We start from the raw sequence: 144179 nt of genomic DNA, 5'->3' as shown, positions 1-144179 counted from the left end.
GATTTGCCGTGTGATCATCGCTTTCTGGTTGCAACTTGGTGCCATCGAGGAATGTCCATAGTATATAGGTATATGAAAGAAAAATATTTATCACAATACCTTCTACTACTACAGGGCGGCACCTTTAACCTTATTTTGGCAGTGATAATAATATATCCTTACTTAATATAAAATAGGTTAGGTGTCTACATAATTGTGTATCAATAATATTTTCAGTGGCTCATCTCTGTTATATATATGTCGCAGTCGGATCGTATAATCCGCCGTATTACATTACGGCTAGCCGTTTTCAAAAACAGGGGCGTTTTGAAATGCGGCGGTTTAACGATTAGCCGTATTGAATGCGGCTGAATGAGTATCCGCCGGAATGTATTCGGCGCCATACGTTCTTCAACTCGGCTAGCCGTAATGTAATACAGCCAGTCATTAGCCGCCGCTTTGACAGTTTTTAGTTCCCATTTTTAACACTCGTGGCGCTGCCTGACAAACGCTGGGGTGTCCATCAAATCTGGAGTTTGTCGGACTGTTTCTTTTCAAAAAAAAAATTCCTTTGCAACTTAACTAGACGGAGCCCCGCTTGGCGGGGCTCCTATTTCTGGGCGGTTTGCCCTTCGGGCATCTGAAGCTACCTAACGAACCTAACCTACCTACCTATTGATTAAGTGAGACGTCCGTGAAAACATTACACTTTGGGGAAGAAAGCGTAGGTAGGTTAGGTTCGTTAGGTAACTTCAGATGCCCGAAGGGCAAACCGCCCAGAAATAGGAGCCCCGCTTGCGGGGCTCCGTCTATTTAAGTTGTGAAGGAAATGTTTTGGAAAAGAAACACATGTAGTGCGGTGGGACCATGGTAGAAATAAATTATATTGCAAACATTGTCAAACTCCGGTTACGTAGGCGACCAAAAGAACTTGTCACTCTACAATGTACGATGCGGCTAAACGTGGGCCGCCTTATTGAAGAACGTATCGCAGTGACAATCCGGCTAATCGTCGAACCGCCGCATTTCAAAACGCCCCTGTTTTTGAAAACGGCTAGCCGTAATGTAATACGGCGGATTATACGATCTGACTACGACATATATACTAGCTTTTCCCCGCGACATCTTCAGCGTGGAATTATTAATTTAGGTAGGTAGCTATTATTTTATTCAATCAGTTAAAGGGTAATTTCTTGAATGAAAACTACCCTTTGTCATTCCCCGGGACTCAAACTATCTCTATGTACCCAACTAAATCGTGCACCAGCGCCAGTGCTACACCGCGCGGGCGGGACAGTTCCTATTGACAAAGTTTGTTGTCCAGTTTGTGTTAAGTCCCCATACAAAGTTCCACCCCTTTAAGGGATGATTTCTGGAATAAAAACTATCCTATGTCCTTCCTCGGGACTATAATACCAATCTCTATACCATACCTATTTCAAATAAATCGGTTCAGTGGCTTAAGCGTGAAGAGGTAACAGACAAGACAGACAAACAGACAGCCACACTTTCGCCTTTATAATATTAAGTATGGATATGCACTAGTCCAAGCACCAAGGGCGTGTAAGCGATAAGATAGAGATTCCGTGTCGGTAAAAGACAATAGATAGGTACCTATATTAATAGTTGATCGCTGGCTGTTCACATTGCCGGCGAGGACTCTCTTTGCACTCTTTACTCGCAGCGATAAAAGCTGTCAACGATAAAGTCGCTTAGCGGTAGGTACTCGCTAAGCGATGTTCGCTTGGCGGTCGGAGAGACCATGCGACTAGAAAAAATAGTCGTATTGTTTTACCACATCTATATCGATATTACTAACGAACCTCTGTAACTCAAAAAAAAAGAAACTGTATTTTTACGTGTCTATGTATAATCACCTGCCTAATACGAATTTTAATGTGTTTTTAAGACTAACAAAAACCTACAAGAACCTCTCTAAGTCGATGCACTCTATAAGATAAAACCTCGTTAACACGAAGTTTTGGCGTTTCCCTTGAGATCCGTGCTATCGAGGTTCCACTGTACTACTATTCTGTGACTAAGGTTACAATACTTAATTCACGAAGGCTGATATTTGCTTGTAGACCTTCATCATCATCATCATCATCTCAGCCATAAGACGTCCACTGCTGAACATAGGCCTCCCCCTTGGACCTCCACTCGTACCGGTTGGAAGCGATCCGCATCCAGCGTCTTCCGGCGGCCTTAACAAGGTCGTCCGTCCATCTTGTGGGTGGACGTCCTACGCTGCGTTTGCTAGTCCGTGGTCTCCACTCGAGCACTTTTCGACTCCATCGGCCATCTTCTCTGCACGCAATGTGGCCTGCCCATTGCCACTTCAGCCTGCTAATCCGGTGGGCTATGTCGGTGACTTTAGTTCGTCTACGGATCTCCTCATTTCTGATTCGATCACGCAGAGAAACTCCGAGCATAGCCCTCTCCATAGCTCGTTGAGCGACTTTGAATTTTGAGATGGGGCCGATAGTGAAAGACCACGTTTCGGAGCCGTAAGTCATCACTGGTAACACACATTGATTAAAGACTTTCGTCTTGAGGCACTGAGGTATGTCGGACGAAAAGACATTACGTAGTTTCCCGAACGCTGCCCAACCAAGTTGGATTCGGCGGTTGACCTCCTTCTCGAAGCTTGTAGACCTTATTAACCTTAAATACGGTGTTTAAAACGTCAAACTCGCATTCAAAAACTCGCTTCGGTCGCAGCCGGACGCCCCAACTCGTTTCCAGTTTTATATTTCTAATCGCTTCTCGCTCATCGTTCTTGGTGAAACCAATGCCAGTATATTGAACCTAAAAAATAATATATTATATTTACATTTATAACACGAGGTACGATAAATATACCAATTATTTTACACTACTGAAAACTGCAACTAAAACGTTCGATATGTTTCGGAAATGTTTGGGCACAGTCATTTGTAAGGTCAAATATCCTCCCATCACCCATCTAATTAAATAAAATGTTCCGTAGGTTGTATGTATAACTTATATACAGGATACAGGTGTATAAAGACGGGCCAATAACACCTGCTTTGTAGGTATCTTAGTTCAGTCATTATAGATTTTGACCTGTGAATAATCAGTTCTTGGATTTTTTTTCGTAGGTCCCTCGGGGGGGTCAAGGGAGTATAAATTCAAAAAGTAGACTGAATCAGGCTTCTGTGTATATTCAAAAAACGGTTTTTCTTGAATAACTCGGGCATTTTTGATTTTACAGTAAAACCGTGAGGACAAAAATTGTAGGAAATTTGATTCTCTACAAGTTTGGTCCTCACAATTTTTCTTCTAGGATCGAGATTTTGGAAATTAAATTTTAAAAAAAGCGACAAGTTCCTAAACCTACGTATAATGAACACCAACTACGCCGGTATCGTCTTGGGTTGTCCCATTCGTTTTTCGTCAAGTTCTTAAATTAGTCCTATTCTGCTTTCGTCACCCATTCTACATTCGTCACAATCGTCGGTGGCTTTCAATGTAGAATGCGTGACGAAAGCAAAATAGGACTAATTTAAGAACTTGGCGAAAAACGAATAGGACGACCCAAGACGATACCACTACGCCATATTGGTTAGTACCATGCAACCCCGCGACCCGCCCCGGCTTCGCACGGGTTACACAAAACCTTAACAGATTATACACCTAAATCTTCCTCAAGAATCACTCTGTTGATAGATGAAAACCGCATGAAAATCCGATCTGTAGTTTTTGGGTCTATCGCGAACATACATACACACAAACAGCGCGGCGGGGGACTTGGTTTTATAAGGTGGAGTGATTCTATACTCGCTGTGGTCAGTTCTCTTCCTCCCTCTCTTCCGCCCGGGAGGGTATAAATAATAAATAATTAAAAGCCTAAGCCGAAACACCTATTAAATACTTGTCATGGAGAAGTTACTTTCTGGTCTTCATCAAAAAGTTCCATTCACCAAATAGCACTGTTTAAATGCAAATGTAAAAATATACTATAAGTACCTATATATAAAATATTTGAAAAGTTTCGTCTATTCTTTCTGGAACCCATCACCAGAAATAGGTCTCGACTAAAATGATGCTTAAAAATAACTTGCAGATTAAACATAACGAAGAAGACATATTGCCAAACGTGAAATACGCGTCGTTAGGGTGTTCCAGCTGGTCTTCATCAGCAGTTCCACTTCATTAAATATCACTCATTTTATTTAATCTGAATGCTTGATCATCATATGATTCAACAACAAATTTAAATGTATTATGTCTGTAAGATTAGACGAGTTAGGAATAAATTCTTACGGAATGATCATTCACAGAGATAGGTAGAAAGATGGACAGACGGACGGATGCACAGACGGATAGACGGACAGACGGACGGACGGACGGACAGACGGACAATAAAGTGATCCTAAAAGTGTCCTGTTTTTTCCTTATGAAGTACGGAAACCTAAAGAATTACTTTCTGCTTATCATAGCGTTCTTTCTTTAGACATACGAGTACTTTATAGTAAGTAATAATCGTATTAACTTTATTCCTCTTCAACTCGATACCTACACCCGTTCCCGAGATAAAGGGCCTTGACTTGACAGACAGACAGACGGACGGATAGACAGACAGACGGACAGACGGATAGACGGACGGATAACGAATTGATCCTTAAAGGGTCCCGTTTTTTCCTTTTGAGGTACGGGACCTAAAAAAATAACTTGTACTGATCATAGCGATCTTTGTTTGGACATATCGTATAGTAATACTCGTATTTACTTTACACCTCTTATTACATATTTCGGTCCCTTTTACATATTACTTACATAGGTGAAAGAAAAACTATTAAGTTAAGTATGTATACCTATATATATACTAATATTATTTATAGTACCAAAAAATCTACTTACTAACATACCTACACGTAATTTAAAAAAACCGGCCAAGTGCGAGTCGGACTCGCGTTTCTAGGGTTCCGTACATAAGTCCGACTCACGCTTGACTGCACATTTCTAATAGGTTTTCCTGTCATCTACAAGTGAAGATTTTATGTATTTATATTTTGTGTATTTTTTGTATTTCAAAATTTTAGACTTAGTAGTTTCGGAGATAAAGTAACTTTTAGGCTATTTTCTTAAATAACTTCGAATAAATGTATTTTAAAATTATTAAAAAAAAACTACTACTAATTTACATATGTGTACCAAATTTCAACTTAACACGTTCGCGGACGCGGATTGCATAGCATCCGTTTTTGCACTACTCCTGGTGACGCGTATGCTATAGCATCCGTTATTCGTTTTAAATTTCTGCGTTGAAATGCTTATCAATCCGCTTTACCACAGTATAATATTATTCACCAACTTTTCCTCTACCAGTCACCAGAATCAAAGTTTGCATACTGCCATATTACATAGTTTTATCGAAGTTAAAAATTATCCTGTGACGTCTCCAATTGGGCCCCCCTTTCTGTGACGCACCTGTTATAGCATTCGTCTTTGTATGGGAGCTCCCTTAGTAGCCCGGCAGGTGCGTCTGGGAGTAGACACATGAAATTTGGGTGATTTTCGTGCGCGATAGCGATTTTGACGGATTTTTATAAAATCGTAATTAATGTTTTTCTTACAATTTCTTTAAGTTTTTCAATGTGTTTTAATAAACGAACATATTTACTAGTGGTTTATTGTGCTACAATCAAATTTTGATAACGGTGAATGTGAAAAAGTGAGGCATGAATGTGTATACCTAGCATTCAAGTAATTACGTTACTAGTCATAGTTTTGATGGTATAATTGTGAATTATAAGCCTGCTGGCGCTCGATCATCACCTCTTACAAGGTAAGAACCTTACTGACAAGTATTGTGGCATAATTCTTGTATATTTCACGCCTTATGTTTGGTGCAGATGCATTCGAAAAATAATATAAAGTTGGGTGAATCATCGCCTGACAGGAAAAGTGGTGGACGCTTTACGTCCAAAACTTAACGCGGCGGTGCCTTACAGGGAACTCTAAAAGTGTAATGCGGACGAGATTGACGCTTTTGAGAAGTGGTGTTGGCGTAAAATGCTGCGTATACCTTGAACAGCTAGAAAAACAAACCACTCTATTTTAGAGAGCTCAACATTGCCCTTTCGGCTCTCTGCAATATGCCATGAGTGGGCCCTTTAGATTCTTCAGACATATGATGCGGTCTCCAACGCAGGATGTGTAGTATCACATAATTTTAGGTCGAATGAATGGCGAACGTGCTTGGGATGGGGCATGTATGAGATGGACACAATATGACAATGATAAGCAATGAGGGAACAAAACAGAAGTAGAAAAATGTTTGAAGACGCCAGCAATGAGTCTTTAGAGCAAAGATCTTTACTCTAGGCAGTCAGAATTCTCAGCCATCAAGTTCATCGACCACGATGAATGAATGCTATAACATGCGATGTCACATAAGATCACATCTTGACTACGTCATGTGACAGACATGCTTATGCATCCGAATTGTAGAGCATTTGTTGTCATATAGCGTATAAAAAATATACTTCATATTGACGCGGATTGCATAGCATTCGCCTTGCATAGCATTACGCGTCATATACAAACCTAAAATATATATTTGCAGTGACAGGAATGCTATAACAGTCCCAAAATCTCCATACAAAATTTAGGTGTCCAAACGGTGTGACTGAGCGTCCGCGAACGTGTTAATTGGTCCAGTAGTTTTGGAGCAAATAGGCTGTGACAGACGGACAGACAGACGCACGAGTGATCCTATAAGGGCTCCGTTTTTTTTCTTTTTGACGTACGGAACGCTAAAAACAAACCTCCTATGAGTAGATCCACTTCACTAAATGTCACTTTTTTTGAACGTAAATACTTGCTTTATTGATGAAAACACAAAAATCGCTATATGTATGCCTACTTATAAGATTCGAGGAGTTCGGATGGACCCATCATCAGAACTGGGATTTGATAAAAACGGGATACCTATACTTTAAAAAAAAATCCAAATCGGTTCACCACCGCCAACCGGTTGAAATTCTAACCTACGAGTAAGTAGTGGCTTACAAAATTAAAAATACCTACTTTCCAAATTTCATTATAATATAGTTTTTGAGTAAAATTGCTGTGGCATATGGACGGATAGACGGACAATTCTACCTTAGTGTACTTATGAGCTTAATCACAGAATAAATAATAGTACTAAGTACAGAAGACTCACTCTCTAACAAAACGCGTCTGTTACGATCAGCACAGATATGGCCGCTAGGTGGCGACAGCGCCACGCGCGGCTTATGGCAAACCCCAAAATTGGAGCCGAACGGACGTACTTTTAGCTACCTGTAGCAAAGCAACGAAATCGCGGAGTGAGACACGTCAGTTAATATTTACTTACTTCTTTTTTTTACTTTGAGACATTCTTAGCGGTAAACGTATTCGCTATGGCCGAAAACAGTTTATAGATGATTATCTTATATCGATGCTTTAAATTATTGTTGCTTTCCCACAGCCATCGTAAATTTATTATCTTTTAAACTTTCGTTTTTCATGCGTTCCTGAAACCATAAAGTAACTATAATCTGTGCTGAAACTGAACAAATCTGTACACATGAACACTGAAGAACGTGAGATTGATGGAAGAAAATAATGCCAAAACCTGAAAGCTGAAATCTAAATTTGAAGAATGTAGCAGAATGCATTGAGCACTGTCAGTTTTTTGATATTCCATATTCCATAATATCAATATCCAGAGAGGAAAATTGCGACTACGTTTGTATGGAGAACCGGACATCCCCTTGCCTCTTAATAATATGCTTCGGCACATGATTACACATATTTATATGTAGGTACGTGCATTGTATTTCCATATCTTACAAGCAGAGAGCCAGACGGTGCTTGCTGGATATTGGTTTCTGAAATCTTCGACTAAGTCTTGGGTCATATGAAAATAAAGTTCTTTACATAACATTGTATAATATTTTCCTTTTTCATAATGTTTTTATATAATATGCATTTTTTTCTTGGATATAAATTTATTGACTTCGATTGACGTGTTTATTATTTTCGTTACTATGACAGCGTGAACATTGAAAAAAAAAAATATAACGTGAAGGTTGAGTCCGCAGGTGAAGGTACAGTGACATTTATAGTTGATCAAGCAGATTTTGTCAGTAGAAAAAGGCGGCAAATTTGAAAAATGTACGCGCGAAGGGATATCGACTCATAGAAAATTTGAATTTCGCGCCTTTTATAACTGAAAAGATTTGCTTGACCATCTATATAACTCACACAAGCAAGAAGCACCAACGACGATTTAAATTAATATGATAAGCATTTAAATAGCAACTTTTTGGCGTTTATCGTGCGTACTTCTATTCGTCTTTTGGGAAAAATTACCACAAACAAAGGGCCTACGGTGAAACACGAAATTCCAAATTCGTTAACTGCCACTCTATCACTCTTGCATATCCGAGCGATAGAGTGGCAGATAAAGAAATATCGCTTTTCGGGTTTCGCGGCAGGCTGTAAACAAACCGCCTTGATCCATCAATGTTATATAAGTAGTTGGTCAAACCAATTTGTCAGTCAGTAAGAACCGGGAAATCTATAGTCGTCCTTTTCTTTTGGGTGCTAGTACTAGTGTAAAGTGTAAGACAAAGATTGTATGATTGTCTCTGTCTAATATGATTGAAAGGAGACAACCTTTGAAAAAACTATATTTATTCGAAACATCTGTGAAAACTTGATTACTTATGCATGCAAATTTTCAGCTTAATTGAACACCCGGGAAGTGGGTATTTAGATTTGATTGATACAAACAAACAACGGGGCAGGTGAAAGTGAAACTACATAAAAGCTTGTAAAAATGTGGCTTCTGGAATTTCCAAGTTCTATTGGAATTTCAGATGAAAACGTCCTTATTGCATTTGAAGCATAAAGACGTACCCTTATTATTTTATGGAAAGCCACAAATAACAACCAATTCGAGGCTACTATTATTAAGGTGGCAAAATACGAGTAGGTCAAAGTAACTCGTAAGCCTCGTAACACAAAATAAGTTTCACAGAACAAAATTATTTACATATTCTAATAAAAGGACTGAAGTGTAGTGCTGCGAAGAAACGGTATTTTAATGACATAATTTTATTATGGATACCTATACATGGTAGAAGAAGACAAGTAGGCATGGAATCCTCCATTTTGCGTGGTCTGACGCATCTGGCCGGGCTTTCCCGATTTTCTGTCGATGTCTGTGAAGACCTTTCGTCACAAAATACCTAAAATAATAAGTTTTAAATTAATCAAAAACTCTCCAGTTTGCTATTTATTCAAACTGAAAACATCCAAATTTCTAAGTCGTTATACGACCGGTGTCTTATATGCCACTGAAAATTCAACATCAATAACAACTAATTAGGCATAGCGTCCAATGTAGAGAATGGCACAGGCACTTAGTTCTTACGAATTTTACCTGAATTTATTAATCAAAGGAGCTGATGTAAAAGTGAGTTGGGAAAGTTGGCAGCTAGTCGCCGAAGGTCCGGTTTTCCAGAGTTTAGCCCCTAATCAAGTAATCATGCACCTCACATACCCTGGCTCATGGCTTAGGGCTTTTAACAACACAATAAATGCTTATTTTGCCGCTTTCTCCACTATCTCTCCCTGCCATCTAACCCAGAGGGGAAAAATATATACCTTATTGTGGCTACTCCATCTTCCTCATGATAATTATTTTACTTCACAGAAAAGCAATTGGTTAAGATAGTTACAACAAAGTCATTGTTAATAGCCGGGGTTAGGACCCACGACCATTGGTTTAAAAATTATACTTTTTACCTATATGATTTGTAAGTATGTTTATAATAAATCTGTTTTCTTTTTGCCATTTTGAAGTAGTATTGTATCGCTTTATATTATTATTTGTCAATTATTTTTTTAATCATAGACAATTGTCACATGTTCGTTTCATGATAGATCTACACCCACGCAACTGCATGTCATGTTCTTGCGGTTTACTTTTATAACGCCAAGATCGAAATTTGACTGCTAACTCCATCTTGCGTCCAGTAGAAGAATCAAAGTATTGTAGAAAAATGAGCATGCAGTTTACTCTATGCCGTAGGATCCCCTTTTGAATGTCATAAATCCAAATATGGCAGCCATACCCATCGACAAAAAAGTCTAGTTTCATTGACAGTTACGATCACAAGTTGTCAAATGTAACAACTTGCGATACATTGTGATCCTAACTAGAGCTGGGACACGTTGGCAAAATGCGTACCAAAAGTACGTTTCTATGAAAATACCAGTTTTACGTGTACCACCCCAAATAGGCAATTTACGTGTTTACCGTACTTAAGCGACTTACAAATAAGGGTTATTTATGCAAATATCGACTTTTCATTAGTCTGATCTGACGTATCGTGACGTTTTGAGCCAAGGCCATTAATCAAATGACATATTAACAATGTAAAAATTATTTCCATTATTTTTTGATCCAACAGACACCCAGACGACTGTCTGTTAACAAAAAAATATTTTACTTAAAGTAAAAATAAGAATGGAGGTACGAGGTGTTGGCAACTTCATATTTGTTATATTTCGAAAAATAGAGTCCGTGCTTTTAAATACTCTACAAACAAAACGTCGTCCATTAGGAAAAACCTGTCCCAAAAACTATTTCAGTACAACACCCCCACCTCTAGTGTGGATAGAGTTCACTGACAGGTGGTGATTGTACGCGATTCCACAAGTCATGATTTATCCGCATCAACTGGATATCCTCATGATACGTCAAATGTCCGTTCTCGAATACACCCCCTGGGGCCAAATTCGACACGTACAACTGTCAGATTTCGCATCTACGTCAAATCAACAGTTGATTTTATCGCATTCTGAGTTATGATTCCATCAACGGTGGATAATATCATTTGGTACAACCAAAACTCCACTCTAAACTAAGGGTGGTTCGGTTTGGTTTGCTTGTCACCCTAACTGTGGATTGTTAATGTCAAATTTTGACATTGTACGTATTCGAGAACTTATGATTTTTCCCACATCAACGGGAGATCAACACGATACGTCAAACGTCGCTTGTCGAATAGGGGTCCTGTTGATTTGTCATGGACGCGAAATCTGACAGTTGTACGTGTCGAATTTGGCCCGGTTACCATCAGTTTGTCACTGACATAAACGCCGTCGAGAACGTAATTTACTTTCTATACATCCCGTTTGCACTAATATGCGAGTGCGAGCGAGATGTATAGAAAGTAAATTACGTTCTCGACGGCGTTTATGTCAGTGACAAACTGATGGTAACGGTACAGGCGTGTCTCACTCCGCGATTTCGTCGCTTTGCTACAGGTAGCTAAAAGAACATCCGCTCGGCGCTAATTTTGGGGTTTGCCATAAGCCGCGCGTGGCGCTGTCGCCACCTAGCGGCCATATCTGTGCTGATTGTAACAGACGCGTTTTGTTAGACAGTGAGTCTTCTGTACTTAGTACTATTATTTATTCTGTGGCCACAGCCCAAACAGTATTCTAAACGTGCTGGCGCAGCGCTGGGACTCGCCTGTGTTCGCGCGCTGGGTGCGGCTGCACGCGCCGCCGGGCGCCGCACCACGCCGCTTTTAGGGCCCCCCCACATCTGGCGTCTTTCGAGCGTCGGCGTCTACAATACTATGGCCGCTGCTCGACGCAACGTCGACGCAGCGTCGACGCAACTGCGCAGCGACGTCATTTTCCATAGCGCTGACCAGACGCCGACAGACGCCGACGCTCGAAAGACGCTAGATGCTAGATGTGGACGCTAGACGCCCTTAGTTGCAAATAATTATTTTTGTTTGTTTTTATGTTCTTTTTATCACTAACATAGATTTATAAGTGTTGTTGAGCCTTGTACTAACAAGAATATGGTTTTTTTTATTCGAAATAAAAATATTGAATTGAATTTATTCTGTGGTCCAGTCGACGGCGCCGAGTTCGCTATAGAACCTATATTTTATACAATTGTGATATAATATAATAGAGAGCTTTTCAGTCGAGTAGGGGAGAGCGGGGTTAAACGTGCCGATTTTCATAAAATACAAATTTGATCTATGAAAACAGTGTGAATAAGGTATGTGGGTTGCGCTATATTAAATAATGATTATTTGCGTCTCTGAGTAGCGATATTATTTTGTGCATCGTTAAACAGTTTTTTTACCAGATTTTTTTTATGAGATACGAGTAGGTCGGAACGGAGCAACTAACCCCGCTATGGGGCGGGTTGTTCCGTTGCTAAAATTTATAACTTATCCGTCAAATATTTAAATCTCAGTTCACACACGCTAAAAGAGTATTTTGCAGTTCGTCGAAATATATGATAATTTGTTGTGTACTATCAACAGATAGTAAAAAAAATCCAAAGCAAAAATGTGATTATCCGATGTGATGGTTCGTTGTGCCCTCGTTTTTGATTTATTTTCCATAACTACTATTCTACTATAATGGAAGCAACGAAAACGGCTCCAGCAACCGCATAGTGGTCTGACTTTTCGTGACAAACATCATACGAATCGGTCCATGGTTTACTTGCGTTCCTATTCCCATCGGATCAACTTACCTCCGGCACGTTTAACCCCGCTCTCCCCTACCTATACCGTGTTATAAATTCCGCTACTTGACGCTAGATGTCGACTACGAAATAACTCGCGTTTTGGCAAGAAAACTGATGTATGGAGTTACCACTCTTTCATTACTTATTTACTCTATGATGTATGTGGTCATGTATCGTTCAAGAGTGAGTCATCATCATCATCATCTCAGCCATAAGACGTCCACTGCTGAACATAGGCCTCCCCCTTGGACCTCCACTCGTACCGGTTGGAAGCGATCCGCATCCAGCGTCTTCCGGCGGCCTTAACAAGGACGTCCGTCAATCTTGTGGGTGGACGTCCTACGCTGCGTTTGCTAGTCCGTGGTCTCCACTCGAGCACTTTTCGACCCCATCGGCCATCTTCTCTGCGCGCAATGTGGCCTGCCCATTGCCACTTCAGCTTGCTAATCCGGTGGGCTATGTCGGTGACTTTAGTTCGTCTACGGATCTCCTCATTTCTGACCAAGAGTGAGTGATTTAAATGAAATATAGCTTCACACCAGCTCGGAAAGGCTTACTTTGCACTTCAAAAACTGATAGCAAAGTTGCATTTTATTCACATGTGAGTCAAAGTAATCAAGTGCAAATTTTGAGTTGTTTTCTTATGTTTGCTGTTCTTATTAGTTGTGTTTGCTCAGAGCAAAAAAAGGTCAACCACGGCGTTGCATGAACAAGAGATTTCCTTTAGCAGGATTGAAAATCTCGGTGGCTCCACTTCTTGAATCCATCTCTGGGTCCTAAGGACCAATCCTGCCAAAGGAAATCTCTTGTTGTTGGCAACGCCGTATATTAGCTCCAGCGCCATCCGCTATATGTTGTTAAATATTTAATAACATTCATTTGGATTTGATTTGGTTTGATATTTTACATTTAATATTTGCTTCGGGTTGGTGTGGTGAAAAATGTTGTGTTTCACTCGGATATCAATATTAGCACGAGCGGTTAAACAACAACTTTGCCCCCTTGTAAAACAATAGTACATTTCGATGCTAGTGCGGAAGGTATGTCATTACTTCACGAGTACCGAGATATCTTGCCACGAGCCGCAGGCGAGTGGCAAGACTCGGGACGAGTGAAGAATGACATTTCCGCACGTGTATCGAACGACGTTTTTTAATACAGTTGCGAAAAAATAAGAAAAACATTGTTAATCGTACACTAAACAAAAGTGGTAACAGTGACAGCTCGGTTAGACGTCGTCTTTAAGTATATTACATCTATGGGCGTTTGGCAGCTATTCCGTTCCATTCAGTCAACTTATTAAGAACGGAGTTTTCAATATTGAATATTAAAAAATAAACGTGTTATAATGATGAAGAGGTAAGTAATTAAATATGAAATATGTAATATTTTTCGTATTCTTACATTAACGATAGGTTTTTATGCTGATTACGAAGTTTAAAGGAAACTAATATTAACACTCATCAATAAGTAGTCGTGAATTGGAACAAGTATAAATTTAAAAAAATTGGAAAAGTAAAAAGCACTAGTTCGAGATAACCAACTTTCCGCACGCTAAACAGCTACGTAAAGTAGCACTTTTTGAGCAACTGTATTAAAAATAACTTTAGATTGAAGTCGCTCACTCTTCAAACAAACTGATGATTTAACTCGCTCAGTTGCTCATCTACATATCTCAGTCTCGGTGTTCCTCGCTCTTTCCCACTCATGATTCTAATGAGCTGGCCGAGCGTGACGAGCGAGGAGCGAATGAGACGATACGAATAAGGGCCCGATTCGGATTGTGAATAAGACATGTATTAGATCTCTTTTAGACATCACCAAGATACGATAACGATATGTTTAAGATCTAACCTGTCAAATTTGATATTTGCGCGATTCTGGAGATACTCTTGAACGATTTCCACAGGATATGACTTAGAGATCCGGCCAATTCACATCTAATAGATATCTTACTCTATCTAACGTATACGTGACATTGTTTGCCCGAATTGCGTTGCAAATGAGAACTAGTTGATATCTAAACTAAAACGTATCTAGAATGGATCTAGTACGTATCGTCTCTTGTGAATATCTAGAAGTTCGAATACGGCAGTAGGTTTCGGAGCGGTTCGGAAGAATTCGGAGGGTTTCGAGAAAACATGGCTGGATCGTATCGCGTGAGGGTCTCCCCAAATATATCGACGCGCATTCGGCAAAAGCCGATAGGAAAAAGCTTTATGTCCGCGCAATAAGAGCGAAAAAGCCGTCGACGCGTTGGCAGGCGCCGGCCGATGCGAGCCGAGCCAAACGACGACTTTTTCGCTCTTATTGCGCGGACATAAAGCTTTTTCCTATCGGCTTTTGCCGAATGCGCGTCGATATATTTGGGGAGACCCTTTCGCCATCTTGGTCGCAATAGCTGTGTGTATCCGATTGATCATTGGCCCTGAATCAATCTTTGCAACTCAGTCAAAGAGAATTTGTAATAGAGAGTTACTGTGATGGTAAATTATATAATCCTTTAAAATGATTTTATACAGCTTGAGCTGTATAATGTCTGTAAAATACCTTTTATACAGCTTAAATCTTTTCTGACACTCTTATACGTCCCTTAATCAGTCTAAGTTCTAAATTGGCTGGTATATTGATGCTGCCGATACCTCCATGCTACTTGAGATGTAGCTACAGTACATTTACTGACATCTTTCGACATTTGACTTCGATCATTATTCTTTTACTGATATGTAATACTTGTTAAATAGAGTTAGACCGTAAAAAGTCTGCAGCGATTTTGATAGCCCACGCAGTGCAAGTGTCATTTTAAACGTCAAACTTCTATGAAATTATGACGTTTAAATAACACTTATTACACTGCGTGGGCTATCAAATCCGCTGCCAACTTTTTTAACGCCATCTATTCGAGAGTAGGCCGAAGGTTATATGACGCCATCGCTCGAAAAGATTGCACCATACCTTTGGCCTATAGTCGAGTAGATGGCGTTAATATTAATATTTAACACATATCAGTGAAAGAATAAGGATCAAAGTCAAATAGCATTCTAACATTTTTAATCTTCTGTCGAAAGATGGCAGTAAATTTACAGTGGCTACATAATTTACTTTGACAATCCGCCTCTATACACTATATTCTCTTTGACTCAGTGAAGCGTTTTGCTGATCTCTAAGGGCTCCTCTACACGATGGGCCAACGCCGGCCACTCCAAGGGACGCAGCCATGTGGTAGAATGAGACAGCAAATCACTTGCTCGCTCTAACGCATAAATGCGTCCCTTGGAGTGCCGGCGTTGGTCCATCGTGTATAGGAAGAGGACCCATAATGTATATTTGTGTTAAACCAGACAACGACAGCATCGATCAGCGACGATTTTAGAGAAGTTCGGAGAGAGAAAACACGAAAAGACGCGGATTTGATCATTAAAATGTCGTCAGATTTCATTAAAGGTGAGTCATTTACATAATCAATAATCATAAACTTTTGGAGAATGCGAAGATGGAGTCTCTACTAAAAATATATATATATAAAGATGGTCAAGCAAATCTTGTCAGTAGAAAAAGGCGCGAAATTCTAATTTTCTATGAGACGATATCCCTTCGCGCCTACATTTTTCAAATTTGCCGCCTTTTTCTACTGACAAGATCTGCTTGACCAACTTTATATATCTATATTTTTTATGTGTTTGCGCGGTCTCCATGCCGATAACTGGCGGGAGATGGCGCAGGATCGAGACAACTGGCGTGTACTCGTGTCGGAGGCCAATTAGGGTTGCCAACTTTTTTTTGGTGGAATATAGTATTTTCTAGAATGAGGCATCAAAAATATAGTACATTTCAAAAAAATATAGTACTTTTCGATAAAATACTAAACATGAGTGTAATATATGTTTAATCGGAAATATAGTATTTTAGCATACTATATATTTTTCCAAATGTATATAGTACAGAGAGCCAAAATATAGTACAATACTATATAATATAGTACGATTGGCAACCCTAAGGCCAATACTCATTTTGGGTCGTTGCGCCATTAAGTAAGTAAGTAAGTATATTTTTTATGTAACACCTACTGTTTCCTTGTGATATCGGATAATGTGAAAACGCCCTCGTGTCAGGCGTGGCTCACTCCGCGATTTCGTCGCGTCGCAACAAGTAGCTACAAGTACATCCGTCCCACACCAATTTTGGTGGCTAAGCCGTAGGCCGCGCGTGGCGCTTGCAAACCTGGCGGCAGTGTTGCCAACTTGGCATAAATGATGCCAGATCTGGCATATTTTCACTCGCTTTGGCACCAACATTTTCCATTTAGCATCTGGCATATTTTTTAGCATAATTTAGTCTAAGCCAAGTTTGCACCAACTTGGCAGCAGCAATATGCGCCATCGCCTTATGTGGTTCATATTATCATATGTATTTTGATTTTGTGGACAGATCGACGTTGACGGACTATATAAAGTTGGTCAAGCAGATCTTGTCAGTAGAAAAAGGCGGCAAATTTGAAAAATGTATGTGTTTTAGCATAATTCAAATAACTTTGGCATAATTTTGGCATAATCTGGACATTAGTCTAGCATTTTTTCAAAATCCGAGTTGGCAACACTGCCTGGCGGTCATATCTGTCCTAATCGTAACAGACACGTTTTGTTAGAGAGTGAATCTTCTGTGCCTAGTACTATTATTTATTCTGTGCTCGTGTACATTTCCAGACATGCAACAGAAAATGAAAATAATACAGCGCATAGGCCAAAACTACCAAGGTTCAGCTGACTTCGAACTTGGCGTCAGTTATGAAGATTTACAGAAGCGCTTCAAGCATATGTGCGACCTTTACCACCATTACGCGACTGTGCGACGATACGTGTTTGGTGAGGAGCTGAACGATACGGCGCCGAACTGGGACGTAGTCGTGCTTTATCAAGTCATATGTGAGTATTAGCAACATTACGACACAAGTGTCAAAAAAAACCGGGCAAGTGCGAGTCGGACTCGCGCACGAAGGGTTCCGTACCATAATGCAAAAAAAAAACAAAAAAAAGCAAAAAAATACGGTCACCCATCCAAGTACTGACCACTCCCGACGTTGCTTAACTTTGGTAAAAAATCACGTTTGTTGTATGGGAGCCCCATTTAAATCTTTATTTTATTCTGTTTTTAGTATTTGTTGTTATCATTTCAGCCATAAAAAAAATAAATAAATTAATAAATAAATAAATAAATAAGACGTCCACTGCTGAACATAGACCTCCCCCTTTTTATGGGGGGTGAATGCCATAATCGCCACGCTTGGCAGGCGGGTTGGCGATCGCAGTCGAGTATACCGAATTTGAGGGACGCTGCTGCCCGTCCACCGGTGGTCTTGGACGTAGTTTAAGGACATACCCGGGTCCATTTGTTGTTATAGCGGCAACAGAAATACATCATCTGTGAAAATTTCAACTGTCTAGCTATCACGGTTCGTGAGATACAGCCTGGTGACAGACGGACGGACGGACGGACAGCGAAGTCTTAGTAATAGGGTCTTCCGTTTTACCCTTTGGGTACGGAACCCTAAAAACAGGAAATTCGCAAGGAAAACACGACTGAAGGGAGAGTTTTAAATAGACACGAGTACGGCTACCATCAGTTTTTTTTTTTTTTTTTTTTTTTTTTTTTTTTTTTTTTTTTTTTTTTTTTTTTTTTTTTTTTTTTTTTTTTTTTTAGTTTCGCATTGACATAAACGCTATCTTTAACGTAATATACTTTCTATGCATCTCGCTCGTGCTGAGATATTATAGTCCAAAAGAGATATACCTATAGAAAGTAAATAACGTTCACGGTAGCGTTTATGTCAATGCCAAAGTGATGGTAGCCGTACAGCTGCGAATTACCTTTGGGGTCATCCATTAATTACATCACACGTTTAGGGGGGGGAGGGGGTCAAGAAAATGTGACATGTTGTGACAAAGGGGAGGGGGAGTAATAAACTTTGTGACGTCACTTTAACTTCATCAGTAACCAAAAATTTATTTAAGTTATTTTATACGTTAATATACATTTAAATAACAAGTTATTGAAACGATAATCGTTTTTATTCGTTTAACTTTATTTCTTAATCAGTTTTCGGTTATAAAATTAGTAATATTTCTTTGGTCAAAAATATTTTGATAAAATATTAAATAAATATTTGCCGATTTCGTTGAAGAAATGTGACGTCACACCAGGGGGGACCAAGTGTGACAAGGAGGGGGGGGCGGGTAAAACACCTAGAAATTCTTGTGACGTAATTAATGGATGACCCCTTTTCGCTGGTGTATTGTACAACGTTTTAAAGTAGGTACATATATATATATATGACCCTTTAATTTATTGACATGTATTGTCCTTAATCCCTCCCTAAAATTCTATATATCTATTCAGTTCTAAGTATAGGGAACCCCCAAAAATTTTTTTTTCTATTTTTGTGTGAAAATCTTAACGCGGTTCACAGAATACATCTACTTACCAAGTTTCAACAGTATATGTATAGTTCTTATAGTTTCGGAAAAAAGTGGCTGTGACATACACGGACAGACAGACACGACGAATCCATAAGGGTTCCATTTTTTGCCATTTGGCTACGGAACCCTAAAAATTGTCATGTAGCCCAGCGGTGGGCAACCTTTTAGCATCCAAGGGCCACAAAGTAGTTAAGGAAGTTTATTTATTTATTTTATTTAAAACTTTATTGCACAAAAGAATAACTTAATGTACAAAAGGCGAACTTAATGCCATGAGGCATTCTCTACCAGTCAACCTTAAGGCCAAGCAGAAAATATTGTAGGCGGTGCATTAGAAAACCAAAAGAGAACTTATCTAGAAACAAAATATATACAATGTACATACATACATATATCACACGATTCTTTAATAAATATGGCATTAATACATAAATATAGATTAATAATATATACATATATATATATATATATATATATATATATATATATATATATATATATATATATATATATATATATATATACATACATATAAAATATATAGATATTATACGACTTGTCAGACAGATACTTAATTCTTCTTTGAACTGCCAGCAAAGAAATCACGCACAGATTTTTTAAAAGCATACTTGTTAGGTGCTTTGCTAATGTTAGGGGGAAGACCATTCCAGAGGCGGGCCACCTGAATGGCGAATTAATCGGACATAAAACCCGTCCGATGAAGACGCGGATGAAGTTGACGCGGGCCGCACTTTTGTTAATATGTGCAACTTTATTCGACATTGTTGTTTGACAATATTATATACAAAATACCCAGGGGGGCTCGCGGGCCGCAAGTGACAGGTCCGCGGGCCGCTTGTTGTCGACCGCTGATCTAACCTATTGTCTGTTTTGCTAGTGAGTGACTACAACGAGATACGGATGCTAGTAGAACTGCTGAAGAAGGAACGGGGGATCTGGAATGTGGGCTCGACAGATGACGAGAAAAAAGATCTCGTTGACAAGCAGCTGAAAAAATTGATGGATATCAGCGAGGATCCTTTTAGTAAGTGCTTGTTCCGGTATCGTTTTGGGTCGTCCCATTCGTTTTTCGTCAAGGACCCCTATTCGACAAGCGACGATCAACACGATACGTTGATCTCCCGTTGATGTAGGAAAAATCATAAGTTCTCGAATACGTACAATGTCAAAATTTGACATTAACAATCCACAGTTAGGGTGACAAGCAAACCAAACCGAACCACCCTTAGTTTAGAGTTGAGTTTTGGCTGTACCAAATGATATTATCCACCGTTGATGGAATCAACACTCAGTATGCAATAAAATCAACTGTTGATTTGACGTGGATGCGAAATCTGACAGTTGTACATGTCGAATTTGGCCCAATTTCTTAAATTTGTCCTATTCTGCTTTCGTCAACAATTCAACATTCGTCACAATCGTCGGTGGCTTTCAATGTAAATGCGTGACGAAAGCAGAATATGACTAATTTAAGAACTTGACGAAAAACGAATGGGACGACCCAAGGCGATACCCTTGTGCCTAATAGGCCTGCAGGAATAAAGTATATTTTGCATGAATCTAGAGTTGAACCAAAAAAAGTCTGCAGCGGATTTGATAGCCCACGCAGTACAAGTGTCATTTCATCATCATCATCATGATCTCACCCATAAGACGTCCACTGCTGAACATAGGCCTACCCCTTGGACCTCCACTCCTACCCGCGGCCTTAACAAAGTCGTCCGTCCATCTTGTGGGTGGACGTCCTACGCTGCGTTTGCTAGTCCGTGGTCTCCACTCGAGCACTTTTCGACCCCATCGGCCATCTTCTCTGCGCGCAATGTGGCCTGCCCATTGCCACTTCAGCTTGCTAATCCGGTGGGCTATGTCGTGTCATTTATACGTCATAATTTCATAGAAGTTTGACGTTTAAAATAACACTTTCACTGCGTGGGCTATCAAATCCGCTGCAGACTATTCCTAGTCTGATTCTAGTCTGACTCTGGATAAGGCATGGTGGGTGGGGGAAATGAGCGAACGGGATAGTCTTATGTATCTTTCAGTAGGAGGAGCAGCGAAAGCGCTATTATTGTTTGTCCTTGTAATAGTCTCGCATTTTTTTATTCTCCTCCATAAGTTAGTATGGGTTATGATCGGCAACAAGCGGCCCGCGGGTCGCATGCGGCCCGCGTACCTCCCTGACTATTTTGTATGTAATATTGACAAACGACAATATCTGATAAAGTCATAAATATTAACAAAGTGCGGCCCGCGTCAACTTTGGTAACTACTATTTGGCCCATGGCTGCTAAAAGGTTACCGACCGCTGCTCTAGCGGTATCTGTGGGACGCCCGGACGTTTTCCGCACGGGCAGGCGTGTCTCACTCCGCGATTTCGTCGGTTGGCTACAGGTAGCTAAAAGTACATCCGTTCGGCCCCAATTTTGGGGTTTGCCATAAGCCGCGCGTGGCGCTGTCGCTACCTAGCGGCCATATCTGTGCTGATCGTGACAGACACGTTTTGTTAGAGAGTGAGTCTTCTGTACTTAGTACTATTATTTATTCTGTGGCCCGGGTGCCCCACATACGCTCTTCTCACAGCACGATGTTCCCCCCCCCCCATCCTCTCCAGGTGAAGGAGCCATTTTAAGGGTAGATTTTGTTTGCATTCATTTAAATACCTAAAGATACAGATATAAGGTAGAAGAGTATTTTCTGAAAATAATTTAATTTGTTCTCATACTTGTAACAGAATAGTTTTTGAATTTTGTTTTCAGCTGAAGAGTGGTCCAACCAGACGTTGCCCCCCCTGGAGGGGACGGAGGGGACAATCGCCGCCAGAAGGTGGGTACGAGACAGGGATGCAGACAAGCCCCACTATCCCCAGAAGTGGTCCGGAGAACTAGACGGCATCGGTTTCGATAATCGCTAAAAAAATAATAATTATTGTTAATACTCGTGTAGGTAATAGGTATATACGCGAGTACTAACAAGAAAATTTTGAGTACTTTTTACTTTTCACCGACACCTGCTAACATAGACTAGGAACCCTCTAGACGGAGTTTAGAGCAATTATTCATGCATATTAAATATATTAAGAACGGGTCACTCACGTATCATACGTAACATGTCGAGCGTTTTTCGACTTAAAATACGTGAGTGACCCGTTCTTAATATATTTAATATGTCTGTTTCTCACGGAAGTTTTGTTATTAAAATTATTCATGCAACCGATGCCAAAAATGCGGGGGTGCGCGGGACGAGGTGAGCGAAGTCCCGTGCCGTGATTGGTCCGTTCAAAGGCACGTCACACAAAGACACTTTCGACTCGAACATGGAGTAAGTGGAAAATTTATTTAAATTATTTTATTCGCGGTACATTTAAATAACAAGTTTTTAAAACGATAATCGTTTTTATTCGTTTAATTTTCTTTCCTAAGCAGTTTTGGGTTATAAAATTACTAATTTTACATTGTCAAAAATATTTTGATAAAATATTAATAATACTTAGGTAGTTACTTAATTCAATTTGGCGATTTCGTAGAAAAAATGTGACGTCACACTAGGGGGGAGGGGTTTGCCAAATGTGACCAAGTGTGACAAGGAGGGGGGGAGGGGTCAAAAAACCTAGGAATTCGTGTGACGTAATTAATGGATGACCCCTTTCCACAGAAAACGAAGCGCCGGTAGTTCCGGCTCGGCCCCGGCCCCGGCCCGGTCTAGCGTCAGTTAACATTTATGCGTTAAAAGTTAAAAATTGAATGTCCCATTCGTCTTCTGTTTTCCATCAATTTTTGGGTTACTTCCAGTAATCGGACAAATCATCGCAAAACCATCAAAAATCATTTATATCTCAAAATAGGACAAGATTTATTGAACTGATATTATGTAAACAGTATCTTTATAAAATTTCCAGATTATACCCAAAAACTGCAGTTCAAAATTGTTAAAAAAATTGTATCATGTTCCTTATTATATTTATTTTTGCGATAAATTGTCCGAAGCCTGGTTATATTCCCAGGTTATGTCCGAACCATGTTCCTTACTATATGTATTTTTGCGATAAATTGTCTCAACCCTGGTTATTTCTATTCAGAATCGAGGACTATCGATTTAAAAAGAAAGCAAATGTCAGTTATGAACGCATTTTAACATACGACCGTTACAAAACTGACACCCAAAATTTGTATGAAAAAGTGTCCGTCTGTCCGTCCGTCTGTCACCGGGCTGTATCTCATTAACCGTGATAGATAGACAGTGCCGATATAAGCCGCTACCTATAGATGACAGGAAAACCTATTAGAAACGTGCAGTCAAGCGTGAGTCGGACTTTATTACTTAGTTTGTTTTAAAGACATTTCATTCACGTTCCACATAAGAAAAATACATTGTTAAAAATTGGGTAATGTACGGAACCCTTGGAACGCGAGTCCGACTCGCACTTGACCGGTTTTTTTTTTGTTAGTCTAGTTTAGTGGCCCACTGCCTCCCCTCCTTTCCTCCTCTCAACTGTTTGTACTTTCCCGCCTATAAACCGACCGCTTAAATGAGTTCTCGCCTGCGCGGTACGGGGGCGACGGGGCGGGACGACTTAAGGCCTGGGCACACCGGCTGCGTGTGCGTGACGTGCACGTGCGCATGCGGCGTTGTAGTATACAGATCCAGAGAGATGGCACACCGCTTGCGTGACGTGTGCGTGTGCGGCTCCAACATTTTAGCGTACGCACACGCGCACGTCACGCACACGCAAGCCGGTGTGGCTCGGCCTTAAGGGTAGCGGGGAAGGTGCGGGCGGCAGGCGTACGGCGCCCGCACCTTCCCCGCCGCCCTTAGTCGTCATACCCCGTCGCCCCCGTACCGCGCAGGCGAGAACTAATTTAAGCGGTCGGTCTATAGTAAATAATCTGTGCCGTCAATCCGGATAAAATACGGGCCGTGTTGCATAATGAACTACAACTAACATTACAAGCGGAACTCCTTTTCTAATAAGTGGAATTAGAGAAGGAGTTCCGCTTGTAATATTAGTCGTAGTTTATTATGCAACACGGCCCAGGCCCCTATTTCACCAACGTGACAGGTGCGACAATTCGACAAGTCTCATTGTTGCTGACGTCACAGGCATCCATGGGCTACGGTTATCGCTTACCATCGGGCGGGCCGTATTCCTGCTTGTCACCATCATTGTATTATTTAAAAAAACTTTATTACATCGGCAAAAAACAGGTATTTCTCTTGCGATGTTTATGATGATAATGATGACAATTGTCACAAGATTTCAAAGAACTTTCGGTAATTCTTGACAGCAAATGAGTTCTGTGTCGGAATTTCGTGACAATTGTCGTATTTCTTGTGACAATTGTCATTAGCTTCGCAAAATAAATACTTATTTACTGGCGATATAGTTGAGTTTTTTTTTAATTAACATGTTGGTGGCAAACAACCACACCGCCCGTCTGATGGTAAGCGGTTACCGTAGCCTATGGAGGCCTGTGACGTCAGTAACAGTGATGTCGACAAATGCGACATTTGTCACGTTGGTGAAATAGGGCCCAGGTCGTCCCGCCATCTCCTCCGGTCTGCCTGAACCCCGGCCTGCGCAATCGATTAATTTAAATTTAAATTATAATAAATTTAATTAAAAAAATATGCACATATGTAAATCGGTACGTGCCTATTTAAGTATACCATTATTTTTCAACAGTTATAACATTGAACTGTAATGACATCTGTTACAGTTGAAATTTAAGGTGGTTCGCCTAGGTTACTCAAAACTTAACTCTCGCTAGATGGCACCACTTCTGCAAAATTTCAGATTTTATTTTTTTGTGAAATGGTCTTGGTATTTGTATACTTAAAAGTATGTTTCGCGCACTCTTTAAGTAAATATTGAACTATTAAATAAAACATTGAATACTTCATTGTGCAAAAACCACCTTTTTAATTTGACGGAGTGTTGCTGTCACGCTTTTTCCTACTATTACTCACACATGCAAACAGTGTTTCCGTGATCCTTGTAGTAGACAATTTCACACAACGTAAGTATGTTGCAATAGCGTAACGGTATGTTCGTGGAAATACGTGCAAGAGGATTGGGGTTCAAGACTGGTGCGAGTAGGTAATTTCTTTTTGTTTCTCCTTTGTGTTATCTTACCTTTAAACGAGCAATTATTAGATATATAATTATTTATTTATATATTTGGATGGTATCAGAAACGGCTCTAACGATTTCGATGAAATTTGCTATAAGGGGTTTGATCTCTTAGCTAGGTCTATGAGAAAACGCGCATTTTTGAGTTTTTATGTTTTGTAAGCTTTGGTCGGTCTCCCAGATATTCAATCTCCGCTTGGCAACTAATCCCAGAATTGGCATGCGCACTAGTTTTTACGAAAGCGACTGCCCTGACCTTCCAACCCAGAGAGTAAACTTATTTGGATTAGTCCGGTTTCCTCACATTGTTTTCTTTCACCGAAAAATAGGTATCGGTGTATAAATAGGTAGGTATCAAATGCTATTTCGTACAAAAGTTCGAAAAATCATTGGTACGAGCCGGGGTTAGAACCTGCGACCTCCGAATTGCTTTCCGCTAGGCCAGCAGCGCTTCCCCCACATACTCAGTGTTATCAGGTTTTTCAAAATCAAAAACGATTACTTATGAAAGCAGAAGAATATAAATGATCGTATTAGATTTATAATTGTTACATATTTGCCGTAACTTATTTTTAAAATGTGTTTTTCAATTAAAAGACACGTCAAGATTGTTTACCTTATTTCTAATGCTAAAAAAAACAAACTATAGTAATAATTGTGTTTTTCATTTATAGACAAAATCCATTATTTTTAACCACAGGAAATTTTATACACTTCTTTTTAGGGTTTCGTACCCAAAGGGTAAAACGGGACCCTATTACTAAGACTTCGCTGTCCGGCCGTCCGTCCGTCCGTCTGTCTGTCACCAGGCTGTATCTCACGAACCGTAATAGCTAGACAGTTGAAATTTTCACAGATGATGTATTTCTGTTGCCGCTATAACAACAAATACTAAAAACAGAATAAAATAAAGATTTGAATGGGGCTCCCGTGATACAACAAACGTGATTTTTGACCAAAGTTAAGCAACGTCGGGAGTGGTCAGTACTTGGATGGGTGACCGTTTTTTTTTTTGCTCTTTTTGTTTTTTTTTTGCATTATGGCACGGAACCCTTCGTGCGCGAGTCCGACTCGCACTTGCCCGGTTTTTATTGCAGTGAGGATGTCCTGATTGTAAAAATCAGAGAGATTAGGAAGAGTATAATTTCTAATTATCTTTGTAAAAATTAAAGAATACGTGTAGCCTATACTTAATAATCGATTTATGATAATAAGAAAAATTAAATAAAAATAAAAAACAATACGAAATGTAGGTGTAACAAAAATACAAAAAGTTATGTTCCAGCATACAATGACTGGGGATCGAACCGGGAATCTTCCGTTTGCAAGCAAAAAAGCGACTGTTTGCATAACACGCCATGATAGTTCTTAGCTAAGCTGACGAACTTCTCGCTTAGGTCAATTAACTACCTGTCAAATATCAGTGTCAACAAAATTGCACTAAACATGACGGCACTCCAAATTCGAGCCGTGGTCAGCCCGGCAACGTCGGAAATGGTATGGCAACGTCGCAAATGTATCTGTACACGACATTTGTGACACACACATACGTAAAATTGATGAAAAGTTAACTATGATTTTTGCATGATTTCTGTATGAAACATTGTTTTCCTGTTAATTTCGCGCAAACGAATATTCGAAAGAAGATAAATGCGGAAATATTTGTGTACTAATACTGTGTAGTTACTTAATGAGATTTGATTGAATTTTGTATGAAAAGCGAACCACCCTTCTTAGTATAGTACTAGACCGGCGGATTTATTTATTATTTCTATTCTTTTTAAAATACGCGTCCCGCATTTGTGCCTTTAACTCTTCTTCTTCGTCGTATTTTCTGTCTTCTTCATTCTGTGTGGTGTCTTCTGGGCCGTGTCTGAGGTTTTCTAGAATACCACGGACCATATAAGAAAACGAAGTTATAGCAGGGGGGTGTCACTACGCAGTTTAGGTACATTTGGCCGGCGCGCCGCGTTGCGCGGCGTATGGCAGTGGGCTGCCGCGTGCCGCTCGGCTCGCACGATAGTCGTGTTACGTGGCGCTCGCGCAAAATTGAAAATACACAATGGCTTCGAAACCTATATCTCGATATAATCCCTATAAAAGATATTGTTCTGTTTACGGATGTCTAAAGAACAAGGTTGCAGAAATAACATTTTATTAAATTCCGGACGATATTGAAAGGTGAATTTAAACTTTAAAACATAACATAAATACTAAGTAATCAAATTCGACAACTAATTCGTTTTGTTTGCATAAATGATTATTGGTGGCCCAGAAACAATATTAGGAACTGACCGACATATTTTCAAAGGAATACGGATGTGGCATATCTACCTACTTCCGTAAGAATCAGACATACTATGTCCGGATAAAAAAAATATGTTTACAGAATCAACGTTAGTAATTCCTACATATTAATCTTAAAAATAATAAATCGGTAGGTATAGGTACAAAAATTTGTCAAGTTTCAACCCTGTGCCGACGCTCACAGCTCGGTCATAAAACTGCGGCGCGCAAGGAAGATTCACGGTTCGTGCGCGGTTACGTAGGTATATAAGTTTCAATTTTGCGTGCAGGTGGCGAGTATAGGTATAATTTTATACCTAAATGTGACTTTTGTGAACGAGTGAATTTTCTGTACGGTAGTACTATTAGTTATTCTGTGGTTATAGACCGACCGCTTAAATAAGTCCTCGCCTGCGCGGTACGGGGGAGACGGGGTGGGAGACGGGGTGGGGTGGGGCAGGCGTACGGCGCCCGCACCTTCCCCGCCACCCTTAGTCGTCCCACCCCGTCTCCCCCGTACCGCACAGGCGAGGACTCATTTAGACGTCGACTACGAAATAACACGCGACTGCAAAATTTGAACCGACTTGATACCGTGATTAAATGCACAATGGTTTCCCATAAAAGAGATGCTAAGTCCGAATTTGATAGTCTACCACGGTAGGTCAGGAATGCTCAAAAAACCTTGTAGAGGGAAATGCTAGGAACACAATTTTTGACTCTATAACTTTGTTTGGACTAGTTAGGAGGTGAACATATCAAAAGTCCCCGGCTGTAGCCCCGGTGCTGAGGGGTAGAGGGGGGTAAGAAGGTCGAATTTTTCGGTTTTTTATTGATATCTTGGAAACTTTGCGTCTTAGCGAAATGACTACTAAGACAAACCGAAAGCTAATAAAATTAGTTACATGTTTTATTCAGTCAAGTTTTTCGATATCTTGAATAGTTTTTGAGATACCCGCTCTTGAAAGTTTATTTAGGGATTTTAATTTTATCTTGATATCTACATCAGTGAAGCTGTTAGGCCATGTTTGGTATCATTTTCGTATAAATCGGGGGTGCTGAATTCAAACAAAGTTACGGAGTCAAAAATTGTGTTCCTAGCATTTCCCTCTATACCTTCTTATTGCTTGGCCTACGGGGGAACTTGCCGAAAATACGAAAAAGATGGCCACTTCCGGTGAGAAAAAGGGGAGCTGATTTAACCCATCTGATACCGAAATAACAGTTATGGCAGCAGTTAGAAATTTACATGTAAACACAGAAAAGCGAAGTCTGTCAGTTATTTTCTTTGCCGAAACTGCTTTTTTTGTACTTTCGGCCATTAACGTATGTATCTCAGGACTGGGCAATAACAATGGGGCATGAATGGGGCCAGTACAGGTGTGACACCGTTACAACGCGATTGGTTGATGAGTTCGCATCACGCGCGCGATTGGCCGCAACTAGTTGCGTTAAGGCTCCTCTTCACGTTGGGCCAACGCCAACGCCAACGAGGGACGCAGCCATGCGGTAGAATGAGATAGCAATATCACTTGCTCCCTCTAACGCATAAATGCGTCCCTCGTTGGCGTTGGCGTTGGCCCAACGTGAAGAGGAGCCATTAGACTGCACGATTGGCTCGGATTCGTAGGTGACACCGCTGATAGTACCATTTTTAGTGCCCGTAAGGCCCGTCCTGAGATACACGTCAATGCTTTCGGCAAGTTCCGCCGTGGCAGACTATCAAATTCGGACTTATAGTTCGTTTTTAGGGTTCCGTACCCAAAGGGTAAAACGGGACCCTATTACTAAGACTTCGCTGTCCGTCCGTCCGTCCGTCCGTCCGTCTGTCACCAGGCTGTATCTCACGAACCGTGATAGCTAGACAGTTGAAATTTTCACAGATGATGTATTTCTTTTGCCGCTATAACAACAAATACTAAAAACAGAATAAAATAAAGATTTAAATGGGGCTCCCATACAACAAACGTGATTTTTGACCAAAGTTAAGCAACGTCGGGAGTGGTCAGTACTTGGATGGGTGACCGTTTTTTTTTGCTTTTGTTAATAATTATTGAATTATTTATCTAATGTACAGCCACGGACTATAGAATCACTTTTATGGGAAACAAACTTGCATTGCATTTCATCGCGGTATCAAGTCGGTTCCAAATTTTGCAGTCTGCTCTGGCTCTTCTACCAAATGTAGTCTTACTTTTGGTCTGGTACCCCTTCCACACGGCCAAATGGTCCTGTCCCATGGGTAGATTGTACGGCTTGAAACGATCCACCTCTTCCTCTGCCGTGTAAGTCGTTAGTAACTGCAAAGAGAATAGAGTGAAGGTATAGAGGAGGATTCTTCTTCTTCCTCGCGTAATCCCGCCATTTGGCCACGGCTCATGGGAGCTTGAGTTCCGCTTGACAACTAATCCCATGACTTGCACTAGTTTTTACGAAAGCGATTTCCATCTGACCATCTAACCCAGAAAGGAAGCTAGACCTTATTGGGATTATGAAACTGCACTACGGGACTTAATCGCGTATTAAGTCCCGTTGTGCAGTTTCATAATGTTTAATAATCGTGAAACTTTAAATCAGTGTTTTATTGGGATTAGTCTGGTTTCCTCACGATGTTTTCCTTCACCGAAAAGCGTCTGGCAAATATCAAATGATATTTCTGAAAACTCATTGGTATGAGCCGGAGTTTGAACCCGCGACCTCCGGATTCGCTTTCGCTTCAAGCATCAGCGCGTAGAGGCGGATTGTCAAAGTAAATTTCGTAGCCACTGTAAATTTACTGCCATCTTTCGACAGAAGATTAACACTGTTAGAACGCCATTTGACTTTGATCCTTATTCTTTCACTGATATGTGTTAACTTGTTAAATTTTTAGGGTTCCGTACCCAAAGGGTAAAACGGGACCCTATTACTAAGACTTCGCTGTCCGTCCGTCCGTCCGTCCGTCCGTCTGTCACCAGCTCGTCACCAGGCTGTATCTCAAGAACCGTGATAGCTAGACACTTGAAATTTTCATAGATGATGTATTTCTGTTGCCGCTATAACAACAAATACTAAAAACAGAATAAAATAAAGATTTAAATGGGGCTCCCATACAACAAACGTGATTTTTGACCAAAGTTAAGCAACGTCGGGAGTGGTCAGTACTTGGATGGGTGACCGTTTTTTTTTGCTTTTTTTTGTTTGTTTTTTGCATTATGGTACGGAACCCTTCGTGCGCGAGTCCGACTCGCACTTGCCCGGTTTTTAATATTAAAGCCATCTACTCGACTCTAGGCCAAAGCACAGATTATATAATAGTTCTTACCCTACTTCTCTTTGCTGTAATTTCTACTGACACACTTTGCTTGAAAGAAATTACAGAATTATATCTACTGATATCTACATATTCGTTACCTTTACAAGATTTTCGATTTGAGTCTGCTTCTTCGTAATATATTCCAAAGCCGTAATATAAATGTGCGGCTTATAATCTTGGTAAGTTTGCTTAACGTTCGACACCCATTTTTGGTCATACTGATTGGGTTTGAACTGTTCGAAGCCCGCAGCCGGTTCGGCGACCCCGCTCTGGGGCCCCAGTTGGTGGAAGACCCCCGCCAGCTCTGGACGCAGCCAGGTGAACTGCCCCTCTACTATACGCTTCATGCGCCGGTACATGTCCACCTGTTGTCGATGCAACTCGAAAATACGACCTGGACATTACAAATTGTTTAGGTACTACCACAGAATAAATAATAGTATAGTTCGTAGGTTTCTAATAGAGCCCGACGGCTAATCCTATTGTCTATTGTTAAGTAAAACCGCACATGCTACTTACCAGAAAAAAATAGTCTTAATTATTCTATTTGGCACCTGAGCGCGGGCTAGTCCAACGCTCAAAAAACCAGTGTAGGTGCGCTCTCCGATAACGCGCCTTTGTTACGCATCTCGATGACACATTTTAGACTGGTTCTGTAGCGTTCGACTTGCCGGCACTCAGTAACCGAAGTACTCTACCTACTTCTTATGCAGGTGGTCGTGGCACGTCAATAGGATTAGCCGTCGCGCTCTATTTGAAAGCTACACACATACATTACTACTTAAACTTTTTGGGAAACAATTAATAGAGACCTGTGGGGAGACTCTAAAAGCTGGACTTACCCATAGTCATGCCTATAGCGTGTCGCAGGTCATCTGCGGCTAACCATTGGATCTGCTCGGACTGGAATACCTACAATGGAAATTTATCGTTAAGTATACCTACATACTAGAGAGAGATGCACCGGATATTCGGTTACTATCCGGTACCTGGCCTATCCGGCCATTATATTAAAATCCGGCCGGATACCAGATAGTGGCCAACTATCCGGCCGGATACCGGATAGTGACTGCTTGATTTTGGAGTAAACAAAATTGAAATAAGAAACAATCACGGTCATAATCGTATACTCGATTATTATTTTAAAACAATTTAAACATGCCACTCACTTGCACGCGCACTCATTTCGAACCTAGAGAAAGTCCGCGCGAACATTCACTACAAAACAAGATGGTCAGGCCAAATATCCGGTATCCGGTATCCGGCCAAACAACTATCCGTTGCATCTCTAATACATACGAGTATCTACCTAAATAGCGTGGTGCAAGTGTTATTTATACGTCATTATTTTCATTGAAGTTTGACGTTTAAAATAAGACTTGCAGTGCGTGGGCTATCAGAATCGCTGCACACTTTTCTTGGTTATTACATATTATTCTGTGACTTATTTTTCAAAAGTGTTTTTCAATAAAAAGACACGTCAAGATTGTTTACCTTTTTTCTAATGCTAAAAAAACGAACTATAATAACTGTACATACACTGTATGAGAAATGTTATGAAAGTGAAGGAAGCAAAAGAGGTAGCAAGTGGAAATCCGTGGTCTCTGCCTACCCCTCCGGGAAATAGGCGTGATTATATGATTATATATAGGTATGTGTATGTAGGTTAGGGAATGCAATAACCGGCCAAACTTCATATCAAAAAGATAACTTAAAACTGGAGCAAAAAAATTACCCGTTGTCCCCCTGTTAAAACACGGTTAAAATACGTTTCGGTTACGGTTATGGCCGAAAAATGACCGGATATCGGTTATAATCGGTTACGGTTATTTTCGAAGAAAAATTATAAATTTAGGTACAATGTAGTAATTAAAAAAATACAAGAATCTTTGTAGTACCTACAGTATAAGGTAATGTGAGTAAAAATCTTCGTTTTTTAATAAAACACACCATATACAGTAAAATATGATCTTGGAGGTATTCAATAAAAATACAATACAATATTCAATTAAACGGCCAGGGCCCAGTTTTATAAAGTTACAAGTTACAAGTTTACAGGCGTTTACTGGCAACACTTGCTCCGTTTTTTACAATTTGCGTTTTATAAAAGTACTGTGTTACAATTTTACAGGTTACAGGTACAAGTGCCTGTAGCTCAACCATAGACGAAAATACGGGAGTTTTATAGTTTTAAACTCATAATCGAACAAGCGTTTTATAAAAATATTGTAAATTACAAGTGTAGATTGGTACACTTGTAACAAAAACTTACATACGTCTTGAGTCCTGTTGTCCTGTAACAGCACAACAGCAGTTACTTGTAGACTCGTTTTCTGAGAGATTTTAAACTTTACTTTTTATTGTTAAGCACCAACGCCAACGATTGTGCCAGGGCATGCATACTTTTCCATGCACTGACCTTATCAGTTTTTGTTAATGTATCTGAAATATATAGTAAATAGGAAATAAAGTGACAATATGTTTGATATTGATTTTATTGACGATTCGTTTTATTTTATCTACTAGGAAATGGAAAGGGATTATTGCCGATATTTGTCGTTGATTTATTAGCATTCGTCTCTTTATTTAAGTATAGTGCATTCACATTATGGTAAAGTGTACTATTCATAATTTTCGATACACACCGTATTTATCTTTGAGCCGCTACCGAAACGATACATTTTAATGTAAGAATGTGAAAGAGTACTTATTTACATGTTATTTACTTATTACGTAAATATTTCATTAAATCTAACTTAATCTGAATCTGAAAACGGCCCAAAAAGTATATCCTTGGCATGGAACGCCGCTCTCAACCACTCGATTTTTCCTTCGTTTCTGGCCATTTTTCCAGTAATTAATATTTTACAGCAAACAAAAACACATAATTTAGTAGAGAACCGAGTATCTATGACACACGTTTTTTTTAAAATAGTGATGTCCTTCACACCTGTAGATTTCACATGTAATCGAGATTGACCGTGGTTCTTTACAACTGTAATTATTTATGTGTATTTATAAAACACCTGTAGCCGTTCACAGTGCATTACAGGTGCCTGTAGCCTGTACTCTTGTAACCTGTAACTTGTAACTTTATAAAACTGGGCCCAGATCCATCGATCGAGGCGTCATCCATCGGTGTTTGACATCACTACGATAACCGACAATGGCACATCACTAGAGGTGGTCGTCCATCTTAGATTGGTTTTACGCGAGAGCGTCCTCGCATATTATTTTCAGATCTATACTCTCATATTGTGATTCCCTAATAAATATTGTTAAAAGTGGTGCCCTGGTGTTTTTACTCTTACACAATACAAATATTTCATAAATAAGGGAAGTAGGTATATTTTTGTTATTAAAGTCCACGAATAACAAAAATTGTAGTCACAGGCGTCACAGCCAAGGCAGGATTTTGTAGTCATTAGATGATAAAAACATACATTTTAAGTCATAAATAAATAACCGAAAATAACCGTGACCGATTCGAGTTTCCGATATTCGGTTAGGAAATTTTGTCAAAATATTCTGTTATAACCGAATATTTCGGTTACGGTTATAACTGATTTGCATTCCTTAATGTAGGTAATACGTATGTCGGCGGCCGATCGTAAGATCAGGCAGATCGTAATCCTGTGTAATGTTTTGACGATAGTCACATTAAACCAATATATAGGTAGGATAGGTTCGTTAGGTTGCTTCAGATGCCCGAAGGGCAAACTGCCCAGAAATAGGAGCCCCGCGTAGCGGGGCTCCGTCGACTCAGGGAACGAGTCAAAGATTTTCACGTTACGATATGCCTAGGAATTTCACGACAGGGATGTAACGGATGTGGTTTTATCGGAACCGAAAACGGAAACAGATGTTTTCAATTTATTTTAACGGAACCGGAACCGAAAACGGAACCGGAACCAGAATCTATTAAAACCATACATTCTAAATATCTAAATCTAAATCTAAAAATAAAAATAAATCTATAAATCTTTGACCTAGATGTTATTAAGCAAAAATATTTTACCTAATAAGGTAATAACTAACTTGATTTCGGCTTCATTATTCGTTTTTTTCATACTAATATTCACCACACACACTACACACAGTCAGTAGTCAGTACACAACAGAACACATACGATTTTAATTTTAAAACACGAATAAAACAAAGTATACAAACAAACAACAAATTAGCGTAGCACGTGGCAAGCGGGGCGATGAGCGAATGACTGGTATGAACCTGTTTTTAGGGTTCCGTACCCAAAGGGTAAAACGGGACCCTCTATTACTAAGACTTCGCTGTCCGTCCGTCCGTCCGTCCGTCCGTCTGTCACCAGGCTGTATCTCACGAACCGTGATAGCTAGACAGTTGAAATTTTCACAGATGATGTATTTCTGTTGCCGCTATAACAACAAATACTAAAAACAGAATAAAATAAAGATTTAAATGGGGCTCCCATACAACAAACGTGATTTTTGACCAAAGTTAAGCAACGTCGGGAGGGGTCAGTACTTGGATGGGTGACCGTTTTTTTTTTTGCTTTTTTTTTTTTTGCTTTATGGTACGGAACCCTTCGTGTGCGAGTCAGACTCGCACTTGCCCGGTTTTTGATGTAGCCGCCGCCGCGCGAAGCATTGACATCCGTTATAACTTCCGTTTCAAACATAACGGAACCGAAACAGAAACGGATGTGTAATACCAAACGGAAGTTCCGCCTTAACGGAAACGGAACCGGAACTCCGTAACATCCCTATTTCATGATATGCCTGATCTTACGATCGGCCGCCGACACATACACTGGCTGTGATTTCGGAGATACAGTCCTGCGCTAACTCAATAATCTCTTTCTTCCAGTGTGACGTGTATTGCATGTACGTATTCTCGTCCCCATTCTTGTTCGGATCCCACTGTTGACACCACCCCGCGCGCATCACTACAATACAATAAATAAATAAGTTTTTGGCAAAAATTTCATTTTTGGTACAAGTTTTTATCGCTGACTGTACTTTTCTTACGGCAGACAACTAATACTCATCGAGACAATTCTAAAAGACCGTGTGTATGTCGATTATCGTAACGATTTGTCATACACACGGTTCGATTTATCTGCACAGTCGGACTGCACAGTTTTATAGGACACTTTTACGCAAATTGACTAAGCCCAAGCTCAAGAAAGCTTTTGTTGTGAATTAGATTAAAAATCGATTTTACAGTTAGTACGACTACCATCAGGGCCCAGTTTTATAAAGTTACAGGTTACAAGAGTACAGGCTACAGGCACCTGTAATGCACTGTGAACGGCTACAGGTGTTTTATAAATACACATAGATAATTACAGTTGTAAAGAACCACGGTCAATCTCGATTTCATGTGAAATCTACAGGTGTGAACGACATCACTATTTTTAAAAAAAACGTCTGTCATAGATACTCGGTGCTCTACTAAATGCTGTGTTATTGTTTGCTGTAAAATATTAATTACTGGAAAAATGGCCAGAAATGAAGGAAAAGTCGAGTGGTTGAGAGCGGTGTTCGATGCCAAGGATATACTTTTTGGGCCGTTTTCAGATTCAGATTAAGTAAATAAATAAATATTGTTGACCATGAGATCCATATTTTTGTTAGCTAACCAGAAAAACTTACATCCTATTATGTTCCCTAGTAGCATTTTCGTTGGGGCCCACGGTGCCAACGGTAGGGAAAACGTTGGGATGAGGTTCGTTCCGTAGCCAACGTTAATTTTGTATTGGCCCACCATCGCATTTACCAACATTCGCTGTGGCACAGATGCCCAACAATGGGCCTTTGTGTATTTTGGTACCGTTGGCTAAACAACGATAATATTCGTTGGCCCAATGATGACATATATCGCATTTACCAACATTGGCAGTGGCAGTGATGCCCAACAATGGGCCTTTGTGTATTTTGCTAACGTTCGCTAAACAACGATAACATTCGTTGGCCCAATGGTGACGAATACCACATTTACCAACATTGGCTATGGCACGGATGCCCAACAATGGGCCTTTGTGTATTTTGGTAACGTTGGCTAGTCAACGATATCATCCGATGGCCCAATGATGACAAATATCGCATTTACCACCATTGGCTGTGGCACTGATGCCCAACAATGGGCCTTTGTTTATTTTGGTAACGTTGGCTAATCGACGATATCATCCGATGGCCCAATGACGACAAATATCGCATTTACCAACATTGGCTGTAGCATTGATGCCCAACAATGGGCCTTTGTGTATTTTGGTAACGTTGGCAAATCAACGATATCATCCGATGGCCCAATGATGACAAAAATCGCATTTACCAACATTGGCTGTGGCACTGATGCCCAACAATGGGCCTTTGTTTATTTTGGTAACGTTGGCTAATCAACGATATCATCCGATGGCCCAATGACGACAAATATCGCATTTACCAACATTGGCTGTAGCATTGATGCCCAACAACGGGCCTTTGTTTATTTTGGTAACGTTGGCTAATCAACGATATCATCCGATGGCCCAATGACGACAAATATCGCATTTACCAACATTGACTGTAGCATTGATGACCAACAATGGGCCTTTGTGTATTTTGGTAACGTTGGCTAATCAACGATATCATCCGATGGCCCAATGATGACAAATATCGCATTTACCAACATTCGCTGTGGCACTGATGCCCAACAATGGGCCTTTGTTTATTTTGGTAACGTTGGCTAATCAACGATATCATCCGATGGCCCAATGACAACAAATATTGCATTTACCAACATTGGCTGTAGCATTGATGCCCAACAATGGGCCTTTGTGTATTTTGGTAACGTTGGCTAGTCAACGATATCATCCGATGGCCCAATGCTGACAAATATCGCATTTACCAACATTGGCTGTGGCACTGATGCCCAACAACGGGCCTTTGTTTATTTTGGTAACGTTGGCTAATCAACGATATCATCCGATGGCCCAATGACGACAAATATCGCATTTACCAACATTGGCTGTAGCATTGAGGCCCAAAAATGGGCCTTTGTGTATTTTGCTGCCGTTCGCTAAACAACGATAACATTCGTTGGCCCAATGGTGACGAATACCGCATTTACCAACATTGACTGTAGCATTGATGCCCAACAATGGGCCTTTGTGTATTTTGGTAACGTTGGCTAGTCAAAGATATCATCCGATGGCCCAATGATGACAAATATCGTATTTACCAACATTGGCTGTGGCACTGACGCCTAACAATGGGCCTTTGTGTATTTTGGTACCGGTGGCTAAACAACGATAACATTCGATGGCCCAGTGAGTACAAATATCGCATTTACCAACATTGGCTGTGGTACTGATGCCCAACAATACCAGTTGAGTTTGCTCGTGGCGTCACTAGATGGCGTTACTGTCTCCAAACATCGAAGTTATAGTTATTTTGTCGATTATTCCGGATATAATCATAATATTTTTAAAAGTAACTTATAAATCTAATAGCTATAACTATAAAATTTATACATAAATTTAAAAAATTGTATTTTACCAACATTTTCTCAATTTAAATCTCAAAAAACATAAATCTCGCTTACGAAGTTTCGAAGTGCGGTTAGTATATATACAAATTAGAGTGTATAGTAAGTGTACTTGCTTCGACAGTACATATACTAAAATTGGAACGATACAGAGAAGATTAACAACTACTGCCTAGGGCCTTCATGTGGATACAACCAATGCCTACCGTAGTGTAATTGTAATATTTATCAGCAAAGGCCCAACGTCGTATTACACAACCACTTACTTAACGTAGGGTAACTGTAGGACTCGTAAACAAAAGCCCATTACATAATTAGACTGTAGGCACACTATAAATTACACAACTATTTACCTACGGTAGTATTGTAAGAATCCTACACAAGGCCCAACGTTAAAGTTACAATGTTGGCCCTTTGTGGGACAAGCTGTGTTGAGCCTTCAACCTGGTGCACGACTACCTACCGACCTACCTGACTTGCCGATGGGTAATTGCTGAATTTGCAAACAGAAGCACAACGGAAAAATTGCCCTTTTTTATTTTTTTGCAGTTGGCCCTACAGCAAGCCATACGGCCAAATGTAACAATTAACCAACCATCAAACAAATGAGTATAGGCCCAACCACGGCCCAACCAAAACCACCACCGTTGAATAATTGTATGATTTATTTAAATAGGCCCAACGAAAAAATTACTCTAATGGCCCTCTGTTGGGAATCTTTGGGAGGGCCTTTGTCGAGGGCCCTCCAGCAAATCGTACGGCCAAATGTAACAATTAACCAACCATCAAACAAATGTGTATGGGCCCAACCACGGCCCAACCAAAACCACCACCGTTGAATAATTGTATGATTTATTTAAATAGGCCCAACGAAAAAATTACTCTAATGGCCCTCTGTTGGGAATCTTCGGGAGGGCCTTTGTCGAGGGCCCTCCAGCAAATCGTACGGCCAAATATAACGGTTGCCCAACTAATACGTAAACAAAGGCCCAACAAAATCCCTACAAGAAAATGCTATTAGGGTTGGTACTTACATAAAACCACTTATAACTATTTACTACCTTAACATTTACATAATGCGTGCAGAGAGGATCACGTGGCAAGATGGATAATTTAGCCCTGCCTATCACTACCTCTACCACAGAATAAATAATAGTACAAGGTACAGAAGACTCACTCTCTAACAAAACGCGTCTGTCACGATCAGCACAGATATGGCCGCTAGGTGGCGACAGCGCCACGCTCGGCTTAAGGCTTTCCCCAAAATTGGGGTGGAACGGATGTAGAGTCGGGTTGGCAAGAATAGTGCCGCCAACCCACCACGAAAAATAGGCGCAATAATATGACGTCGAGTTGCGGAAACCATGCCCGCGAGAACCTAAGGTAAATGAAGGTATTAACGCCCCCCTTAAGCCAGTTTAAAATTCGACCATAGTTTTTAAGAATACAGGTTGCCCTCAAATTCTTTTTTCCATTTTTATATGTTAATATCATGTTTGTAAAAGGTAATTACTAAGTTACCTATACATAAATAAAGCTTATAACCTATACCTATATCGATCATGTAATGTTTCCGTCTACCCTCAACTGGCTAAATGAGCCATTTGAGGGTAGATTTTGTTTACTTTTATTTAAATACCTAAAAATACAGAGTATAAATTCGAATTATGCCAACCGGACTTAAATATTCTAAAACTTACTCAACATTATAATAACAAGTGTAGTCATGTTGCTTTATTATGTTATGATAATGATAAATCTCTTAATAACATTTCTAAAATAATTACGTATTTAATTACAAATTTATTGTTATAAACCTTAAGATCGTAAAACTTTAATATAAAATTAATTAGAATTTTTTAGTACTTACGATTTATAGCAGTTTTATTATGTCCGATTTTATTGGCAATAATATAAATTAGTTATTTCAAATGCCTATAGTTCTTTATAGAGATAAAACATAGTTACCTAATAGACATAAAGTTATATGGGTTACTAAAACATAAAATATGAAGAACCATTGGAGTTTGTTCCTTATTTTATTTTATTGTTGTTTGTTTGTTGCAAGTTATTTTCACCACACCATCTCGGAAAGGCTCTCTTTATACTTCAAAACCACTCTATAATCCCCACATTTACCTATTTGTAAATGTGGGGATTATAGAGTGGTCATTAGTAGTTACTTATCATTAATAGGAAAAGGATTATCCTTTTCCTCACGCACACACGCTGGCGCGTGGCGTCAAGGTCATTCTGTGCACCTCGCCCGCTGAAATGTACCTATTGAACCGCATGAAAACCACTCATATTTGCATCAGATTAATTTTCCATTCTTGCTTGTGGATAATGTGCAACTTTCTCGTCAGTTTTTGAAGTATAAAGAGAGCCTTTCCGAGATGGTGTGGTGAAAATAACTTACATGCCACTATAAGGAACAAACTCCAATGGTTCTTCATATTTTATGTTTTAGTAACCCATATAACTTTATTCCTATTAGGTAACTATGTTTTATTTCAATAAAGAACAATAAGAATTTAAAATTACTAATTTATATTATTGCCAATAAAATCGGACATAATAAAACTGCTATAAATCGTAATTACAAAAAAAATTCTAATTAATTTTATATTAAAGTTTTACGATCTGGTTTATAACAATAAATTTGTAATTAAATACGTAAATATTTTAGAAATGTTATTAAGAGATTTATCATTACCATAACACAAGCAAAATGACTACGCTTGTTATTATAATATTGAGTAAGTTTTAGAATATTTAAGTCCGGTTGGCAAAATTCGAATTTATACTCTGTATTTTTAGGTAGGTATTTAAATAAAAGTAAACAAAATCTACCCTCAAATGGCTCATTTAGCCAGTTGAGAGTAGACGGTAACATTACATAATCGATATAGGTATAGGTTCTCGCAGGCTTGGTTTCCGCAACTCGACATCTTATTATTGCGCATATTTACCGTGGTGGGTTGGCGGCACTATTCTTGCCAACCCGACTCTACCAAGAAGCCTAGCAGACCCCTGACGTTGCCGATGACTTCTGGGAGAGACCCCGTGGAGCCGAGGTGTTGTGCCCGGTATTCTGCCACCCCTTGGCATTTGATAACGACATGGGCGGCTGTCTCCTCTGCCTCCATGCATGCTCTGCAGAGGGGGCTATCTGTAAGGGTTAATAGGTGCTTGTTAAATGAGGCATGGCCAGTTATGGCCCCAGCCAGGCGTGGCTCACTCCGCGATTTCGAGGCTTTGCTACAGGTAGCTAAAAGTATGCCTATCCGTTCCTCCCCAATTTTGGGGAAAACCATAAGCCGCGCGTGGCGCTGTCGCCACGTAGCGGCCATATCTGTGCTGATCGTAACAGACGCGTTTTGTTAGAGAGTGAGTCTTCTGTACCTAGTACTATTATTTATTCTGTGGTCTAGACTGCCGCCTCACAAAATACTGGGTAGAGGTAGTGATAGGCAAGGCTAAATTACCCATCTTGCCCCGTGTTCCTCTCAGCACACATTATGTATATGTTAAGGTAGTAAATAGTTAATAGTTATAAGTGGTTTTATGTAAGTACTAACATAGGATGTAAGCATGGATGTTTCTCTGGTTAGCTAGCAAAAAATATGGATCTCATGGTCTGAAATAAACAATAGTTATTTGTTTTACAAGGGGGCGAAGTTGATGTTTATCCGCTCGTGCTAATATTGATACCCGAGCAAGCGAAAGATTCTAAAATTGAACTACGAGAGTAAAAGAACTTGAGCGTTGCGAGGGTATCAATATTAGCACGGGCGGTTAAACAAAATTTTCCCCCGAGTGAAACACAAAATATTTCACCACACCAACCCGAAGCAAATATTTTATTACCTAAATTTAGTATCTAAAATATCAAACAAAATCAAACCAAATCAAATTCAAATAAATGTTATTAAATATTTATCATCTAAAATCAACATTTAAAAGTCATTTCTACCAGCAAAAATAAGAAAACAACTCAAAATTTGCATTTGATCACTTTGCCTCACATGAATTACTGATAGCAAAGTGCAACTTTGCTATCCGTTTTTGAAGTGCAAAGTAAGCCTTTCCGAACTTGTGGTGAAAATTTTATTTAAGTATTTATTTTATTTACGTTGGTGTTGATTTTAAATGTTAATGTTTTTAGTGTTGTTGGCAGCCCAGTGCTCCGCCAAGGTAACGGTGCACAATACTGAAGAGAATGAGAATCAAATTAGACGCCTGTGTGAACTAATGCGAGGTTACCTTGAACGAACTGAACTACGGTATGTGGTATATACTTAAGGATGATTTACGTTAGACTGAGCCGTGTCCGGACCGGAGCTTACTTTTCTATGACATGACAGGCGATAACGTGATGCTATGCTTTGGGGTCATCCATTAATTACATCACACGTTTAGGGGTAGGGAGGGGGTCAAGAAAATGTGACATATTGTGACATGGGGGAGGGGGGAGACACAAACTTTATGACGTCACTTTAACTTCATCAGTAACCGAAAATTGATTTAAATCATTTTATTCGCTGTACATTTAAATAACAATTTTTTAAAACGATAATCGTTTTTATTCGTTTAATTTTCTTTTCTAAGCAGTCGTCAAAAGTATTTTGATAAAATATTAATAATACTCAGGTACTTACTTAATTAAATTCGATTTGGCGATTTCGTAGAAAAAATGTGACGTCACACTAGGGGGGAAGGGTTTGCCAAATGTAACCAAGTGTGACCAGGAAGGGGGAGGGGTCAAAAAACCTAGAAATTCGTGTGACGTAATTAATGGATGACCCCTTTCCATAGAAAACAATCCGCCTAAAGGCCCGGCCCGGACACGGCCCGGTCTAACGTGAGTCATCCTTTATACAAATCCGTTACCGGTAGAATAAAATATCAAAATATCTTATCCCTTTCACAATATTTCTCTGACGACCGGTCTGGCCTAGTGGGTAGTGACGCTGCCTACGAAGCCGATGGTCCCGGGTTCGAATCCTGGTAAGGGCATTACAAATACAAATATTTATTAATAACACCAAAGTTACAGGTCAAAATGTCTAGGCAGGTACAATTACAATGTCGCAGTGTATCTTTACATACACGGTGTAATATGAGTAAACCGAATAATTTTAACATAGTATTCCTGATCATATTTAGAGACAAAAATGTCCTATAAACTTTAAAAAAAAACGCTTTGTTTCAGAGATAATATTAAATAATTAATTTAAAAATAAACAAGTTTTTGTTGTTACATAATGTAAAAGGCCTTTTCGATGGTAATGCTGCTGCTATGGGACGTAGTCTAAATATCCTTATTGATAGATGTCAAAAAGTGACAAGTAACACTTTGCAAAAAGAAGGTTTTACGAAAAAAAATGTAAAAATCTATTTTAAGTAACAAGTTTACCAATAACATTTATTTTTTTATGTACAAATACATTCAAAAATTGAAAAAAAAAAAACAAAACAAAAAAAAAATTTTGGGCGAAATTGACCTAAACTCATATTACATTTTTTACTTCTTTTGACCTCAGAAATGCGTGGTTAAAATTATTCGGTTTCCTCATGTTACACCTTGTATAGTACAGTTACATGTAAATGTAAGTAAATGTTCATACAACGATGAGTTATTAAATTAATAAGTTATACGCTATGTTACCTATGTATACGGTAATTTAAAAAACTCCTCGACGTCATACAAAGACAAGGTTAGTAGCCACTTTCGCAGCATTTATTTGTATGATGATACAGATATTTGTTCCTGAGTCATGGTTGTTTTCTATGTATTTAATCATTTATATATTACATATATATCGTTGTCTGAGTACCCGCAACACAAGCCTTCTTGAGCTTACCGCGGGCCTTAGCAAATTTTAAGTTGCTTTCTTATATGTTTGCTGGTAGAATTAACTTTTAAATGATGATTTTGAACGATAAATATTTAATTAGCATTCATTTGGATTGATTTTGTTTGATATTTTACCTTTAATGGCTTCGGGTTGGTGTGAAATTTTGTGTTTCACTCGGGGGCAAAGTCTGTTTAACCCTCGTGCTTTGAAACCCTCCCAACGCTCAAGATTCAATTTTTTAATTTTGGAATCTTTCGCTTGCTCGGGTATTAATATTAGCACGAGCGGTTAAAGAACAACTTTGCCCCCTTGTAAAACAAATACTATTTTACATACAAGATATTATATACCTACAGTGATATTACTAAACGAAATTATTGCTTACTCTGTTGGCTCAGCGACCCAGAATGAGACTTGGCCTCCGACACAAGACAGCGCCACTTTTCTCGGTCCTGTGCGACCTCTCGCCAATTGTTGACTCGAAGTTCGCGCAGATCCGCCTCGTCCATGTGACACACTGTTTTTTTTTTAATTAAATGCCATCTAGTGAGTTTGCCTCAAACTGGTATTAATATAACTAGTACTCACAGTGATGATACATAGTGCTGCAGACATTTTGCACTAGATGGCGCTGTTAATATTTTGAGTTACAATGTCGCTGTCGTTGACTTTTCACTTCTGTCTGCATGGGCGTACGCAGCATTTTTTAAGGGGTGGGGCAGAAGTAGGGGAGGCTGGGTATGTTGTAACAGGGTACGGTTGAAACAGAAATTCTTAGTTTATGGTCAGAGACCAGGGTGGGGCAACTGCCCCACCTTGCCCCACCGTGCGTACGCCTATGTCTGTCGGCACTCCCGGAGTGCAACCCGTTGTTTTTTAATTTGAAATACTGTATTACAGGTGGAGAGAAATTCTGCCAATAAAAAAGAAATTAGAGGAAAAGAACCCCGATCAGTTGAGAGCGTTTGAGATGGGGTACATCATGGGCGATATTGTGGAAACGTAAGTAGTGGGGAGACTCCTCCCTTCGGGCAAACTCGGCTCCGTTCGGCTGAGCATTGCTCCGACCAATTATTAGTGTTGACACAACTTGACATCCCTTTGCGTGCACGGCCACAGATAAGATAATTACTTGAATTTTGACAACCCTAAATAGCCGAAAGGGGTGTGCCTTAAGTTAGAAAGGGAGGATCGTTTAAGCGGTCGGTCTATAGTATGGTCGAGTTAGACGAAGATAAGCCTGCATTGATTTTGATGACATTATGACATACTATCCATTCTCTTTGGCTCATGGGGGGGGGGATTAAGACGAGGCGTAAGTACGGGTGGCACTTTTGAGACGACATCGAAAATCCTTTCTAACACTTTCGCAGGTGTAAGACTTTTCACCAGTGTGTTCTCTTTTATGTGTCTTTTAACCACTTATTCAGAACGCTTTTTTACAAGCTTAATACCTTATGACTATAAGGTCCCGTTTTCGGTCCCCTCTATAAATTGCTGCCCAACCACTGTCACCACCGCTGAACAGCTGCCAGGCGCCCGGATTAATTAATAATGGTACATAGACCTAGTATTACATAGACGAGCTATACGCGTGCCTCCGTGAGGGACAAAACATACGCAAAGCGACAATATTATTTAAAAAATTCTACACGTTTTAACATTCCTGACAACATACCAAAAACGATCTACGTAATTCGGTCGGGTTATTTGTTGCCCACACCACCAAAAACCACCATACAAAAATTTTGGTGGGGAACAAACAAAAAGTGAGACTGTGACAAGGACAAGCAATAATACCGCTTTCTCTGCTACTCCTACTGAAATTTCCATAAGTGCATCTCGTTCGGTCGTTTGGCCCCTCCCCCGTGTCATCTCTATATTATTGTACCTCTACGTAATGATAGTATGGTACACTAACTAGAGAGATGTCGTTACTCTATAAATTGCAAACTATTTCCGTAGCTATAGTTCGTTTTTTTAGCATTAGAAATAAGGTAAATCTTGATGTGTCTTTTAATTGAAAAATACATTTTAAAAATAATGGCTCGATTCGGAAAATGAATTAGATTTCTACTAGACTTCAACAAGTTACCATATGGATAATTTAAAAGATATGTAAGATAGATATGTCAAATTTGACGTTTCCGCGATTCTGGAGGTCCTCTTGAACGATTTTGACAAGTTATGAGTGTTATGACTTAGATATCCAAGTCATATCTAGTAGATATCTAATGTAGATTTAGTTGATCTCTAGATCTTGTGATTATATCGAAATCCGAATAGGCCTGTAAGTTACGGCAAATATGTCACAATTATGAATCTAATACGATCATTTATATTCTTCAACTTTCATAAATAATAGTTTTTAATTTTTAAAACACATTTTTCTATTAAAAGACATGTCAAGATCGCTTACCTTCTTGCAAGTTCTTTCTAATGCTAAGAAAAACGAACTATAGCTCTTAGAATATACGCTTTTATAGTTACAGGAAAGCCCTAACGTTTACCCATAAGCAGATGATAAAGACGCGCTATAGGGAAGCCGAGCGGCTCCGGTACATGCTGTACGTCCAAAATGCGTACTTAAAAACGTACCATCTGACGCATATGATGCATGAAATTAATGCCAAGTACGACACCGATAATACAGGTAGGTATACGTGGTACCGACCGGATCCAGTACATGCTTTACGTCCAAAACGCCTACATCAAAACGTTCCATCTGACGCATATGATGCATGAAATTGATGCCAAGTACGACACCGATAATACAGGTAGGTATACGTGGTACCGACCGGATCCAGTACATGCTTTACGTCCAAAACGCCTACATCAAAACGTTCCATCTGACGCATACGATGCATGAAATTGATGCCAAATTCGACACCGATAATACAGGTAGGTATACGTGGTACCGACCGGATCCAGTACATGCTTTACGTCCAAAACGCCTACATCAAAACGTTCCATCTGACGCATATGGTGCATGAAATTGATGCCAAGTTCGACACCGATAATACAGGTAGGTATACGTGGTACCGACCGGATCCAGTACATGCTTTACGTCCAAAACGCCTACATCAAAACGTTCCATCTGACGCATATGGTGCATGAAATTGATGCCAAGTTCGACACCGATAATACAGGTAGGTATACGTGGTACCGACCGGATCCAGTACATGCTTTACGTCCAAAACGCCTACATCAAAACGTTCCATCTGACGCATATGGTGCATGAAATTGATGCCAAGTTCGACACCGATAATACAGGTAGGTATACGTGGTACCGACCGGATCCAGTACATGCTTTACGTCCAAAACGCCTACATCAAAACGTTCCATCTGACGCATATGGTGCATGAAATTGATGCCAAGTTCGACACCGATAATACAGGTAGGTATACGTGGTACCGACCGGATCCAGTACATGCTTTACGTCCAAAACGCCTACATCAAAACGTTCCACCTGACGCATATGATACATGAAATTGATGCCAAGTTCGACACCGATAATACAGGTAGGTATACGTGGTACCGACCGGATCCAGTACATGCTTTACGTCCAAAACGCCTACATCAAAACGTTCCATCTGACGCATATGGTGCATGAAATTGATGCCAAGTTATACACCGATAATACAGGTAGGTATACGTGGTACCGACCGGATGCAGTACATGATGTGCGTCCAAAATGCCTACATCAAAGCGTACCATCTGACGCATATGATGCATGAAGTTGATGCCAAGTTAGAGACCGATACAAGTAGGTACGGTACGTGGTACGCAAATGGATAACCATGTATGTATTCACACGACAGCGGTGGCGCTTTTTATCAAGCGTTGTTGGATTTTTGTTGGATTTTCGACTTTAATCAAATTTATAGTGGGGACAGATTCAAGCGCTTTTTTAACGCGCGTTGGAAAAGTTGTCGTGTGAATGGTGGCTTAGTGTGACAGTGAGCCCCCATTCGCACGGCAGCTTTTTCAACGCGCGTTAATAAAGCGTTTGAATGACACAAATGGATAACCATGTATCTATTCACACGACAGCGGTGGCGTTTTTTATCAAGCGTTGTTGGATTTTCGACGTTAAGCCTTGGTCGTTAAATCGAATTTCTAAGAGTGCGGACAGATTTAAGCGCTTTTTTAACGCGCGTTGAAAATGCTGTCGTGCGAATGGAGGCTGACAGTTGCGTTTCGATCACTACGAAAGGTTAGCGATTGGCATAGGTCGACCTGTATGTAACTATGTAGGTAATGGAATCTAAGGTAACTAATTTAACCATCTTCCAAGGATCGTAGCGTCATGAAAATTGGCAGCTGTATGTACTTAGTTCTGATGACAATACAATAATATGGTACTGTCGAACTGATCTGATGATGGAGACAGGAGGTGGCCATAGGAACTGTGATGAAACAACGCAACCTAATTGTGTTAGGGGTTTTTAGAATTGTCTCGATGAGTATTAGTTGTCTGTCGTAAGAAAAGTACAGTCAGCGATAAAAGCTTGTACCAAAAATGAATTTTTTACCAAAAATTTATTATTATTATTATTAGTATCGAAATTTAACAAAATTTTAGTGGTAACTTCTCTTCTGGGCAAAAATAATCCCACCTTTTACCAGTGGTAACTACTGGGAATAAAAATTGCCATCTCAACCTTTTCAACTCAGTGAAACGTTTTTGTTTCGTTTTTTTAGCATTAGGAAAAGTATCTTTTAATTGCAAACCCCGTTTTAAAAATAAGCCACGGCAAATATGTAACAAATATGAATCTATTATGATCATTTATGACCTTCTGCTTTCATAAGTATGCTGACTTAAACAGCGTTTTTCAATTGATAGCAGGGGTGCGAAACTCCTGACTTCGGCCAAACTCGGCTCCGCTCGGCTCAGCATTGCTCCGAGCAATTATTAGGGTTTGCACCACTTGACATCCTTTGGCGTGCACGACCACAGATAAGATACTCACTTGAATTTTGACAACCCTAAATAGCCGAAAGGGATAGTGCCATATATTAGAAAGGGATAGCATGATTCGACCCTGAACCGCTGTCAAACTTCGGTTTTGTAGGAAGTTTCCTTTCTGTACGGTAGTACTATTATTAATTCTGTGTTAATAGACATGTCAAGATCGCTTACCTTCTTTCTAATGCAAAAAAAACGAACTATAATCAGCCGTGGCTCACTCCGCGATTTCGTCGCTTTGCTACAGGTAGCTAAATGTAGGTACATCCGTTCCACACCAATTTTGGGGAAAGCCAATAAGCCGCGCGTGCCGCTGTCGCCACCTAGCGGCCATGTCTGTGCTGATCGTAACAGACGCGTTTTATTAGAGAGTGAGTCTTCTGTACCTAGTACTATTATTTATTCTGTGCTATAATGTCCATTGGACCCGGGTATGTCCTTAAACTACGTCCAGGACCCGGGTATGTCCTTAAACCACGTCCAAGACCACCAGTGGACGGGCAGCAGCGTCCCTCAAATTCGGTGTACTCGACTGCGATCGCCAACCCGCCTGCCAAGCATGGCGATTATGGCATTCACCCCCCAAAAAAGGGGGAGGCCTCTGTTCAGCAGTGGACGTCTTATGGCTGAGATGATGATAATGTCCATTTCTTTCCCAGGTCAAATGGCGCGAAGGAACATAACACAAGGTTTCCACAACAAAGCTCCATCTTACTACAATACCTCCGGTTTCTACTACACGAAAGAGTTGGAGGATATCAGACAGGCCCGGTTGAAACAGAGAATGAAGAAAGTGATCGACGAGAAGCGAATTCGCCAGAGAGAGCTCCACAGGGGTACTATTAGGACAGTAAAGTACACTAAGACCACTACGAATTGGTGGCCTGTAGAATATGGGTGGGATATTGGTTATTACTGGTAACCCTATGGTGGCTAATTACTGGTAACCCTATGCACCCTGTGGTGGCTAGGTTAACCATGACTTGTGGGTATAAATATATATTCGGAATGCATGTTTCATTTATTATTCCCTTATTATATCCATACTTATAGAGTCAGACCAATAAAAGTCTGCAGCGGATTTGATAGCCCACGCAGTCGATTTATTACTTACTTATTTTAAAGTACTTCAAACTTCTACGAAATTATGACGTATAAATAACAACACTTCGAGGGCTATCAAAATCGCTGCAGAGTTTTCGTGGCTTAACTCTATTATAAATATAAAATTATAAATGCGAAAGTGTGTCTGTCTGTTACCTCTTCACGCTTAAACAGCTGAACCGACTTAGTTGAAATTTGGTATGGAGATAGTTTGAGTCCCGAGGAAGGACACAGGGTAGTTTTTATCACAAAAATCACCCTTTAAGAGGGTGAAAAGGGAGGTGGAAGTTTGTATGGGGAATCGATAAAAAGCAGATTGGATCAAAAATAAGTTATCCAAATTACTTAGGTACTCCATGTAGACGAAGTCGCGGACAAAAGCTAGTTCTAAATAAATAATTAGTCATTTAATGTCGAAAAAAAACTGCTACAGCCACGAACTAAAAACCGGCCAAGTGCGAGTCGGACTCGCGCACCAAGGGTTCCGTACCATTACGCACAAAACCACAAATCACGTTAGATGTATGGGAGCCCCACTTAAATATTTATTTTGTTTTGTTGTTAGTATTTGTTGTTATAGCGGCTACAGAAATACATCATCTGTGAATATTTCAACTGTCTAGTTATCACGGTTCATGAGACACAGCCTGGTGACAGACAGACGGACAGCGGAGTCTTAGTAATAGAGTCCAGCTTTTACCCTTTGGGTACGGAACCCTAAAAAAGACAATAAAATCACAATAGCAACCGCGTTGAGAAAGCGCGTACTTATGAGGCCTAAAGATCATTAATGTCAAATTTCTATGAAAATGTGACTTATTACGACCCTTCCTCACTTTGGTCTGTCCAAATCCGATTATTTACATTATTTTGCTTTCATAAGTAATAATTACTGATTTTTTTAAAAGCGTGACAACCGATTCGTTACGTGTTCCATTTTCGAAAAATATTGTCTGTGGCGCGGAACAATCATTTCATGACACGGTAGCCATGCCATGCGCCATAGAATATGATGACACTCCTCCCGTGTCACACGCAAAAAACATTGATGACACGGCAGGCGTGTCATCAGCACCGAATCGGTTAAAGAGTATCAAGATCCCGTAGTTGTTTTCTAATGCAAAACCAAAACGAACTATAGACGGACTATATAAAATGATTTACAATAAAACAATTTTTAAGTTGATAAACAATATTTATTTGAAAAATAACAACTTATTCTAGTAAACTACATGTCAAACAGACAGAAGAAAAACTACGAACCACGGTAGGCGCTCGGTATTACGACGCTCACCAATCCGGCACTCAGTAATCCGGCAACTAGTCATAACCATAACCCGTAAAATCGGATTACTGCGAACTTTGTAAAAAACATTTTCTTAATTGAGTAGTTAACAGTCACATAAAAGAGAACACACAGGTGAAAAGCCATACACCTGCGAAAGTGTTAGAAAGGATTTTCGACAACTCAAAGAATTAATATTTTCTATATAAGGATGGTATTCCATCTGTCCAATGTGTATTTGCGTCTCAAGTTTTGCTTAGTGAGAGTGAGACACAATGCATGTTGTACAAAAAAATTGGACAGAAATACTCTTAAGCAAAAGCTTAAACCTAAGCTTAAGCTTAAGCTTAGGAAATAAAAATTTCCTATACAGATTAATCTATAGAGAGAAAATTACAGTTGCCGCATTTCCAAGCGCGTACCAAAGAGGATTTAAAGTAGAGAGTTACTGTCATGGCAAATTATGTAGCTACAGTACATTTACTGCCATCTTTCGACAGAAGATGAACACTGTTTGAACGCCATTTGACTTTGATCCTTATTCTTTAACTGATATGTGTTAACTTTTTAAATATTATTAACGCCATCTACTCGAGCATAGGCTGAAGGTTGTGGCGCCATCGCTCGAAAACATGGAACCATACCTTTGGCCTATAGTCGAGTAAATGGCATTAATATTTAACAAGTTGACATATATCAGTGAAAGAATAAGGATCAGTCGAATGGTGTTCTAACAGTTTTTTTCTTCTGTCGAAAGATGGTAGTAAAATTACTGTTGCTACATAATTTACTTTGACCAAAGACATATGTAACTCCGTATAAGATAAATAAAGTCTAAGAAAAAAACGTGCCTCGGAAATCAAGAAAGTCATTCTCGAATAGATGGCGCACACACCTTTGGCCTATACTCGGCTAGATGGCGTTGACGACACCGTTTGGTATTTAACAATTTTAACACATCAGTGAAAGAACATGGGTCAGTATGGAACAATAAAAAATAAAAATCATTTATCCGTATACATTATTTTGATTAATCTATACATTTTCAATTTTATTTTAAGTTTTAATCGTGTGTCGATAGATGGCAGTAAATGTACCGTGGCTACAAAATTTACTATAGCAATAGCCCTCTATACTATCTATTCTCTTTGCTTTGACAATCCGCCTCTATTTCAAATTATCTTCGATATTAGGTAAACAGTTGTGGACAATTTGTCCAACATTTGGACTAGAGTCGGACCAATAGAAGTCTGCAGCGGATTTGACAGCCCACACAGTGCAAGTGTTATTTATACCTCATAATTTCATAGAAGTTTGACGTTTAAAATAATGCACTGCGTGGGCTATCAAATCCGCTGCAGACTTTTCTTGGTCTGACTCTACTAACCTGGAATCTGTTATTAGATATATTAACTCCTAATAATTTATCTGCTATTTTAGCTATTACAATATATTTTCTCTCTCAATCTTCTTCTAGCTTCATCCCTTTTCATCGCTTCACGTTTGCTTAGTCTTACTACTCTTGTGTATGCGTTTCTTACAGTATTCTTGACTGTCTTTTTGACAGTTCTGTTCCTAATATTATTACTATTATCTTTTGTTAAATCACTATTCAAGGAATCTTTGGGTTCATTGCAATCATTAATATTTTCCACCGGCTCATTACAGTGCAACCCAAAATGGCTGCTTTTTTGCAAATCCTCAAAATCATTGATATTTTCTCGTTCCATTTTGTTGTATATTTTTAAAAACTGCCAAAATTCCACATCGCCGCCTTTTATATTTTGTTCGTAAAACTCGATAAGTTCTTTATCACATTTATGTTTGTTCACCACCGGTTTTGGTTGCGCTGTACGATTATCTAAATTTGTGACTACCTTTGCTTTTTTCTTATCAACACGCTTCCCTTCAAGTTTATGTTTCCAAACCTTTTTCTTAAACGGTTTCGGATTTTCCTCATGCCTCCTACTGTGTAATTTCAAAGCGGCCAGCGTTTGACAAACTTTATCACAAGAATCGCATGGGAAAACCATTTTATTACCATTTTTCTTTGCTAGTTTATAAAGCTGTTTCAATCTATCCGCATAGCTACCTTTAACATTTATAACATCAAGTTTATCAAACTTAGGTAGCAAGCAATCTTTGAAATTTATCTTTATTTTCTCTTTCATAACTATCCATTCCTTACCTTTCTTTACAAGCTTACTCTTCAATACTTCTTTATTCATCTTCTCTTTATTTCTCTTATCGATCTTGCAACTCTCTCTTTTATTAAGTCTCTTTATACTTGGTATTATTTCTAATTTCTTTATTCTTTCATCGTTGACTTCATAATAGTATTTCGTGCCGTTGTTCTGTTTATTGTCTTTGAAGGATCCGTATGGTACTTTGATTTTCAGTTTGTGTTTGAGTTTTAGGTGTCTGGTGATGCTGAGGTTGGTGGAGTAGTCGCAGAGTGGACATTTCTTCAGGGTTTGCATCTCGCACTGATTGTCGAAGTGTTCTTTGCAGTGGTCTATAAGCTCCTCTTTGGTCTGGTACAACTGTAAAAACAAAATTTTGTAGCACGGTCGCGTTTCTATCACCTGTCACTGTGCCTGTCACGTTCTAACAAGTAAGTGCGAAAGTGACAGGCATAATGACAGGCGATGCGACAGTTTGGTACTAATGAATTAAATAATTCCTAATGCACTGCGGTGGCATCATGGTTCCATTTTTAACCATGATGCCACCGCAGTACATTAGGAATTATTTAATTCATTGGTACCAAACTGTAACTTTACCACTACCTTAAGATAACGATATAAAATCATAATGAAATATAAAATAGCTAGGCGACGATATGTGTATATACGTATATGGATAAACACATACTTAGGGTCCATATTGGGTCGCATAACAATTGATTGTCCTAATGTAATGTTACGCATAGAACTCATTTCGCATAATTGTTATTGTGCTGGAAATATTAACATTTCTAAAAAATTATAACACAAACCTAACCTAACCTACCCTATTCTACACAACCTATACAAAATATTTTCTGTTTTAGCTGGAGAAAAAATATGCGAAAAGAGATTTATGCGTAACATTATATTATGACAATCAATTATTATGCGATGAGATAGGATCCCACATACTTATATACATAGAAAACACCCATGACTTAGGAACAAATATTTGTGTTCATCACACACATGAATGCCCTTACCGGGATTCGAACCCGGGATCATCGGCTTCACAGGGTCACTACCCACTAGGCCAGACTGGTCGTCGATGCTTGCTGGTATATGTATATCCTCTAGCCGCCCAGAAACCTATAAAAAGGTCTCCTGTTCTAGTCTAATTTGAACTTTGTGTTGACAAAATAAAACTACATTTTGCTTGGCAAGGTTTGACGTATGGGCGGCTAGAGGATAATGCAATTTTAAGACAATAGTATACAAACTCACAATAGAAGTTACCTTAAAACACACATAACACTGGTGTGTATTGAATTTAACTTTCCTATTTTGGTCCGATTTACTTCCCTTATCTTCTTTTTCTCGTTTGTCTCCTGTACTTGATTCATTTTGATCGATATACTTGAAATTCATTTTCCTTTTTCTTCCCGATTTCCTCCTCATATCTTTTTCTATTCCGTCTTCTATACTAGTTTCATTTTCATCTATTTTTCTAGACTGCTCTTCAATATTGTCTACACCATTTTCTTCAATGTCTTTTTCATTTTCGTTATAATCTATTTCATTTTCCTTAATGTCATCTATCCGTACTTCGTTACTTATTCTTATTCCGTTTTCGTTGCTATCTCCTTCTTCATCTAATAAATAGTTATTTTCTATTATTTCAATTTCGTTTATATTTCTACTTCGCTCTTCTATATTGTCTCTGACTGGTTCATCTACAATACGATCTGTGTTGTCTATGGTCTGTTTTATGAAGAAGTTTGCTTCTAACAGAGAATCCGAATGTTGCTCTTGTGCAGAAATAGCGCCGTGTTTTATTTTAATTTTATCTGAAAATGACATAACACAAAATTGAGCAAGAGATATACATATTTATAACGATAAAATATAAATATACTACGAGTAAATAGCGTTGTCGGTGAATTTAATATTTGTAGATTTTTAAATACACGTCTAACGTTAGTACGTCCTTGTCTTGCAATCTGGAGGTCGCGGGTTCAAACCCCGGCTCGTACCAATGAGTTTTTCGGAACTTATGTACGAAATAACATTTGATATTTACCAGTCGCTTTTCGGTGAAGGAAAACATCGTGAGGAAACTGGACTAATCCCAATAAGGCCTAGTTTACCCTCTGGGTTGGAAGGTCAGATGGCAGTCACTTTCGTAAAAACTAGTGCCTACGTCAAATCATGGGATTAGTTGTCAAGCGGACCCCAGGCTCTCATGAGCCGTGGCGAAATGCCGGGATAACGCGAGGAAGAAGACACGTTTAAATAATAATAATACGTTGTCTGAAAGAGATAGCTCTTTAGCGATATGTCCATAATTTTATCCACATGTGAGGCAAAGTTATCAAATGCAAATTTTGAGTTGTTTTCTTATGTTTGCTGGTAGAATTGACTTTTAAATGATGATTTTGATCATTATTTAATAACAATCATTTGAATCGATTCGCTTTAATTAAATTAATTAAAAATTAAAATTCATTTATTTCGAGTATCTGTGACTCATAAGTACATACATAATTCGATACAGGTATTATCATCAAACAAACACTAAACACATACTGATTTTGTTTGATATTTTACATTTAGTAGATATTTTCATTTTGTTGGTGTTATGAAAAATGTTGTGTTTCACTCGGTGGCAAGCTTTGTTCAACCCTCGTGCCTTGAAACCCTCGCAAAACCCAAGATGCTATTTTTCGAACCTCAAGATTCCAATTTTCAATTTTGGTATCTTTCGCTTGCTCAGGTATCAATATTAGCACGGGAGGTTAAACAACAACTTTGCCCCCTTGTAAAACAAATAGGTAACTAATTTTTCACCTCAGCAGCTCGAACAAGGGTACTTTGCTTCTTTAAAACAGTGAGCAAAGTGCGATTTTGCTCACTGAGTGAGCAAAGTGCGATTTTGCTCACTGAGTGAGACAAAATGTCATTCAAGTGACCTTTATAGTCAAATGTCATTTCAACATGCGGGGTCTAATACAAGTTCGATATACTTGGGTTCTATTATCTCTGTCCCTCTAGGTATGTTCTCACTGCTTAGGGTGAAAAATTTTGTGTACTACACGAGATCAAAGTTATTTACATCTCGTGCGCTTTTGAATCCCTTACTACGCTCAAGATTCTAAATTTGATTCACTCGCTACGCTCGTGAATCTATTATAGAATCTTTCGCTTGCACGGGACTCAAAATAAGCACTCGAAGAAATATAAAACTTTGATCTCTTGTTGTACAAATAACTATTACCTTTCTTCGCCGAGTTTTTGATGGCATTCCGTATCAGCCTGTTGTATTTCCTTCTCGTTCGCTCCAGTGTTCTGCTGGCCATCTTTCTCGCTCTTTCTTCATACTTCTTGCGTATCTCCTTAACTCTCTCTTCTGCCTTTTTCTTTCTTTCCTCCATTAGGACGTCTATTCTTTTCCTAACTCGCTTCTCTAATCTTTTGTCGACGGAAACATGTTCAGTGTCTAAAATTATGATAATTATAAGTATTTAATTAAAATAATTTAATTGGTATTGAGGTGATTTGGCGGTTTAAATCAGCGGTCGGCAACCTTTTAGCATCCAAGGGCCACAAAGTAGTTAAGGAAGTTGACGCGGGCCGCACTTTTGTTAATATGTGCGACTTTATTAGACATTGTTGTTTGACAATATTATATACAAAATAGCCAGGGGGGCTCGCGGCCGCAAGTGACAGGTTCGCGGGCCGCTTGTTGCCGACCGCTGGTTTAAATCATAGAGAAATATAAGTCAAGAGAGAGTGGTAACTCCATACATCAGTTTTCTTACCACAACTACCATTACTTTCGTAGTCAACATCTAGCTCTAGCATCGAGCGGCAGAATTATACGTACTGCTACTTGACAATACCTATACATGTATAGTGTGTAGCTTTCAAATAGAGCTCGACGGCAATCCTCTTGTCTATTGTTAAGTAAAACCGCACGTGCTACTCACCTACTTACAAAAAAGGGTCTTAATTATTCTATTTGGCACCTGAGCGCGGGCTAGTACAACGCTCAAAAAACCAGTGTAGGTGCGCTCTCCGATAACGCGCCTTTGTTACGCATCTCGATGACGCATTTTAGACTGGTTCTGTAGCGTTCGACTCGCCGGCACTCAGTACGTATTTTTATGCAGGTGGTTGTGGCACGTGGCACGAGCGGTTTTACTTAACAAGAGACAATAGGATTAGCCGTCGAGCTCTATTTGAAAGCTACACACTATCGCACCAACCGAAAACTCTAAAGGGGCCCACTGATTAACAGTCCGCCGGACGGTATCGGCCTGTCAGTTGTTCGGAACTGTCAAATTTTTTTTCTAACTGACAGGCCGATACCGTCCGGCGGACTGTTAATCAGTGGGCCCCTTCATGCTCAACAATATTCAGCGAATATTATAACCGGATTAACCGGAACCAGGCGTGTCTCACTCCGCGATTTCGTCGCTTTGCTACAGGTAGCTAAAAGTACATCCATTCGGCCCCAATTTTGGGGTTTGCCATAAGCCGCGCGTGGCGCTGTCCCCACCTAGCGGCCACATCTGTGCTGATCGTAACAGACGCGTTTTGTTAGAGAGTGAGTCTTCTGTACTTAGTACTATTATTTATTCTGTGCCGGAACTCTATTTTCATCTACGTCTACTTATAATATTAGTTGTAAATTGTTGTTCAATACAATTTTCGCGAGTCGCCACACGAGAGACATCTAGTATCATTTAACGGTACTGATAATTCCGCTACTCGATGCTAGAAGTCGACTGCGAAAATAATAGTCGTTGTGGTACCAAAACTGATGTATGGAGTGAGCACTATGCTTACTACATTTCTCTATGGGGTCGTCCAGATATCACGTGATCGTTTCGAGTTAGAGGGGGAGTGGGGGTAAGAAAAACCGGACAAGTGCGAGTCGGTCTCGCGCACCGAGGGTTCCGTACTTTTTAGGGTCATCCATTAATTACATCACACGTTTAGGGGGAGGGAGGGGGTCAAGAAAATGTGACATATTGGGGGAGGGGGGAGACACAAACTTTGTGACGTCACTTTAACTTCATCAGTAACCGAAAATTTATTTAAATTATTTTATTCGCTGTACATTTAAATAACAAGTTTTTAAAACGAAAATAGTTTTTAATCGTTTAATTTTCTTTCCTAAGCAGTTTTGGGTTATAAAATTACTAATATTTATATCGTCAATAATATTTTGATAAAATATTAATAATACTTAGGTACTTACTTAATTCGATTTGGCGATTTCGTAGAAAAAATGTGACGTCACACTAGGGGGGAGGGGTTTGCCAAATGTGACCAAGTGTGACAAGGAGGGGGGGGGGGGGGTCAAAAAACCTAGAAATTCGTGTGACGTAATAAATGGATGACCCCTATTTATTGTTATAGCGGCAACAGAAATACATCATCTGTGAAAATTTCAACTGTCTAGCTATCACGGTTCTTGAGATACAGCCTGGTGTCAGACGGACGGTCGGACGGAGTAGTTAGTAATAGGGTCCCGTTTTACCCTTTGGGTACGGAACCCTAAAAATATCACGAATGATCACGATGGGGGGGGGGGGTCAGAGATAATATCACGTGTAATTTTTTTTCAAAGCGGGAAAGACAAAAACAACAATATTACTCAAAATTTTAATTAAATAAGACCGCCTGTTGTTACCGGGTTCTATTGTAACACTAAGATTTCTTTGTAATTTTACATGTATGTAAAATGTATGGTTATTGGTGCAATAAAGAATATTTACTTACTTACTTACTTACTTACTTACTTAGATCAAATAATCCGCTCTATTTTATACGCGTATTTAACCAATAAAAAACCGGGCAAGTGCGAGTCGGACTCGCGCACGAAGGGTTCCGTACCATAAAGCAAAAAAAACGGAAAAAAATGCAAAAAGAAAACGGTCACCCATCCAAGTACTGACCACACCCGACGTTGCTTAAAAATCACGTTTGCTGTATGGGAGTCCCACTTAAATCTTTATTTTATTCTGTTTTTAGTATTTGTTGTTATAGCGGCAACAGAAATACATCATCTGTGAAAATTTTAACTGTCTAGCTATCACGGTTCATGAGATACAGCCTGGTGACAGACAGACGGACAGACGGACGGACAGCGAAGTCTTAGTAATAGGGTCCCGTTTTACCCTTTGGGTACGGAACCCTAAAAACATCATAATTTTATCATCAGGTGATCTTGTGGGTGTGGGTTGCGTTAAAATCACCAAACCGTCGGATGACAAGCAAAAGTCACTAACTAACACCATTGAAATTATTGGACAATAAACCGTGTTACAAGTGTAATAAAGTGCATTGTTACTTTAATTTTTTGATAGTACTTAGTGACTTTTGCTTGTCACCCGACGAAATATAACCAAGAGGGGGGGGGGGTCTAAAATAGTATTTAAATAAATAGTACTTACATTTCGGCCTCCTCTCTTCCGGTCCCTTCTGTACGGGAGTAATGAACTCTTCAAACACATCGTTGGGAATATCTTCAAGTTCAATCCGGATATCCGGTTCAGCCATATCCGACAATTCATCTAATGGTTTCTCTGCAAATTGTTTAGACAGCTAAATATCTTAGAACAATTTACAGTGAGCTAAATAAGGCTATAAACTAAGATACTCGTAATAAGAAAAAAACCGGTCAAGTGCGAGTCGGACTCGCGTTCCAGGGGTGGGGTTCCAATTTTTAAAAATGTATAAACCGGTAAAGGTTGGATCCAAAACTAAGTAATTAAGTCCGACTCACGCTTGACTGCACATTTCTAATAGGCTTTCCTGTCATCTATTGGTAAATAACTATATTGTGTATTTTTTTCAAAATTTTAGACCCAATAGTTTCGGAGATAAATGGGGGGGGGGGGTGGTAATTATTTGGCTACTTTCTTAAATAACTTCTAAACTATGTATTTTAAAATTAAATAACTTTCTCATTTACCCCCCAAAAGTGGCCCCGTTGTTGTTGATGGAAATTAAAATTAATAAATAAAAAAATCAGAATCTGACTATCCCTGTCGGCTATTCAGGGTTGTCAATATTCATTATCTTATCCGTGGTCGTGCGCGCAAAGGGACGTCAAGTTGTGTCAACCCTAATAATTGCTTGGAGCAATGCTGAGCCGAACGGAGCCGAGTTAGCCCGAAATCAGGAGTGTCTCCCCACTGTCAAAGTGGGTTTGTGATAGCATAAAACTTACCGTCTAAGGGCTCCATTTTGGGGGTGACTGTGAAATAGTTTCCACCCTCGTAATCATTGTCTATTGGTTCCTCTTTCACCTGTACTGTAGATACATTCTTTTTCTTACATTTTCTGGAATAAACATAATTTTCAAGTTTTCAATCATCCTGGCAGGGTCGCCATGTGGGGATCGGAGGTAGGTTCGATAAATAAATAAATAAATATTATAGAACATTATTACACAAACTAAGTCCCACAGTAAGCTCGATAAGCCTTGTGTTGTGGGTACTTAGACAACGATATATATAATACATACATATTTATAATACTTAAATACATAGAAAACAGCCATGACTCAGGAGCAAATATCTGTGTTCATCACACAAATTAATGCACTTACTAGGATTTGAACCCGGGACCATCGACTTCATAGGCAGTGTCACTACCCACTAGGCCAGACCGGTCGTCAAACATAGTTTTCAAGTTTTCAATCATCCTGGCAGGGTCGCCATGAGGGGATCGGAGGTAGGTTCGACAACAGGTAGGGTGCATTGGGGTAAATGCGAAGGCAGAGTAATTCCGAAACTGGCAAATATCTACTAAACTAGAAACAGTTCATACTTTAGCAACACTTACGGCGCTGCAACGCTTACATGGCATCTTGCGTACTGTTGCTACAGTAGAAAGTGTTTCTAGTTTAGTAGATATTTGCCAGTTTCGGAATTATCCCGCCTTCGCATTTACCCCAATGCACCCTATACACGTCTTGACGGTTCAAGTGATTCACTGTAACCTAAATTCTTATGCCAACTTCACAATAAAGGAGTGTAATGGTTTTATAGTTCGTGTCACTTTTGATCGCGCGCAGATTTGTCAAATCTAACCTTTAATAACATGACAATACGAGTCAACTGGCAGAACTGATAAATTCGCTACTTGTCGCTAGATGTCGACTACGAAAATAACCCACGTTTTGGCAAGAAAACTGATGGCTCCTCTACACGATGGGCCAGCACCGGCCACTCCAAGGGACGCAGCCATGCGGCAGAATGAGATAGCAATATCACTTGCTCCCTCTAACGCATGGCTGCGTCCCTTGGAGTGGCCGGCGCTGGCCCATCGTGTAGAGGAGGCAAAATGTATGGCGTTAGCACACTTTCCTTACTTATAGTTCTCTATGGTATTACTTACCTTTTGAATTTGCGTGGAATCATATACTCCATTTTGTGTGCTCTCCAGTAATGTAGTTTCAAGTTGAAATCGCTCTTGAATGTCTTCTGACAAATGTTGCATATTATCTCCTGGAAAAAAAAATACATTATTAAACTATATTGGTCATATTGATAATACCGCTACTCGATGCTATATGTCGACTATGAAAATACTAATATTTTTGGTACCAATACTGATGTATGGAGTGAGCACTCTTGTCTTACTATATTTCTCTATGCCAGTAACAGCCGTGGCTCACTCCGCGATTTCGTCGCTTTGCTACAGGTAGCTAAAAGTACATCCGTTCCATCCCAATATTGGGGAAAGCCATAAGCCGCGCGTGGCGCTGTCGCCACCTAGGGGCCATATCTGTCCTGATCGTAACAGACGCGTTTTGTTAGAGAGTGAGTACCTATTCTGTACCTAGTACTATTATTTATTCTGTGCCAGTACCTTAAGCTTATCGGCGTCGTGTCCATATTTAATGTGCATGACTATGCTAGGCTTGTTCGTAGTCACCAACCCGCACAGATCGCACACGTACTTCTGCCCCTTTCTGCCGTGCTTACGTTGTATATGGGTGGTCAGATAGTTTTTGTTGTAGAAACTGAAAACAAAGAAGTTTTTGGATTGCATGAAATAATTGCTCTAAACTCAGTCTAGAGGATTCCTAGTCTATGCTGGCACACTTGGCATAACCTGGTGACAGACAGACAGACGGACAGACGGCCAGTGGAGTATTAGTAATAGGGTCCCGTTTTTACCCTTTGGGTTCGGAACCCTAATAAAAGCTTGTAAAAACAAATATTACTCACCGGACCCCGCAATAATCGCATTCCACTTTCTTGACCTTAGCCATGTGCGTGTTCAGATGTTTATGCATGCGGTATTCCCTGGTGAACAGCTTGTCGCATATCTTGCAAGGGAACTGGCGTTCAGGATAGTGCTTTATTTCGTGTTTAACGCGACCGCTCTGTGGAAATAAAAGATAAGATAAAGATAAAAAATAGTTTATTCAAGTAGGTATATTACAATGCGCTTATGAACGTCAAATAAACCTTTACCGGCTCCAACCGTACACCTCTGCCCCGAGAAGATTTAAATCCCCCCTCAATTGGAGGAGAGTATCCCAATATGGGACCGGAAACAAACTCGGCGGGACACATTTTTTCAAAACATTATTACATCTTATAATTAACATGCATTACGAGTAATTAAGAAAAATACAATTTAAATTACTATAGAATTCATGCAATTATACTCAGTGAGTACATAACTTTATACAAATACGAATGGTAATATAATACAATACAATAAGCCTTTATTTAAGACGAAACAGGAGCTGAGTTTTAAATATTTTAGGTATATATATATATATACCTACCCGTCTCGCTAACGGAAGCGGCTCCTAAAACTAGTGCGCTAAGACAAGGCGAAAAATCCCGCGTAAAAATCTCAAAAATCGAGGTTTCGTACTCGACTGTTTCCTCCTCCAAAACTTAACCAATCGTAACCAAATTTGGAAATCTAAATGATTATGAAATTTTCTGTCTCGGACCGTTTTGCTTTTTTGGCTAATTGATATCAGTTTTTAATACTACGCCTCTCGTTGCGGCATAGTCAATGAGGCCATTTTGGGCATTTTTGAAGGGCTCTATCGCCTTAAAAAACAAAAATATCAAAAAAAGCAAAACGGTCCGGATTGACAATATTAATCTGTGTTAAAAAAATCATTGCTCTAGCCAGGGCTCGGAACCGGTATTGAAATACCTGTTAATATCGTTCCGAGACCGTTATATTATTTCGTTCATTATAAAACCGGTTATTTGATGGAACGCGAACTAAAAAATTATGTTCATTCTCCTAACCGGTAAGAAGAGGGAACGGAACTTTATGGTTCGTAGGGAACGATATAATACCGGTTACTCTCGGCTTTCGGGGACTCTCGGTTAAACTCGTTGTCATACGTGAAAGGGATAGCAATACGTACTCATTCTATCTTGCTTCGATATTTTCAATTTAACCGTATCATTTCGTTCCACAAAAACGGAACACTAACGAATTAGGCATAAATCAGTATCTTAATAGAACAGTTTTTTAACCGGTAAGCGAAAACGGAAATGAAATCCTTTTCGTTCCTGGGTGAATGAACGAAACCGGTTTGAAAAATAAAACGGTTTCCGAGCCCTGGCTCTAGCATCAAAACCCACGGAGGACACAGTCGAGTACGTTTGTATGGAGAAGTGACCACTCCTGTTGGCTCTTAACAATCTTATCAACTAGTTTAAGGCAATCTTGACTCCTTCCTTCCTCCTCCTTCCTCCTTATCCTTTCTGATCCTTGATCTTGGACGTGGGTTCGCATATGCGAGCGTTTTACCGCATATGTCGCATGTGGCCGTATTAGATTAGTTTACATAGTTACAGCGTCTTTAAACCTTCTACGACATCCCCTGAAAGTGCACTTGTAGGGTCTCTGTCGAAGTGGGTCCGCATATGTCACGTTAGGCCGTATTAGATTAGAGTTTGCATACTCACAGCGTCTTTAAACCTCATCCCGCATCCCCTGAACGTGCACTTGTAGGGTCTATGTTCGACGAGGGTGCGCATATGCGAGCGTTTCACCGCATATTCACATTTGGCCGTGTCAGATTAGTTTGCATACTCACAGCGTCTTTAAACCTCCTCCCGCACCCCCCCATCATGCACTTGTAGGGTCTCTGGTCGACGAGGGTGCGCATATGCGAGTGTTTCACCGCATATGTCACATTTGGCCGTGTCAGATTAGTTTGCATACTCACAGCGTCTTTAAACCTCCTCCCGCACCCCCCCATCATGCACTTGTAGGGTCTCTGGTCGAAGTGGGTCCGCATATGCGAGCGTTTTACCGCATGTGTCACATTTGACCGTGTCAGATTAGTTTGCATACTCACAACGTCTTTAAACCTCCTCCCGCACCCCCTGTACGTGCACTTGTAGAGTCTCTGGTCGAAGTGGGTCCTCATATGCGAGCGTTTTACCGCATATGTCGCTGTGAGTATGCAAACTAATCTAATACGGAGGCCGTATTAGATTAGTTTGCATACTCACAGCGTCTTTAAACCTCATCCCACACCCCCTGATCATGCACTTGCAGGGTCTCTCGTCGAAGTGGGTCCGCATATGCGAGCGTTTCACCGCATATGTCACGTTAGACCGTATTAGATTAGAGTTTGCATACTCACAGCGTCTTTAAACCTCATCCCGCATCCCCTGAACGTGCGCTTGTAGGGTCTATGCTCGACGAGGGTGCGCATATGCGAGTGTTTCACCGCATATGTCACATTTGGCCGTGTCAGATTAGTTTGCATACTCACAGCGTCTTTAAACCTCCTCCCGCACCCCCTCATCATGCACTTGTAGGGTCTCTGGTCGAAGTGGGTCCGCATATGCGAGCGTTTTACCGCATGTGTCACATTTGACCGTGTCAGATTAGTTTGCATACTCACAGCGTCTTTAAACCTCCTCCCGCACCCCCTGTACGTGCACTTGTAGAGTCTCTGGTCGAAGTGGGTCCTCATATGCGAGCGTTTTACCGCATATGTCATATTTGACCGTATTAGATTAGTTTGCATACTCACAGCGTCTTTAAACCTCCTCCCACACCCCCTGATCATGCACTTGTATGGTCTCAGCCGTCTCAGGTCGAAGTGGGTCCGCATATGCGAGCGTTTTACCGCATGTGTCACATTTGGCCATGTCAGATTAGTTTGCATACTCACAGCGTCTTTAAACCTCCTCCTACACCCCCTGATCATGCACTTGCAGGGTCTCTGGTCGAAGTGGGTGCGCATATGCGAGCGTTTTACCGCATATAACCGTATTAGATTAATTTGCATACTCACAGCGTCTTTAAACCTCATCCTGCATCCCCTGAACGTACACTTGTAGGGTCTATGCTCGACGTGGGTGCGCATATGCGAGCGCAAGTTGCTTCTATTGCTGAGCGTTTTGCCGCATATGTCACATTTCGCCGATCTGGACTTGTCGTGGACGGTGTGCTGCAAAATAGTGGTCGATTAATATGGGGAATACATGTAAGATTTTATATCATATCATACCGAGTGTGGCCTGTAACACGAGCAAATAATTTAAACATAGATTGTACTCCTCAAAAGGTGACACTTTTGTTCAACAACTTTAAAAAATGATGAAGTATGTATTTAGACTCCCTATTTTTAAAAAAAAAGCGCTGGTGGCCTAGCGGTATGAGCGTGCGACTTTCAATCCGGAGGTCGCGGGTTCAAACCCCGGCTCGTACCAATGAGTTTTTCGGAACTTCTGTACGAAATATCATTTGATATTTGCCAGTCGCTTTTCGGTGAAGGAAACCATCGTGAGGAAACCGGACTAATCCCAATAAGGCCTAGTTTCCCCTCTGGGTTGGAAGGTCAGATGGCAGTCGCTTTCGTAAAAACTAGTGCCTACGTCAAATCATGGGATTAGTTGTCAAGCGGACCCCAGGCTCCCATGAGCCGTGGCAAAATGCCGGGATAAAGCCAGGAAGAAGAGACTCCCTATTTTTCATACAAAATAAATATTATCTTCAATGGACGCCATCGCCACGCCATATCATTGTGATTGACGTTGCTTGTCACGCCTTAAACATAACAAAATTCGCAATACATTGCATCTGAGAATAAACTTTAAAGTGTATTAAAAATCAAACCACAAATTATTTTTAAAAGTCGCTGAACAAATGTTGGTCAGTATGAGGAGTACAGCCTACAGTTAATTTTTTTGTTCATATTACAGGCCACACCCGGTATAATAGTCCAGGGGCTTATTAAGGGGCCCACTGATTAACAGTCCGCCGGACGGTATGGGCCTGTCAGTTAGAACAAAATTTTGACCGTTCCGAACAACTGACAGGCCGATACCGTCCGGCGGACTGTTAATCAGTGGGCCCCTTTAGTCCAATATTATTAGTGTGTTGCCATGGTAACCCATACGACTTGACAGTTCGTGGAGTAATAAAATTATTTATTTTATTTTTCTTCCATTTAAGAATTGTTTTTGTCTTTGGTTAGTTAATTTGTATGTATTTAGGCAGTACCCGTTCAAATTTGTAAGTACATACTTAACTTTCCTGCTACCCAAAGGTTGTCTGAAAGAGGTCGCTTCGAAGTCTTAAGCTTTAATTTCACTTTCTGTGTATTTTTTAATTTTATCGTGCACAATAAAAAAAAATTACTTACAATATTTTGATTTAGATCTGCGATGTTCAAATAATAGTCACGCCCGAACGAAATTATATAGTTTTGGACTATAGAAAGAAGAAAGAAAGAAAGAAAATACATTTATTTAAGTCAACCAACCAGTTAAGTTACAAATTGTATATCGAGACAGACGTTAAATAGGACCCCCACTCAGCGTAATGTTATGACGGTAAGCCGCAGCGCTGATTTTCGGTGGGGAGCTAACTTATCACTAACTTAAAACTAATAAGGAGAAAATTAAAATTGACAACACATAGCATGCTATACTTGGTAGCATTTGGACAATACCTACGGCATACTTGTACTCTTAAAAATAAAGGCTCCGTCACATAGGCGCGTTTTGCGGGCGGCGCGTGAGCGGGGCGCGCCGCTTTTGCATATAAAACGCTCACGCCGCGCTCACGCCCCACCCAGAAAACGCGCCTGTGTGACGGAACCTTTAGTTCGTTCAGTTCAGAGTCAAATTACCACGAAACCTATAGGAATAATTTGTACCATAGACTAGGAATCCTCTAGACCGAGTTTAGAGCAATTATTTCGATGCTGATCGGAAGATCAGCGCTGGAAGCCGCCAGCAACATGCTGAGATGGGACCATTTCGTAACACTTTATTTTTCACCATGTTTTTTTTCAATGTATGTCTATTGTCTGTGTGTTTACGAATAAAAAACTATTCTATTCTAAACTATTCTTATTTCATGCAACCGATGATGCCAAAAATGCGGGGGTGCGCGGGACGAGGTGAGCGAAGTCCCGTGCCGTGATTGGTCCGTTCAAAGACACGGCTTCTTATAGACAGAGCTACTTATGGTGGTCACGACCCTCAGCTGTGAGGATAACGACGAAGAAGAAGCGTGGCAGAGGGGGTAGCGCGACTATGCTCAGTCTGGAGGATGTTTTGTCTGTGGTTTGTACCCTCCCTGAGGTACATACTTACAATATGGTTAACCAGCGTCTGTCTCCGTCTAAATCGTTGGCCGCACGCGTCACATTCCATCCTCTTCATGTCAATGTTGAAATGCTTCTCTGCTATGTGGACTTTTAATGTGACCCTCGTTGAAAAGCTGAAATTAAGCGTTTTATTGTACAGTATTATACTGAAACGTGAAACTTAAGTGTTGACGCCCAAGACGAAATAATTTTGATACCGTGTGACACATGCATTGCATTGAGATAAACCCTAAAGGCTTGGCCACACACAGAGCGCGACGCAGCGCCGCGTCCGCGCCGCGTCCACGCCGCGCGACCGCGGCACATGCTAACAGGTTACCGACGTCAAACACACTGCGTCCCGCCGGTATCACGCCCCGCTTTTGTCGCGCCCCGCGCCGCGCCGTCCCTTGCGTCCACGCGGCGCGTGCGCAGCGCCGCCCCTTGCGTCCACGCGGCGCGTGCGCATCGCCGTCCCTTGCGTCCACGCGGCGCGTGCGCAGCGCTGCGCCGCGCGGACGCGGCGGCCCGCCGCGTCGCGCAAGGTCACATCAGTCAGATCGGACGTTAGGCAGCGAGCGGTGCGCCGCGTTCCCGCGCGGCCGCGCCGCGTTCACGCGCGCGATGAGGGCGTGTTGAGAGCGTGAGGCCGGCGCGATCGGCGCGCGCCCTGTTTGACCAGGCATAGCGTCGGCATCACGCGGCGCGGACGCGGCGCTGCGTCGCGCTCTGTGTTTGGCCAAGCCTTAACGATTGGTCAGGTAATTGTATTGCCGATAGTACCTACTTATACATTACACAGTAGATTAAGGAACATTGTTGAGTGCTACCGTTCGCCAACAAACTGTGATGCAGTTTGGCGAAAAAAATGTGTAATATATTGCTGTGTATTTTTTGAGTAAATAAATAAAAAAACTGGCCAAGTGCGAGTCGGACTCGCGCACGAAGGGTTCCGTACCATAATGCAAAAAAAAAAACAAAAAAAAGCAAAAATGAAACGGTCACCCATCCAAGTACTGACCACTCCCGACGTTGCTTAACTTTGGTCAAAAATCACGTTTGTTGTATGGGAGCCCCATTTAAATCTTTATTTTATTCTGTTTTTAGTATTTGTTGTTATAGCGGCAACAGAAATACATCATCTGTGAAAATTTCAACTGTCTAGCTATCACGGTTCTTGAGATACAGCCTGGTGACAGACGGACGGACGGACGGACGGACGGACGGACGGACGGACGGACAGCGAAGTCTTAGTAATAGGGTCCCGTTTTACCCTTTGGGTACGGAACCCTAAAAATCGTAGTGTTGACACAATCTGATGCTTAAACAGATTATTTAAGCTAAAAAAATAATGTGCAAATAAATTAAAAATAGTGTGCTAGAACAGAAAAGTGCTACTTTGATCCTTCCTAGCAGGAAAGAAAAATGCCACTTTGATCCCTCCTAGCAGGGAAGAAAAAGCTCTTTTCCGAATAGATGGTGTGAAAATAACTATTGTAATATTGGGCCAGCGATTTGACGTTCTCACCTCACATTACACACGCTGCATGTGTAGTACTTGGTTTTCCCCGTATGTCGCTCCTTGTGCTTGCGCAGCGTCGAGGAGTCACGACAGGCGTACGGGCAGAACGTGCATTTGTACGGTTTCGAGTCTGTAAAAAAAAAAGTTTTTGGCAAATATTTCATTTTTGGTACAAGCTTTTATCGCTGACTGTACTTTTCTTACGACAGATAACTAATACTCATCGTGACAATTCTAAAACCCCTAACACAATTAGGTTACATCACAGAGTTCCTATGGCCACCTCCTGTCTCCATCATCAGATCAGCTCGATGGTACCATAATATTGCATTGTCATCCGATTTAACCGGGAACCGGGAAGTGGATCAAATTTAACTTGCAAGATTTGATTACACACAGACAGACAAACAGACAGACGGACAACGGTCAGGTGAAACTAAATAAAAGCTTGTAAAAACAACGGGTTCGGTTTAAAGATCTTTATTTCCCAAAAGAATAACAATAATTCACTTATTTGAGAAGAGAAAACAACATGCATAATTTTTTAGCTATGATACTTAATCTATGCTTAATCTAAGCTAGCGAGCGTAAACATTAATACAATCACAAAACCATAAAAGTTACAATTTGCCGGTAGGATTATAAAAGCATACAAAACAAGTTTAAAGGTGAACACGATCGCTGTCTACTTGGAGCGCGCGCAGCGCTCAGCACTGTGTGATGCGTCATGCGAGCGTAGTAGATAAGTTTTACACGGATATAAGGAGTTTGGAAGTGTCTTAATAATAAGTGCGTACGTACATTGCATTTGCCGAGTTAAATTAACTAGTAAGTTGAGTAGTTTTATATTGTATGTGTATTTTACTGAACAGTTAATGAATGGTTAATTATTATTTATTTATTTAGGATTATTGTGAACAGTTATATGATGGTTTGAGACAAATATTTATTACCCGTAATTTTATTATGTAGTGTTTTTATTTTTATGCGTATTTTTTATTTTGTTTGTTTATTTACTTTATTTCTACGTAGGTAATCTAATGTAAGTGTAGAGGTATATTATATATATAAGTATATATATATAAAGTGAAAGTGTATTCATGGACGGCTTGAGAGATATTGTTTTAATAATCTTTTAAATGTGCGCAACGATTTGGCATCTTTGATGTCATTTGGGAGTTTATTGTATAAGTTGGCTCCCTCGTATAATATGCATTTTTTGCCATAATTGGTACGCGGGGGGCGTAAAATAAGGTTATTAGCGTTCCGTAGTTTAATTCTTTGAATTTGTTGCTTTTTCGTAAAAGAGATTTGTATATGCAAGTCATTTGATAATATTTTTCTTATAAGAATGCAAGTGTAATATACGTAGGCATGGTTAATGGTCATTATTTTGGTGTCTTTGTAAATTTTAACTGTTGGCGTACGGAAGTTATAGTTAAATAAGACTTTGATCAGTTTATTTTGAGCTCGCTGTAGACAGTTCAAGTTAGTGGGAGGGGTTGCACTCCGGGAGTGCCGGCAGAAGTGAAAACTCGACAAGATTGTAACTCAAAATATGTATAATTGAGGTTAACGCCATCTAGCGTTATTTCGTCGCATTACTTCGAACCCCTAAGCACATCACTGTGAGTACTACAGTTATATTAATACCAGTTTGAGGGAAACTCACTAGATGGCATTTAAATAAAAAAACAATGACATTTTCCGTCACACATGATGTCACGCAAGCGCCCTGCGCCGCCTAAACGAACCAGCAGGCTCAGGCATACATTTTCGCCGCGCGGTAGAAAAAGAGGGTTACGCCTTACGCTGTCTCGAGTTTAACATTTTTCCCCACCTCAAAAAGTGCACAGCGCCGATAAAGAAGTTTTCACTTCAAAAAAAAAATTTAATGTCAATGAGTGTGCGTCACAACCAAGTCACAACAGGAGCATTCCACGGGCTGTCCCGTACAAACGCATTTTATTTCGTAAGTTGCGACTTTTTTCTCGACATTTAAAGCAGGGTATTTTTTTTCTGTGCATATTTTTGACCATTTGCCATACAAAAGGAAACTCTTATACATGCAAATCTTCAGAAAATGCGCGTTTGTACGGGACGAACGGTAGACAATTTCATGGAATGCTCCAGCCCATCGACACCCCATACTTTGATAAATTATGAAAGCCCTTGTTACCAACATTGAGGCATAGAAATAATCTTATCGAATTAAAATGACTGCTGTTGCATTTTGGTGGCACATACCATACTTGTTTTTAACATAGACGTATTATACTTACTTTTCTTTAGGTTGGTATGATTGGTAGTAAAACGTCAAACGTCATTTGAATTGTCGTGAACGTGGAAATACGTGGTTATTTTTTATTGTAATTGGTAAAATAACTTTAGCTGTTATTTAAATGGGGGCCAAATCTTTAAGGAAATGTGAAGTTTGTAGTGGGTGTGTAAGAAGACTAACTACTGACGCATTTTTGGCCATATTTCCAACTTGATCCGAACAGGTCGGTAAACTGATGTTTGTATGCAATATTTTCATTTTTTACTTTGAGTCGTTAACAGTTACTAATTTAATTAGTTTTAGTCGTGTACAATCCATGATTAAAACGAAAATATTTTGTGAATAAAGTATTTTTAAGTAAAAAACTAAGTAACCTATGACACGAATAGTGTACGACCAATTTTATCGATAATCTCTTTATTTCAGATGTCGATTATGGGCAAAGCTGAGGAAAAGGAAATGAGGATTTGGCGTATTTATTTACCTATTCAAAAGCTGAATGGAAACAAGTTCATTTGTGGAAATCATTCTCTATCCAGTGCCTTCAATAAAAAGGGACCAGATTAAAAAAGAATGCGCGCGAATTCAGCATATTGTAATATGCCTACTTGAATAATAAACTATGTTATTTTTATCATGTAAAATAAAATTGTTTATATATATATAATGTTCTTTTATTTTATTAATAGGTAGTACAGTAGGTAAATACAGCAGCACGTATCGCACATTTATCGATATCGATAAACAGTAGGTACTGGAAGTGTCGAGCCCTAGCGTTGTTTTTTTTGTGTTGGTAGTATTGTGTGGTTTTTCTTTTTTTAACAATTTTGGCCTGGATGCGAGATCTTTAAGCCTGTATTTGGTGTGTTGGGATATGTACGTTCATAATTCGGTTCGAGGATTGTTCGAGAGTGCCGACTCTTAAAACGTAGTGATTATATGCTCTTTGGAATGCTCCAACAGGGTTATTTGACTACTAGTCAAATCAGTTTCTTTTTTCGAACTGTCAAAACGATTTAACAACACTAGCATGTGAGGTCACAGTCAAATTATCTACTCTTTCTAGTTTTATACGGGTTTGAAAATAGAAATTGTGTCTTAAACTAACTGCTGTGACATTAACCTACATTATTTGATCATGTAATGTTTTCATCTACCCTCAAATGCCTTTGTTTACTGTTTTTACCTAAAGATACAGTCTATAAAAAACCGGACAAGTGCGAGTCGGACTCGCCCACCGAGGGTTCCGTATTTTTTAGTATTTGTTTTTATAGCGGCAACAGAAATACATCATCTGTGAAAATTTCAACTGTCTAGCTATCAAGGTTCGTGAGATACAGCCTGGTGACAGACGGACGGACAGACGGACGGACTGACAGCGGAGTCTTAGTAGCAGGGTCCCGTTTTACCCTTTGGGTACGGAACCCTAAAAACTAAAAATGAGTGTTTTTTACTATACACTTTGTCACAATAAACAATATCTACAATTTCAATTATCAATCTGAAGCTGAAGTATAGTAACAAAACTTAAAATAGTAACTTTACGACCTCATTAAAAAAGTAATAATTGTTTTACTGTAACTCATTACACCACTATAATGATGCCACGCGGAATTCCCTGTAAAACACTTCAAAAATATCACAGAATATTTTTTTTACAATTACTTATTTATTATTATAAGCGCTGGTGGCTTAGCGGTAAGAGCGTGCGACTTTCAATCCGGAGGTCGCGGGTTTAAATCCGGTCGCTTACCAATGAGTTTTTCGGATCTTATGTACGAAATATCATTCGATATTTACCAGTTGCTTTTCGGTGAAGGAAAACATCGTGAGGAAACCGGACTAATCCCATTATAATAAGCATACATCGGGGTTTTTTGTGCGGGAATGTTATACACTAGCCAAAAAATTGGTAAAAACTGTAAAAATAAAAACCTTAGAATCCAGAAGCTTTCAGTATGGCCCACGTAAGGGGTCTGGGGCCTAAGGTGGCCAAGGTGGACCCGGGTATGTCCTTAAACTACGTCCAAGACCCGGGTATGTCCTTAAACCACCACGTCCAAGACCACCGGTGGACGGGCAGCAGCGTCCCTCAAATTCGGTGTACTCGACTGCGATCGCCAACCCGCCTGCCAAAGCGTGGCGATTATGGCATTCACCCCCCAAAAGGGGGAGGCCTATGTTCAGCAGTGGACGTCTTATGGCTGAGATGATGAGATGATGATGAAGGTGGCCAAGGCTATCCGTTGTGGAGATAAACACACAGCCTGCCAGTTCAGTTAAAACGAAACCTTCAAAACCTCAATCCGCCATTAATGTAGTGTAAGTATGTACGTCCTTGTATATACTGTACCTATAAAATTACGTATCACTAAATGGCTAAATGAGTGGCCAGTCGCGATGCTGATATTGATAATGGCGGTAATTCTAAACAATTTTGCAGGTAAAATACAATCGTTTCGCGTCTATCGAATCACGGTTGTTTTCTTAATCTATTTATGCTCAAAACTAGTTTTTTAACCACTTATTTACTAGAAATGAATAGTTGTTGTGATGTGAGTTGTTGTTGTAGTAGTTGTTGTTATTGTTGTAATGTTAGTTGTTGTGTTGTTGTTTACAACAACATTGTGTGTATATAATTATAAATAAGTGTATATTAATCTCTTTATTTGTGTATGGTTATTCATTCTTTGAATTTATTCGATACCGCAATATATAGTTCGTTGTTTTTAGCATTAGAAAGAACTTGCAAGAAGGTAAGCGATCTTGACATGTCTTTTAATTGAAAAACGCTTTTTAAAATTCAACAACTATTACTTATGGAAGCAGAAGAATATAAATGATCGTATTCGATTCATAATTGTTACATATTTTCCGTACCTTATTTTTTAAAATGTGTCTTTCAATTAAAAGACACATCAAGATTGTTTACCTAATTTCTAATGCTAAAAAAACGAACTATAGGTAAGTTATTGACATTTGCTCTTAAGTATTATACAGGGTGGCCATAAAATAAGTGCATTCCCGTTGCCATGGACGTTTTGGGATCATACTGAGCAAGTTTTACTATGGGACCAACCCCGAAATCGCGAAAAAAAAATCTTGGCTGTGTCATACATTTTGGCTAATCCATTTTCTAATGGGAGGGTAATTTTTTTTCGCGATTTCGGGGTTGGTAGCTGTCCGAAATATTTCTTACTTACACTATTTTTAATTTTGGGTGCCCTGATGCCTCACATTAGATAATATCGCATAAAAGGATAAGTCCGCCTTTATACTGCGTGTTCAGTGCCATGATATTATATTATATACACCTCCATGGAGGTTATCGTCTTTATGACACCGGGGTTGCATAATGCATCGCAGCCATAATGTGTGTTTTATAGTTTCAAGTTATATTTTATGTTAGTTTTGAGATATTTATCTATAGGCCTGCTTGCCCGAAAAACGGAACGATTTTTCATTTCATTTCATATATTTCAAGTTCGTGATTAACAAAATTTAATATTTGATAAAGATATTGACGTCAGATACGTATTCTTCACGATCTCAGTTTATATTGATTGAACAGAGACCCCACCGAAAACCAACGCTGGCTTCAAAGCTAAAGTGTCATACTATGGAACACGCTAACTATGTAAACAAACCGCCATATAGTTCGTTTTTTTTAGCATTAGAAAGAACTTGCAAGGAGGTAAGCGATCTTGACATGTCTATTAATTGAAAAACACTTTAAAAAAATCAAAAACTATTACTTATGAAAGCAGAAGAATATAAATGATTGTATTAGATTCATAATTGTTACATATTTGCCGTAACTTATTTTTAAAATGTGTTTTTCAATTAAAAGACACGTCAAGATTGTTTACCTTTTTTCTAATGCTAAAAAAAACGAACTTATTGAATGAATTTACTGGTGACATTTGTTTACATTGTTAACAAGTTCCATAGAATGACACTTTAGCATTATGCTGAGTTAAAAATGTAGTGCATAATTATTTATTCCAATGTATTTTCACGGAAACGTACGAACGTGTCTTTCGAAAAGTTGACAAGCCGATAATAATCGTATGTCCCTTTCCATCATACCAATACGTCGGAAAGGAACAAACTATTATTATCGGCTTGTCAACTTTAGTAAACGTTTATGAACGAGGGGGTAAATGTCTTTTATCTTTTTATGTTATCTTTAGAAGCCCGCGTCTACTGCCAGGACTCGCACGCCACCGAATTCTTCTACCTAGGCTTCTCCTGCCCGGTCAACTGCAACAACGTCGTGGCAGCCGTCAAAAGGTCAATTTACCTTGTTAGTTATTTATTTATTGGGCAGAAGCGTCCACTGCTAAGACTCGCACGCCACGGACATTTTCTCGCACGCCACAGAGTTCTCCTATTTGGGTTTCTCCTGCCCGGTTAACTGCAGCAACGTCGCGGCAGCCGTCAAAACGCCAGTTCATATATATATTTAAATTTTATTGGACGACCACAGGAAAAAAGTACGAATGGCGGACTTAATGCCAAAAGGCACCCTTGCTAGGTATTTATTTATTGGGCAGAAGCGTTTACTGCCAAGACTCGCACGCCACAGAGTTCTCCTATTTGGGTTTCTCCTGTCCTTTTAAGTGTAACAACGTCGTGGCAGCCGTCAAAAGGTCAATTTACCTTGTTAGTTATTTATTTATTGGGCAGAACCGTGTATTGCTAAAACTCGCACGCCACGGACTTTTTCTCGCACGCTACTGAGTTCTCCTATTTGGGTTTTACGTGTCCTGTTAACTGTAACGTCGTGGCGGCAGTCAAAAGGCCAGGCATCCTAGCCAAGGTGACAATTGCTAACACTTCGCCATCAAATCGCTTTGTCTCTTTATCACTCTTCCATATTAGTGTGACAGTAATAGTTGCGTTTCGTTCGCTAAGGAGCGTTAGCGATTCGCATGTTGTCTACGGGGCCATTTTACCTTTGTTATATCGTCGGGTGACAAGCAAAAGTCACTAAGTACCACCACGAGTTCATAGCCATAGTGAACCATATTAGAACTAAAATAAGGTCGAATTTTGTTTAATTTTTTTTTAGTAATTAGTGACTTTTGCTTGTCGCCTGACGATATATTTATTTATATTTATTGGACAGTAGCGTTTACTGCCAAGACTCGCACGCCACGGAGTTATTCTATTTGGGCATAGGAAACAGCTCATAGAAATAGAAAAAACCGGGCAAGTGCGAGTCGGACGCGCGCACGAAGGGTTCCGTACCATAATGCAAAAAAAAACAAAAAAAAAGCAAAGAAAAAAACGGTCACCCATCCAAGTACTGACCACTCCCGACGTTGCTTAACTTTGGTAAAAAATCACGTTTGTTGTATGGGAGCCCCATTTAAATCTTTATTTTATTCTGTTTTTAGTATTTGTTGTTATAGCGGCAACAGAAATACATCATCTGTGAAAATTTCAACTGTCTAGCTATCACGGTTCGTGAGATACAGCCTGGTGACAGACGGACGGACGGACGGACAGCGAAGTCTTAGTAATAGGGTCCCGTTTTACCCTTTGGGTACGGAACCCTAAAAAATATATACTTTATTATTTCTGAAAGTACACTTCTGAGAGATTTGTGCCCTTCTTAAAAATAATCAGGAAACTTGAATCTATATCATATTAAAAGTTCGTGAGATTTGACTTAAATCACTTTTTCCCTATATTAGATTTTTTTTCTATTAATATAATTAATAATTACAGATTAAAATTACTAGACGAACAAAGCATCAAAAACAGTTACATACCCCAGAAATTCCGTCGAGACACACGCACACGAACGTTCTACAAAACTTGCGAAACAATATTCACAAACAAAATGGCCGCAGAAGAAATACAAAAGGAAATAAGACAGTTCCACGAAAACTGTAAACTGTATTTACAAAATGAATCTATGGATTTTGACGCGGGTAAATGCTTTAGGAGAAGCTACCAGAAGGAGTTCTTGGGGGTCGTCACGATGATATTGAATAAACACGCGCATGGAACGTATAAGTTTACGGAAGAGATGACAGCGGTGAGATTTTCATATATTTTTTAGGCCAGCATTTCCCAAATTATTGGTCGCGCGCAGATTTTTTTTTTAACATTTTACGCTGCCTTTCCAGTAGGCAGAGGAGTACGATAATCGGATCTATATCTGAATCCCTAAAGTATTTTCTCCTATCTTTGCATTCTCTAATATTGTTTGTCATAATGATCAGTTGTCCTAACACTCGTATACCCTAATTTTGGTTTCCCTATTATTGATTACTTATCCTAATGTTATTTCTTTATTTATTTTTCTTTTTTGCGAGGGTCACAGTTCTAACCTAACCTGGGTTAGGTTAGAACTGCTTAGATAAAGAGGCAGGTAACTAAATGTCGATTTTCGCGTTTACCGGTAGGCCCTTGTTAACAAACCGCCTTGATGCATCAATGTCATATTTTATTGTCTGTGAAAATTTGTCAAAAAACAGTTTAAGGCACAGTATGTATAAGTTAGTCTATGAATTTACTAGAGTCGGCAGTGCTGCACTGTAGAGGCAGAACATTGCAGTAATATCCCCTATTAATATTTAATTTCAGTTCATCTTAGAAAAGATCGTAGGGGAATCATCCGACAACAAGTTAGACATATCGAAATTGCTGCAATTCCTTAAAAAAGCGTTGACTAAGCACAAAACGGTGGCGCACGCGGAGATGATCACCCTGCAGTCGAAACACTGTCTGTCTACGAGTGTGCCGGGCTGTTACTGTAGGACCGGGTATGTGTACAATATAAACTGTGTGTGTAATGGTTGGTCCGGGTATGTCTAAAATTTTACATGGAACTTAATAATATTGTTATTTTGTTTTAGATTCGTCGAGCACTCTGGCCAGTGTGTGCAGCCTAACGACTGTTTGACGGAGGAAGACTTAAAATATATATCCCGAGTTAATATATTATAGTATACATAAGACAATTTTACACCATTATTCAATAAAAACTTAAGACGAAACCGGAGCTGAGTTTTAATTATTTTAGGTAAATATACCCGTCTCGCTAACGGAAGCGGCTCCTAAAACTAGTGCGATAAGGGCAAGGTGAAAAATCCTGCGTAAAAATCTCATAAATCGAGTTTTCGTACTCGACTGTTTCCTCCTCCAAAACTTAACCAATCGTAGCCAAATTTGGAAATCTAAATGATTATGAAATTATCTGTGGCGGACCGTTTTGCTTTTTTGGCTAATTGATATCAGTTTTGAATACTACGCCTCTCATTGCGGCATAGTCAATTAGGCCATTTTGGCCATTTTTGAAGGGCTCTAGCGCCTTAAAATACAAAAATATCAAAAAAAGCAAAACGGTCCGACACAGATATTGACAATATTAATCTGTGTTGAAAAAATCATTGCTCTAGCATCAAAACCCACGGAGGAAACAATCGAGTACGTTTGTATGGAGTTATGACCACTCCTGTTGGCTCTTAAGACTCAGTTTGCCTACTCAAATTAATATTTCGTGTCACGAATGGAATGAGTGAATGAAAATATCTATGTGTTAACCAATAAACTGGTGGCTCGGACTGTATAACCGATACAGGTGTCACTCAAATATTGAATGTTTCGTTCATTCCATTCAGTTTTCGTGAATCAACCTGTATATAGGTTCCGAAAAACTCACTCCGGTTTGAACCCGCGACCTCCGGATTGAAGGTCGCAACGCCCTTACCAAAAGATGGCGCCATTACCCTTACCACCAACTTACCCTTACCAAAAGATGGCGCCGTACTTATGGCCTATACTCGTGTAGATGGCTACACCATTTGATATTTAACAATTTTAACACATTAGCGAAATAATGAATGGCGTTCTAAAAGTTTTAATTCTGTGTCGAAAGATGGCAGTAGGCACTGTGACGTCTGTGACTACAAAATTTACTTAGACAATACGCCTCTATACTAAATTCTCTTTACCGCTACGCTACTAAAGATGCTGGTCTCTGATAAAAACATATACACTTACTTGCATGTATTAGTTTGTGTGTGTTGAGAGAGTAGGACGAATTGAATGCTTTCTCGCATATATCACACTTGTATGGTTTCTCACCTGCAAAATAAATTCATCTTATTTATTTGTATTATACAATCCATCAGTCCATAGAATAAACATAGTCAAACCGGCTAAGTGCGAGTCGGACTCGCGTTCCAAGGGTTCCGTACATTAAGTTCGACTCACGCTTGACTGCACATTTCTAATAGATTTTCCTATCATCCATAGGTAAAGAACTATGGACAGACGCACGAGTGATCCTATAAGGGTTCCGTTTTTTTCCTTTTGAGGTACGGAACCCTAAAAATGAGCTAATTTGTATGAAAGACGAGTAACAAAAGTAATTTCAGTCAATCAGTGCTAACCCGTTATACTTAAGTACTTGCGTATGTCAGTGGTTCGTTAGGTAGGTAGCGTCAGCGCGAAGGCGAAACCGTCCAGAAATAGGAAATACAATTTTTCTAGCCAAAAGGGTCAAAAAACTGTCAAAAAACATACCAGTGTGTACCAGCATATGGTGTTTGAGCTTGGACTCGAATTGGAAGTACTTTCCACACACTTCACACTCAACGTTTCTGTCTCCTATGTGCCTCGCCTGAGGAAAGAAAGGATTAATATTAGGCAGGGCTGTTCCAGATACGGAAACTGCCGCAATGTTGCAGTTGTATAAAAAACAATCTTTATTGCACTGACAAAATATTAAATTACATAAATTACTAAAAGACATAAATAAGAATATAAAACTAAAACTAACTACAATTGAAATAACTAAAACTAAAAATTAAAAATACCTATCAAAATTTGGTGCCCTCGGGAGGGTGCCCAACACGCAGGCAGCGTTCCCGCGCTGGATTGCGATGGCAATTCGCTGCGCGAGAAAGCTGCCCGCGCGGGGGTCACCCGTTGCCTCCCTCGACCTTTTCCCAAGCGCCTTAAGGAGCATATGTGCGCCTCTGCCCCACGAACCAAGTGTCTCGACGCCAAATGCGACGAATTCGTATATAGTTGTATAAATAGTTTTCGTTTCAATTTTATGTGTTAGATATAGTTCTAGTTTTTAATTAGTTTAGTAAATTAAAGCATAACTGCCTCGTCGTTGAACGGCGTACGCCTGGGTCACAACGGAAGAGCAGCGCTGGCTTTGCCAGCAACATGCTGAGTTGTGACCCTTTTATGGCATTTTTCACTAAATGTTATACATTGTATATTTGGCAAGATGTTTTTGTCTGTGTTTGTTTGTCATAAATAAATGTTTTTCTATTCTATTATATGACTTATATGCAAACATAGTACATTTCATAGCATTTTCGGGGCAGCGGCAGGCGTGGCTCACTCCGCGATTTCGTCGCTTTGCTACAGGTAGCTAAAAGTACATCCGTTCTACGCCAATTTTGGTGGCTAGCTATAAGCCGCGCGTGGCGCTGTCGCCACCTAGCGGCCATATCTGTCCTGATCGTAACAGACGCGTTTTGTTAGAGAGTGAGTCTTCTGTACCTAGTACTATTACTTATTCTGTGACAGCAGAGTGGTGTCAGTGGGGAAACTCTCCTGACTTCGTGCAAACTCGGCTCCGTTCGGCTCAGCATTGCTCCGAGCAATTATTAGGCCGGAGCCGCACTGCTGCGCACGCTATGTACACGACCCACGTTCCTATACAAAATTTGTTGTAATAAATAAAATGTAAAAATAAAATGTGCCCGCGGTTTGTATTAAAACGTGGGCCGTGGATGTAGCGTGCGCAGCAGTGGGGCTCCGGCCTTAGGGTTGACACAACCTGACGTCCCTTTGCGTGCACGACCACAGATACGATAATTAGGTACTTGAATTTTGATAACACCCCTAACTACGTACTAACGTGAGACGTAATTTAGTGCAGAGATATTTCGAGTCTATTGAGTGAGAGTGTTGTCGCCTTCTTAAATACCTACAAATGTATTATTAATATTTTTACTTTAATAGTCCTCATTTTGTTACTTGTTAATTAGTATCTTTGTTACTTTCAATTTATCTTTATTAGATATAATTTGTGTTGGCTTTGTTCACATATGTGCTTGCAATAGTGCGTAACCTTAGTATAAGTAGTACCTGTTAGTTTAGTATTATGTTACTACCTGTGAGTTCCTATAATTGGCTTTCTGTATCCACTATAATTTCTATGGTATTGTCATAGCTGTTGGATCTCCAAATAAATAAAATAAATAAATAATAAATAAACACTAGATAAATAAATAAAATAAATAAATAAATAAAATAAGCCTTTATTGCTGTGTAACATAATAATAATATAAGTATTAAGTTGCACTATGTTTCTTTTATACTACACTATATATTTTATGTCTAATTCCTTAACTAAGTGAATCGGCAACCGGTTTTCGCTTCTTCCTTTTTACAGCTTGTCTTTCGACATAGGCCTCCTCTAAACCTTTCCATTTTATCCTATCTTTTGCAGCTCGTCTCCATGTAGGGCCAGCTATCTTTCTTATGTTTCTTATGTCGTCTTCCCAACGTTTAAATTGTCCTCCTTCTTTTCTTGTCCCGCTAAACACTAGATAGTCGAAAGGGACTATTTTACCTTGAAATGGCGGCTGAGATACTTCTTCGTCTTGCCCGCATAATCACACAGCGTGCACTGGAATGGAGTCTCATCGGTGTGAGAGTAGCCATGGCTAACTAAAGCCCTCTTGTTGCCGAATCTCTGTAAAAAAAAATAATCATAAATAAATATCACACAATAAATAACTCACCTTTATAGACGGATCTATCGCAAATCTATTTTTTTTACCTTTATTTACCGACGGTTCAAAACAGGTTTCACTGGTTATGGTTGCAGCTAAGCCAAATCCCGACAATAGACCCGTCTATAAATGTGAGTTAATATGTGTTCAAAACGTGAATGTTTTAAATAGGACAGCATAAATAAACAAATGTGATAGGACATTATTACACAAATTGATTAAGCCCCACAGTAAGGTCAATAAAGCTTTGTGGATTTCTTGCATATGTTTCATGAATGTATATATGGGGGCTACTATATGTATGGGGGCTACTAAGTCCCCAAATTACTGTAGAAACATAATCTAACCAGGGACCACTAAAGGTACTAACATTACCAGTATAACCGCCTAACCGGTACAACTTATATACATAAATAACCGTGATTCGCTGAACCGTGGTTGAAAATTGAATACCGGTTAAGTTGTATGAAAAATATACCAGGATTCAGTACCTGAATCTAACATCTCCTCAGATCCATAACATATCCTTACTATACAATTGTACATACCTTTGGGCACAAATCACATTTATATGCCAAGTTTTTACTTTTTGTAGTTTTTTTGGCATTTTCAATCCTCTTGGCCGAACTCATGATCAACTAAAAAAGTAAAATTAAAACAGATATATCATAGTAGAAATTATAATTTTTACAATCAAATCTCCAACTACTGTACAAGAAAAAACAACTAAAAAATAGGTATAACCATTAAATTTTATAATAAATATAAGGGGCCTTGTCGTCGGAAATAGAAGACTAACTAATCTTCGATTTGCCGACGACATCGTTCTATTCTCCTCGACTGCTTCCGAGCTACAATCGATGCTTCAAGACCTCAGCAATGCAAGCCTCGAGGTTGGACTTCGGATGAACATGTCGAAGACCAAGCTAATGACAAATAGCACCCCACGTAGGATTGAGATAAACGGAGAATCGGTTGCATATGTCCAGGAGTACATTTACTTGGGCCAACTAGTTTCCTTCCAGGCGCGACAAGAGAAGGAAGTCGAAAGACGGACTGAAAACGCCTGGAGGAGCTATTGGTCCATGAAACATCTAATGAAGGGCGATCTCCCCTTGTCACTTAAGCGGAGACTCATGGACATGTGCATACTTCCAATTCTCACCTACGGTGCACAAACTTGGTCTTTGACGGCGTGTCAGAGGTCCAAACTAGGGGTTTGCCAGCGAGCTATGGAGCGCAGCATATTAGGTGTTAAATTAATGGATCGTATCCGCAACACCACGCTGCGCTCCAGAACACAAATAGTCGACGTAGCTCGGAAAGCGGCCAAGCTAAAGTGGGACTGGGCTGGTCATGTCTGCCGAATGCCGAGTGAGCTGTGGGCCAAGATCGCCACAGAGTGGCAGCCCAGATCAAAACGAGGATTTGGCAGACCACGTCGGCGATGGCGAGACGAGTTAGACTCCTTTTTAAAGGAATGGCCAGAGACTGCACAGGATCGGGAAGACTGGAAAAAGTGGGGGGAGGCCTTTGCCCAGCAGTGGGACATTATAGGCTCCCAATAATAATAATAATAAGCCCCCAGGGCAGCTTGTGGCGAGCTGAATGGGAAGTGACGTCCCTTGGGTCCCATACCCCCGAGAGTCGGTCAGGCCCCTCTCTCCAGCTTGCCTTCATTGGCCGGCTGGAGTGAACACTGAGCAGGGGCCGCAGGACTCTCACCTCTGGCTTGCCTTAACCGGCCGTCCAGAGTGGGGTGTCAGAGCTATATGCTCGCAGGGCGGAAGTGAAATATGCCTAAGACGCGAGTTGGCACAGTGGCTGCCTACAGCCACTGGGTAGAAAGCGGTGCACACCTCTCCACGCCCTGAGCCGCTCACGTGATGTTGTCCCCTTGTCGCTCCGTGCGAGCGGCCGTTTTCGGGGACCCATATTGTGAGTTGGCGAGTCACCACCTGGCCCATTTTTTCATGTTTTTAACATATGAGCAGGGCAGGTGCCATAGTCTCCTCCATAGTCCCGGTTACTAGCCCACTAGCAACTCAACGCAATAGCCCGGTTTCTTTTTGTACCTTTTCTTGCAATAGTTCTACACTAACCGGGGCTTGTCCTTGGGTGCACTACTATAGTGCAAACAGGGATAATCGTCGGTTGGTGTCACATTACATTTAGAGTAAATTGTCTTATTACAAGGGGCCTCTACGTGTTGGCTTCGGCCCCACGCACGCCTTCCAAATGCCCGGGACCCCATGGTCCCGAGAATTTGTAAAAGACAGACATAATAATAATAAATAAAATAACAAGTAATAATTGTGTTATATGGAAGCAAAATCTGTAACATGCACCTTTTTTTTTGCTGATTTTCATTGACTTGATATGTTGCTGACTTTGCTTCTATATGATACAATAGCCTTAGTTTCACATATATTTAAGGTATAAGGGTCAATTTCTTACCTAGTTACTGTCAAAAAACAAAATTGCGATAAAATAAATCTTCAGAGCAATATTACCCATTTGCATAGAAAATAGAGGGTAGGATGTTTGGTGGTCATGTTAATGTCGGCGGCCGATCGTAAGATCAGGCATATCGTGAAATTCCTAGGCATATCGTGAAACGTGAAAATCTTTGACTCGTTCCCTGAGTCGACGGAGCCCCGCGTAGCTATTTCTGGGCAGTTTGCCCTTCGGGCATCTGACGCAACCTAACGAACCTATCTTACCTATATAATGGTCTAATGTGACTATCGTCAAAACATTATGCCGGCTACATACGTAACGATAAATCGTTGCGATAAAACTGTGCAGTCCGAACTGCGCAGTTTTTTCTGCCGTGTGTATGACAAATCGTTACGATAATCGACAACGATTTGTCATACACACGGCAGATAAAACTGCGCAGTTCGGACTGCACAGTTTTATCGCTACGATTTATCGTTACGTGTGTAGCCGGGGTTACACAGGAACATTACGATCTGCCTGATCTTAAGATCGGCCGCCGACATATATATTGCAAAATGCAGTTTACCTACAGTTACTAACCTATGAATTTACTTACAGATCGATGAAATATTAAGATTTATTTAAAAATTGTTGTGATCCACATGAAACACGAAACTAAAAATCTAACTCATACTTACCAGATTACATTGATTTTGTGTTAACGTTTAACTTTTATAGTTTACAAAACGTGGCATGGTGTAGTTTTACAATATTCAGCCTTATATTAATTAAATAATCGCTTGCATAGCAAAAAGTAACACTGAATATTTGTTTTTGTTTTGACTGATTGATTTGATTGAAACCATATTGAAACGAATGAAATATTGAATGGAATGAAATGCTCTTTCTTCATCATGACAGCTCGCTTGGACGTAATCTATTGATATTATATATCTATGGAATGAATATTGATTTGACAGTTTGAAACTGTGTTTTTGGAGATATTTTCGCGCCACATGCTTAATTGTCCAATGATATAGTTGGTCAAACCAATTTATCAGTCAGTAAGAACCTATAAAAACTATTCTTATCCTTTTCTTTTGGATACTAGTACTAGTATAAGACAAAGATAGTATGATTCTCTCTGTCTATGATTAAAATGAGACAGTCCTTTAACAAACATACATTACATACGAGCGTTTATTTATCAAACTCGTATAGTATTTTAAAGGTATAGCAACCCTAGTTTTGACATTTAAATTTTTTTACGTCTTCTCTGCGGTGTCGCTTAGCATCAATATAATTTCCAATAAAGTTATTGGAGTAACCACAAGCTATGTCGTTATTTTACACAAGCCGCGAAGTGCGAATGATAAATGATAGAAAGCGGAAGAAAGAAATGTCCGACGCAGGCGTTGAGAAAGACTTAGGTCAGATGTATTCCTGCGATTTCTGCTCGGACGAATACGACAGTGAGACGGAACTCCATGTTCACAGGAAGGTGAAACATCGCGAGCAGGTGGCTAAAATACTAACAGAGGATACAAGCTGCAAGGTAAATATGCATATTAATAAAACTCAGACTAGTAATTAATAAATATTATAGGACAATTTTTACTCAGATCGACCGAGACCCACAGTAAGCTCAAGACTTGTGTTGTGGGTACTAGACGACGATATTTTTAATATACTTATATACATAGAAAACATCCATAACTCAGGAACAAATATTTGTGATGAACACAAATAAATGCCAAATGTAAAGTCCTGTCTCCATATCGCGTGGCAAACCATCGAACATTGGCTCGCTCCATGGTTTAAGGCGAGACGAGGCTTAAGGGTACCAGGATTTGAACCCGGGACCTCCTGCTTCGGAGGCAGAGTCACTACCGACTAGGCTAGGAGGCCGTTTATAGCACCACAAGGATCTTCAACTATTTACAGCTTTCAAATGTTTACCTCTCTTCCTCTGTTTCCGTAAATATTAATAGAGTTAGACCCAGAAAAGTCTGCAGCGATTTTGATAGCCCACGCAGTGCAAGTGTTATTTTAAACATTAATCTTCTATGAAATTATGACTTATAAATATCACTTAAGGGGTCATCCATTAATTACATCACACGTTTAGGGGGAGGGAGGGGGTCAAGAAAATGTGACATATTGTGACATGGGGGAGGGGGGAGACACAAACTTTGTGACGTCACTTTAACTTCATCAGTAACCGAAAATTTATTCAAATTATTTTATTCACTGTACATTTAAATAACAAGTTTTTAAAACAATAATCGTTTTTATTCGTTTAATTTTTTTTCCTAAGCAGTTTTGGGTTATAAAATTACTAATATTTATATCGTCAAAAATATTTTGATAAAATATTAATAATACTTAGGTACTTACTCAATTCGATTTGGCGATTTCGTAGAAAAAATGTGATGTCACACCAGGGGGGAGGGGTTTGCCAAATGTGACCAAGTGTCACACAAGGGGTCAAAAAACCTAGAAATTCGTGTGACGTAATTAATGGATGACCCCTAAACGGTGTGGGCCATCAAAATCGCTGCAGGTTTTTCTTAGTTTAACTCTATATTTGTGATGCTTTATACCAGTCTTGTGTTAGTTTTATACTTCTACGCAATAAAATATTACTGTTTGGTTTTATGATGAAAAATATAATATATAATCTTGATGCTCAAGTCTTCATTTGTCAATAGAACAGTGTGTAAAATCAGCTAAAGTGAAAATAACCATTGCAACACAAAAAATTATGAAAGATTAATACATGGGTGTTAAGTGATACACGCTTCATACACCTTACTTAATAGCGTATTTGTATACTAGTCTAATCAGTCTCTTTTTTCGAACTGTCAAAACGATTATGCTAACTATGGAATTTATATGAAACACTAGCATATGACGTCACAATCAAAAATTTTTTTTTATTATATAGCCTTTTTTTCCACAAATTTACATTTTTCATTTCAAATTAAATATATTTCTTTTAATTTTTAGTGGTCCCCGTTTGGGTAAAGGCCTCCTCCAAGCTTTGCCACGTTAATCTATTTTGAGCTTTGCCATGTTAATCTATTCACAATCCAATTCTTCTTCGTCGTTATCCTCACAGCTGAGGGTCGTGACCACCATAAGTAGCTCTGTCTATAAGAAACCTCCAGGCTGCTCTGTTCTGAGCCTGATGAAGTGCGGACTGTGTGCCACTATTAATTGCCTCCAGGAGTGGATCCGTCCAGCGAGTTGGAGCTCTGCCTCTACTTCTTGTTCCCTCGACACGGCCAATCATTATGATTTTATCAAATTACCTACTCTTTATAGTTTTATACGGGCTTTAAAATAGAAATTGTGTGAATTGTGTCTAAAAATAACTGCTCTCTAGTTTCTCTATTGATCTTCTTGTGCTTTATTTCATGCATGGTGCAAAATACTTTATTTTAAATACAATCAAATACCCTATTTATTAACTCATTAAATGGACGCAGCAATAAATGTAGAAATGAGATGCAGATATCTATAATGTCTCACATGCTGCATTCATGTTGTCTGTGTGTGAGGCGTCATTTACAGTAAATGTGAATTGTCTCATGTTTTTAACGTAAATATTGTCTCCCTATTTCCCCAGATATGCGTCAGGGAACACAAAGACTTTGAGGAACTGTTGAAACACACAAAATCTACACATCTCTTGAGCTCAGAAGATGCTGAGCACGTTCACCGCGAAATCTTCATCTGCGACGTCTGCAACCTGATGTATTTCAACAAGAAGATGCTCGAGATCCACATGCAATACATGCACGATCCCGAACACAAGTATAAAATCACCGGAGCATGCCCCAAATGCAACAAGCAAATCCAGATCAAACAGGCCTGGTTCCATTTTCAACGTCACCTGATCCAAAGCGTCGCTTGCTGCCAAATATGTTTCAAAAAGTGTAGAAACCGGGCAGACTTACGTGACCATCTCAGAATACATCCGAGCTACTACCATTGTACGCTCTGCGGTTACGAAAGTAAAGTCAAAGAGAGCTTTACGGCGCATATGCAGGCGCATAACAGCAATTTGCATGAAAGCGGGAACATTGCGATAAACGAAAGCATGTTGTGGAAATGCTTCGCTCCGAGGAAGAATGCGAAAAAGAGCACTTGTAATACTGGGATTAAAGGTTTATGTTTGAGAGATTTGTTTGTGTGTGTGTTGTGTAGAGGGCTGTGTAAGGTAGACGAGAGAGCGGCACACATAGCCAAGTATCATTTGGTGGATATAGTGGCTACAAAGAAACTGTACATGTGTGTGTGCGGGGAACAGTTTTTTAACAATGTGTTGTTGAAGCATCATGTGTTCAAGTTGAAAGGAGAGCACAGAGCATGTGACGAGCATATGACTCGTAGTATACGTATCCTCTAGTCCACCATATAAGAATGAATATTGGCAGTTAATGCAAATCAAAATGTTAGAAAATAAGATTGAATTTTTGATTAAAATTCAAATTAATTAACCTTTTCAATGCCAAGCGGCGCATCCATTTGCCGTGCCACTGACGCCGCGGGGGTAAAATTTCGTTTTGTGAATAAATAATGCCAACCAAAAGGTGAGTTTTTAGTAGATTTTCATCAAAAAACGATCGACGTCAAATGCCGCCTTTGGCGTCGTTGTCACGATTTTGAGTTGACGTCAATTGCCTTCAAAAGGTTAAAACTAATGCATGTTTGGTCCTATTCAAAATGCATAAAATCATACAAGTTAATTTGGTGAATCAAGTTTTTTAGTGCAACTGGCGGTCTAGCATAAGTGGCATTCCCGCGCGCGCGTTCATATACTTGAAGTCGCACTAGATGTATGGTGTCGCGCATAATAACAATTATATAGAGTCGGACCAAAAAAAGTCTGCAGCGGACTTGATAGCCCACGCAGAGCAAGTGTCATTTATACGTCATAATTTCATAGAAATTTGACATCTAAAATGACACCTTCACTGCGTGGGCTATCAAATCCGCTGCAGACTATTCTTGGTCTGACTCTGCGTCCCCTGACTCACTGGTTAATTATAAGCGCGTTACTGGCCTCAATTAGGTATGAATCGTTTGTCTTTATCTGTCATTTAGAATTATGTATTTGTAAGAAAGGGATAAATCATAATTTAACTTTCTACAACGGGTCTCTACAACTATCAACTCCTTGATATATTATGTAGCAAGGACCGCTTGAAGTATATAATACATTATTAAATGCGCCAGCATTTTTATTAGTACTAGATATAATATATTTTTTATTATACATTAAATATTAGTTGACAATCATATACAGATTTTTATTTTTCTCACATTTTCAGTATTTACCTGTACCTTCCTCGCGTTATCCCGGCATTTTGCCACGGCTCCTGGGAGCCTGGGGACCGCTTGAAAACTAATCCCAAGAATTGAAGTACGTAAGTTGACAGTAGGCACTAGTTACGAATGCGACTGCCATCTGACCTTTCAACCCAGAGAGAAAACTAGGCCTTATTGGGATTAGCCCGGTTTCCTTACGATGTTTTCCTTCACCGAAAAGCAACTGGTAAATATCAAATGATATTCCGCACATAAGTTGCGAAAAGCTCATTGGTACGAGCAGGGGTTTGAACCCGCGACCCACGGATTGAAAGTCGTACGCTCTAACCGCTAGATCACCAGCGCTTCTCTTTCAGTATATACCTAGTAGACGCGAAGTATGGAGTGCTTAACATTTTGGACGCCAATGGCGGATATATTCGCACCGCAGGTCCAACGCCAAAGACAGATTAATCAGTCACAGAGCAACATAAACCTACGTGCATATGCATAAGGTTCAATTTCAGTTTTGACACTTCGGTGACGGGGCCAGGCGTGGCTCATTCCGCGATTTCGTCGCTTTGCTACAGGTAGCTAAAAGTACATCCGTTAGACCCCAATTTTGGGGTTTACCATAAGCCGCGCGTGGCGCTGTCGCCACCTAGCGGCCATATCTGTGCTGATCGTGACAGACGCGTTTTGTTAGAGTGAGTGAGTCTTCTGTACTTAGTACTATTATTTATTCTGTGACGTGGCGTCGAAAAGGTTAAGACAGTGGTTCTCAAATAAAACAACAGTAATTGGCAAGATAGTTTATTCCAACAACAACATCAACCTCCAATCATGAATACACAACAACACACCTATGTTTTTATACATACACAATAATGCCACACCATATTCAACTTTACTTCTTTTAAAAAATGTCTAAATTCCATTTGAATCGAGTCGATGAAAGTTAAGTGTCAAATTTCGACTCTATTCCAATGTTTTTAAAGTTCAAAATTGATAAACCTAAGCTTTACACCAGCGGCCCGCGGGCCGCATGCGGTCCGCGGGCCTCATGCGGTCCGCGAACCTCTCGCTTGCGGCCCGCGACTCCCGCGAGCCTCCCTGGACTCCCTCCCTCCCCTATTTTGTATGTAATTTTGACAAACGACAATGTCTGCTAAAGTCATAAGTATTACCAAAGTGCGGCCCGCGTCAACTTCGTTAACTACTATGTGGCCCTTGGCTGTTAAAAGGTTGCCGACCGCTGCTTTACACAGTCAAGGTATTAAATATCGACACGGACATAGTGCCATAAATATGTATACACGAGTTTATTGCCCCATGCAGTACGGTACTGTTGTGGCGAGGCTCCCCGCCACCACCATAACATATGTATCCGTAGTATATAGGTATAGGATAAGTTAGAGCCGACTGCGCTCGGCGCGTAAGATTAGTCTCATAGTAAACACCAACTAATGAACACGCATCTTTTAATTTATTTACCGTACCTTCTGATCCCATAGTAGTACCCAATTACATATACTTACTTACATACGGTAAAGTGGTGACTCCCGACGTGTCTCAAGTGTTCCGCGCGCCAACTTAGAACTTTTGATTAAATCGGCTTCCGTACCTCGCATCACCATGACGCTGACGGAGGAAGTAACTCAAGACCAGCTGCAGCCCAACCAACAACCTGTCACCCAGCAGTTCCCGCAGCAGCTGACCGCCATCACCCTCTCGTCGCGCATCCCTGAGTTTTGGCGGCAACAGCCAAGGCTCTGGTTCCACCAGTTCGACGCCATAGTGGATCCACAAAAGGCAAGTGACCTTCATAAGAGTCAACTTTTAATTGCTAAGTTGGGGAGAGACGAGTTAAGGGACATTAGTGACATTTTAGAAAATATGCCTGAAACCAATAAGTTCGAAACAATTAAAGCCCGATTAATATCTGTGTATGAAGAGTCAGAGTCGAGGCAGTTAAATCAACTTTTGAACGAGATTGAGTTAGGAGATCAAAAGCCTTCGCAATTACTCAGACGTATGAGAGAGTTAGGTAAAACTCGCGTCCAAGACGACACATTAAAATTACTATTTGTCGGTCGTCTCCCTCAGTCAATACGTGCAGTGATAACGGCGTGTGACTCGGGGGAAGTAAAATTAGATACTTTAGCTGCGATGGCAGATAAAATAGTAGAAAGTACCAAACCATCGGAAATGGCCGCTATAGCATCATCTTCCACAACCTCTTTTAAATCCGATAACGACAAATTATTACGGGAAATAGCCAACCTAAAATTAGAAATACAGGCCATTACCAATAAATTAAACACGACAACGACTAGGAAATCGCGAGATCATGTCCGCCGCACGCGTTTTCAAAGAGATCCATCGCGAACACGTTCGAAAAGTAATAGCTCGAATAAAACCGCATTTATGTCCCAAGTAGCAAAACCAGGTGAATCTAATTATAAATGCTACTACCATTTCACCTACGGACAAGATGCTCGCAAATGCGGTGATCTTACTAATTGTCGTCATACTTCCGGGTCGGAAAACTAACTCTGACACCGGCACGCATATACCAAGTTGTCGGTGTCGAAAATACATACCGTTTATGCGTTACCGACCATAATACAGGCACGCGATTTTTGATAGACACTGGTGCTGATGTGTCTGTTTTAGCCGGAAAAAGGCAAAACACTCAGTCAGACTACACTTTATATGCTGCCAATGGCTCAAAAATTAAGACATACGGCGACAAAACTTTAGCAATTGATCTTGGCCTACGTCGTACATTTATTTGGAAATTTATATTAGCAGACGTCCAAAGATCAATCATAGGTGCCGACTTTCTAGTAGCTAACAAATTATTAGTAGATTTACATGGTAAGAAACTAATAGATAAAATTACTCTACTATCACGAGCTGCTAGCATCTGCAAAGATGTCGAGCCAACAACTATTCGGTCAATTGACGTCAATAATGAGTATCACAAATTATTAGAGAAATTCCCTGACATCACTAAAAAAGAGAATTTCAAATTAAATCCGAAACATGAGGTCCAACATCACATTTATACAACTGGTCCTCCAGTTTACGAAAAAGCACGCCCACTTAATCCAAAAAAATACAAATTAGCCAAAGCCGAATTCGAAAGAATGACGCAATTAGGCATTTGTAGACCATCTAATAGCCCTTGGGCAAATCCACTTGTGTGTGTCGATAAAAAGGACGGAAAGGAAACAAGACCTTGCGGTGATTATCGTAGGTTAAACGCACAAACAATTCCTGACCGTTATCCATTACCAAGACTTTTAGACTTTACATACACACTTAAAGGTAAATCAATATTTTCCAAAATCGATGTGCGCAAAGCCTACCATAATATACCCATGGCACCAGAGGATATTCCAAAAACAGCTGTAATCACGCCTTTTGGATTATTCGAGTATACTAGGATGAATTTTGGCTTACGTAACGCAGCGCAGGATTTCCAGAGGTTAATCAACACTGTACTCAAAAACCTCGATTTTGCATTCGCATACTTAGACGACATAATTATTAGCTCCGAGTCAAAAGAACAACACATTAAACACTTAGAGTTAGTCCTAGAACGACTCAACGACTACGGACTTACCATAAACACTAATAAATGCGAATTTGGGAAATCGGAATTAATTTTTCTCGGCTATCATATTAGTAAGGAAGGTATCAAACCAAGCGAAGAAAAAACGCAACTCATTTCAAACTTTCCCCTACCAAAAACAGTCGAGGAACTCCGGCGATTTCTAGGAATGATGAATTTCTATAGGCAAAGCATTCCAAAAGCCGCTGAAATTCAAGCACCATTAAACGCTTACTTACATAATGCTAGAAAAAACGACAAAACTAAAATTACATGGTCTGAAAGTGCATTAGAAGCGTTCAGCCAATGTAAGAAAAGCATTAATGAAGCTTTAGTTTTGTCACATCCGGAAGTGTCCGCACCCCTAGTTCTAATGACTGATGCTTCCGGAAACTGCGTAGGTGGCGCCTTACATCAACAGATAGGTGATAAATTAGAACCCCTAGCTTTCTTTTCAAAAAAACTTACCGAAACCCAATGTAGGTACAGTACTTTCGACAGAGAGTTATTAGCTATTTACATGGCTATAAGGCATTTTCGTCACATGGTAGAAGGCAAAGAATTAACTGTATTAACAGACCACAAACCATTAACATTCGCACTTACAAAAAAGGTCTCACCTTCAGATTCACCTAGACGCCTCAGACAATTAGACTTTATATCTCAATTTTGTGACAAAATCCAATACATCGAAGGTGATAGAAACACAGTAGCCGACGCCTTATCGAGGATAAATGAAATATCAATACCTAGTTTAATCGATTATAAATCGTTAGCCGAAGCACAAGAAAATGACGCTGAATTACAGAATCTGAAAACCCAAAATAATCTACAATTTAAATTAATCACAATGCCAGAATCCGGGATAAAAATAACTTGCGAAACATCAACTGATAACATCCGACCTTACTTACCATTACGTTTCAGAGAACTTGCGATTAAAACAATTCACAACGTGAGTCACCCCGGCATCTCTGCTACAAGGCATGCGGTTAAAAATAGATATTTCTGGCCTAGCATGAACACAGATATCAAAAATATTGTAAAATGTTGTATTCCGTGTCAGAAGTCAAAAATTCAGAGACATACCATCATACCAATAGGCGAGTTCGACAACGCTTCACGTTTCGAACATGTGCATATTGACATTATAGGTCCGTTGCCGCTATCTAACGATTTCAGATATTGCGTCACAATAATAGATAGGGTAACAAAATGGCCTGAAGTGATCCCTACAAAGGATATAACAGCTGAAACGGTTGCTAAAGTGTTCGTAGAACACTGGATAGCTCGTTTCGGTTGCCCCAAGCGAATCACTTCAGACCAAGGCCGACAATTCGAGTCCGATTTATTTACGCAATTGTTAAAAAGACTCGGCATCGAACGTGTTCGTACAACAGCGTACAATCCGAAAGCGAACGGCATGATCGAGAGATTTCATAGGACATTAAAGGCCGCCATTATCGCCAAATGTAAAGATAATACACAATGGTCACAGGAACTACCTTTAATCTTACTAGGTTTACGCTCAGCCATAAAGGAAGACCTAGGTTTTAGCCCATCTCAATTCTTATACGGCACAAACCTTAGATTACCAGGAGATTTATTTACCAAACATAATACAAACATAAATACTAATGAATATGTGAATAATCTCGCTCACATCCTCTCATCCGTTCCGAGTATTGCGAACGCTACTGGTTCTCACAACAAAAACAACATCTTCATACACAAGGACTTAAACTCTTGTACACATGTATTCCTGCGTAACGAAGCTCGAAAGTCCTTAGTACCTGCGTACGAAGGTCCATTTCAAGTTTTATCTCGCCATCCAAAGTTCTTTGTTATCACAGTCAACAATAAACATGTCACTGTGTCACTTGACCGTCTCAAGCCGGCTTATCTTTTAATGGCCGACGATATGACGGTTACGAGCTCCAGCGTTCAACGAAGTGATACAGTAGCCGCATCTCCGGGTGTCATAACATCACCAACACCGACACCGCAGCGGAATGACACTAATGGCACCACTTCAACCGAACCGCTGGTGAGAACAAGATCCGGTCGCACGGTAAAGAAGACCGTGCGATTCAACATTTAGCATTCCATCACTCACAGTCTACATCAGTACATATTCGGACGTCGAGCTGTACACATCCACTCTCAACCAAACATGGGGAACCCACCAAGCAAAACAATGATCGTGGCCCAGAATGGTGTCGCGTCGGACACCAAGCTGAGGACATCGGAGAAGGAGGACACATCAGGAGACAACACAAACTTTAAGATGTCTCTCGCAGCCGTGGTGCTGGTCAGCGCCTTAATAACGCTAGCCACCCTATACATTGGCTGGCGTTACTGCAAACAACGCATTAGAGCAACAGTGGACTATCGTATAGAGAAAACCATAAGAAAAAGGACCGCAGCCGCCGTGCAAACCGGCGCTATTGGAGCGCCGCCGCCGAAACAACAAACAATCAACCATGTGATAGTGTAAATAGTGTAAATACTTAGTGCAAACGTAAGATAGTGAAGTAAAAAGTGCGGGCCGGATTTTTAGCAATAGTTTTTTCTAGATTTTTCTAAGGGCGGAGGACTGTGGCGAGGCTCCCCGCCACCACCATAACATATGTATCCGTAGTATATAGGTATAGGATAAGTTAGAGCCGACTGCGCTCGGCGCGTAAGATTAGTCTCATAGTAAACACCAACTAATGAACACGCATCTTTTAATTTATTTACCGTACCTTCTGATCCCATAGTAGTACCCAATTACATATACTTACTTACATACGGTAAAGTGGTGACCCCGACGTGTCTCAAGTGTTCCGCGCGCCAACTTAGAACTTTTGATTAAATCGGCTTCCGTACCTCGCATCACCATGACGCTGACGGAGGAAGTAACTCAAGACCAGCTGCAGCCCAACCAACAACCTGTCACCCAGCAGTTCCCGCAGCAGCTGACCGCCATCACCCTCTCGTCGCGCATCCCTGAGTTTTGGCGGCAACAGCCAAGGCTCTGGTTCCACCAGTTCGACGCCATAGTGGATCCACAAAAGGCAAGTGACCTTCATAAGAGTCAACTTTTAATTGCTAAGTTGGGGAGAGACGAGTTAAGGGACATTAGTGACATTTTAGAAAATATGCCTGAAACCAATAAGTTCGAAACAATTAAAGCCCGATTAATATCTGTGTATGAAGAGTCAGAGTCGAGGCAGTTAAATCAACTTTTGAACGAGATTGAGTTAGGAGATCAAAAGCCTTCGCAATTACTCAGACGTATGAGAGAGTTAGGTAAAACTCGCGTCCAAGACGACACATTAAAATTACTATTTGTCGGTCGTCTCCCTCAGTCAATACGTGCAGTGATAACGGCGTGTGACTCGGGGGAAGTAAAATTAGATACTTTAGCTGCGATGGCAGATAAAATAGTAGAAAGTACCAAACCATCGGAAATGGCCGCTATAGCATCATCTTCCACAACCTCTTTTAAATCCGATAACGACAAATTATTACGGGAAATAGCCAACCTAAAATTAGAAATACAGGCCATTACCAATAAATTAAACACGACAACGACTAGGAAATCGCGAGATCATGTCCGCCGCACGCGTTTTCAAAGAGATCCATCGCGAACACGTTCGAAAAGTAATAGCTCGAATAAAACCGCATTTATGTCCCAAGTAGCAAAACCAGGTGAATCTAATTATAAATGCTACTACCATTTCACCTACGGACAAGATGCTCGCAAATGCGGTGATCTTACTAATTGTCGTCATACTTCCGGGTCGGAAAACTAACTCTGACACCGGCACGCATATACCAAGTTGTCGGTGTCGAAAATACATACCGTTTATGCGTTACCGACCATAATACAGGCACGCGATTTTTGATAGACACTGGTGCTGATGTGTCTGTTTTAGCCGGAAAAAGGCAAAACACTCAGTCAGACTACACTTTATATGCTGCCAATGGCTCAAAAATTAAGACATACGGCGACAAAACTTTAGCAATTGATCTTGGCCTACGTCGTACATTTATTTGGAAATTTATATTAGCAGACGTCCAAAGATCAATCATAGGTGCCGACTTTCTAGTAGCTAACAAATTATTAGTAGATTTACATGGTAAGAAACTAATAGATAAAATTACTCTACTATCACGAGCTGCTAGCATCTGCAAAGATGTCGAGCCAACAACTATTCGGTCAATTGACGTCAATAATGAGTATCACAAATTATTAGAGAAATTCCCTGACATCACTAAAAAAGAGAATTTCAAATTAAATCCGAAACATGAGGTCCAACATCACATTTATACAACTGGTCCTCCAGTTTACGAAAAAGCACGCCCACTTAATCCAAAAAAATACAAATTAGCCAAAGCCGAATTCGAAAGAATGACGCAATTAGGCATTTGTAGACCATCTAATAGCCCTTGGGCAAATCCACTTGTGTGTGTCGATAAAAAGGACGGAAAGGAAACAAGACCTTGCGGTGATTATCGTAGGTTAAACGCACAAACAATTCCTGACCGTTATCCATTACCAAGACTTTTAGACTTTACATACACACTTAAAGGTAAATCAATATTTTCCAAAATCGATGTGCGCAAAGCCTACCATAATATACCCATGGCACCAGAGGATATTCCAAAAACAGCTGTAATCACGCCTTTTGGATTATTCGAGTATACTAGGATGAATTTTGGCTTACGTAACGCAGCGCAGGATTTCCAGAGGTTAATCAACACTGTACTCAAAAACCTCGATTTTGCATTCGCATACTTAGACGACATAATTATTAGCTCCGAGTCAAAAGAACAACACATTAAACACTTAGAGTTAGTCCTAGAACGACTCAACGACTACGGACTTACCATAAACACTAATAAATGCGAATTTGGGAAATCGGAATTAATTTTTCTCGGCTATCATATTAGTAAGGAAGGTATCAAACCAAGCGAAGAAAAAACGCAACTCATTTCAAACTTTCCCCTACCAAAAACAGTCGAGGAACTCCGGCGATTTCTAGGAATGATGAATTTCTATAGGCAAAGCATTCCAAAAGCCGCTGAAATTCAAGCACCATTAAACGCTTACTTACATAATGCTAGAAAAAACGACAAAACTAAAATTACATGGTCTGAAAGTGCATTAGAAGCGTTCAGCCAATGTAAGAAAAGCATTAATGAAGCTTTAGTTTTGTCACATCCGGAAGTGTCCGCACCCCTAGTTCTAATGACTGATGCTTCCGGAAACTGCGTAGGTGGCGCCTTACATCAACAGATAGGTGATAAATTAGAACCCCTAGCTTTCTTTTCAAAAAAACTTACCGAAACCCAATGTAGGTACAGTACTTTCGACAGAGAGTTATTAGCTATTTACATGGCTATAAGGCATTTTCGTCACATGGTAGAAGGCAAAGAATTAACTGTATTAACAGACCACAAACCATTAACATTCGCACTTACAAAAAAGGTCTCACCTTCAGATTCACCTAGACGCCTCAGACAATTAGACTTTATATCTCAATTTTGTGACAAAATCCAATACATCGAAGGTGATAGAAACACAGTAGCCGACGCCTTATCGAGGATAAATGAAATATCAATACCTAGTTTAATCGATTATAAATCGTTAGCCGAAGCACAAGAAAATGACGCTGAATTACAGAATCTGAAAACCCAAAATAATCTACAATTTAAATTAATCACAATGCCAGAATCCGGGATAAAAATAACTTGCGAAACATCAACTGATAACATCCGACCTTACTTACCATTACGTTTCAGAGAACTTGCGATTAAAACAATTCACAACGTGAGTCACCCCGGCATCTCTGCTACAAGGCATGCGGTTAAAAATAGATATTTCTGGCCTAGCATGAACACAGATATCAAAAATATTGTAAAATGTTGTATTCCGTGTCAGAAGTCAAAAATTCAGAGACATACCATCACACCAATAGGCGAGTTCGACAACGCTTCACGTTTCGAACATGTGCATATTGACATTATAGGTCCGTTGCCGCTATCTAACGATTTCAGATATTGCGTCACAATAATAGATAGGGTAACAAAATGGCCTGAAGTGATCCCTACAAAGGATATAACAGCTGAAACGGTTGCTAAAGTGTTCGTAGAACACTGGATAGCTCGTTTCGGTTGCCCCAAGCGAATCACTTCAGACCAAGGCCGACAATTCGAGTCCGATTTATTTACGCAATTGTTAAAAAGACTCGGCATCGAACGTGTTCGTACAACAGCGTACAATCCGAAAGCGAACGGCATGATCGAGAGATTTCATAGGACATTAAAGGCCGCCATTATCGCCAAATGTAAAGATAATACACAATGGTCACAGGAACTACCTTTAATCTTACTAGGTTTACGCTCAGCCATAAAGGAAGACCTAGGTTTTAGCCCATCTCAATTCTTATACGGCACAAACCTTAGATTACCAGGAGATTTATTTACCAAACATAATACAAACATAAATACTAATGAATATGTGAATAATCTCGCTCACATCCTCTCATCCGTTCCGAGTATTGCGAACGCTACTGGTTCTCACAACAAAAACAACATCTTCATACACAAGGACTTAAACTCTTGTACACATGTATTCCTGCGTAACGAAGCTCGAAAGTCCTTAGTACCTGCGTACGAAGGTCCATTTCAAGTTTTATCTCGCCATCCAAAGTTCTTTGTTATCACAGTCAACAATAAACATGTCACTGTGTCACTTGACCGTCTCAAGCCGGCTTATCTTTTAATGGCCGACGATATGACGGTTACGAGCTCCAGCGTTCAACGAAGTGATACAGTAGCCGCATCTCCGGGTGTCATAACATCACCAACACCGACACCGCAGCGGAATGACACTAATGGCACCACTTCAACCGAACCGCTGGTGAGAACAAGATCCGGTCGCACGGTAAAGAAGACCGTGCGATTCAACATTTAGCATTCCATCACTCACAGTCTACATCAGTACATATTCGGACGTCGAGCTGTACACATCCACTCTCAACCAAACATGGGGAACCCACCAAGCAAAACAATGATCGTGGCCCAGAATGGTGTCGCGTCGGACACCAAGCTGAGGACATCGGAGAAGGAGGACACATCAGGAGACAACACAAACTTTAAGATGTCTCTCGCAGCCGTGGTGCTGGTCAGCGCCTTAATAACGCTAGCCACCCTATACATTGGCTGGCGTTACTGCAAACAACGCATTAGAGCAACAGTGGACTATCGTATAGAGAAAACCATAAGAAAAAGGACCGCAGCCGCCGTGCAAACCGGCGCTATTGGAGCGCCGCCGCCGAAACAACAAACAATCAACCATGTGATAGTGTAAATAGTGTAAATACTTAGTGCAAACGTAAGATAGTGAAGTAAAAAGTGCGGGCCGGATTTTTAGCAATAGTTTTTTCTAGATTTTTCTAAGGGCGGAGGACTGTGGCGAGGCTCCCCGCCACCACCATAACATATGTATCCGTAGTATATAGGTATAGGATAAGTTAGAGCCGACTGCGCTCGGCGCGTAAGATTAGTCTCATAGTAAACACCAACTAATGAACACGCATCTTTTAATTTATTTACCGTACCTTCTGATCCCATAGTAGTACCCAATTACATATACTTACTTACATACGGTAAAGTGGTGACCCCGACGTGTCTCAAGTGTTCCGCGCGCCAACTTAGAACTTTTGATTAAATCGGCTTCCGTACCTCGCATCACCATGACGCTGACGGAGGAAGTAACTCAAGACCAGCTGCAGCCCAACCAACAACCTGTCACCCAGCAGTTCCCGCAGCAGCTGACCGCCATCACCCTCTCGTCGCGCATCCCTGAGTTTTGGCGGCAACAGCCAAGGCTCTGGTTCCACCAGTTCGACGCCATAGTGGATCCACAAAAGGCAAGTGACCTTCATAAGAGTCAACTTTTAATTGCTAAGTTGGGGAGAGACGAGTTAAGGGACATTAGTGACATTTTAGAAAATATGCCTGAAACCAATAAGTTCGAAACAATTAAAGCCCGATTAATATCTGTGTATGAAGAGTCAGAGTCGAGGCAGTTAAATCAACTTTTGAACGAGATTGAGTTAGGAGATCAAAAGCCTTCGCAATTACTCAGACGTATGAGAGAGTTAGGTAAAACTCGCGTCCAAGACGACACATTAAAATTACTATTTGTCGGTCGTCTCCCTCAGTCAATACGTGCAGTGATAACGGCGTGTGACTCGGGGGAAGTAAAATTAGATACTTTAGCTGCGATGGCAGATAAAATAGTAGAAAGTACCAAACCATCGGAAATGGCCGCTATAGCATCATCTTCCACAACCTCTTTTAAATCCGATAACGACAAATTATTACGGGAAATAGCCAACCTAAAATTAGAAATACAGGCCATTACCAATAAATTAAACACGACAACGACTAGGAAATCGCGAGATCATGTCCGCCGCACGCGTTTTCAAAGAGATCCATCGCGAACACGTTCGAAAAGTAATAGCTCGAATAAAACCGCATTTATGTCCCAAGTAGCAAAACCAGGTGAATCTAATTATAAATGCTACTACCATTTCACCTACGGACAAGATGCTCGCAAATGCGGTGATCTTACTAATTGTCGTCATACTTCCGGGTCGGAAAACTAACTCTGACACCGGCACGCATATACCAAGTTGTCGGTGTCGAAAATACATACCGTTTATGCGTTACCGACCATAATACAGGCACGCGATTTTTGATAGACACTGGTGCTGATGTGTCTGTTTTAGCCGGAAAAAGGCAAAACACTCAGTCAGACTACACTTTATATGCTGCCAATGGCTCAAAAATTAAGACATACGGCGACAAAACTTTAGCAATTGATCTTGGCCTACGTCGTACATTTATTTGGAAATTTATATTAGCAGACGTCCAAAGATCAATCATAGGTGCCGACTTTCTAGTAGCTAACAAATTATTAGTAGATTTACATGGTAAGAAACTAATAGATAAAATTACTCTACTATCACGAGCTGCTAGCATCTGCAAAGATGTCGAGCCAACAACTATTCGGTCAATTGACGTCAATAATGAGTATCACAAATTATTAGAGAAATTCCCTGACATCACTAAAAAAGAGAATTTCAAATTAAATCCGAAACATGAGGTCCAACATCACATTTATACAACTGGTCCTCCAGTTTACGAAAAAGCACGCCCACTTAATCCAAAAAAATACAAATTAGCCAAAGCCGAATTCGAAAGAATGACGCAATTAGGCATTTGTAGACCATCTAATAGCCCTTGGGCAAATCCACTTGTGTGTGTCGATAAAAAGGACGGAAAGGAAACAAGACCTTGCGGTGATTATCGTAGGTTAAACGCACAAACAATTCCTGACCGTTATCCATTACCAAGACTTTTAGACTTTACATACACACTTAAAGGTAAATCAATATTTTCCAAAATCGATGTGCGCAAAGCCTACCATAATATACCCATGGCACCAGAGGATATTCCAAAAACAGCTGTAATCACGCCTTTTGGATTATTCGAGTATACTAGGATGAATTTTGGCTTACGTAACGCAGCGCAGGATTTCCAGAGGTTAATCAACACTGTACTCAAAAACCTCGATTTTGCATTCGCATACTTAGACGACATAATTATTAGCTCCGAGTCAAAAGAACAACACATTAAACACTTAGAGTTAGTCCTAGAACGACTCAACGACTACGGACTTACCATAAACACTAATAAATGCGAATTTGGGAAATCGGAATTAATTTTTCTCGGCTATCATATTAGTAAGGAAGGTATCAAACCAAGCGAAGAAAAAACGCAACTCATTTCAAACTTTCCCCTACCAAAAACAGTCGAGGAACTCCGGCGATTTCTAGGAATGATGAATTTCTATAGGCAAAGCATTCCAAAAGCCGCTGAAATTCAAGCACCATTAAACGCTTACTTACATAATGCTAGAAAAAACGACAAAACTAAAATTACATGGTCTGAAAGTGCATTAGAAGCGTTCAGCCAATGTAAGAAAAGCATTAATGAAGCTTTAGTTTTGTCACATCCGGAAGTGTCCGCACCCCTAGTTCTAATGACTGATGCTTCCGGAAACTGCGTAGGTGGCGCCTTACATCAACAGATAGGTGATAAATTAGAACCCCTAGCTTTCTTTTCAAAAAAACTTACCGAAACCCAATGTAGGTACAGTACTTTCGACAGAGAGTTATTAGCTATTTACATGGCTATAAGGCATTTTCGTCACATGGTAGAAGGCAAAGAATTAACTGTATTAACAGACCACAAACCATTAACATTCGCACTTACAAAAAAGGTCTCACCTTCAGATTCACCTAGACGCCTCAGACAATTAGACTTTATATCTCAATTTTGTGACAAAATCCAATACATCGAAGGTGATAGAAACACAGTAGCCGACGCCTTATCGAGGATAAATGAAATATCAATACCTAGTTTAATCGATTATAAATCGTTAGCCGAAGCACAAGAAAATGACGCTGAATTACAGAATCTGAAAACCCAAAATAATCTACAATTTAAATTAATCACAATGCCAGAATCCGGGATAAAAATAACTTGCGAAACATCAACTGATAACATCCGACCTTACTTACCATTACGTTTCAGAGAACTTGCGATTAAAACAATTCACAACGTGAGTCACCCCGGCATCTCTGCTACAAGGCATGCGGTTAAAAATAGATATTTCTGGCCTAGCATGAACACAGATATCAAAAATATTGTAAAATGTTGTATTCCGTGTCAGAAGTCAAAAATTCAGAGACATACCATCACACCAATAGGCGAGTTCGACAACGCTTCACGTTTCGAACATGTGCATATTGACATTATAGGTCCGTTGCCGCTATCTAACGATTTCAGATATTGCGTCACAATAATAGATAGGGTAACAAAATGGCCTGAAGTGATCCCTACAAAGGATATAACAGCCGAAACGGTTGCTAAAGTGTTCGTAGAACACTGGATAGCTCGTTTCGGTTGCCCCAAGCGAATCACTTCAGACCAAGGCCGACAATTCGAGTCCGATTTATTTACGCAATTGTTAAAAAGACTCGGCATCGAACGTGTTCGTACAACAGCGTACAATCCGAAAGCGAACGGCATGATCGAGAGATTTCATAGGACATTAAAGGCCGCCATTATCGCCAAATGTAAAGATAATACACAATGGTCACAGGAACTACCTTTAATCTTACTAGGTTTACGCTCAGCCATAAAGGAAGACCTAGGTTTTAGCCCATCTCAATTCTTATACGGCACAAACCTTAGATTACCAGGAGATTTATTTACCAAACATAATACAAACATAAATACTAATGAATATGTGAATAATCTCGCTCACATCCTCTCATCCGTTCCGAGTATTGCGAACGCTACTGGTTCTCACAACAAAAACAACATCTTCATACACAAGGACTTAAACTCTTGTACACATGTATTCCTGCGTAACGAAGCTCGAAAGTCCTTAGTACCTGCGTACGAAGGTCCATTTCAAGTTTTATCTCGCCATCCAAAGTTCTTTGTTATCACAGTCAACAATAAACATGTCACTGTGTCACTTGACCGTCTCAAGCCGGCTTATCTTTTAATGGCCGACGATATGACGGTTACGAGCTCCAGCGTTCAACGAAGTGATACAGTAGCCGCATCTCCGGGTGTCATAACATCACCAACACCGACACCGCAGCGGAATGACACTAATGGCACCACTTCAACCGAACCGCTGGTGAGAACAAGATCCGGTCGCACGGTAAAGAAGACCGTGCGATTCAACATTTAGCATTCCATCACTCACAGTCTACATCAGTACATATTCGGACGTCGAGCTGTACACATCCACTCTCAACCAAACATGGGGAACCCACCAAGCAAAACAATGATCGTGGCCCAGAATGGTGTCGCGTCGGACACCAAGCTGAGGACATCGGAGAAGGAGGACACATCAGGAGACAACACAAACTTTAAGATGTCTCTCGCAGCCGTGGTGCTGGTCAGCGCCTTAATAACGCTAGCCACCCTATACATTGGCTGGCGTTACTGCAAACAACGCATTAGAGCAACAGTGGACTATCGTATAGAGAAAACCATAAGAAAAAGGACCGCAGCCGCCGTGCAAACCGGCGCTATTGGAGCGCCGCCGCCGAAACAACAAACAATCAACCATGTGATAGTGTAAATAGTGTAAATACTTAGTGCAAACGTAAGATAGTGAAGTAAAAAGTGCGGGCCGGGTTTTTAGCAATAGTTTTTTTCTAGATTTTTCTAAGGGCGGAGGACTGTGGCGAGGCTCCCCGCCACCACCATAACATATGTATCCGTAGTATATAGGTATAGGATAAGTTAGAGCCGACTGCGCTCGGCGCGTAAGATTAGTCTCATAGTAAACACCAACTAATGAACACGCATCTTTTAATTTATTTACCGTACCTTCTGATCCCATAGTAGTACCCAATTACATATACTTACTTACATACGGTAAACTGTGTACATATTTATGGCACTTTGTCTGTGTCGATATTTATACCTAGACTACAACATGAACGTATTTAACTAACCAAAAATAGACCTTATTTAGTCTTAATAAGGTCTAAACTCCGTTCACTATCGACTACGGTCAGTTGGTCAACAAGATGGAACCATGTCAAAGTGACAATTAGTAAAAAAAAGTATGCAATTCGATTTTTATAGTCATTTTGACATAGTTCTATGTCTTTAATATTTGAAACCGGACATATTAAAGTAAGAACTTTAATATGTCCGGTTTGATGAAGCTAATAAAAATACATTGACCAGAAGTTTTCAAAAATGCACATCGAATAAAGTATAATTTACTTAAAACTAAACATGTTTTTATACTAAATAGGAAACTTACTTTTGAACTTTAGTTTATTAATACCATTAGTATAAACAAAGAGAATTTGAAATAGAGAGTTACTGTCATGGTAAATTATGTAGCTACAGTACATTTACTGCCATCTTCCGACAGAAGATTAAAACTGTTAGAACGCAATTTGACTTTGATCATAATTATTTCATTAATATATTAATATTTAACAAGTTAATATTAACGCCATCTACTCGATCGTAAGCTGAAGGTTATGGCGCCATCGCTCGAAAAGATTGCACCATACCTCTGGCCTAGTGTCCAGTAGATGGCGTTAATTACAATATTTAACAAATTAACACATATCAGTAAAAGAATAAGGATCAAAATCAAATGGCGTTCTAACAGGTTTAATCTTCTGTCGAAAGATGGCAGTAAATTTACAGTGGCTACATAATTTACTTTGACAATTCGCCTCTATACACTCTATTCTCTTTGGTATAAATAAAGACATATACTCAAACTAGAGATGCAACGGATAGTTGTTTGGCCGCCGAATATTCGGCCAGCGGAATTATACCTACATTTCGGTTTTTCAGGTGCGCATTTTGAAGGTTTGACCTGTTTCCTAGTAAACGTTCGCGCGGACACATTTCTAGGTTCGAAATGAGTGCGCGTGCAAGTCAGTGGAAAGTTTAAATTGTTTTAAAATAATAAACAAGTACGATTATGACCGTGTCTGTTTCTTAAATGCAATTTGTTTACTTCAAAATCAAGCATTGTTAGAAAGAATAGAATAGAATAGAATAGAAATAATTTTATTCGTAAGCACAAACACAAAATAAAAACTTATACTGAACAGAGAAACATAAAAAAGAGAAAGTGCCACGAAATGGTCTCACCTCAGCATGTTGCTGGCGACTTCCAGCGCTGATCTTCCGATAAGACCATCCGGTGAAACAATCACGACAGGTAACATGAATAACAAGAGAATTAATATATACATAAACAATAACAACAAAATTATACAAAAGACAAAGATAGTAATAAGAATACAAAAGACAAAGATAGCAATTAGTCAAGAATACATTACATTAATGTTACTATCCGGTATCCGGCCGGATAGTAAAATAATGGCCGGATATGCCGGATACCGGATAGTAACCGAATATCCGGTGCATCTCTAACTCAAACATTTGCCTCTCGGTAATCTACATAAATATAATTAAATTTAATGGAACTTTGTTCCTAGTATTTACAGATATACCCGCTTATTCATAAACGTTTACTAAAGTTGACAAGCCGATAATAATCGTTTGTCCCTTTCCGACGTATTGGTGTGATGGAAAGGGACAAACGATTATTATCGGCTTGTCAACTATAGTAAATGTTTATGAATAAGGGGGTTAGTGCATACCTAATTATTTTCCATCGTATTTTCACGGAAACGTACGAACGTGTCTTGCTATTTCAGTCAGTTTCACAGAATAAATAATAGTACTAGGTACATAAGACTCACTCTCTAACAAAACGCGTCTGTTACGATCAGGACAGATATGGCCGCTAGGTGGCGACAGCGCCACGCGCGGCTTATGGCAAACCCCAAAATTGGGGTCAAACGGATGTACTTTTAGCTACCTGTAGCAAAGCGACGAAATCGCGGAGTGAGCCACGCCTGTCAGTGTCGATACAAAAAGTACTGAGGTTTACTGAAGTAGCGTGGCAAATACGAACGTTTCCGAGAAAATACGATGGAAAACAATTATGCACTACATGTTCCTATTTAACCTCTAGCCACCCAGAGACCTATAAAAAGGTCTAATGTTCCATTCTAATTTGAACTTTGTGTTGACAAAATAAAATTTAATTTTGCTTGGCAAGGTTTGTCGTATGGGCGGCTAGAGGTTAAGGCATTTATTTATCCAACTAATACGGTAACATTTCTTACGATTTGAAAACTAACGTAACAAAGGAAATTCAGCTCTGTTCCAATTGAAATAAGGGTGGTTTAAATAACATTAAAGTAATTAGTACTACCAGTGGGGAGACACTCCTGACTTCGGGCAAACTCGGCTCCGTCCGGCTCAGCATTGCTCCGAGCAATTATTAGAGTTGACACAACTTGTCGTCCCTTTGCGTGCACGACCGCAGATAAGATAATTACTTGAATTTTGACAACCCTAAATAGCCGAATGGAATAGTGCTATAAGTTAGAAAGCGATATCATGATTCGTCCCTGAATCGCTGTCAAACTTCGGTTTTGTAGGAAGTGTCCTTTCTGTACGGTAGTACTATTACTTATTCTGAGATAGACTATTGGTCCATATAGTCCGAGAAGAAATTGTAGAAAATTCCTTCCTATGTCCTGTCACATTGTGACGTAAAATGCTTAAACATGGCAACAACTTATAGTCTGTATGTATCTTTAGGTATTTAAATAAAAGTAAACAAAATATACCCTCAAAATGGCTCCTTAGCCAGTCGAGGGTAGATGAAAACATTACATGATCAAATAATGTAGGTTAAAGTCAGGTCGTTCAGTGACAGATCCAGGTGGTTTTGTATTTGGTTGGTTAATCTATAAATATTATAACTACCCGAAAATGTACAAATGATTTGTATACTTTTATTTGACGACCAGTCTGGCCTAGTGGGTAGTGACCCTGCCTGTGAAGCCGATGGTCCTGGGTTCGAATCCCAGTACTGGGCATTTATTTGTGTGATGACACAGATATTTGTTCCTGAGTCATGGTTGTTTTCTATGTATTTAAGTACATATTTATATATTATATATATCGTTGTCTGAGTACCCACAACACAAGCCTTCTTGAGCTTACTGTGGGACTTAGTCAATCTGTGTAAGAATGTCCTATAATATTTATTTATTTATTATTTTATTTAAGTACCTAAAGATATAGAGCATAGAATGGATTTTTTTAGTTTAATTTGATTTAATTTCTACAATTTTATGTCACACTATAAGTGGTATAGAAATAGCTACATCTGTACCTTACTTATAAATCACTTTACAAGTTAACTTAACATTATATTTTAAGAAGTTTATAAACTTATTAATCTTTGGCATCAATTCCGACACCTACGTTTCTAAGCCTAAACCAGGCGACTCTTCTCTGTCACTCTAATTACGCCTTCATTGGAGTAAAAGAGAAAGATCCCCGCAATTTAGCGAATTTCGGTTTTCGCGGTAGCCGCTCAGGCGACACTCCTCCTTTCGGTTATTCTCGGCTCGCTTCGGCTCAGCATTGCTCCGAGCAATTATTAGAGTTGACGCAGCTTGACGTCCCTTTGCGAGCACGACCACAGATAAGGTACAGTCAGCAGCAGAAGTCGCTATACACTCCAGGTGCTCAAAGAGAGGTAAACGTTTAAACTGTCAAAAAGTTGTTGACTGTCATGGTAGCACTTACTTGTGAGCGCTAAACATGTCACAAATATCTTAACAGTCGCTATTCATTAATTTCTACACTTACAACAAATCATTGATACCTTAGCTGTCAAAAAACCACTGGTATCTAAGCGGTCAACGTGTCAAATATATCTGACCAATATGGAAAAATAGACGTTAAAAGCATACATGTATGGTCGTATATTGAATGAATAATAGCTATGCTAATTTCAGGTAAAGCGTTTTGACAATCATCGAAAGCAGTACAGTCTTGTCATCACATACATCTATCTCACGTTTTGCCCTTCAACCATTGACAGGGGCCTGTCAGTCAACTTACTGCAAACTATTTCTTTTATTTAATAGAATCATCAAAACGAATGAGTGACACATAGCGAAAGCTATGTAACTGAAGCCGAATTTAGAGCCAATTGTCAAGGCACGTTGTGGTCTTGTTACTAAGGCGTTTGCTTTTCAAAGCAGAGACCGCGGGTTCAAATCTCAGTCGGACGCACCTATAGAGATTACAGCTTTTTTTTTGGGTTTCATTTTTATTATTAATTTGTGGTTTTATAATAATTTCGCATAATTTTATATGTTTTTTGAAGATATGTCACATGTAGCGTATGTACGACTTTCTAACAGGACATTGTAGGTTTGAACCCGGAGTGGGCGTTCCTTAGATTACTCCTGTGCGGAATGCCATTTGATGTTTACTGCTAGGTTATACTAACAATAAGTTCAAAGATATACAGTATGTATCAGAACGAAAGACCAAAAAAGAGACCCATTAATGTTTAGGTCATACTGAACAACTTTTACTATGGGACCAACCCCGAAAACGCGGAAAAATAATTGGAAGTTTCATACATTTTCTGGTCCGATGTTGAAATTTTCTATGGGAGAGTAATTTTTTTCCGGGGTTTCGGGGTTGGTCCCATAGTAAAAGTTGCTCAGTATGACCTAAACATTAATGGGTCTTGTTCTTGGCCTTTCGTTCTGATACGTACTGTATATAACTCCGTATACTCTATCCTCTCTGCTAAGTTGTAAAAACAAAATTCGTCATTCCTATGGTCAACAGTTAGCATATTACGTAGGTATATGCATGGCAGTGGTGGTTTTATCGCATAGGTACATCTATAGAAGAGGAGGCACCGTTCTTGCGATTGCGGATCATGAGTCCAGCCAACAAAATATAGAGAGGAGTCATAGTTGGATATGCTTTACTGCCCGTGCTCCTCACGTGGGGCCACGGCTAGCCTCCATTACAAAGCCATAAGGTTTACATGTCAGATTGGGACAGTGAACGTGTTAAGTTTCAATTCTATTATTTTCTCCTTCCTTCTTTGATCGATTCGGAGCATCGTATTTTAGTACTATATAGTATATTTTAGTACAATAAGCGGGCTAAATAAATATAATAATTATAATTAAATATAATATGCTCTACGGTTTGGAAGAACGGCCGCCTATGACAGTTAAAATAAAAAACCGATCATTCTCGTAGAACCTAAGTACTTATTTATTGTCTAAGTTTGACACTTGACGATAAAATACTTCTTTAAGAAAAGAGGTGTCAATTCGTACGTGCTACAGTATTTTTTTAAAAAGTTAACCAGATAAAACGTTGATGCTTAGTTACCGTTGAAATAACAACTGCTTAGCAACTGGTGGCACCCTGGCTGCTGACGTACGTGATTGGCAGTGAGTGTAGGTATTAATGACAGCAGCTTGAATTTGAGTGCTTAGTTACCACTGACATTCTAACCGTTATTGTCATTGTGGTTAGGGAGGCGAATAGGGGAATTTTCGGCAATACTCGAGCGTGGCAGTTTAAGATATGAGAGATACCTTAGACCTAATAGAACAACCTTGTAAAGTATTTAGCTCTATATGTAGTGACGCGCGCCTAGGATAGACGATCAGATTAGTAAAAAAAAATGGATAGTCTGAAATACTCGAGCGCGTCAGATTAAGATATTGGGGGTTGATTTTAGTGTTTAAAGACTAAATTTAACTAATCTGACGATAAGTCCTTGACGCCGCCGAGTTATAGGGTCGCGAACTTGTAAAAAAAAAACGTTAATCCGGCATTCTCGAGCGCGATTTTTTTATTTTTTATTTTGAAGAATATGATCTAAAACTTACTAAAAATACAAAATCTGCCGGTTTCCGCATGACCGGAAGTGTGGAGGAGCCATTTCGTCTTCCTAAGAACGCGTTGCGGCATATAAGTCGCGAACGATACATTTTACAAAAAAAAAGTTTAAATAAACAAAAAAGGTAATTTTATTTTACACAAAAAAGGTCTCTTTACATTTTTGTCCAAAGTTAAAACTTTTTGACTTGAAGCATCATAAAATCGGTCAGATTAAGAGAACCCACCAACATTTTTGTCAGATTAAAAAAATATGCTTTCAGGATACCGAGATAAACCTCCCCTATGAAAATCTGACGCGCTCGAGTATTTCAAAAAAACTTTATTTTTTTGCATTTTCAAAAATTCATCGTAACTTATCGTCACGCCGAAATCGTCAGTTTTTTTAAAGGAAGCTTCCTTGGGGCCTACTTAACACCCCTACCGAAAATCTGACTCGCCCGAGTAAATTTTTTTTTTTTGCATTTTTGACTACTTTATATGCCTACCCCCACCACGCAAACCGGCAGATTAGTATACCGTTGTTATCAGAGGCACTCGGGGCATACGTAGTATGAATATCTGACGCGCTAGAGAATGCCCAAGTAACTGTTTTTTTTAACATTTTTGAAAAACCGTACACGCCAAACCCACCGCTAAAATGGTTTTTGCCATACGAGCTTTTCTTTTCGAAATTATATTATTTTTCGATTTTGATAGGTCTCGACGGCGCCGTTGAATTACGCCATTTAGCTACCTCGCCTCCCTAACTATTGTGATTAAATAAGGGTGTATGTGTTAAAGAAAACCTCAGAAGTTAAGATATATGTGACGAACTGAAAGCCTACGCTAAAATGACAACTTAGATGTCCTTATTTTTGTGACGATTGAAGTGTATATGTTTTCTTGGACACCTTGCCCGCTCAGGTATATCTGCTGCTGACTGTATTACTTGAATTTTGACAAATTGCTGGCAACACTCGGATTCTTGCCTCTATGCCTCGCTCTATGGTCGATGTACTGTGAATAGCCCGCGCCCTACCCAGAGTGCCCAGCAGAATAATTAGTTATAGTCTGTCAAACAATTTGTCAGTAGAAAAAGGTACAAAATTAAATTTTTTTATGGGACGATAAACCTTCGCGCCTACATTTTTAAATTTGCTGTTTATTCTACTGACGGAAATGGCTTTATAGACTATATTTACTACCCAAATAAACAACTGCTGGCAACACTGAGATCCTCCTTGCCTCTATGCCTCGCTCTGTTGTCTATGTATTGAGTATAACCCCCTCCTAAGATGCCTAGGAGGATGATTAGACCAATAAGGGTGTTGGACTTGAATTTAGACGCGCAGTCGGCAGGGTTGTCCGGGTTGAGAGTGTATATCTGAAATTTGAGGGAAAACATATTGAAATACAGATGTAAAGTGTCATTCTATGAAACAGTCAGCAGCAGAAGTTGCTAAGCGGTCCAGGTGTTCAAAATGATCTTGACGCGACTTTATTGTTAAGAGAATAAAGCGTGTCAGGATCATTTTGAACACCTCGCCCGCTTAGCAACTTCTGCTGCTGACTGAACTTGCTAACTATGTAAACAAAAGTCACTAGTAAATTCATCATTCAGAGATCATTTAATATGGCGGTATGCTTATGGCTCCCCTACACGATGGGCCAGCGCCGGCCACTCCAAGGGACGCATTTATGCGTTAGGGGGAGCATGTGATATTGCTATCTCATTCTACCGCATGGCTGCGTCCCTTGGAATAGCCGGCGCTGGCCCATCGTGTAGAGCAGCCATTACATAGTTAGCAAGTTCCATAGATTGACACTTTAGTGCATAATTGTTTTCCATCGGATTCGTTTGTGTTTGTCATGCTACTTCAGTTAACGTCAGTACTTTTGTACCGAGACTGACTGAAATAGTAAGACACGTTCGCACAGTCAAGTGTAAAAATATCCGCACACATCGTATTCAAAAATATGTCCCATAGCTCTTATGTCAGTGAATTAAGAACAATGGGACATATTTTTGAGCAAGTTATATGCACCCATATTTTTACACTTGACTGTACGTTTCCGTGAAAATAATTATGCAGTACAACTGTACGGAGATTGATATATAGAAGTAGCATGTGACGTCACAATAAAATTACGACTGACAACCATACGTCGGACTCCAGCGGGCATTTTCGTGGCATGTCAGAATGATAGGTAAGGTTCGCAAATCAATCAATTCACTTTCGAGTATTTGTACTTAGTATTTGGTACCTAGTATTTATAATGTGAAATTCCAAATATAAGTATGAACAACAGTCATAATGGCGCATGTCAACTATTTATTTGTTTTTTAAGTGGCCACTTCAGTGGGCTATCAGTCATCACTTCAAAGAGTATTTACACATTAAAGATGAATAAATGATAACGGGTAACTAATTTAATTAACTATGTTACAAATACTAGGTACATTATAATACTCGTAAGTTAAGATTTTTTTGTAAACCTTACCTTGCCCTCAAACTGCCCCCTATAGTCCGACGTTTGCTGACAACTTATACTCATCGAGACAATTCTAAAAACCCCTAACACAATTAGGTTGCGTTGTTTCATCGCAGAGTTCTTATGGCCACCTCCTGTCTCCATCATCAGATCAGCTCTATGGTACCATAATATTGCATTGTCATCCGATGCATGCAAAAGCCACCATAATATTGCATTGTCACCCGACTTACGTATGTATGCAAAATTTCAGCTCATTCGGAAACCGGGAAGTGGATCAAATTTAAGGTGGTTCGCCTAGGTTACTCAAAACTTAACTCTCGCTAGATGGCACCACTTTTGCAAAATTTCAGATTTTATTTTTTTGTGAAATGGTCTTGGTATTTGTATACTTAAAAGTATGTTTCGCGCACTCTTTAAGTAAATATTGAACTATTAAAATAAACATTGAATACTTCATTGTGCAAAAACCACCTTTTTAATTCGACGGAGTGTTGCTGTCACGCTTTTTCCTACTATTACTCACACATGCAAACAGTGTTACCGTGATCCTTGTAGTAGACAATTTCACACAACGTAAGTATGTTGCAATGGCGTAACGGTATGTTCGTGGAAATACGTGCAAAAGGATTGGGGTTCAAGACTGGTGCGAGTAGGTAATTTCTTTTTGTTTCTCCTTTGTGTTATCTTACCTTTAAACGAGCAATTATCGATATATAATTATTTATTTATATATTTGGATGGTATCAGAAACGGCTCTAACGATTTCGATGAAATTTGCTATAAGGGGTTTGATCTCTTAGCTAGATCTATGAGAAATCGCGCATTTTTGAGTTTTTATGTTTTGTAAGCTTTGGTCGGTCTCCCAGATATTCAATCTCCGCTTGGCAACTAATCCCAGAATTGGCATGCGCACTAGTTTTTACGAAAGCGACTGCCCTGACCTTCCAACCCAGAGAGTAAACTTATTTGGATTAGTCCGGTTTCCTCACATTGTTTTCTTTCACCGAAAAATAGGTATCGGTGTATAAATAGGTAGGTATCAAATGCTATTTCGTACAAAAGTTCGAAAAATCATTGGTACGAGCCGGGGTTAGAACCCGCGACCTCCAAATTACTTTCCGCTAGGCCAGCAGCGCTTTCCCCACATACTCAGTGTTATCAGGTTTTTTAAAAATCAAAAACGATTACTGTTGTGGTATGAAGTAAAAACACTTTTTATAAATGAAAAGTATGTATTTTCATTAAAACAAATTAAATTTACACAGAGCGTAGTTATCTTGGTATGGGTTGAGAAAAGAAGAGAGTGAGTGAACCGGTGAATGGATAAAGTAATAGAAACATTCGGTCAATTAAGGTTGCGTTCAGAAACAATTACTTATGAAAGCAGAAGAATATAAATGATCGTATTAGATGTATAATTGTTACATATTTGCCGTAACTTATTTTTAAAATGTGTTTTTCAATTAAAAGACACGTCAAGATTGTTTACCTTATTTCTAATGCTAAAAAAAACAAACTATAGTAATAATTGTGTTTTTCATTCATAAACAAAATCCATTATTTTTAACCACAGGAAATATTATACACTTCTTTTTAGGGTTCCGTACCCAAAGGGTAAAACGGGACCCTATTACTAAGACTTCGCTGTCCGTCCGTCCGTCCGTCCGTCCGTCCGTCTGTCACCAGGCTGTATCTCACGAACCGTAATAGCTAGACAGTTGAAATTTTCACAGATGATGTATTTCTGTTGCCGCTATAACAACAAATACTAAAAACAGAATAAAATAAAGATTTGAATGGGGCTCCCATACAACAAACGTGATTTTTGACCAAAGTTAAGCAACGTCGGGAGTGGTCAGTACTTGGATGGGTGACCGTTTTTTTTTGCTTTTTTTTGTTTTTTTTTTTTTTTGCATTATGGCACGGAACCCTTCGTGCGCGAGTCCGACTCGCACTTGCCCGGTTTTTATTGCAGTGAGGATGTCCTGATTGTAAAAATCAGAGAGATTAGGAAGAGTATAATTTCTAATTATCTTTGTAAAAATAAAAGAATACGAGTAGCCCATACTTACTTAATAATCGATTTATGATATAAGAAAAATTAAATAAAAATAAAAAAACAATACGAAATTTAGGTGTAACAAAAATAAAAAAAAGTTATGTTCCAGCATACAATGACTGGGGATCGAACCGGGAATCTTCCGTTTGCAAGCAAAAAAGCGACTGTTTGCATAACACGCCATGATAGTTCTTAGCTAAGTTGACGAACTTCTCGCTTATGGAGTGTAGAAGTAAAGGAGAGCTATCTTTTATGATAAGACGGTTGTAAAAGTGTCCAGCTGTCAGTATAAAGAATAGTTCGAAATCTCTCCGGTGGCGCTAGTAGGTAGCACCGGGAACTAACATGAATTTAGACCTTATTGACTGAGTGAAGTGCGCTGTCAGTTTTTTGAAATTTTATTAAAAATTTTCATAAAGTGATTTATTTAATTTAGGATTTCCTTGTGCAGTAAAACTAGCCGCCCCTGTCTCAGTACGCATCATATAGACTGCCACCTCTGTTATCTAGCCACCTCGGGCCTGGGCTTACCAGGCCTTAAGCCCCACATTCACACTCCTACCTTGTAGGCCGCCTCGTAGTCCGCCTCGTTGGGTAGTATTGTGTATGGGGGTTGCGGACTACGAGCCGTCCTACAAACGGCTAAACGGTAGGACGGCTCGTATTATCGTATTATCGACTACGAGGCGGCCTACAAGGTAGGAGTGTGAATGTGGGGCTTTGGGGCAAATCCACCGCTATAGGATATATTTTCTATAGTAAAAATGGGAAAAGTTTGCATCGTAAACAGTTGCCAAAGTGGGCGTAAGAGGAAAAAACAGAAAAATGTTACGAAATCCGTATCTTTTTTCCAACCAACGGTAAGTATGTAATTTTCACTACACCTTATAAAACAAAGTCCTCCGCCGCGACTGTCTGTTCGTGGGTTTGAATGTATCTTTGCGATAAACAAACTACTGGACGGTTTCAGTTCGATTTTCATGCGGTTTTCACCTATCAATAGAGTGATTTTTGAGGAAGGTTTACGTATATAATTTGTTGACTATAGTTCGTTTTTTTTAGCATTAGAAAGAACTTGCAAGAAGGTAAGCGATTTTGACATGTCTTTTAATTGAAAAACGCTTTTTAAAATTCAAAAACTATTACTGATGAAAGCAGAAGAATATAAATGATCGTATTAGATTCATAATTGTTACATATTTGCCGTAACTTATTTTTAAAATGTGTTTTTCAATTAAAAGACACATCAAGATTGTTTACCTAATTTCTAATGCTAAAAAAAACGAACTATAGTGCGAAGCCGGTCGCTAGTTATTTAATAAAATATTATATTGTGATTTTTATATTTTTCTTATAAAATTCACAATTTCACTTCAACAATTCTTCATTTTTCTATTAATTCTCAGACTCCGGCACGGTTAGAAAGTTGGAAAAAGTCGTTAGGAATTGCATTAAAAGCAAATGATTATATTTGCCATCTTCATTTTAAAGAAGAAAATATAAATATGTACGAAAAGTTAACTATTAAAGGAGAGCTCAAATATATTCCTACACAAAGAAAAACGCTTAAGGAAGAAGCTGTGCCCACGATTGAGCATCAGTTTATTCCCATTCCCGAACATGAACTCCAAGCCAATACTATTCACATAGAGGAATCTTTCGAACCATACCCCAATCAACCTAAGGACGAGCAGCAACAACAAATCAATGCCGAGCAACAGGAATTATCAGAAGATCAAAATGATTCTAATAATTTAATGGATTATGAAATGATACAACAGGACTTTGCGGAACCATTGTTTAGTCAATATCAGGATACTAATGTAACAATTAATCCAATAGAGAATTTTAAAAGTAAGTTTCGGGCATTTTCGTTGTTGCCGCCTTTTTGGCTACATGCAGAAAATCCTAATGGGCTGGAATTTATGCGAATGGATCCAAAAACTCAGAAGATTAAACATCATATACGTTTAAACGATGATCTAACTGTCACTGTAAGTGTTTATTAATGTAACAATAAAATTCGGTTGGCATGATTTGAATTTGTAACGAAACATAATTGCTATTTAATTGCAGGTAATTTTTCCCAATAATGAACAATTGCCACTAAAGGAGAAAATTAATTCATATGACAACACCTACGATTACTTAAAATCGGTTGAAAGATGGCCTTTGTGCGTTGGTACTCAGATTGACGACAATAAGTAAGTTTTGGTAGATTGTTAACCAAGGGATGAACGCAGTGAGAGTATAGTCCGAGGCTAAAATGATGCCATTCACCCGAGTTAAACACTCTACTTTTCATTTCGAATACGAGGAACCTAGCCCCAAAGCTTGTACTATGGGTGTAGGCGATAATACAACTGTTTGCAGTCGTCTTATGAATATATATACCATAATGTAACAGTTGTATTTAAAATAAAAGGATAACTCGTAAGCCTAATAACTTTGATTTTATTTAACATTTTTGTCATTAAAAATATTGTATGTAACGGTACATTAAATAGGTCTTAATTCTTGAACCTATCCTATTAAAACTCGACTTTTATGTGTATTTTAAGAACCCTTATTATGTAGGTACCTGTAGATTAAAGCACTATTTATACATAAACAATGGTACAGGAGAATAATAAAAGATAAAAACGAATTTATCTAATATATAATTACATCAATTTTCAGATTTTGTAAAGGTGTGATTATTGGTGATGATACTTACGAAAGAAATCAACAGTACCCAAGATGTAAATCTTGTCGAATATTACGAAATCGTTTGCAGAACCGTAATTCCACTTCAACTCTATTACAAAAAATGGCTGAAGCTAAACGGCGCGCTTCAAATCTTGTACATAAATGCAAGCGTCTGAAGAGGACGGTAAGTCTTATGCCGGCTACATACGTAACGATAAATCGTTGCGATAAAACTGTGCAGTCCGACTGTGCAGATAAATCGAACCGTGTGTATGACAAATCGTTACGATAATCGACAATCGGACAATCGGACTGCACAGTTTTATCGCAACGATTTATCGTTACGTATGTAGCCGGCATTAAAGCCGTAACAGACTACCGCACCGCGCCACGACCTTGATGGTGCGGTTAAAATATCTCTTTCACGCTCCAAATTATAGCTACATCCTTAAGGCTTGGCCACACACAGAGCGCGACGCAGCGCCGCGTCCGCGCCGCGTGATGCCGACGCGATGCCTGGTCAAACAGGGCGCGCGCCGATCGCGCCGGCCTCACGCTCTCAACACGCCCTCAAGGCGCGCGTGAACGCGGCGCGGCCGCGCGGGAACGCGGCGCACCGCTCGCTGCCTAACGTCCGATCCTACTGATGTGACCTTGCGGGACGCGGCGGGCCGCCGCGTTCGCTCGGCGCAGCGCTGCGCACGCGCCGCGCGGACGCAAGGGGCCGCGCGGCGCGGGGCGCGACAGAAGCGGGGCGTGATACCGGCGGGACGCAGTCTGTTTGACGTCGGTAACCTGTTAGCATGTGCCGCGGTCGCGCGGCGTGGACGCGGCGCGGACGCGGCGCTGCGTCGCGCTCTGTGTGTGGCCAAGCCTTTAGCCCCCTCCAGACTATGCGCGTGAATCGCGGGCGAAGCCGCGAACGCGAGTGTGGAGTCGATTTCGCAGGTCTGCGTTCTGGACTCCACACTCGCGTTCGCGGCTTCGCCCGCGATTCACGCGCATAGTCTGGAGGGGGCTTTTAACGCACGTACGGCGACCACCTTACGACTATCGGTACGTGCGCCGCACCGCACTAAAGTCGCGGTATGGTGCGGTAGTCTGTTACGGCTTTTTATCAAAAACATATTAAATAAATAAATATTAGGGAACATCTAAAGGCCCCTGTACACAATGGGCCAGCGCCGGCCAGGCCAAGGGACGCTGCCATGCGGTAGAATGAGATAGCAATATCACTTGCTCCCTCTAACGCATAAATGCGTCCCCCAGACTGGCCCACGCTGGCCCATTGTGTACTGGCCTTTACACAGGTCAACCTAGCCCCAAACTAAGCAAAAGTTGTACTATGGGTACTAGGCGACGCTATAATATACTGTATTTGTATAATTGAAGACGTAAAATAATACAAAAAGAAACTTGAGCAAGAAGTTTTCATACATATTTTTCGAAATCATTTCGAAGTCCCTTAAGGCGTATCCAGATTAGTAAATTTTTCGCCAATCTGATTCAATTGCCCGATCGAATCAGGATCGAAGTGCGGATGCAAATACCAATTTGGCTCGCCGAATTCAACCGCCGATAATGACCGATATTACCGATAAAATGAAGTGCAGATGCAAGAATACCAATTTGTGAGGCCAGTTTCTGGATTTTTTCAATGTAGAGGGCTCTAATATCACCATAAATCTAAAATTAGAGATTGACGCCAATTTCATTTCTGATAAAATCAACCGATTTGATCAGTCCCGTCTGGATACCACTTTACTTAGCTGTTGTTTTTTATTCGCACACCCGCTTATAGACCAACAAGAAATTGTAGAAATTAAAAAGTGGCAACATCGTAGTTGTACTATTCAATGAAACACCACGAGTCCTTGACAACAACTGATTTATTAAAACATAAGAGGGTAGAACCCTAAACTTACAGATACCTACAACATCTCCCCCAAAAGGAATTTCTTAAAAAACTAAACAATTTGTTGTTTTGTAACAAAGTATCTGTCACACCACACATTACATTCTACAATCTTATCAATGTATACATTAAGTACTTAGTCTATTCCCGTTTTTTTTTTTTGCAATATTTATCAGGAAACTTTACACTATATATACCTATATATATTTTAGTTATAAGTATGACCGATATATTTTTTACACCTACGTCTAAACGACCTATTGGTTTTTCTGAAGTAACTGTTTATCTTTAACTTATTACAAGTAAGTATAATACTAGCCAATTAATTCAAAGCATAATGAAACTTATTTCTATGTGTGATATAAACTCACGGTTGTATAACTATAATGTCTATAATGCACCAAACACCTTAAATAAGAGAAGATAAGAGACTAAGGTTCAAAATGAAACCGTGATATCATAATTTTACTATGATGTTAAAATTAGACAGGTGATTTTAAACCTTACGGTGAACTAAATAAGATCTAATTACTTCGGTTATTCCGACTTAGTATAAATTAATTTGATAATTAAGTTATATAGTTGGCTATTTTAATAACAAATACCTATGCGTAGGCTATATACGTAACGAGTATTTTTAATTGAATTCTGTTTAACATATTTTACTTCTTAGACTGATTTTCGGCGAATAATTTCGCCTTCCTACGCGTCATTATGACTGTCGGTCCATCGGAAGCATGTGTTTGTTGATTATCTGCCTTATGGGCGTTATCATAAGACGGGTTTTCGCATGTTTCCGATTGACCGATATCTTCGCAGGCGTCCTTGAACTCCTCCCCGCAGTCAGCTGATGGCTGCGGCGGCTCGGACTTCGGGGACACCGGCTCGTCACTGACCATACATTTTATCAAATGACGACGATTGCGTCGGAATTTACCTCCCATCTTATTTTGAACTATATACGATCTAGGAGTCGCGGCTTTACCCACAACAGTGGCGCGAGTCCTAGCTTTTCCTTCTACACATACTACGTCATCTCCTATGTCAAGTGGAGGTAATTCCTTACAATGTACGTCGTATCGTACTTTGGCCTTATGCTGATTAAGTAACATTGTGTTGTGTTCAGATGAGTCAACAGGTTGCGGCTTTAATAATTCTGGGTGAACTGGTAGTTTACATCTTAATCTGCGACTCATCAAAAGCTGCGCAGGGGAGCTCAAACCGTCGCGGGGCGTATTTCGGTAGTTTAGAAGTGCTAAATAAAAATCGCTATCACTTAAAATTGATTTTTTGAGCATTAACTTTACCGTTTGAACTGCGCGTTCACTCTTTCCATTAGCCTGGGCATAATTTGGCGATGATGTTACGTGATTAAAATCCCATTTTTTGGTAAATTCTTTAAAATCGCGACTACTAAATTGGGTCCCATTATCTGTAATCAAAGTGTCGGGTATTCCGTGACGTGCAAATATTTCCTTTATATTAGTTATCACAATGTTGGAGGAAATATTTGGTAAACTGCACACTTCAACATAGTTGGAATAATAATCCACCAAAACTAGGAAATATTTTTTTCTTATTTCGAAAATATCTGCACCAACTTTTTCCCACGGAAGTTTAGGGATAGCAATGGGTAATAGCGGCTCCTTAGGCGGGGCGTTTGAGCACTCCTGGCAGGTGGCACATCGTCTCACCATGAGCTCGATATCACGTGACATGTTAGGCCAGTACATCACTTGTCTCGCGCGCCGCTTGCATCGATCTATGCCCATATGACCCTCGTGTACTATATTTAACATTGTTGATCGCAAGACTCGCGGTATCAACACAGACATATCTTTAAAAATCACTCCGTTGACCATAAATAATTCTTCCCTAAAAGACCAGTACACCTTCAGTTCAGGCGCCACTTGCGACTTATGGTCGGGCCAACCCATATTAATATACTCAGCTAGCTTTACAAATTCGGAGTCCCGTTGAGATTCTTTTTTAATTAACGATAGTTTCGCATTCGAAATAGGTATGTTATCAATTATTAGTTGTATCTGATACACATTATTTTTATGTACTCCCTCACTATACAGATCTGGCAAAGGCGCCCGAGACAATGTGTCCGGTATATACATATACTTTCCAGGCTTATAAGTTACAACTAAATCGTAATGCTGTAGACGCAGCATCATGCGTTGTAAGCGTGCTGGGACAGACATGAGAGGTTTTTTGAAAATGCTCTCTAAAGGTTTGTGGTCTGATTCAACGGTTACTTTCTCTCTGCCAAATATATACTGATGGAATCGTTCACAAGCAAAAACAATCGCGAGCAATTCCTTTTCGACCTGCGCGTACCGTCGCTGCGCGTCCGTGAGCGTGCGCGAGGCGAACTCCACGGGCCGCCCGCCCTGCAGGATGACGGCGCCCAGGGCGTCACGTGACGCGTCCACCGAAAGCGTCACCGGTGCCGTCACGTCGTACAGCGCCAGTACGCCGGCTCCACAAACACACTCTCTTAACTCATCAAACGCACCCTTTTCCGCGGGCCCCCACTGCCAGTTATTCTCTTTTTTAAGTAAGTTAGTTAAAGGTGTCGCTCGTTGAGAATAATTAGGTATGAACTTGGACAAATAATTCACGGCTCCAAGAAATCGCTCTAAACTCTTCCTATCGCATGGCGGCGGCATTTGACTTATTGCCCTAATTTTCTCACTATCTGGCCTCATACCGTCAGCGTCAAAAATGTGCCCCAAATAAGTGACTTGCTGAACAGCTATTTTACACTTATCTTTGTTAAATTTGAGATTTATCTCTCTCGCTCGGTTTAACAATGCATGCAATCTTTCATCATGTTCCTGTCGAGTTTTACCCCATACAATAATGTCGTCTATGAAATTGTCTACGCCTTCAAGATCCTCAAGAAGTTGCCGCATTTTGGCATGGAAAACCTCCGAAGCACAACTAATGCCGAAAGGCAACCGAAGGAACTGATACCTCCCAAATGGAGTCGCAAATGTGCAAAGGTCAGCGCTTTCCTCGTCCAGCTGCACAACCCAGAAACCCGAATTAGCGTCCAGCACCGAGAAGTAGGTGGCTCCGCGCAAGCGCGTGGCCAGCTCGGTCAGCGAGGGCAGCTGGTAGTGCGCGCGACGTACCGCCACATTTAACGCGCGCGGGTCGAGGCATACGCGAATACCGTTATTCTTTTTTGCAACAAGTACTAACGGATGAACCCATTTTGTAGGATGTGATACTTTCTTAATTACTCCTAATTCCTCCATTTTTTTTAATTCGTCCGATAACCTGTCTCTTAACCCTAGAGGTATCTTCCTATTAGCGCATACGACCGGGGGAACCGATTTGTCAACAACAATGTGATATTTACCCGGTAGACAACCTAAACCTTTAAAGAGATCAGAATATGACGCTAAGTTTATGGCATAAATACGTTTTATCATGCACATCTCTTCACAAGACTCCCGTCCCAGCACACTTTGACATTTCATGTTAGCGATTGCGAAGTGCAGAGAATAAGGTTTATTTTTATACCAAAAAGTTATATCGCACTCACCTATAATAGGGATCTCATTACGGGTATATGATTCTAAATTAACTTTGACCGGTTGTAACACTTGTTTATTAAACCCTAGCGATAAAAATCTTTCTAACGAAATAACATTCATATCTGCACCCGAATCAAGCTTAAAGCGCTCGGGGCCATTCTCACATAACAAGGTTTCATACCACTGACTTTTATTTTTATTACATTTCACCATATCCACGTAAAACGGTTCTAACTCGCCGGAACCACTACTATACGAGTCATTCTGATCGATCTCATACACTTTTTTAACGCCGTTATCAGTTTGTACAAAACGAGACTTACACATTCTGGAGAAGTGTCCACGATTTCCGCACGCGAAACAAGTCGCGAATGAAGCTGGGCATTCCCGGTTGTCAGCACAACGCGTTCCGCCGCAACCCGCGCACTCACGAGGCGGGCCCCGCGCGCCGCCGGCGCCGCGCCCGCGCCGCGCGCTGGGCGCCGATGCCCGGCGAGGCGGCCGCGCGGCGCCCCCGCGTCGCGCGCGCCTTTCTACACCATGCACCTGCACTGAACTGGAACTCTCGACACTTTTACTTATCTGCTTGCCGCTCTCTTGTGACACCTCCTCAGCTTGGCACAACTTGACAGCCTTATCCAAATCGAGATCGTCGCACCTCAAAAGCCTATCTCTCACTACGGAGTTTCGTATGCCGCATACAATACGATCTTTTATGAGGTCCTCCTGCAAAGTACTGAACTCACAATTTTTGCTCAGGAGACGCAAGGCCGTAACATACGACTGAATGGACTCGCCATCCTCTTGATTACGAGTAAAAAATCTATATCTCAACAACGTTACGTTGACCTTCGTTCCAAAGTATGCGTCGTATTTTTTTATAATAGCCTTTACGTCCTCCTTGTCGCTTTCGTTATCGAAAGTAAACGTTTGAAAAATATCGAAGCCCTCGGGTCCGATGAGGTTGACGAGCAGGCTCGCCTCCACCCCGGCAGACTCGGAACTCACTCCGGATGCTTTCACAAACAGTGTGAATTGTTGCTTCCACCGCTTCCATGCATCTGCACGGGCGACCGGCCCTCCCGCCATGTCGAGTTCCGGTGGTGGTCTCGCGTGCTCCATTGTAGTGAACAAATATCACAATTACGCACACACCGCACAAAGAAAAACGTTCGTAACTATAATCGGGCGTCTTTGGTGACTTAAGACACACTTTATGACTATATATATCCGAGATAAAGCACTACACCGCTGCCACCATGTACTATTCAATGAAACACCACGAGTCCTTGACAACAACTGATTTATTAAAACATAAGAGGGTAGAACCCTAAACTTACAGATACCTACAACAGTAGTGTCGTCCCTTTCAAATCAATCTAAGAAAACGGGACGACACTACGATGTTGCCACATTTTAATTACTACAATATCTTGTCGGCTTATAACTTTATACATTGTACCTACTTGAGTAACGAATTTCATATCGACCGTTCATTTAATTGCAGAATATCCAATTAAGAGAGAAAATTTCCTTGGCTAAGGCGCAGTGTGCAAAGAAATCGGATACCGTAGTACAAGCATCTATTTCAAAGCTACCTGAAGAATTTCAAAATGCCGTGAGATCATGTTTTGAAGCCGCGAAAAAAAATAATACAAAAGGTCGTCGATATACGTTAGAATGGATTTATGAGTGCATGTTGATACGTATAAAAAGCAGGAATACGTATGAATTTATACGTAAAAGAAATATTTTACCCCTTCCTTCTGTACAAACTTTAAATAAGTATCTCAGCAAAATCAGCTGTTCTGCATATGGATTCCAATCCTCTACTTTCTTTAGTTTAAAAGAAAGATGTGAGGCGATGAAGAAGGAGGAGAAACGAGGAGTTATTTTAGTGGATGAAATGAAATTAAGTGAAGGCGTTTATTTTGATTCTCAAACCATGAAATTTAATGGTTTTGTTGACCTGGGGCAACACACTCCAGATAATTTAAAAAATACAACAGCGGACCATGCTTTGGTGTTCAAGTTTGTGCCTTTTCGAGGTAGATGGGTTCAAGCCTTAGGTTGCTTTTTATCGAAAAATTCATGCAAAAGCGAACCGCTAGGTACATAAACTAGTTTTAGAGTGTATTGTTTTAATGGAAAACAGCGGAATTTGTGTTGATGCTGTCGTGATGGACGGTGCACCTTGGAACCGAGGAGTATGGAAAATATTCGGTGTAAATGAAGACACTGTTAGCTGTGAACACCCTTGTGACTGCTCACGACGGTTATGGATGATTTCAGATTTTAATCATTTAGTGAAATGTTTTCGAACATCTACTTTGGATGATAAGCTACAAGAGTTCAAGGTTAATTAAGAGTAATGCATGAGTAATGATAATTTTAAAAATATACAAGGTGTAATTATTATATCTGACCAAACTCTGAGGGGTGAATATGTAGGTCATACTGAACAACTTTTACTATAGCCAACCCTGAAATCACGAAAAAGAAATCGCCTGTTTAATAGAAAACATTGACTGTACTGATTCACCGCAATATGTATGAGACAGCAGATTTTTTTTCACGATTTCGGGGCTGGTCCCATAGTATAAGTTGTTAAGTATGACCTATATTCACCCTTCAGAGTTTGGTCAGAGATAACAATTTCGTCTTGTATAAAATGATAATACGAAGTCAAACTAATGTAATATTCTTTTTTCAGACCCCTTACGGAACTGTGAAAAAAAGACATTGGGAAGCGGTATTAGAGGAAGAGAATTATCGTCAGCCTAACTTAAAAATCGCTTACAAGTTAACACCAGCGCATTTGAAACCGAAAGGTTTTCAAGTAATGAATGTTCCTCTTGCAACTGAAGTATGTACCTATAAATATAATCAATAATTTTCATTGATTGTCCGGATTTATTTCGTAGGACTTTCGGCTCATCAAAACTAATATTATTAATCTTATAAAAACAGGTGTTTGGTCACGAAATTTCGGTCGCCATGGCTCACTATCAACCCTATTGCGAGGAATTGAAGGATTCAACTGCAACACAAAAATTTATTGATCTTGTATTCAATTTGATACAAGCTATGTCTTCGCGTATACCAAGAGATGCTCTGTACGTGAATGAAAATTGCAGACGAAGAAAGGTAAGAAATAGTTGGCGATTAAAATTAAGGTCAATGCGGAGAAGACCGTCTATCAGCTAAGTCCGTCTACTCACTATAACATTTAAGGGAAGACCGTCATAAAGAAAGACCGGCCGGACGGTGCCTTAAACCAGAAGTAGCCAACCTTTTAATGTATTTTTGTTAGTAGATACCTCTTATAGTAAAGAATAATTTATGCCGATTATAATTAGAATTAATATAATTATGCGTTGCTGGTAGTGAATATTATGTGTTAATGTTAATATGCCGGAACCGCCGCCGCCTCGCAACCTGAATATATCCCTTGGCACCTATACAGCCTATACTGTAATTTTTAGTTTAATATAAAAATTAGGAACATTTAAAAATTTGTATGGAATATATTTTTTGCTCCTTACTAATATCTGTAAATGTCTACTACTGACTATACTTTTGTGTAGAGAAGCGGCCGTCCCCTTTCCTCTTAATATTTCATTGTATAGCTTTGAAGCTTGTTTACTTAATGAAGAAATACTTTTTTCAGGCAATCCAGGAATTTTTAGAATTCCTTGCAGACTGGGAAAAGCTCGAAAAAAAAATACCTGTGTCAAGGAGCACGTTAACTGGATTAAAAGTAACTTTACGGGCAACACTTGAAATTTTGGATATGCTGAATGTTGCATGTGATTACAAGTATTTGATGACAGCAACCCTATCTCAAGATCCGTTGGAGGTAATTAATAATTACTAATTATGTAATCCAATGAATATGAATCTGCTTGTATGGAATCTGCATCATGTATGCTGCCTTACTTTTGGAGAAAGTCCAGAAAGCCTTTTTAAAAATAAAAAATAAATTATAATTCATTAATTCAAGCTAATTATACTCATATTTTTACATTATTTACATTTTGATTACACAACATTAATAACATTACATTTAAATATAATCTACTAAAATTAACAATAAAATTTAAAAATTTACAAATCACATTAAAGAATAATGATATACAATATATACACAAAAACACAACAATACATACAAAACTAACCTACACCTGTCCTTACATGCCTGTTGCAACAGTGCACAATATAAGGACAGTCAAGCCGATCTGCGATCATCGCCAGGACTGTGTTGGCGCTGGCCCGCACGCGCCGCACCAGCGCAGCTGCGCGCACGCGCATGATGGCGTGGAAACAGGCCGTGTGGGCCCCGCGAACATGCCCGAAGCGCTACAGTAGCGGGGCAGCCCCAACACCGCCCTGAATGCGTTATTGTACTGGACGCGGAGCGCGTTGTACGCTCTTTGCGTGTAGTCCGCCCACAGGCCACACGTGTACAGCGACGTGCAGTACGCTTTGAAAAGCGTTATCTTCACGTCACTACTACAACGAGCAAACCTGCGAGCCAACATGTTCGCCCTTACGCACAACGCCCTCCGCTCCCGCTCCATATCCACATCATCCTTGAGGTCCGCAGTAACAATATGCCCTAGGTACTTGAAACTCTGTACTCTGTCTAAGAGAGCTCCGTTAAGCATGACAGGTGGCACATATTTTTTTAGGATACAGTTCCTACCTAGTCCATATACTTAATGTACCCATCAATATATTTCTGCCTGGTGTTTTTGGGTTTAATTCTTTTGAAATGAGGCGTAACTTTGGGCTGTGGACGTTTTTTATCGCTTACCTTCTTTCTAATGCTAAAAAAACGAACATAGCCATATAAATATTAGTACTATTATAAATGCAAAAGTGTGTCTGTTACCTCTTCACGCTTAAACCGCTGAACCAATTTAGATAAAATTATGGAGATAGTTTGAGACCCGAGGTCCTATATTTTTTATTGAATAATAATTTTGACTTGTTTTCAGAGATTTTTCTCCGTCATGAGATATTCGTGTGGAGGAAACGATCACCCTGATCCCAAAATGTTTGCACAAGTTTACCGATTGGCGTCTTGTTTTTCCCTAATACGCCCTCCGAAAGGTTGTAACGTTTCCGGCAAAGATTTGCTGAAGAACTTACTAGGAGCAAAGGATATGGTAACTGGTTCAAACGAGGCTAAGCGAGCATGGCTGGAAAGCCTCGACCATATACTAGATAATGGTGAACCATTGATTGATGGTTATGAAGACCATGACTACAACGAGGCTGTCACCAGTGACGCGGTGCAGTCTTACATTGCTGGGTACATCGTCCGCAAATTGCGAAAAATCGTAAAATGCAATAATTGTTTGAAACTCATACAAATGAGTCCCAATGAGGGAAAAATGTTAATGAGAAACGACGTAATCGATAAAATGGATTTATACGGCGGGTTAATTTATGCTAGTGACGATCTATTCAATCTGACCAAAATGATAGAGAAATGTGTGTTAAGAGCAATAAGCAAAGCTTTAACCAATATGGAGACGATCAGTGAAATTACGCAAGAATTACAAAAAGAAACATTGATAAAAGTTGGATGTGCCGACCATTCCAAACAAGTATCAAAAAAAATTATCGATATGTACGTAGTTATGCGAGCCCACTTTCTGGCAAAATATGAAAATAAACGTTACGACGCAGCCAAAACCAAAACTAAAATGAACAGGAAAAATGCCAAGTTATTGTCTTAATTACTAGTAGTTCGCCCCGAACTAAGAACTCGTATTCGCTGAAAACTACCGCGCAGCGCGCACACTCAGGTTTTGATTTCCAACTCAATCTCACTAGTGATACCTACTAATACTTTATATACGAGATTACCGCCACGTGGGATGTTGACTCGACGATCATTGTTGCGATAGTCGTCTCGGTTTTTTTTCCGTCATGAGATATTCGTGTGGAGGAAACGATCACCCTGATCCCAAAATGTTTGCACAAGTTTACCGATTGGCGTCTCGTTTTTCCCTAATACGCCCGGTTGTAATGTTTCCGGCAAGGATTTGCTGAAGAACTTACTAGGAGCGAAGGATCTGGTAACCATTGATTCATGGTTATGAAGACCATGATTACAACGAGGCTGTAAACCAGTGACGCGGTTCAGTCTTACATTGCTGGGTACATCGTCCGCAAATTGCGAAAAATCGTAAAATGCAATAATTGTTTAAAACTCATACAAATGAGTCCTAATGAGGGAAAACTGTTAGTGAGAAACGACGTAATCGATAAAATTGATTTATACGGCGGGTTAATTTATGCTAGTGACGATCTATTCAATCTGACCAAAATGATAGAGAAATGTATGTTAAGAGTAATAAGCAAAGCTTTAACCAATATGGAGACGATCAGTGAAATTACGCAAGAATGACTAAAAGGAGCATTGATAAAAGTTGGATGTGTCGACCATTTCAAACATATATTAAAAAATGTTATCGATATGTACGTAGTTATGCGAGCCCACTTTCTGGCAAAATATAAAAATAAACGTTACGCCGCAGCCAAAACCAAAACTAAAATGAATAGGATAAATGCCAAGTTATTGTCTTAATTACTAATAGTTCGCCCCGAACTAAGAACTCGCATTCGCTGAAAACTACCGCGCAGCGCGCACACTCAGGTTTTGATTTCCAACTCAATCTCACTAGTGATACTTAGGTAAGTAATACTTTATATATACGAGATTACCGCCATGTGGGATGTTGACTCGACGATCATTGTTGCGATAGTCGTCTCAGCGGACGGTCTCATAGCGAAGAGTCTCGACCAACACCTAGAGACTGGATCAAGGGTCAGATGCAGGCAAATTGTGACAAAACATTCGCTGATGTTAACAAGAAATAACTCAAAATGTAGTCAATATGATGGGTGCTGAGAAAGGGGCGGCTACAGGGCCTGGGGCCTAGGGCGGCAAAGACTGCAAATCCGCCACTACATTATACATATATAAAAATGTGTTCGGGTGTTTTTTTTTGTTTTGTGTTTTTATATTTTACTTTTATATTAATATTAAAAACGAAAAACAAAAAAGAGCCTTTTATTTCTCGCCGGTAAAACAAACACAATATTATAAACTTAAATTTACATTAGGTTTAGTATTACAATAATATTTAATATTCCTCAAATCAATGTTCTATTATGCTTGGTTATGTAATAAGTAGTAAGTAATTATATTTTTTTCTTGTAATTTATTCTGCAACAACCCCTCCTGTGAGGGTGAAGGCCTCCTCCAGTGATGCTGGTCATCACAATTTCTGTTCTCTATCTTTTTCAACTTACATATGTATATCAATATTAATTTATATATTGGTATTAAATACCTACAAATACAAATAATAAAAAGCTAATAAATACTCTTATCGGGATTCGAACCCGCGACCTCCTGCTTCATAAGCGGGGTCACTACCGACAAGGCTAAAAGACCGTCAAAAATTGGTTCGCCAATGCACAGTGGCGCCGCGGCGCGGCCTATTTAATGTTTTTGAGGGACACTTTTTAATACATGAAGATTGTTTTCCTCATCTCTACCTTCCATATTCTCGCTTAGGTCAATTAACTACCTGTCAAATATCAGTGTCAACAAAATTGCACTAAACATGACGGCACTCCAAATTCGAGTCGTGGTCAGCCCGGCAACGTCGGAAATGGTATGGCAACGTCGCAAATGTATCTGTACACGACATTTGTGACACACACATACGTAAAATTGATGAAAAGTTAACTATGATTTTTGCATGATTTCTGTATGAAACATTGTTTTCCTGTTAATTTCGCGCAAACGAATATTCGAAAGAAGATAAATGCGGAAATATTTGTGTACTAATAGTGTGTAGTTACTTAATGAGCTTTGATTGAATTTTGTATGAAAAGCGAGCCACCTTAACTTGCAAGATTTGATTACAGATAGACAGACAACGGGACAGGTAGCATGGGAAAAGTAGCATATTTTGGCGGCAAAATTTGTATATCAATTAAAAGTAGTTTATGACCTTTATCTTGGCACTAGAAATGAGGATCTGCCGAGTCCTAAAAACATTTAGGCGTCCTAACCCCTTTTCTGGGGGGGTATGTGCAAGGGGTTCATTTAAAAACAATCACATTTGACAAACGAGGCAAGTGAGGTACCATTTTCGTATATTTTTCTGCGCTGAATCGAATGAACCCCTTGCTCATACCCCCCAGAAAAGGGGTTAGGACGCCTAATTTTTTTTAGGACTCTGCAGATCTTCATTTCTAGTGCCAACATAAAGGTCATAAACTACTTTTAATCGATGTACATATTTTGCCGCCAAATGGCCATATTTAGGCTTATTTTAACCGTGGTAAGGTGAAAGTAAATAAAAGCTTGTAATAAAATGGCCGCCATTTTAGAATGGTACCCTAAAATGGCCGCCATTTTGGAATGGTACCCACCTGCCTGGCCGCATGCAGCGTGGCGGCCGCCACGGCGGCGTGGTAGGGCCACTGGAGCCCCGCGCCGGCGCCCGCCAGCAGCAGGCCGCCCGCGCTGAGCGCCAGGGCTCCGCTCAGCGCCGGCTTGGTGGCCGCGCCGAACGTGAGCGCGGTCGACTTCATGCCTATGCGCGCGTCATCCATTTTGTCCTAAGGGCGAATTATGATAGCATTATTTTAATATCCGACGCATCTTTTGAATGCCTGCATGAGACATATAGACTTAATTAAATACTAAGACAAAGCGCCATCTGCTTCGGCAGACAAAGACAAATCGCTTTTATATGATTTTGCACTACTATAAATATCAATAAATGAATTTACTGAATCTATTGCACAAACAATTATGAAACTTGAATCACGAGCGAACTATAGTGTTTAAATCCCCATTTATCCTCCTAAGGCCCAAGGTCCTACCTATAGTACTTATTCAGTTCGATGAAATTTAAATCATATTCGATTGGAACAGAGTTGCTTTTGCTTTGTTTCGTTCAGTGTTTGAACAACGCAAAATCAACTCTGTTTCCTACACTGTAGGTTCAAATTTCTGTGGCAAATTTTGCATTTTTCATTTGTATGGCTGGGCCTTAGGAGGTTAAATAAACCTGGTGCGCATAGATGGTGTCGTACAGCACCGTCCACGCTAGGGCGCCGCAGTAAAACGGCAAGCAGACCGCCGGGTCTATGGCGCCCTGCAGGGCGCTGTAGCCCAGTACCAACCTGGTGCGCATAGATGGTGTCGTACAGCACCGTCCACGCTAGGGCGCCGCAGTAGAGCGGCAAGCAGACCGCCGGGTCTATGGCGCCCTGTGGGGCGCTGTAGCCCAGTACCAACCTGGTGCACATAGATGGTGTCGTACACCACCGTCCACGCTAGGGCGCCGCAGTAGAGCGGCAAGCAGACCACCGGGTCTATGGCGCCCTGTGGGGCGCTGTAGCCCAGTACCAACCTGGTGCGCATAGATGGTGTCGTAGAGCACCGTCCACGCTAGGGCGCCGCAGTAGAGCGGCAAGCAGACCGCCGGGTCTATGGCGCCCTGTGGGGCGCTGTAGCCCAGTACCAACCTGGTGCGCATAGATGGTGTCGTACACCACCGTCCACGCTAGGGCGCCGCAGTAGAGCGGCAAGCAGACCGCCGGGTCTATGGCGCCCTGCAGGGCGCTGTAGCCCAGTACCAACCTGGTGCGCATAGATGGTGTCGTACAGCACCGTCCACGCTAGGGCGCCGCAGTAGAGCGGCAAGCAGACCGCCGGGTCTATGGCGCCCTGGAGGGCGCTGTAGCCCAGTACCAACCTGGTGCGCATAGATGGTGTCGTACAGCACCGTCCACGTTAGGGCGCCGCAGTAGAGCGGCAAGCAGACCGCCGGGTCTATGGCGCCCTGCGGGGCGCTGTAGCCCAGTACCAACCTGGTGCGCATAGATGGTGTCGTACAGCACCGTCCACGCTAGGGCGCCGCAGTAGAGCGGCAAGCAGACCGCCGGGTCTATGGCGCCCTGGAGGGCGCTGTAGCCCAGTAAAGCGCCCCAGTTGAATGTGGCGCCCAGGAAGATTTGCGGATAGTTCGTGAAGCGCTTCGCTAGCGGGTACGTTATTACCAACACTGGAACAAGTTAAACGAAACCGTAATGTGAGAGTTGTATTTTAATCATTATTGTATTCAACACCAGATAAACTATTTCTATTTATAATTGTATTTGTCTTGGACTGTTTTGATTCTTGAGTGGTTAAAGTTTGTAAAATAGACATTAAAACCTCCTTTTTGTAAATGATCATAAAATAGTTATTTACGATACAAATGCGGAAAAGAGCAAATTCGAAACGTAAGAGTTGGGAGAGTCTTTAGAGTGTTTTAAATCGACATGAGTTGCGAATTACCTATTCGCACGTGTATCGTACAACGTTTTACAGAACATATGGCCCTTTAAACTTTTGACATTCCTACGCACGGAAAGTGCTCTTTCCCGCACTAGTGCGGAAAAGTAGGTACTCTAAGACTTTTTAGTAAAGCTTAATTTCAAATAGAACTACATCATTTAGTCAATCTAAAATAACACCGTTTTTTTATGAAGCTGAATCTGAGTATAGGGATCGTGCACGTTGGCGTCTGCCACATGTGTCTTAAATAAAAAACCGGCCAAGTGCGAGTCGGACTCGCACACGAAGGGTTCCGTACCGACCCCGTCCGACGTTGCTTAACTTCGGTCAAAAATCACGTTTGTTGTATCTTTATTTTACATACAGTCAGCAGCAGAAGTCGCTATACACTCCAGGTACTCAAAGAGAGGTAAACGTTTAAACTGTCAAAAAGTTGTTGACTGTCATGGTAGCATTTACTTGTGAGCGCTCAACATGACACAAATATCTTAACAGTCGCTATTCATTAATTTCTACACTTACAACAAATCATTGATACCTTAGCTGTCAAAAAACCACTGGTATCTAAGCGGTCAACGTGTCAAATATATCTGAACAATATGGAAAAATAGACGTTTAAAGCATACATGTATGGTCGTATATTGAATGAATAATAGCTATGCTAATTTCAGGTAAAGCGTTTTGACAATCATCGAAAGCAGTACAGTCTTGTCATCACATACATCTATCTCACGTTTTGCCCTTCAACCATTGACAGGGGCCTGTCAGTCAACTTACTGCAAACTATTTATTTTATTGAATAGAATCATCAAAACGAATGAGTGACACATAGCGAAAGCTAACTGAAGCCGAATTTAGAGCCAATTGTCAAGGCACGTTGTGGTCTTGTTACTAAGGCGTTTGCTTTTCAAAGCAGAGACCGCGGGTTCAAATCTCAGTCGGTCGCACCTAGAGATTACAGCTTTTTTTTGGGTTTCATTTCTATTATTAATTTGTAGTTTTATATTAATTTCGCATAAGTTTATATGTTTTTTGAAGATATGTCACATGTAGCGTATGTACGACTTTCTAACAGGACGTTGTAGGTTTGAAACCGCAGTGGGCGTTCCTTAGATTACTCCAGTGCGGAATACCATTTGATGTTTACTGCTTGGTTATACTAAGGCGGTTGTCACACTGCCGCCGCGTCTCGTTGCGGGACGCGGAGCAACGGACTCGCTTGCGGAGACAACGCACCAACGTCCGAGTTTTCACCGCATCTCCGTCCGGAGCTGCGATGCGCGACGCCCTGCGCTCCCGCGTTACTTCCGTCTCGCGTTCATTTCACATTCGAACGTTAAGGTGAAAACAATCCCTATTTGTCGATAAAATAGAAACGGAACTTATTCAGAGCGTTGCGGTGATACTTTCAGTTTGTTTTTTGTACAATCGAGTCATAAAACGCAGAAGATACTGCATGGATACATCCCTATTTACAAACCAGACCTATAAATGGGTTTTTTCCTAGAGATTACCAAGATTTAAGGCAACACGAAGAAATTTTTTTTAATTGCACCCGTATGTCAACCGCGTCATTTGATTATTTGCTAAGCAAAATATTCGTCGCATTTAATATTCCTAATTGCTGGACGACTTTCAATTTCAAAAATAAACTTATCGACGTCGATATCCATTGCGCCTACGTCCTTCTTGCACTAAAACCCGTACGGCACTGCGGAGCTCGGTGTGACATACCCTGCGGCACGCACCGCGTCTCCGTCCGAGCGCGCGAGTCGCCGTGCGTCTCGCTCCTCCGCGCGTCGACGCGGAGCCAGTGTGTCGTACCATGCGTTTTTTCTATACAAAATCAAGATTCTACATACAAAGTTAAAAAACGCATCAACGGACGCCGCTGCGAGATGCGGAGCAGTGTGACGACCGCCTAACAATAAGGTCAAAGCAGTATATATCAGAACGAAAGGCCAAGAAAGAGACCCATTAATGTTTAGGTCATACTGAACAACTTTTACTATGGGACCAACCCCGAAAACGCGCAACTACGAATTGACACCTCCTTTCTTAAAGAAAAATACTTCTTAAGAAAAGAGGTGTCAATTCGTAGTTGCTACAGTATTTTTTTAAAAGTTATACAGATAAAATGTTGATGCTTAGTTACCATTGAAATAACAACTGCTTAGCAACTGGTGGCACCCTGGCTGCTGACGTGCGTGATTGGCAGTGCGTGTAGGTATTAATGACAGCAGCTTGAATTTGAGTGCTTAGTTACCACTGAATTTCTAACCGTTATTGTTATTGTGATTAAATAAGGGTGTATGTGTTAAAGAAAAAATCAGAAGTTAAGATATATGTGACGAACTGAAAGCCTACGCTAAACTGACAACTTAGATGTCCTTATTTTTGTGACGATTGAAGTGTTTATGTTTTCTTGGACACTTGCCCGCTCAGGTATATCTGCTGCTGACTGTACAATCATCTGTGAAAATTTCAGCTATCTAGCTAACACAGATCATGAGATACAGCCTGGTGACAGACGGAGGGACGGACGGACTGCGGAGTCTTAGTAATAGGGTCCCGTTTTACCCTTTGGGTACGGAACCCTAAAAAAGTTATATTTTACTCACACATGCTGCTAGCGCCCAGCGCGACACTATAGCAGTTCAGCTGCAGCAGCACTCCCAGCGCTAGTGATAGTTGCACCGCCAGGAAGCCCACCGCCTGCTTCGTGGATATATGTATGACTGTATATGTCATATACTTACACATGCTGCTAGCGCCCAGCGCCACGCTGTAGCAGTTCAGCTGCAGCAGCACTCCCAGCGCTAGTGATAGCTGCACAGCCAGAAACCCCACAGCCTGCTTTGTAGATATAGCTCCGGACACCAGCGGGCGATCTTTGGTTCGCTCCACCTTTGAAAACATATAGATCGTGTCATTCATAAAGACGCGTGACTTGACTAAAGTGTCATTCTATGAAACTTGCTAACTATGTAAACAAACCATATCGAAATTGTCAAAGATTGATGAATTTACTAGTGACTTTTGTTTGTTGTAAGTCCGCATTGGACTGACACTTTATACTCTGTATCTTTAGGTATTTAAATAAAAGTTAAAAAAAAATGTACCCTGAAATGGCTCCTTAAGCCAGCTGTCCGCCATATTTTTTTTTTTATTTTGTGCAAAAAATATAGACTTCAGCGTCTCATAGATAGAGCGTGCGTGCGTGCGCAGGCGTGTCTCACCCCGCGATTTCGTCGCTTTGCTACAGGTAGCTAAAAGTACATCCGTTCGGCCCCAATTTTGGGGTTTGCCATAAGCCGCGCAAGATAGAGACAAGTGGAGACAACTGGAGGAGGCCTTCACCCTAAGAGGGGTCCTTAAATAATTTAGATGATAATAAAAAAATATTTAATTTAATTTTAATTATACATATTGACAAATGATATACCTAAGTGATAATTTAATTGTTGATTGTTTTATTGTTGTTGTTGATTCTGTTGTTGAATGCATGCAAAATTATGTACCTCAATTAAGGAATTAAAACGCTTTTTATTTTATTATTATTTATTTACTAGACGGGCCCGCAGCTCCGCTCGCGTAAATGAAATAAAGAGTTCGTCTTATGTTTAGTTAAATACCGACATTATTATGTATTCAACCCTGCCATGGTTTAAAACTGTGATAGGGATTTCTTATTTGTAGCCGTTATTTGGATAACTCAATTCGCAAATTTGTCAAAAAATGATGTGATTTGATAAAAGGCAAGATTGTATTTTTCATCTACACGTACTTACTGCCGTGGCGCAGCGACCCGAAGTGGAACTTGGCCTCTGACACTAAGGAACGCCATGCTTCTCTGTCTAGCGCCGTTTCTGTCCAATCGACGGCACCCAGCTCGTTCAGATCTTTCACGACCTCAATTTATTTAAAACTTGTTTCAAGATAAAATTATTATTTGTTCTTATAAGCCTAGTTGCAAAAACGTTCATTAGATTAATTTTCGCCTTAAGAGGAATATGGACGACCACCGCCCTTAAATCGCCTTTTCATACAAACATAGGTAGTCTAGTCCTCTCGGTCTTGCGATAGCTCTCGCCAGTCGCCATGGCCGAGGTTGAGCAGGTCTTGAGCAACTACGACGTTTCAGCGGTACCTAGGACGTCCACTCGGGCGTCTCCCATTTTGTTGTCCCAAGTACCTGCGCTCTCTTCACGGCACGATCCTCTCCCATTCTCTCTAGCCACCACTGAATTTAGCCGCTTTTGTCTCTCAATATTTCGCCACTATATCGGACCACATCCTTATTTCTATGGCAACAAAATTATATTACGATATTTGGCTGACTGCCGACTGTATATTTGCTTATTTTTATCAGGTCGCTCAATAATATCTGAACATGCACTTTAATCTACCTACATAACTTACTATCAACTTTGTATTTTTGGCCCATCTCAGCATTCTTAGCCCGTTCCCCGGACGAATGGCAATGTTTGCCGAAGCCGTGAAAGTCAATCTGAATAATATAACTCAAAAATAAATTTAAAACAACAAAATACAAATTGATAACAATAATATAGTAATTACTTTGATTGATAAGAATGATAAGTCATATATGACATAAATCAATCGTATGGGCTCTATAGACTAAGGTTGAGGTTGACAGCACTTTTTATTTTACTTCGTGTAAAAAAACTCAGAAATACCTGTATACCAACATAACAAACATAATTTAGTTTACTTTAACTTACGGATTTTTTGGTCTAATCTGTAGCACCGCCAAACGAAAGCAACCGAGAGTTACCGAGAAATGGACGATGTCGTAAAATGAAGATTGTTTTCAAAATTTCATTTCCTTATTGTAAATTAAATACGCATCGGAAGCGATAGTTTTTATGCTCTAGTCCTATTCCCATATGTAGATAATTGATTTGAACAGTTTTTTCTTATCATACGTGCGTCGTATTCGAGAAACGTGTCAAAAACTTTTTTAGAAATTTGTAAGGCGCCATCTCGCTTCTTCCCTCGTTTTTTATCCCGTTCTGGTTTTTTAATTTTATATTTATTTATAAGCCGCGCGTGGCGCTGTCGCCACCTAGCGGCCATATCTGTGCTGATCGTAACAGACGCGTTGTGTTAGAGAGTGAGTCTTCTGTACCTAGTACTATTATTTATTCTGTGGCGTGCGTGCGTGCGTGCGTGCGTGCGTGCGTGCGTGTGCGCGTGCATGTGCGTGGCCGTGTGCGTGTGTGTGTTTATAGTATAAAGAACTGACCTGAGCGTCAATGTCCCTATCCCACATGTCGTTGATGGTGCACCCCGCACCCCGCATCAGCCCCGCGCCCGCCAGGAACAGTCCCGCCATCTTGAGGGAGGTCTCCAAGGGCACCGTCCCGGGGAGAGACCCCAGCGCTATGGACCACGAGCACGGCCAGTAGAGGAGATGGACACCTGCGGATTCATTTGATGTTACATTTTTTCACTGACGCCAAGCTCCCGGAGATCTGCCTCCACTCAATCCGCCCACCGAAAACTGAAAACTGGCGTGAATCCGCGCAGGACCGAGTAAAATTAAGTGCTCTTGTGCAGTGGCGGATTTGCCCTAAGGCCAAGTAGGCCTGGGCCCAGGGCGGCAAGTTTTTTGGGGGCGCCAAATTGTGACAAAAAATTCGCTGATGATAACAAGAAATAACTCAAAATGTAGTCAATATGATGGGTGCTGAGAAAGGGGCGGCTACAGGGGTTGGGGCCTAGGGCAGCAAAGACTGCAAATCCGCCACTGCTCTTGTGTCGGAGGCCAAGACTCATTTTGGGTCATCACGCCAAACTAGTAAGTAAGTAGTCTAAATTTTTTATTTAACTATAGGATCCCCAGGGGTGCAAAAGTCCTCGCTTCGGGCAAACTCGGCTCGGTTCGGCTCAGCATTGCTCCTAGCAATTATTTGGGTTGACACAACTTGAAGTCTCTTTGTGTGCACGACCACAGATAATGACTTGAATTCAAAATTCAACCTTAAATAGCCGAAAGGGATAGTGACATATGTTAGTAAGGGACAGCATGATTCGACCCTGAACCGCTGTCAAACCTATACATTTTTTGTTTAACCTTAGGATCGCTTAGAAACTTTGGCTTAGTGATCCAAAGAGAATCTTGACCTCCGAAAAGAGAGTGTGCCACCTGTCCCGATCCTGCGCAACTTCCTGCCAGCCACTGACGGGAAGCTGAAGCAGATCCGCCGTTACACTGTCTTCCCAGCGATACCAGTGGGGAGACACTCCCGACTTCCGTCAAACTCGGCTCGGTTCGGCTCAGCATTGCTCGTATCACAATTTTGTAACAAGTTTGAGTTCCAGGAAATCAATATTCTACATACATTAATTAGCTATCAGAAGAATTCGTAGCGAGAAACTAGTATTCCAAATACAAATTGTTTATTTAACAAAAATAAGTTTTAACAATGTTACATTTTATACTGACCTCCACATAGGGTTGCCAGATGGTGTAAACTGTCCCGAAAACAGCTTCACGTTTTAAAACAATAATTTCAAGCTCCGAACTGTCGTCGAGCGAGCGAGCTAACGTAGTGCCAATAATGTAAAATATCGTTGTTTTTAATACAATTACTTTAATTTGAATGTTTTTTTTTCCGACTTAAGTCCCAAAATCCCGAAAAATTTCTATTGTTTCCCGATAATAGCGCCTTTCGATCTGGCAACCCTACCTCCACACTAGGCATAGTCTGTCTCATAGAGGAAATAATAATAGTACTAATTATTACATAAGCAATATTTATACTGAAACACCTCACCTATAGGTCTGTCCCATCTCGCTAGCTTCACATACGGGTCTATCTTCACCCTCAACAGCTCTAGTCCTCTCTTGTCTATGCTCAACTTGTCTATTACATTAGTGGTCTCTATCACAGCCTTCTGTCTATGGTCACTCTGTGTGGAGTGCACTCGCACTTGCTTTATATCATACTTGTACTTATTTAAATAAATATTTCCACATAAACAGGATTTCTGTATATTAGCTTGCAGGTTTTGTATTTGTGTTAATGGTATACGTAGTCTGTGGTAGTTCCGGAGTGACATGATTAGCATTTGGCTGTTTTTTCAGTATTCAAACATTATAATCTGAAAATTATTATTATTATTAATTCTTTATTTCAGATAAATTTTATCCATACAATTGTTAGTTTGGCTTATGACTACGTTATTTACTTACTACTACTACATTAAATAACTATTTACTTATTATTAGGTCAACCCAAAATTTCAGGAAGGTACAATCCACCCTCTCTGCTATGACCTTAAGTATACTGTTGTGACTGCCCCGCACCCGACACAACAGAGACGCTATTCGTTTACGCCGGATGGCATAGAAGAAGATGGTGTAGAATTATAACATTATACAATTAGATAGTTATTATGAGTCATTTCTAATGGATATGTAAATCAAATGCTAACTATCTATCTTTAATAGTTGAAATTTATATACTATATTTATTTCTTTAATTGTTTATATACTATAGTGTCCTTAATTTTTAGATTTAGTTTACAAGTTTGGGAATTCCTAATACAATTCCTAATGTAATATTACTTTTTATACATGTTATATAAATAAATGTCCATTATTTATAACTTAAAATAGGTATTATAGATTATAGTTAGGATATTATCAACAAGATGACATAATTCTAACCTATAAGGCCCACTTGCACCATTCCACTAACCCGGGGTTAACCGGTTAAACCTGGAGTTACCACGGTTACTAGTACAATTTGACACTAGATTAACAGCTTAACCGGTTAACCCCGGGTTAGTGGGATGGTGCAAGTGGGCCTAAGTGAAAACAAACCATAGTATTGTTTTTATACTTACCACGGCCAAATTAAGTTTCATGCTAAGCAGTTAGTTGAATACTTATAAAAAACCCTTCGCATAACAAGTTTTCTAAGCCTATTCAAGGATAACTACAATATGACTACAATATCTAAAGTAAGATTATAAGATACAATTGTATCTCTAAAATTTTTGGTTTCTCTAAGACGGTGTATACGTGGAAAATATCTTTAACATGTGCGGACTCTATTTAACACTATTTAGGTATGTCCTAACTACAAAATACAAATAAATATTTATTTTTACTTAAGAAGTTAAATGAGGAAATACAATAACCGCACATGACATAAGAATGAGGTAAGACATGTGACATTAATGACATTGACAGTTGGAGTCTGTTCATAAATTTAATATTTTTCTCCTAGGGTTGCATTATTGCGTCTTTTTTATTTAAGTATGTCCTTTACATTATACAATTTAATGTTTAATTCAGTTGATAATATCATTCAAAACAAAAGTAATAACTGTTATTATTAAGTAAATATAAATCAGCTTTCTACTTACTGTAAAAACGCCCTCAAGCGACAGTTGTTG

At 40.1% G+C, this 144179-nt stretch overlaps 6 protein-coding genes and 2 long non-coding RNA genes across 10 annotated transcripts; 4 read left to right on the top strand and 4 right to left on the bottom strand.

Annotated features, from left to right (window-relative positions):
• Window positions 1-1737: 1737 nt before the first annotated feature.
• Window positions 1738-9265, bottom strand: LOC134677610 (uncharacterized). 2 transcript variants are annotated; one of them, XR_010100056.1, is made up of 3 exons: window positions 7346-7897; window positions 2635-2787; window positions 1738-2065 (listed from the first exon to the last, which is right to left on the bottom strand). It is a non-coding gene; the product is annotated as an uncharacterized LOC134677610 (long non-coding RNA). The 2 variants fall into 2 exon arrangements; XR_010100057.1 differs by lacking the exon at window positions 1738-2065 and adding an exon at window positions 9107-9265 and having other exon boundaries at window positions 2167-2787; window positions 7346-7505.
• Window positions 9266-27240: 17975 nt separating this feature from the next.
• LOC134677510 (uncharacterized) lies at window positions 27241-55854 on the top strand. Its single transcript, XR_010100037.1, has 2 exons — window positions 27241-27833; window positions 55653-55854. It is a non-coding gene; the product is annotated as an uncharacterized LOC134677510 (long non-coding RNA).
• LOC134677235 (uncharacterized) lies at window positions 27994-41748 on the bottom strand. The gene is made up of 6 exons (XM_063535668.1): window positions 41745-41748; window positions 41271-41428; window positions 31592-31661; window positions 30848-31143; window positions 29649-29754; window positions 27994-28022 (listed from the first exon to the last, which is right to left on the bottom strand). The coding sequence occupies exons 1-6, from the start codon at window positions 41746-41748 to the stop codon at window positions 27994-27996; spliced, it is 663 nt and encodes a 220-aa protein (XP_063391738.1).
• Window positions 51430-86146, bottom strand: LOC134677387 (uncharacterized). Its single transcript, XM_063535833.1, has 16 exons — window positions 85991-86146; window positions 83399-83488; window positions 82688-82810; window positions 80614-80710; window positions 80089-80172; window positions 69795-69918; window positions 68274-68400; window positions 65963-66118; window positions 62895-63052; window positions 62533-62686; window positions 62059-62168; window positions 60887-60999; window positions 60108-60239; window positions 56921-57142; window positions 54943-55493; window positions 51430-54021 (listed from the first exon to the last, which is right to left on the bottom strand). Exons 2-16 carry the CDS (start codon window positions 83480-83482, stop codon window positions 52915-52917), a joined length of 3342 nt encoding a protein of 1113 aa, XP_063391903.1. The 5' UTR covers window positions 83483-83488; window positions 85991-86146; the 3' UTR covers window positions 51430-52914.
• LOC134677680 (uncharacterized) lies at window positions 74410-79054 on the top strand. Its single transcript, XM_063536141.1, has 5 exons — window positions 74410-74512; window positions 76263-76362; window positions 77806-78118; window positions 78670-78848; window positions 78942-79054. The coding sequence occupies exons 1-5, from the start codon at window positions 74470-74472 to the stop codon at window positions 79030-79032; spliced, it is 726 nt and encodes a 241-aa protein (XP_063392211.1). The 5' UTR covers window positions 74410-74469; the 3' UTR covers window positions 79033-79054.
• Window positions 86147-86568: 422 nt separating the features above from the next.
• Window positions 86569-90601, top strand: LOC134677603 (zinc finger protein 26-like). The gene is made up of 2 exons (XM_063536074.1): window positions 86569-86847; window positions 88924-90601. The coding sequence occupies exons 1-2, from the start codon at window positions 86629-86631 to the stop codon at window positions 89704-89706; spliced, it is 1002 nt and encodes a 333-aa protein (XP_063392144.1). The 5' UTR covers window positions 86569-86628; the 3' UTR covers window positions 89707-90601.
• Window positions 90602-113831: 23230 nt separating this feature from the next.
• Window positions 113832-143909, bottom strand: LOC134677487 (4-hydroxybenzoate polyprenyltransferase, mitochondrial). Its single transcript, XM_063535968.1, has 7 exons — window positions 143625-143909; window positions 142550-142877; window positions 141016-141191; window positions 138506-138653; window positions 135278-135471; window positions 133829-134017; window positions 113832-114037 (listed from the first exon to the last, which is right to left on the bottom strand). The coding sequence occupies exons 2-7, from the start codon at window positions 142842-142844 to the stop codon at window positions 113855-113857; spliced, it is 1185 nt and encodes a 394-aa protein (XP_063392038.1). The 5' UTR covers window positions 142845-142877; window positions 143625-143909; the 3' UTR covers window positions 113832-113854.
• LOC134677442 (uncharacterized) lies at window positions 118229-120307 on the top strand. Of its 2 annotated transcripts, XM_063535911.1 has the most exons (3): window positions 118229-119202; window positions 119285-119412; window positions 119888-120298. In XM_063535911.1, exons 1-3 carry the CDS (start codon window positions 118714-118716, stop codon window positions 120186-120188), a joined length of 918 nt encoding a protein of 305 aa, XP_063391981.1. In that variant the 5' UTR covers window positions 118229-118713; the 3' UTR covers window positions 120189-120298. The 2 variants fall into 2 exon arrangements, with proteins under 2 accessions (XP_063391981.1, XP_063391982.1); XM_063535912.1 differs by having other exon boundaries at window positions 119285-120307.
• Window positions 143910-144179: the final 270 nt, after the last annotated feature.

Source organism: Cydia fagiglandana, chromosome 26 (assembly GCF_963556715.1).
Source record: "Cydia fagiglandana chromosome 26, ilCydFagi1.1, whole genome shotgun sequence".
Lineage (NCBI taxonomy): Eukaryota > Metazoa > Arthropoda > Insecta > Lepidoptera > Tortricidae > Cydia > Cydia fagiglandana.
The sequence above is the reverse complement of the archived record's forward strand: the minus strand, read 5'-3'. Positions and strand labels throughout refer to the sequence as shown.

Coding starts and splice junctions, on each gene's coding strand:
- LOC134677235 (XM_063535668.1), bottom strand. Junction 29,755..30,847: donor AAATCGAAAATCTTGTAAAG/GTAACGAATATG, acceptor TTCTCTTTGCAG/TTACTAACGACTTACACGGC. Junction 28,023..29,648: donor GAAGGGGTACCAGACCAAAA/GTAAGACTACAT, acceptor CAAATTTTGCAG/TCGCGTGTTATTTCGTAGTC.
- LOC134677680 (XM_063536141.1), top strand. CDS start 74,470: ATGCTGATATTGATAATGGCGGTAATTCTAAACAATTTTGCAG. Junction 74,513..76,262: donor AATTCTAAACAATTTTGCAG/GTAAAATACAAT, acceptor TGTTATCTTTAG/AAGCCCGCGTCTACTGCCAG. Junction 78,849..78,941: donor GGCTGTTACTGTAGGACCGG/GTATGTGTACAA, acceptor ATTTTGTTTTAG/ATTCGTCGAGCACTCTGGCC.
- LOC134677387 (XM_063535833.1), bottom strand. CDS start 83,482: ATGAGTTCGGCCAAGAGGATTGAAAATGCCAAAAAAACTACAAAAAGT. Junction 61,000..62,058: donor ATTCCACGCAAATTCAAAAG/GTAAGTAATACC, acceptor TGTTTATTCCAG/AAAATGTAAGAAAAAGAATG. Junction 57,143..60,107: donor GGAAGAGAGGAGGCCGAAAT/GTAAGTACTATT, acceptor TCATAATTTTAG/ACACTGAACATGTTTCCGTC.
- LOC134677603 (XM_063536074.1), top strand. CDS start 86,629: ATGTCGTTATTTTACACAAGCCGCGAAGTGCGAATGATAAATGATAGA. Junction 86,848..88,923: donor CAGAGGATACAAGCTGCAAG/GTAAATATGCAT, acceptor CTATTTCCCCAG/ATATGCGTCAGGGAACACAA.
- LOC134677442 (XM_063535911.1), top strand. CDS start 118,714: ATGTACGAAAAGTTAACTATTAAAGGAGAGCTCAAATATATTCCTACA. Junction 119,203..119,284: donor ACGATGATCTAACTGTCACT/GTAAGTGTTTAT, acceptor ATTTAATTGCAG/GTAATTTTTCCCAATAATGA. Junction 119,413..119,887: donor ACTCAGATTGACGACAATAA/GTAAGTTTTGGT, acceptor ATCAATTTTCAG/ATTTTGTAAAGGTGTGATTA.
- LOC134677487 (XM_063535968.1), bottom strand. CDS start 142,844: ATGCTAATCATGTCACTCCGGAACTACCACAGACTACGTATACCATTA. Junction 141,192..142,549: donor GAGATGGGACAGACCTATAG/GTGAGGTGTTTC, acceptor ATGAATCCGCAG/GTGTCCATCTCCTCTACTGG. Junction 135,472..138,505: donor GCTGGGCGCTAGCAGCATGT/GTAAGTATATGA, acceptor AACTTGTTCCAG/TGTTGGTAATAACGTACCCG.